The sequence below is a fragment of the Apium graveolens genome, chromosome 9 (assembly GCF_009905375.1).
Source record: "Apium graveolens cultivar Ventura chromosome 9, ASM990537v1, whole genome shotgun sequence".
Lineage (NCBI taxonomy): Eukaryota > Viridiplantae > Streptophyta > Magnoliopsida > Apiales > Apiaceae > Apium > Apium graveolens.
In genome coordinates, this window is record NC_133655.1 from 6029814 (window position 1) to 6173992 (window position 144179).

At 32.6% G+C, this 144179-nt stretch overlaps 8 protein-coding genes and 1 non-coding gene across 9 annotated transcripts; 6 read left to right on the forward strand and 3 right to left on the reverse strand.

Moving 5' to 3' along the window:
- The first annotated feature begins 8246 nt into the window (after window positions 1-8246).
- Window positions 8247-12600, forward strand: LOC141682486 (protein CYPRO4). Its single transcript, XM_074487180.1, has 2 exons — window positions 8247-10082; window positions 12028-12600. The coding sequence occupies exons 1-2, from the start codon at window positions 8445-8447 to the stop codon at window positions 12307-12309; spliced, it is 1920 nt and encodes a 639-aa protein (XP_074343281.1). The 5' UTR covers window positions 8247-8444; the 3' UTR covers window positions 12310-12600.
- A 3427-nt stretch (window positions 12601-16027) lies between these two features.
- Window positions 16028-16100, reverse strand: TRNAR-CCU (transfer RNA arginine (anticodon CCU)). Its single transcript has one exon. It is a non-coding gene; the product is annotated as a tRNA-Arg (tRNA).
- Window positions 16101-18596: 2496 nt separating this feature from the next.
- On the reverse strand, window positions 18597-19890 carry LOC141687321 (thioredoxin-like protein YLS8). The gene is made up of 2 exons (XM_074492555.1): window positions 19699-19890; window positions 18597-19124 (listed from the first exon to the last, which is right to left on the reverse strand). Exons 1-2 carry the CDS (start codon window positions 19816-19818, stop codon window positions 18816-18818), a joined length of 429 nt encoding a protein of 142 aa, XP_074348656.1. The 5' UTR covers window positions 19819-19890; the 3' UTR covers window positions 18597-18815.
- A 1692-nt stretch (window positions 19891-21582) lies between these two features.
- Window positions 21583-24344, forward strand: LOC141686978 (putative LRR receptor-like serine/threonine-protein kinase At1g67720). Its single transcript, XM_074492097.1, has 9 exons — window positions 21583-21913; window positions 22012-22555; window positions 22635-23098; window positions 23191-23326; window positions 23420-23491; window positions 23598-23666; window positions 23753-23824; window positions 23935-24006; window positions 24134-24344. The coding sequence occupies exons 1-9, from the start codon at window positions 21826-21828 to the stop codon at window positions 24168-24170; spliced, it is 1554 nt and encodes a 517-aa protein (XP_074348198.1). The 5' UTR covers window positions 21583-21825; the 3' UTR covers window positions 24171-24344.
- Window positions 24345-25404: 1060 nt separating this feature from the next.
- On the forward strand, window positions 25405-28717 carry LOC141687013 (protein disulfide-isomerase SCO2). Its single transcript, XM_074492149.1, has 3 exons — window positions 25405-25884; window positions 26906-27032; window positions 28364-28717. The coding sequence occupies exons 1-3, from the start codon at window positions 25507-25509 to the stop codon at window positions 28453-28455; spliced, it is 597 nt and encodes a 198-aa protein (XP_074348250.1). The 5' UTR covers window positions 25405-25506; the 3' UTR covers window positions 28456-28717.
- Window positions 28718-33288: 4571 nt separating this feature from the next.
- LOC141684921 (uncharacterized) lies at window positions 33289-33726 on the forward strand. Its single transcript, XM_074490056.1, has one exon. The coding sequence runs from the start codon at window positions 33289-33291 to the stop codon at window positions 33724-33726; it is 438 nt and encodes a 145-aa protein (XP_074346157.1).
- A 504-nt stretch (window positions 33727-34230) lies between these two features.
- On the reverse strand, window positions 34231-48981 carry LOC141684013 (autophagy-related protein 2). The gene is made up of 15 exons (XM_074488844.1): window positions 48551-48981; window positions 45306-46399; window positions 44815-44963; window positions 43515-43678; window positions 40288-43398; window positions 40081-40193; window positions 39187-39391; window positions 37979-38092; window positions 36709-36816; window positions 36498-36630; window positions 36139-36341; window positions 35298-35494; window positions 35120-35203; window positions 34840-35023; window positions 34231-34595 (listed from the first exon to the last, which is right to left on the reverse strand). Exons 1-13 carry the CDS (start codon window positions 48752-48754, stop codon window positions 35140-35142), a joined length of 5859 nt encoding a protein of 1952 aa, XP_074344945.1. The 5' UTR covers window positions 48755-48981; the 3' UTR covers window positions 34231-34595; window positions 34840-35023; window positions 35120-35139.
- An 11783-nt stretch (window positions 48982-60764) lies between these two features.
- LOC141683542 (uncharacterized) lies at window positions 60765-79075 on the forward strand. Its single transcript, XM_074488281.1, has 18 exons — window positions 60765-61063; window positions 62145-62318; window positions 64179-64360; window positions 65972-66077; window positions 66531-66607; window positions 66711-66798; window positions 68962-69151; window positions 69695-69821; window positions 71144-71224; window positions 72409-72510; window positions 72624-72719; window positions 72869-72943; window positions 73584-73703; window positions 74473-74601; window positions 74730-74807; window positions 75459-75545; window positions 78535-78621; window positions 78701-79075. Exons 1-18 carry the CDS (start codon window positions 61009-61011, stop codon window positions 78749-78751), a joined length of 1905 nt encoding a protein of 634 aa, XP_074344382.1. The 5' UTR covers window positions 60765-61008; the 3' UTR covers window positions 78752-79075.
- A 12683-nt stretch (window positions 79076-91758) lies between these two features.
- Window positions 91759-106610, forward strand: LOC141683947 (uncharacterized). Its single transcript, XM_074488760.1, has 16 exons — window positions 91759-91891; window positions 93504-93609; window positions 94063-94139; window positions 94243-94330; window positions 96494-96683; window positions 97227-97353; window positions 98676-98756; window positions 99941-100042; window positions 100156-100251; window positions 100401-100475; window positions 101116-101235; window positions 102005-102133; window positions 102262-102339; window positions 102994-103080; window positions 106070-106156; window positions 106236-106610. The coding sequence occupies exons 2-16, from the start codon at window positions 93513-93515 to the stop codon at window positions 106284-106286; spliced, it is 1485 nt and encodes a 494-aa protein (XP_074344861.1). The 5' UTR covers window positions 91759-91891; window positions 93504-93512; the 3' UTR covers window positions 106287-106610.
- The last annotated feature ends 37569 nt before the right edge of the window (window positions 106611-144179 follow it).

A 144179-nucleotide genomic window follows, 5' to 3' on the forward strand; every position in this document is an offset into this window, starting at 1 on the left:
CTAACGATTTTTCTTAACACCTTAATATTTTACAGCAATAAGTTAATTAATGCACTATCAGAGCTCGGATTGACAAAAAAACTCATATTCAACTCTCTATTATATTTGTTATTCTCATAATTTATCATAAACATAAAAAATAAATTAAAATTTTCTCCCATAATTAGGTTTTCGAGCGAGAAGTTCCTCGACACTTTAAACCTAACAATTGTTGCCATAATTTATTAATCTTTCTAGTCAAATATCATGGTCAAAAACCTTTTGTTTAAATGAGTAGTTAGAGGATTAAAATAATTGTAGGTGCATGCCGATTACATACCACAAAAGGACACCCTGACAAATTTTTCAATACCTTAACGCAACAAGTCAACAACACTTGCAGATAAATTATTATAATATTTAATTACTAAACAAAAACCTTAATTATTAGAACATAAACGTGTATGCTTTATAGCATGCTAATGGTAAAAAACTCAATTCTTTTAAAAATTACTCCCTTGGTTCATTTAGGCTTTAGCTGTGACGATTAACTTTTTAGTGTTAAATTAAACAATTTTTTATCAAAAAATAAAATTTATTTATTATTTTAAAAACTGAAATTTACATATTAAAATAGGTTAAATATCTGTTTCTCGTGGACTGAAATTAAGAGTAAGTTAATAAATCTTGTTCTACAATTTTTTTTATTCTCAATAATTTTGTTCTATATTTCTCTTTCTGCTAACTGTTAAATAATTTTGTTCAGTATTTAGTTCAGGCAAGACATAGCTGAATTATCGAATTGGTTCCGTATAAAGCCCAGTCCTAGAAACGGATCAGGTTGGATGGACCCAAGTCTCCGACACGGTCCAGTTAACCTATGGTATCATGTGGAAATAGTTAATCCTAAAAGTGGGCTTTCTTTAACAGTTATTAAGCAGGAAATGCTCTTGTCCAAAAAAAAAGCTGAAAATGCCAAAATAGGAAATAAAATAATATTATTCTATACAGTTAAACCTCTTTAAAGTAATAGGGTGGGGAACAAGAAAAAATATTATTTTAGCGAGTTTATTACTTTATCAGAAGTAAAAATACATTGTGTCATTTAGCAAAAAAAAAAAAAATACATTGTGTCCATTATATTGGGACCGGAGAAAAATATTATTTTAGTGAGGTTATTACTTTATCGATTATTATTTTATCGAAGTTTAATTGTATATACATTTGCGGCTATGGGTGAGCATCCGGTCGGTTCGGTCAAAAACCGGACCAAGCCGAATACGCCGAAAAATCAAATAGTCATTTTTTTTGGACCGAACCGGACCGAACTTATATTATGGACAGGACCTAAACGAATCGAAATATTTGTTAAAAGAACCGAATCGAATTTTATTTCGGTCTATTCGATACAGACAGAATAGACTAAGTTTATGAAAAAATTAGGACCGAACCGAATTAGCACGGTTCGGTTCAGTTATTCGGTTTTGGTTCGGTTTTACTCAGCCCTAATTGCGGCAGGAAATTGGAAAGGGCTTTAAATTTAAATAAAACCAAACTAAACTTACTCAGTATTGAGGAGGGATTGAGGAGCGTAAGATGTACGCAGTCCAGTAGAGGGTCTCTTTTCGTGAAAACCCCCGCATTAGTGCATTATACATAAAATAGTGTGTGATATATGTTCGAAACAATACTTAAACTCGTGGTGCTATTCACACGGGCCTTGCCCGTAGAATACGACAATCACCGAAAAGGAAAAACGATGATCATTCAAATCCAAACTTGTCGAATGGCGTTTCACCCAAAAGATGTGACTGAATCTGGCGCTTAACTCTAAGATTGATGTGTGCGTCACCATCAATTCTAGGTTTCTAGTCTTCTTCCACCGTCATAATAATCATTCGCTCAAAATAACAAGAAATCATCAATTCCAAACCCTTTTCAGACCGGTCGATCGAGAATAAAACGCCGACATTTCGAACACGTAATCAAGGAAAACAACCAACGGTTTCATCTTCAACGGAAACATATCACATTCATTTTCCTTCTTAAATTCAAATTTTCCAGTTGGATCAATCTTGCTAATTGATTGTTTTTTCATTCCTGCTATTTTCGGAATTATTTGTTTCTGGTGAGTGTAATCTTAATCAATCTTACTGCACTGACAAAATGGTTCAGAAATATATAATTTTTGAAACTAGAAATTTTACCACTGGGATGTTAAGATGTAAATCTAAATCATTTGTATTTACATACAATAATTTTCCTAGAATATCTCATTTTAATTCCATTATTTTATTTTATTCGATGATTATTTCAATTTAATTTCATAAAAATTAATTTTTCAATAATTTTAATTTCCAGATTTTAAAGAATAAGTTATTCCTGACAAAAAAAACACGTTATCATTTTATATCGAATTAGTTTTTATTTTCATTTTAAAATTTGAGTGTTTTCATTTATTCAATTCTAAACCAATTTTGTTTATATAAAAAATAGATAAGGTTTCTTTGATCATGAATATTACTTACATAGAGATATTGAGAATTTAGCTCCAAAGATTTTATAAAATTTTCCTTTTTAAAGTTTGATATTATAGTTTTAGTGTATCGTTAAAACATTAGTTTCGTTTACTTTAACTAATGGTCTATGAAATAATGAGATTTTCTCTAGTATTTGTATAACTTTAATAACAAAACTACAAATATTGTTATAAAGATTGATATTAGCTAATATGTTACATCAATTTGAATCTAGAAGTTTCTTTCAAATAACATGAGCTTTTAAATTACTTTTAAACTTTTGTTTTTGCTAAGAAAAAAAAATACTAACATTATTTGGTGAATATCAACTGTTATCATATTGAAGACCGGCGAGCCCTACTAGGGAGGCGCTTCGCTATCATAGTTTTATCATATTTATCTTGAGGCTCATAGCAAATGCTTCCATAAGGCGGTCGTAAGGCCCCAAGGGATCGCATATGAGGTCTAAAGGTTCCCTCGTGACTACTCGCGAGAGAATTTTGTCTCGTTCCATGACAATTATGTAGCTTCATGGGATGGAACCATGGTAACCTGGGCTTTTCACTAATGGTCTCCAAGAACTATTGGGTAACTTGTTCTCCAAAAATTACATGTGCCTTGAACCCCTATAAATAAGGTATGGAAACCGCTTGTTTTAGGTTGAGAAACAGTTTATATTAGAGAGAGTATACAAATTTTCTCGAAAATTCTAGTAATCAATCAATATGATCAGTCTCAATATCCATCCAAATCTATCCAGTGCTCTTAGCAAAATATATGTATATTGTTCCTTAAATATCCAGTTTATATATGCACGGATGAATAAATTTTTTTTTTAAGATTAATTTTTTTTAAAACAATAATTTGAATTTGAATTCTTAAAATTGTTCATTTTTTTATATTTTCTTTTTTTAAATGATATTACTTCATGATAATTATATTAATACACGTATATGTTCATAATTTTTTTAGAATAGTTAAACCTATTTAAGATTATAGTCTTGATACAGGGGGGAAATAAACATTATTATAGCGGTTTTATAGTTTTATAAGAGTAAAAATACAATATCTCCATTATGTTGAAACCTTAACAAAAATATTATTTTAGATAGGTTATTATTTAATCGGTAAACTATAAAAACTATTTGAAAAATACAATAATACTAATTAAACGGTACAGTTTTATTTATCATTTTATGTATGTTTTAATAATAATAATAATTATTATTATAATTATAATTATAATGTTTAACTAAAAGTTATTTTTTGTTCATATCAATAAGATACGAATTATGATTAATCTGGTACTAATTTGATTTATCTCGTATGAGAGTTTGTATTATTTTATTTTATCCCCAGGCCCATTACTACGACCAAATCCAACTATATATTTTTAGTTTAATTCTAATTATTTATGTCTGGATCAATAAGATAATTTTATTTTAGCCGAGATAGGTAGCATATATGATTTTGTTTTAGTTGGTCGAATTATATTTTGATTTTAATTTTGTGTCATTTTGGATCAATTGTATAATATATTTTTTTTTATCTATGATGACTAATATATATTATTTTGTTTATCCTAATTCTATTGTATAGTTTTTTTTTCCCGGATCAGTAATATTTATTATTTTGTTTTAACCCGATAATTATATTTAGTTTGCTTAAATTAATTTTTGTCTGAAATATTAATTAGAATAATATAGAACTAAATATGAATTATAATTTAAAACTTGCAGAAGAAGTTGACTTTAATATTAATTAATAATGATATAGAGTTCGATGTGAAAGAGAATTTATATTGTTAGGGGATGTTGACCTTGATATCAATTAGAATTGAAATTGACTAATCCACCAACTGAATAATTAGAATTAAAATAATTAACTAAGGGTAATTAAGTAATTTCATCAAGTACCGATCGACCAACTACCGAACTTTTAATGTTTTGTCTATTATAATATACATATTTAAGATAATAGTCTTGATACCAGGGGAAAATAATATTATTATAGCGGTTTTTATAGTTTGTTGAGAATAAAAATACAACATCTCCATTTAGTTGAAACCTTAACAAAGATATTATTTTAAAAAGTTTATTACTTAATCGGTGAACTATAAAAACTATTTGAAAAAGACAATAGTACTAATTGAATGATACGCTTTTATTTATCATTTTATGTGTGTTTTAATAATAATAATAATAATAATAATAATAATAATAATAATGTGTAGTTAATTGAATGACAATAGTACTAATTGAATGAAATCGTTCCATCTCAAGCGACTTTGTAGAAAATTGAAAAATATCCCAACAAAGTCCTAACATTTCCTTATAAATAAATTACACAAGTTAATAATTTGTTACTGAAAAAAAATTAATAATTTGTTTTCAATTTACCTCAAAATTTGACAAAAAAAAATTTCAAAATAAATAATTTTGAGTAATAATTGAACTTAGTTTACGAGAAAAGGCAGGGAAAGTGTTTTCTTGTGTAAGAGGTCACAAGACAAGAAAGACATGGAATCACCAGATTTATTTCATGGGGGATTCTTGTTTGAACTAGGAGATAGCACCTTCAATTTTCATCTCTCTCGATCTATAACTCAATAACCGTAAAAATCGCCACCTTCCTCTCTTTAAAAATCACATTAATAACCTTTATTAATAAGCGAAACTTTCTCAAGTGTTACATAGTTTTACTTATTTTTGGTACCACCATGTTTTGATTTCACTTTTCATGATTAATGTTATAACTCTAACTCTAATTGTATTAATGTTATTCTTTTTGATTTCTATATGACTTATAATTCTCTCTCTATATATATATATTATTTTTACCCGTTTTTCTTATTTCCCTTATTTTTTGGTTCTATCACCTTTTATTTTTTTATTTTTATGATTCATGGTGTAACTCTAAATGTAATGTTTTTATTCTTTTTTATTCTTATATGACTTATAATTTTATATGTATTATTTTTACCCGTTTTTCTTTATTAATAAACGAAACATATTCACTTATTTTTTAGTTTCACCACCTTTTGGTTTCACATTTTATAACTTCAAGTGTATTATTTTTATCATTTTTTATTCCTATATGACTTATAATTGTATATGTATTATTTTTACTCATTTTTAAATTTTTTATAAACCATAATTTTTTATTATTTTTATAGTTTTGATGCCTATTTTTAATTATATTTTAAAATAAATAAATTCATAAATTGGCTCAACTAAATAGGTTCCGAGAAATATAAATCACGACCAAGTAAATAGGCCATGTGTTTAAATTGAAAATTTTTAATTTAGAATTTTTTAATTTGTTGGTAGAATTTCATTTTAATAAAATGGTATGAATATTATAAAAAATTGTATTTTAGTTTCACCACTTGAAAATAATAAAATTGTTTAAACCGCAATATGATTACAATTCTATTTTCGTAGAACTCCAAACTATTTCTTGATAGGGTACTTGGTTTCATTTTAGTACGGTTACACTGTATTTTAATTTCACCCATATAGTTCACTTTCATTTATAGAGTTCTATGTTATTTTTTTAACAAAATATAGATTGGAAACATATTATAATTACGATATTTCTATTTTTCGTAGACTTCTTTTTATTTTTGGTTTTACCCTTTTTTAAATCTTGCTATAGCTCTAAATATACCATTTTTATTATTTTTTATTCATATATGACTTATAATTCTATATGTAATAATTTACCCGTTTTTTGATTTTTATATACCACATATTTATATTGTTTTTATATAAACAAAATCGTATATACATTGTAATTTCTAGATTCATACTTAAAGAATGTTATTTTAGCACCAAATACAAATTTATACATACATAATAAATATTTTATTAGAAAAAATTATATAATCACAAACTATATAAAAACACAAATTCATCTAACAGTAAGAAATTTATTATGCAATTACTTAGTGCTGTTGATTTAATTTTTTGTTAAATTATCCATCAATCGTGTCGCGACTAAAGTTTTGATGTAAAATATTAGTTATGTATTTTTGAACAATAAATACATAATAACGTTGATTTTTTTGTTATAATAAAATTTGAATCAATGAAAGCTACATATATTTTAAAAGAAAATTGCAATAATCGTACAATTTTATTTATTATATATTTTAATAAAAAATTAAAATAATTTTTTATAATCATTATTAAATATTGATATTTTGATCTCGGCCAGTGCTTCGCAAGGGTTATCTACTGGTACAATTCATATACCAATCATTGTCACACATTATCAACCCATCTCATATCCTGTATCATTGAATGAACAAGTTGTGTTCGGTATTTCACAAGTTTGGTGGAGATTACAAAATGTAGGCCATTGAGTATTCTCCATCTTTAAATTCTTCATATTGAAGAATCGTTGGCATTGTTTCTTCTAACAAGTAGGGGTGAACACGGGTTAGGTTGACCGGATTCGGGAAAAAAAAACGACCCAATCCAATTAATCTGATTTATAAAAATTTGAACCCATTAACTTGAAAAGATATTTTTAACCCAACCTTATTATTTATATATTGGGTTGGGTCGTGTGTTGGATTGAGTTGGGTTGGGTTATACCCTTATCATTTTATGTGAGCACTCAAGTGAATAAACATTCGATATCAAATTAAAAATAATAATGCAAAATTCGAGTACTAATTCTATAAATGTCAAATATCACAGTAGTTCATAATGTCAACTTCGCATAAGTTATTATTTTAAAATTTAAAATAAGAGAAATTTTAAATCTAGCTTCAGATGACAAGATATCTGAATAAATAAGGTATATAGTGCAATTATATTTAACAAATATTTTTATGTATGTATAAATGAAGATTAAAACAAGTTAGTTTTATAATGGTTTATAATTTATAGTTCGTCGGTCAAACATTTAAACTTATACTGTCATATTATGATGTACTAGGTTAAAATATGTGTTGAGATAAGTTAACATGTTATGGACTTGGATTGAACTAAATATGTAATGAACTAAACATATAATAAGAATGTAACTCAATTAATAATGGGTTGAGTTGAGTAAGGGTTTAAATTTGTTAAACCTTGACCCAACCCAACATATTCGGTATTTTAAAAAAATGAACCCATTTATACTTCGATTTCGAATGATTCAGGTTGTTCGATTCAAAAGAGGGGTGGATTAGATCGATTTTTCGAGTTGATCGGGTTTTTATTCAACCCTAAATACAAGTCTGAGGACACACACAAGAAGATATCAAGGGCCAAGGCAATACGCACAATCTTTTTCTTGTTTTATTTTTTATAAACATCTAAAATTTAGAGAGGCCTCCTTGTAATTGTAAGCACAATCCATGTGAATTCAATCATGAGTTCATGTTTGTCTCGTTCAATTATCTCACTTTATTGTTATATTAGTAGTATTTATGATAATGGTATATGTCATTGTTGTTAGTGTTTATATTTATTACACAATAATTTTATCATGTACCAAGTCACATGATTTTACGAAAATAGTCTCACTACTCTTTAGAGCAAAGATATTATTTACGTAAATCTTATCCTTCACACAAGTACTATGTAAATTATTGATTTGTTTCAAAATTAGCAAACAAAAAAAATTAACAAAAAATAATATTTTAAATAAATAATTTCGGAATGAACAATAATCGAAACGGTGCTCCACTCGGCACAAATCCGCGTTCAAACCCAGGCCGGGCACCATTCCATAATAACTTCATCGCAAAGCAAACCCATACTACGTGTCTGCTTAATACCAACGCCAACACCAAAACCCAAACCCCACCTATATATACAAACCTACACACACATTTATTCATTTCTAATTCTCGATCACAACACTTATCGACGATCATTTCAATCTAACAATCAATTTTCATCTTTTTTTTTCATCCAAACACGCCCTTAAATTTTTCTTCAATTAACCATGGGCGGTTCGCAAAGCCGCGAAGGTCTCGATCTCTCCGACTACGAATCCGATTCCGACTCCCAATCCGACGTCTCCGCCGTCGACGATTACCACGACGCCGTCGCTGACGTCAGCAGCAAAACCCTAGAAAACATAGATACCAAGTTACAGAAGCTGAAAATCAAGGAATCGCAAACCCTAGAAAAGAGGCGGGAAAATGCTGTGAAGCTGTATTTACATGTGGGTGGGAGTACGGCGCAGGGGAAGTGGATAGTTGCGGAGAAATTGACGTATTATTCGATATCGAAAACTAATCGAAAAGAGGTGGAGGAGGTGGAGGAATTGGGGGAAAGTGAGTTGGATGAGTTGTGTGGAGGGAGAGATGAGTTTTGGGTGTTGAGAGTGGGAAGTAAAGTTAGGGGTAGAATTGGAATTGAGATGCAATTGAAGATGTTTGGTGATCAAAGGAGAGTTGATTTTGTCGAACGGGGCGTGTGGGCGATGAGATTTGGGAGTGATGAGGGGTATAGGAAGTTTGTGGGGGAGTTTTCGGATTGTTTGTTTGAGAATGTGTATGGAATGAGGGCTAGTGAGGAGAGTAAGGTGAAGGTTTATGGGAAGGATTTTTTGGGGTGGGATAAGCCCGAGATTGCGGATGATACGATGTGGGAGGATGCGGATGATGGGGTTTGGAAGAGTGGGGAGAAGAAGGCGAGTTTGAGGGGTAATGTGGATCAGGATTTGTTGGAGGAATTTGAGGAGGAGGCGACAGCGGGTGGGGGTGGGATTCAGAGTTTAGCGTTAGGAGCGTTGGATAATAGTTTTTTGGTTAGTGGTTCGGGGGTTCAGGTTGTGAAGAATTTTAGTCATGGGATTCATGGGAAGGGGGTTTATGTGAAGTTTGATAATGGGGGTAAAAGGGGGATTGGAGGGAGTGGGAGTAATGTGACTCCGAAGAAGGCTTTGTTGATGAGGGGGGAGACGAATATGTTGTTGATGAGTCCGTTGAAGGAGGGGAAGCCTCATGCTACGGGGTTGAATCAGTTGGATATTGAGACGGGGAGGGTGGTTACGGAGTGGAAGTTTGAGAAGGATGGGTGTGATATTTCGATGAGGGATATTACGAATGATAGTAAGGGATCACAGTTGGATCATTCGGAGAGTACGTTTTTGGGGTTGGATGATAATAGGTTGTGTCAGTGGGATATGAGGGATAGGGCGGGTATGGTTCAGACTATTGCAAGTGCTAATTCTCCGGTGTTGCATTGGAATCAGGGGCATCAGTTTTCTAGAGGGACGAATTTTCAGTGTTTTGCGTCTACAGGTGATGGTTCGATTGTGGTTGGGTCTCTTGATGGCAAGATTAGGTTGTATTCGAATAAATCTATGAGGCAAGCTAAGACTGCTTTCCCAGGGCTGGGATCACCGATTACTCATGTTGATGTCACTTATGATGGGAAATGGGTGTTGGGAACCACGGACACGTATTTGATCCTTATATGCACCCTATTTACCGACAAAGATGGAAAGACTAAAACAGGATTTGGTGGTAGAATGGGGAATAAGATTCCTGCTCCAAGGTTGCTGAAGCTGACCCCTGTGGATTCGCATATGGCTGGAAAGAACAACAAGTTCCATGGAGGTCAATTCTCATGGGTAAGCTACTGCCTATAAACTCTTTTTAGATGTCTTGCTTATTTTTGATATTGTCTTTATTACTCCAGTTTCTAATTGATAAAATCCCTGTGTTTAGTTGTTGGCCCATCCTTTTCATATGCACCCAATGTATAAGAAACATTTAGTAACCAGTAAAGATTTTCCTTACAATCTGGATCATGCATGATAAGAAAATTATATGTTATGTGAGGGCCTTACTAGCAGTTCCAATATACAATTTCCAGTTTCATAGATACTTTAAGTAAAATATTTAAGAAAAAATATTCAGAGTGATCTCCGTACTTGTTGAAATTAGTGTAGCAACCTGCAACCACGAGAAACATTTGACTGATGGTACTAACTTGAATGATAAATAAGCATGTACTCCTTAGGTAATTGTTTTGCACTTAAATAGGTCTAATCTTAGAAGCATGAAAGTCTATATACAGCTGGCCAATTTAATAATTCGTGTCAGTAAATGACTAAATGTTTTTCCTACTGCATCCAAATATTTTACAATAATTAATTACTTTCTATATATGAAAAAGGACTGATTGGTAGTTTAGATGATTATTTCCTTTTAACTTGGCGATAGTGACTTTTGATCCGTGTTTGTTTTATTCTGTAATTGGAAGTCGGGGGTAAACTGATTCACTTCAGTTTAGCACTTGGCCTTGTTAAAGAATTAGAGTGTCAGTTTCTTAAAAGGGCGCAGTCAATTTTTAAAGATAAGAAATAAGATTATGGAAATTATTGTTATACGAACCGCATAGCTGATTGCCTGAGTAGCACTATGCTTCTTTCTGGCCTCCCTGTCTTTTAGACTGACAAATCTGTGAAGGCTAAAATGTACTTTCTCTTTATTTCTGAGTGGTACGTCAGAAACAAAGGGAAGGCAAATGAGGTTTAGGATTGGCCATGGTTGCTCTGATATTTTACTCTAGTTTCCATTATCAGGTGTTGTTTGATGAATTTAAATTTAGACCTTGGGAGCTGTTCCTTGTAAAAAACACTGAAAAAGTTAGAAGCCTTGTCTTGTGAAAATTTCTAGCTAATGTATGAGTTTTTCCGTATTTATCCTGTATATACGTGCTGACTGCCTTGGCAATGTGAATTTTGATCTGTGTTTGTTTCATTCTGTACTTGGAAGTCGGGGTAAACTGATTGACTTCTGTACTTGGGAAGTCGGGGGTTAACCGATTCACTTCAGTTTAGCACTTAGCCTTGTTAAAGACTTAAAGTATGAGTTTCTTAAACGGGCGCCGCCAATATTTTGAGATATGATCATGGCAAATATCGTCATACGGCATAGCTGATTGCCGGAATAGCACTATACTTGTGTCTGGCTTCCCTGTTTTTTGGATTGACAAGTCGGTGAAGGCTAAAGTGTGCTTTCTCGTAAGTCTTAACTATTTCTGAGTTAGTAGGCCAGGAACAAAGGGAAATGAGGTTTAGGATTAGCTTCACATTTCCATTATTAGGGTTGTTGTATTGCCAGGATATGGTATGATGAATTTAAACATGGACCTTGGGTGCTGTTTCTTGTAAAAAATTCTGAAAAGTAGGAGGCATTGTTTTGTGGTGTGAAAAATGGCTGATGTATGAGTTTTTTTTCGTGTTTATCCTGTATACACATGCTGATTATTATCAGGTAGAAAAATGTAGCTGTTTATGACTTGATGATGATTTGTGATTACTAAATAATAACAGTGCTATCTTATGTTAGAATCAGCATATATAGTATCAAAATGATTTTATGCTGATGTTTGTACAAATCATGTCTTGTTAGTAATAGCTTGCTGGGTAAGTGTAGTATATATTGTTTTGTGTTATCTTGAGTAATTTTAAGTATCTTTTAGTAATGAGCTAATATTTATTATGGTTGTTATCTGTTTTAATACCAGGTATATTTTATATATGATTTTTTGATCTTTTTTATATCCAGGTCACTGAAGGCGGGAAACAAGAACGCCACTTGGTGGCAACAGTAGGAAAGTTTAGTGTGGTTTGGAATTTTCAGCAAGTGAAGAATAGTGCCCACCATTGCTACCAGAATCAACAAGGTCTCAAGAGCTGCTATTGTTATAAGATTGTGCCGAAGGATGAGTCCATCATTGAAAGTCGCTTCATGCATGACAAGTTCGCTCTTACAGACTCTCCTGAAGCTCCTTTGGTAGTTGCGACACCAATGAAAGTTTCCTCTTTCAGCATGTCTGGAAAGCGATAGTTCCTATAAATAGTTTGCTGTTTTTTTAATGTAAATGTGAACAGGTTTGTTAGTTTTTCTAGGGGTGATGGTTTGTTTCTAACTGTAGGCCAAAGCTGCTTCTATTTTCTTTGAATTTCTTAGTTCAGGAGTCTAAAAATTACTTTGTTTCTGCTGAAGATGATAACTGGAACTGATGTGCAGTGTTCTGCTTTGTGTGCTTCTTTTAGCCCTTGTGTATTTTGGAGGGGATATAGAGAACTGTGAGAGTTGTATTTGGTTTGAAATTGTGCCAGGAATTATGTGGTTTGTTACTTTTGTTTTCAGTTTCAGTGTTACTTGAAATTTGGAAAGGGTGTTCGATTTTTCGGTCTTTTTTCTTAAGCAATTGAACCAGAAATCAACAGAACTAACCATAATTTCTTAGCAATTAAAAACAACTACATAAAACCCTTTCTATTTTATTTGCTTGAAACAATGAAACATCCAGATCTACCAAATTATTATTTGATCTATGCGACTTATAAAAATACAAAAATAATAAAATCAAGTCCGTCAATTTCATGTGTACACTCCACTAATAATCTCGACTCTTGAGTCTTGACGCTATAATTATTACAACTTCAACATAGTCCGTCGTATGTGAGACTTCTTTGTGAGGCTTAAGGCCCCATCTCATTTCAAATTTGTTGTGCGTTGTGAAAAAAAGTGTTTGGTAAATATAATGTTGTAAAATTTGAATGATCGTTCGATAAATTTTGTTTAACATTTGCAAGTTTTGATATGTAATATAGAAAAAATTAATGTGCAAGTTATATTCGATGGTAAAGTCGGGTTCTCATAAAATCTGAATTTAAAAAAAAACGTTTTCAGTAAAAGATATTATTATTATCCGCACTAAAGGATATTGTTATTATTTGCGAAAGTAATATCAAACATATCAAAAAAATGCGAAATGTTATTTTAAAATACAAATGTCTAGGTGTAAATTTGTATGGAAGTCGGAGAGTGCAGAATGAGAATAAATGAAATAAACATATCCCGTATATCCACTTAGAACATGGTCATAATAAGATGTACGAAACCATGCCCCTACTTTTAATATCAGAAAGATTGTTTTCATAAGAACCTCAACTTAGTGCACGACAATAAAATACGTGACAAATATGAACATGAGAAATAGCACACATAAATATATAAACCGGAAATATAAAATTTTAAAAATACATACTTTGAAAATTCAAAATTTAAAGAATACGTACCCTCTTCTACTAGAAGAAAATCTAGTACACATGAATTATATACAAGACGATCGTCGAAGATCGTCCCTATAGGAATGATCCGAGGAGGATATTTTAGCATATTTGACTAGGTTTCGTGGTCTTCTCGCATGCTTACTTTTCTCGGACGCAAAAAAATTAAATAAAAAATTGTTCAAATTAAATATAATATTCTCGCGTGCTTCCTTTTTTTTGAGGCAAAAAATCAAACCAAAAATTATTCAAATTGAACTTGATATTGTTTTTTTTTTGCAGAAGAACATGATATTGTTAATTCTAAAACAAAACCAAAATTTTTTGAACAAGTATATATATTTCGTTACATTTATATTACTTAATAAATATATAAATATATAGGTTGCAGGCTATTGCGTTACGATAAAAAAAATCAAAAAATGCATATGCACACGCCGCACGGAAATGAGCGGGCCATAATGGTCAAATTGAAGGAGAAATGTAGAAAAGAGAAAGGAATTGATGCCCAATGAAAATGTAAGGACTAAATGGGATTGTGGTTTTGAAATTAAAGCAAACAAAAAAACAAAAAGCAAAAATGAAATCTAAAAAACATGTCATATTTTCAAAATAAATATTTAAAAAAACGTGTTTTTTGGTAATTTCCCAAAAAATTCCACTGTATAAAATAATGTGTGTACCTAATTTCAAATCAATTGTTTACTTTTTAATTTTCAGTTAAATGTTACTTATAAAAATTAGTAATTTATATTTGTTATCACATTTATAAATTATTATCCCCGAAAATATCATTTTATAACACAATTTTTTTGCCAAAATTTTATTACATATTTAAATATTTAAAAAGCAGTTTAATTTATGTTCTCCGTCTTAGGTTGAACATATAACTAAATCCATTTTTTTTTTACTTTTTTCTTCTTTCAACATATAACTAAATACAAATATTTCTTAACAGGATTATACAAATTCCATTACATATTGTGATGATCACATGATTTTGAATAAAGTTCACTCTTATATCTTTTTTTTTTCAAGTTGTCATGCATAAACGAAATAACATAATTTTTTTTGTTAATAACGACGTTAAAATGTTGGAAATCATTGAAGCTTTATGACATAAATATCATGCTTAAAATATGGAGCTAAATAAACGTGATTGTACCTATCCAGGAAAATTTATAATTATGAGTAGTAACTTCGGGTTACCTATGATTAAAAATATAAAAATACAAAAATAAATGTGATTGTTTTAAATGTCAAATTAACGAATGGGCTTTTATCAAAAAGAAAATTACCTAATGGGCTTCGAAAGCCCAAAACTAAAATCAGGAGACTTCACTTCGGGCTTTGTATCTTAAAAAGAAATCCAAAAGATCCAAAATCCAATATCCAACAACTTCTCATGAGTCTACTTCCTGTATCCTGTACTTTTTAAATTGTCACCGACTATACAGTTTAACCTCGATAAATGAATATGCTTGGGACCGAGAAATTTTATTTATTTAACGAGATTATTCTTTTATCGAGGTTAAAAATATATTGTGTCTATTATGTGGGGACCGGAAAAAATTATTCATTTGACGAGATTATTCGTTTATCGAATATTCATTTATCGAGGTTCTACTGTAAATGTGTTAAATTACAGTATTTATGTGTAATAAGAATTTAACTACATGTCAATATCTATCTTTAATAACTTCAAAGATCATAATCAATAAATTGTCACCAATTATGTGTGAGAAAAAAATTAAAAATAATAAAATCAACGTCTTCACGAGCACAGTCGGATAGTTAAAATAAATAAGTGTAAATAAGTTAAATTTAAAAAAAGTTGTGGATTTGCAACATTCTACAAGATTTTGGATCAACTCCATCAAAATCAACGAAAATCTTTTAAAATCTATGAATTATTAACAATCTTTTACAATTTGAAATGAATACACCCCCTTAGTTTTGAAATAAGAGTAAACAATAGAAAATATAAAAATGAAATTTATATTTTATATTGTTAAAAAGGTAAATATGAGAGTTATGTATGTTATATTGTTAAAAATTAAAGTTACAAAAAACCCGTACTCCTTATAATTTCCAATAATTTTTCAGATGGAAAAGACGGAATTGGTACTTAATTTTAAATTACAACTATTTATTAAAATAATTATTTGCATTTACACTTACAAATATTAGTCAACTGAAGATTTATAAATGTATCGAACTTGAAACTCCAGAAGGTTCAACAAAAAAATACCATTAAAATCATCATAAACGAACAAATGTTTTTTAATTAAGCTTTCTCCTCTACCTCAATTGTATTTTATTCTTCTTATACGCAAACCTAATTACAGAAAAACATTATAATTTTGTGTGTTTAAATTTAGAGTACATTTAAATAGCAGTTAAAACGTTAAAAATCATTGAAGAATAATGACATGAATATCATGAACATAAAAATCCTTCTTGATGGTAAAATTTGTGAAAACAATCGCGCCAGGAAGGGGTCGAACCTTCGACTTTCTGCTTAGGAAACAGACGCTCTATCCACTGAGCTACAGGCGCACATGTTTACAACTTGACTCACCACCAATGTAGTCTTGAGAATCCAAGCCTCTACTGCTTATACACAAATAAATGAAGAATTAACGAGCTTCAAATCTAATATTTATAACGATTCCAAAAACATCAAAAACATATTAAGATATAATATTTTATTTTATCAACTACAAGAATTAACAAAGGCTTAAATACAGGATAAAAGCTAGTAAAAATATATATACTAAACTAGAAATTATATGATGAAGACTGTGGAGGTGTGGAGGTGTGGAGGTGTGGAGGTGTACCAACAAGGCTGTGGAGGAGGAACTAAAGTTCTTCCACAAGCGTACTTCAGGTCAATCAACATTGTTTCACAGCAAGGAGGGGTGTCCCCTATGACGTATCGATTCACACGAATGTTGCCGCCTGCACCTCAACCTCGCTTCTGAGCACAAATGTGCATCTAAAGGCTCTGACAGGAGGACATCTCACATTGCACCAATGCCTTCCACAGCTCTTCTTCCAACCACAGGGCATACCAGCAGTACATCCTTCATTGCTCATTGCTTACCACAATCCCAACATGGACTCGAATGTGTGAACATGGTTACTACAACTAGCAACTTCTCACAAGGCAAAGAACATGAGAATAGCAATAGACCATTTCCTACATCAACCCGTCCTTTCACAAGTCTCCACAACGAATAACTTCAGGCATTTCGTTGCAGAAACAAGAGGCGTTAATTACAATCTGATACGTGTGGCACGAACCAACATCACAAAGTTTTTCACAATGGTGATGCCAAAAGTAAAGCTCATCACGGTGCTGTCCACAAGTAAGAACATATTTGCAATCAAAGCACCTTGTAATTATCTTCTTTAACCACAAGGACACAAACTGTGGTGGAGCAAAAAAGAGCCTTACAAGGTGAGCAAGGACCAGTAACCTCATTGCTCACATTATGACCTAGAACCTCCTTAAGTGTTTTCTACAAGGTTCACTGCCAAAACTTAATAAAAAAAGAATGTTCGCCAAACATATTTGTGGTCCTCAAAATTAGGGTTAAGCAAAGAAAAGGGCGTACAAATCCTATTTCTTAAGAGTGAGAAGGGAGTGCGAATCCTAATCCACCAACCAAATTCCCAGTCTTATAAAACCTCTAATTTGCTCATATTTTAAAACTAGACAGTTTGAGGATCTGGTCAAGCATCTGTGAATCCTCTTCTCTAGCGAGCAAGTTTTATATAATAACAAAAATTGTGATCCCAAACAGGTCCAGAACTTGGTCCTTTGTAGAACAAATCAGAGGCGTTCTCTAAAGAAATGGGGAGGAACAGAAAATGGCGTTGGAAAAGTGAAAGAGTGAAACAAAAGTGTTCTTGGCGATCCTAAGTACACTATTTCACCCTCCTCCATTATGGATTTAGGGAGGCTAAGTGGCCAGCTGTTGGAATATGAGATCCAAAGATCGCACTACTGCTATTTTATGAGTGGGATACCCAGACACAATTGGAGCTTTGGAGGGCACATGAAACTAGAGAAAAGGAACAAGCTGGCAGGGATGAGGTCTTGAGGCTGAAAGGCTTTGCGGTTAATTTTAGGGACATATATGATTGCTTTTAATCAGATGGTGCCAGATTTATCGGGAGTTGTAAGAAAGATATCATTTTAATGTGCTTGAAAATGTTGTTGACAATCGATTAAACCTTGAAAAACAACTGGACCAATACTAGAACCCATGTTACCGATAAATGCAGCTGAACATATACAAAAATATATAACTAGTGTTACATAAGTTTTTTAAATTAAGTACACCTGAAGATACAACACAACTTCCAAACAAGTATCAAACCCTACACCTTTACTTAAAGATGAAAAGACATTATCAAATTAGTACTACAATGTAATATGGATAAACCACAACGGAAGACCCTCTGGTGACTAAACTTAATGTAGAGTATATAAATCACCTACTAAATAGATATACTTATACTATATTGTACAATTTCTTTCTCACTAAATTATGTTAATACACTGAAATATATTCCTCGCTCGCAATTTTATATGCAAATTGACAACCTTGACAACCCAAATCCACACTCTTGTCTTCGCTTCTTCTTTCTACATAGCACTAATCCTACGCTCCATTTACAAAACATATACACCCATTCCTGGAGTCCTATTTATGTTATAGTTCCATTAGGCCATTAAACTACCGGAATCCTCATTGCACGTTAACAAATCACTATCAAGGTCAAAAACATCAAGATACCGGACTATTTGTAAATATTTCACCACAAACTAACTTCACAATTCTGTCTATATGTTAAACCATGAGAAAACGAACAGTTACAGGCTATTGAAAATTATGCAGATTTCGCAAAGTTCTCCATCTATTTAGGCTAATAGTTCTTCCATAATGGCGAAATACTAAAAAATGTTACTAAATTTCCACCCAATTACAATACACCAGTGAAAGCAATACAAACCAAAGAGATATAGTTTCCATATGGTAATCCTCGCATAACAAATACCCATGTCCACACATATTTAATGTACTTACAATCTTGCACGGGCTTATAGTAATTACCACACTTGTCTTACAATTTACCATAAGATAAAATGATATCCAGAACACAATTGAACATTTAAAGGCAAATGTTGATGCAACAATTACGTAATGTATCCAACAAATTCATGCTCAATGACAAATTAACAATCAGACAAAGCAACTTGACCTAATAGCGGTACTTGGTGGAGTAATCTTTCGGTGCAATAACCAATCCACGGCCTTTCCTTGCTCCACGATAGACTGTTTCGATAATGTCAATAAACTCCTGCTTGTCCTTCATTGCCCAATTAATCTTATTGTTGTTCCCAGTACCAAGATCAATCATAATATGCTTGTTCCTGAAAAAGAACATCACAGTCGAAGGATCGTAAAGTTCATACATAGTGTTGAAATCAGGCACCTCCGTAATATCCACGAGATAAATGACAGCGAAGTTCTTTATTGTCTCAGCAACCGAAGATAGTACTTCATCCATCTACAATAAACATTAAAATAACTTCAGCTACTAAAAATAAGCCTCCTTAATGCTTTTTACTCGTAAAAACATAAACCACGCAATCAAACCGAGCTTATAGCATAATGACACAATGAAGCAGAATCAGATAATCAAAATTTGCATTGCAACGAATAAACTTCAAACTAACTTCACATACAAAAAATAAGTTTAAGTAAGCTTTTACTTGTAAAAACATAATTTATGCAATTAAACCGAGCTTATAGCATAATGACACAATGAAGCTGAATCAGATAATCGAGATTTGCATCGCTACGAATAAACATTAAACCAACTTCAGCTACAAAAAATAAGCCTACTTAACGCTTTTTACTCGTGAAAACGTAATTTATATACAATTAAACCGAGTTTATATTGCAACGAATAAATTCATATGATGAGGCAATAATTAGTGTTACACTAGGGTTTTTTTTATGTGAATTACGTATTATAATTAACGTTACTAGCAATTAATTATTAATTGATGAAAATAAAAAGAAAAGGATAGATATAAAGTAATATTAAGTGAAAATTAGGGTATATAGAGAGAGGTTACCTGCATACAAGTTTCATCCCAATCGTGACCGAAGCGGATGACGACGAGACGTTCTTCTTCAGCGAGAATAGCCTGGTCTACTGCCCATCCTGAGTGCAAGTGTGGTAGCAAATACGACATCGTCTCTCTCCCTCTCTCTCAATCTCTCTCTCGATCTCTCTCTGTCTCTCTCTCCAGATGCTATAAATTAGCCCCAATTTTAAAGTGATTTATAAATAGTGTTTATATAGGACCAATTTTAAAGTTGGGGCCCAACTGTGCTTTAGAGTCCTAGTTGAGGCCCAACTTTGCTTAACTGGACTATCTATATTCTCTGATATAGATGTACTATCAAGCCCAATTAATGGCCCAAGACCTTTTTATAATTAAATTCCTATATTCTGGCATAGGATCAGATGTTTTATATTCCTACTTTTTTACTTAACACTTGCTTTTTGATGATGATTTTTTATCAGCTAAAATCGCAAGTTCAAATACAAATGAAAAATGATGGATTGTAAACTTTTGTACAAAATTTTGCAAAAAATTATGTGGTATGTTTTGATGGGAATAATCTTATTTATTCACATGAATATGGTACTGCTCCGAATACGAATTTATGTATATTTTATTAGTATATAAAGATTTTGAATTTGAAACTCTTGAATCTCTAACACGAGCATGCATGACATGTAAAAAAGTATGAGTAGTATATTTTTTGCCTATTTTCGTTCTCGCGAGAGAAGCGTTTTCCTAGAAAATGTCTAAGACACTTCAGCTTAGTATGAGGCTCGTCTTACATCTCTTCATACCTTATAAACAGCACCTTGTGTGGTCTTTTTAGACTTTCCTTCGACTATCCTATAATATGATTCCAAATCGGTCCAGCTGGATATACGCCTTTGCAGAAGAATTTAAAGGCTTTCCAAAGCCGAAAGTTAGCCTTATTACAATAGTGAAATAGTGACACACTAGAAAGCATACGAGTGTGGGTGCGTGATAAGAGGATATGGAAATTCGGCAAATCTAAAAACATGGGTATTCGGGTGAGAGGGGATTCGCCAAATATTAATACCTTAAAAATATATTTTTTATATATTTTTTAGGAGTTTCAGACAAATTAAACTAAATAATGAACTGCATAAGTTCATTATGAGTACTTTATCGTTAAAAATATATATTATTATTACTTGATAATCCAACTGATGGCATTTTAGCATAGTTCACTGATTAAATGTTCAACTATTTGTATTATGTTATGAGAGAAAAATCCCTGTGCACCCAAGAATCCCAAGAATCCGGTGCGCGGTGCAGCAAGTGACCGAAGAATCCTTGTTTTTTACTGACACAAAAGTGTCCTTAATATCCCTGGACAAATACACTATTTTTCCCTCATCATTATGGATTTAGGGAGGATAACTGTTGGAATATGACATCCAATGATCCTAAATCTACTATTGTTTAAAGAGTTGGAAATGGTTTTATACTCAGAATGCTCAAGTAATTCAAGAAAAGGAACAAGCTGATGCAGAGATTTTTTAAGCAGAATGAGGATCTTCAGGACTACATGCTTCAAGGTTGATTATAGCATAAATGATGGCTTTCAACCAGGCTGTGCTGGATTTAGGGACAGTTATAAGAAATGTATCATTTTCGCGTGCATGAAAATAATCAATCAGTCTTTGCAAACCTGACAGAAAACCAGATTTTTTTGGTATTTGTAGCTGTAGGCTGACTTTATGCCTTCTTCTTTCGGCAAGGAAGAAAGCAAATTGTCGAATTCTGGGATAGCAGAGTATGCCATTGTTACTTGCTTACGAGGTATGATGGAAGAAAGTAAATTGTCGAATAGTAGAGCACAGTTGGATAGCTCAAGTGGTTAAGAGTTTATCCTCTATCGTCCCATTTATAAGGCTATAAGTCATATTTGTCAAGCATAAAGGAGATTTATCTAATTTAATTCATCTAAAACACTTTTGACAAGAATTTTATCTAAAATGCAATGTATGTTAACCAAGACTTGGTCAGAAGACATCAATTCTTAATTTACTAATTTGTAGCACAACTCTTTACGTGTCAAAACTCTGTAAATCAATCTTCCAACCCTTCTTTCTCGTTCTGAAACATCATGTAATTATTCATGTTGTTATGACAATGTGGATATGTATCTTCTTCTTCTTTCTCCAATGCCTCCTCATCATTCCTCTCTCTGTCAATGCTTATCCAGACCCCAAAGGTAAACAACACTTCATTCATTCATGTCCATTCTGCGCATGCCAACAACTTATTCTCCAACCCGAGGTGAGGCTAACGTTATCGAGAATGTCAATGCAGGTTACTTGATAAATTGCGGATCAACAACTGAAGTTGTAGAAGAAAATGGCCTAAGATATGTTCCGGATCATGACTATATATCTGTTGGTAACATTGCAACTATTAATAAACCCGGGGTGATGCCTAGATTGACCTCGTTAAGGTATTTCAACGATACTTTTGCAAGAAAGTTTTGTTACATTTTACCGGTAAAACAGGGAGAAAAATTTCTGGTAAGGGCCACTTACTACTATGGACAATTTGATGGAGGAAAGGAGCCTCCGATTTTTGATCAGATTATTGATGGAACCTTGTGGGGAATTGTTAATACCACCGAGGATTATGACAAGGGTCTTACTTCATACTATGAGATCGTTGTCAAGGCTCAGTCGAATTCATTAAGCGTTTGCTTAGCAAGAAATGGACATACTGTTTCAACCCCGTTTATCTCAGCTCTTGAGGTGCTGGTTCTTAGTAAAGCTCTTTACAATGCCACTGATTTCGATAAATATGGGCTAACTACTATTGCTCGGACTTCCTTTGGATCTGGTCGAGATATTATTAGGTATGTAAACTTGCTTATAAGTGATAATTAGAAAAGATTAGCTCCATTGATTCTGATGGTAAAACTTGAAATTGACTAGTTATCCAGATGATCCATTCAACCGCTACTGGCAACCTTTTTGGGATAAAAATGTGGTTGAGAATAGCCAAACAAACGTAACGCCTTCAGCATTCTGGAACAGTCCACCAGCAAAGGCATTTCAATCTGCACTCACATCAAGCCGTGGGAGTACTCTCACAGTCAGATGGACCGAGTATGAATTGCCTTCCAGTCAATACTATGTTGCACTTTACTTCCAAGATACCAGAACCGAAAGTCCAGATCACTGGAGAAATTTCAATGTCAGTATAAACAATGAAACTCTTTACAACGACATCAATGTCACTACTAGAGGTTTAACTGTTTATGGCACAGAAATGTTTCTCCAAGGGAAGATAGAGATCACCATGACTCCAAGAAGTGACATGTCTGTTGGTCCTGTGATCAGTGCTGGGGAAATCTTACATTTTTTGCCTATAAGCGGAAGGACTCTTCTTGGAGATGGTACCTCCGCATGATTGTGAATTTACCTTGTCAACGCATACTTAAAATTTATCCTACATCATAAGTTAATCTGAATTTTGGTTGTGCAACAGCAATAGTAATGGAAGAATTTTCCAAAAGCCTTGTTAACTTACCTCCGGATTGGACTGGAGATCCGTGCCTGCCTAAAGCACAATCGTGGACTGGAGTTACTTGCACCGGAGGTGAACAAGTTAGAATTGTCACCCTGTAAGTTCTCTTTGAAAACCATATTATAGAAACATGTACAAGACCCTTATCATCGATATCTCTTATCTCATTACCTGTATTTCCTGTGAGAAGGAACCTAACAGGCTTAGGAATCTCCGGGACACTGCCCAAAGATATAGCCAAGTTATCTGCCATTTCCAGTATGTAAGTTAATCTAACACGGTGAATCATGCTTGGAGACTTAATCATTTAGCCTAATGTGATTATACAATGAAATCTGTTCTTATCTAGAGCCATTGCACCATTTTAGGTGGTTTGCAGATAATAACATTTCAGGTCCAATTCCAGATATGACCTCAATGAATTCCCTGGAATCCTTGTAAGCTCTCATTGCACATAATCTTTTGTCATGCAACTTTACGATTCTCCTACAACTTAGTTGATTTTTTGTTTCTTGATCTGAAGGCATTTGGAGGGCAATCAATTGGAAGGATCAATTCCTCAGTCCCTGGGCCAACTTCCAAAACTAAGCGAACTGTATGTTTCTGCAACTTTTTGAAAAAGAAGAGTTGCCTCTACACATGTAACTCCATTGTAAGAATCTGTAGAGTAGCTACTGACATTTTAATTCTTCCGCGACATGACAGATTTCTCCAGAACAACCAACTCACAGGAATCATTCCAAACAACCTATCAACAAGAAAGGATATAAATATGCAGTAAGCATCATTTGTTGAATACTTCTGCAAAGAGCTTATTCGATGTCCAAAAAACACACCAATATGCTTATTAATAATTTTTAACGACGAATTTTGAGTGCGTACTAATGATTAATGATCTGAACAGGGTCTCAGGGAATAGACTGTCAGCTGGGGCTATGTAATGCCTATGAAAATTTGCAAATATGAAAAGGTTTTGGGACTGCAAAAGGCCTGAAGAACATGTAGTCGATTCATATTTTCAATTAGACTTGTACAGTAACAGTTAAATGATGTAAAACAATGTGTAATCATGTCTGTAAAATTACTGGTAATATGTGCATTAGTTTGTTTCTTCATGGATATACTAGCAAATATCTATTAAATTGTACTAGTAGATGGGATGATTAATGGTAAGTGGTAGAAGAAATGAGTGTAAACTAATATATTAGTGAAGCAGCATTCAAGAAATAGGAATAGTAAAATAATGCTAAGAGCGATCTCCAATTAGGTGCCAAAAAAAATAAAATTTCAAAATGTTAAGTGACAGTACACTCTTGTTTATCGTCCATCAAAGTAATCAATTTTTGACATACTTTCAAAATGAAAACAATATTGTATATCCTCCTAAAAATATTTACCTTCTTATCTTCTTTATTTACAGTTGTATAGGATTAATGGACAACTCTGAGTGTTAATTATTAAAATAAATTTTGATAATAATTGTGTCAAAAGTACAATAAAAAAAACAATACTCTATTAATATCATTGTCGAATTGATAATATTAGCAATCTTGATTTAACACCTCCATTAAAAATACTTTTAGGCCTCGTTTGTTTGGATGTAACTACGTAACTTAAAGTTCCTTAGATTTAAAATGAGTTACAGTGTTTGGTTTATTGTATTTTAAAATGGATAAGAAAACTTCAAGTTCCATAGTTTTTATAGTTACTAGGAAGTTAGTTACCAAGCTCCATCATGGTCACCAGAAGTTACACAGCTATTAAATATAAAAACATTAATTACTTACCAAACTTAACTACGTAACCTCTAGTTGTTACATGTTAAGAAACCAAACACGTTTACTTTAATTACCTTGGAATTTGTAACTGTAACTTAGTTACTAGGAATTATAAAAGTTGACGAGTGGCCTTAAACAATCTTGCTCAAATATCAGGAAAATGTCGATATTAAATTAGTGCAATATGCTAATTACTCTTATATAAACTTGAAAAAATCTTTAAATATTAAAATATTAATAAATATGAAATTATTAATTTTTTTTGAAAGAAAATTATTAAATTGATACAAATATGAAATTAATCATACAAACACATTTAAAAATTAAAATGATACAATATGAAAATTAAATCATACAAACACATTTTTTAGACCGAACAAGACAATCTTACAACTCTTCGGTGGACACTTTAGAGTCTTTCACTTCTGTTAAACTGTACATACAAAACATACTTACATACAAAACATACTTACATATATGTGTGACGTGGTCGAATCGAATGTTGCCATTAAACCCTAACCTCATCTTCTCTCCCTCCTCATCTCCCCCTCTCTCCCCACCGTCTTCTTCTTTCCGGTGCCTCGCCGTCGTTCCGGCCGGTCCTTCATTTCCCCGGCGGTGGTTCAGTTTCACGACTATCACCAACGTCTCCAATCTAATCAGCTTCGAAAACGACGTCGTTTTGGAAGCTGAGAAGAAGAAGAGAGTTAATGGGAAGGAAATGAAGGTGAATGCGAAGGAGAGATGGTCGAGAGATAGAGAGAGTTATTTGACTGACGATGATGATGCTCTTCCTCTTCCTATGACGTATCCGAATACGAGCCCCGTGTCGCCTGATGTTATCGATAAGCGTCTTCGGTGTGATCCGGTTGTCGAGGTCGTGACTTATTCTTTTTGTTTTGCGAGATTAGTTTGATACATTGTTGTTATAAATGTGTTGATTGAGTTGTGTGTGTAGACGATGTTAATTTAATTCGTGGAGTTTATAATTTTACGGAAAATTAGTGATGAGACTAGCTGAAAATTAGTGTTAATATGCTTTCGGGTTGTTTTAAAGCTAATGGAAAATTAGTAGTGAGATTAGTTTGATACATTGGTGTTATGAATGTGTTGATTAAGTTGTGTGTGTAGACGATGTTAATTTAATTCGTGGAGTTTATAATTTTAGGGAAAATTAGTAATGAGACTAGCTGAAAATTAGTGTTAATATGCTTTCGTGTTGTTTTAAAGCTAATGGAAAATTAGTAGCGAGATTAGTTTTTTAAGCTTGAAAGAACGAATTTTAGTGAACAAGTCATTTTAGGATAATGCTTTTGTGTTAATATGCTTTCGTGTTGTTTTAAAGCTAATGGAAAATTAGTAGCGAGATTAGTTTTTTTTAGCTTGAAAGAACGAATTTTAATGAACAAGTCATTTTTGGATAATTTGCTTTTGTGTTGTTTTAAAGATTATGGAAATTAGTAGTGAGACGAGTTTTTTAGGCTTTGAAAGAAAGAAATTTTATTGAACAAGTAATTTTAGGATTATATTGTGGTTAATTGAAAATGAATCGAGGTTGCAGGTTGTGATGGATAATGCAAGGAGGATAAGGTAAGTTGCCTTTGCACTTGAGTGCAAGTTTCTGAATGGTGAGGTTTCGTAACGGTTAGTATAGATTAATGGAAGTAGATGTTCTTGGAGCCTGTTTTAGAGGAACATAATTAATTAATTGGTTTATGTGAATTTGGTTTGGAAGCATGTATTGTTGGGGCTTTTGTTACTATTGTCTTTTGACTTTCAGTTGTTAATTTGTGCTTTACATTTTTCTGTTGAGGTATCTGTTCTTATAAGGGGTTATAGACTTAGACCGTGCTTCGTTTCAGTTCTAGATTTATTTATTTTGGAGATTAAAAATGCAGGATTGTAAAGAAGTGGTTTATGAATGGACTGGAAAGTGCAGGAGCTGCCAAGGATCGGGTCTTGTTAGTTACTACAATAAAAGAGGAAAAGAAACTATCTGTAAATGCATACCATGCCTTGGAGTTGGTACTTTTCACCTTATACTTTACCTTCTTTCTACTTGAGATTCGTATTCTGATTGCAGCATTCATCCTTGCTTTATATTGACAAAAGATTTAACTTATGACTGTATCACATTCGCTCGTATGCTCTAGCGCATTCTAGTAGCACGATAAATTGACAGTAGCACATCTGTTACAAGTATGGTTCGAGAAAAATGATTAATACAGATTATTTGAGTAAAGGTATTGAGCCCTTGGAAATGAAAGATTGAGGAGCTAGTTACTAAATTTTTACCAGTTGAAAATGAACCATAAAGTTAGAAAATGCAGACAATTTGGCAGGCGACCCTGTTGTCCTCTAGACATTTGCAAAGTCTTGTTTGAGTCATGATATTCTCAAGATTGTGATCAAGCTTGGCCCAGAATGGATTACAAGCTTGCGATCAATCTGCCACACAGAACTATAATGTTGGAAAGTGTAGGCAGTTTGGCAGTTTGGCAGTTGACCCTGTTGTCCTACTAGATATATGCAGAGTCGTGTTTGACTCGTGATATCCTCAAGATTGTGATCAATCTGGGCCCAGAATGGACCACAAGCTTGCAATCCCTTTGCCAGTAATACCACAAGGGTATTTTGAATCCGTTCCCAGAAAATTGTGAAACAATATCGGATTGGCCCTTATATATTGTTTGCCATCAATTCTGGGAGTACTTCTACGTCTTCTTTAAATATGCTTCTCGGTTTACTTCTCTGCTTTTGTAAATATGCTTCTGGAATTACTTCTGTGCTTCTGTAAATATGCTCTTTCCTGTCCGGGCTTCGCCAATTCGATTTTCTGATAAGCATTTGGGAGCAGACCAAGTGAAGTACTGCACCGCCTTGTTTGAACATTTATTTCGGTGTAGAAGACATTTTAAATTTGTAGCACTGAATAACTTAATAATTCTCGTTGACTGAAACCTCCATGATTAGTGTCAATTAAGAATAATTTAAATGATTATGCTAACAGGGTAACTTTGTAAATATCATAGACTCAAAAGACAATTTGATTTCTACTATTCTCCTTCTTAGACCTATTACATGAGTCATTCTTGTCATGTCACATCTCACCTTTGCATGTGGCTATGTGCAAAGAGACAACTCAGGAGCCTCTCCCATAAGCCAATGACTAACAAAAGAAATGTATGTTTACTGGTAGATCTCATTATCTCCGTCATTGAAGCTGTGTCAAATATTAGTCACAGAATGTGATAGGTGGCTGCTGCCTTCATCCTCCATTACCTTGTATGAAAAGGGGAGTACGAGGGTTGGGGATATTACTAGATGGACCTTTTACCAGTGATTTTCTGATGCAGGTTATGTGCAAAAATTTACAGCTCGGACGGATATTGATGTGATGGAGGATATCGATGTGATTGAAGGTTTGGGTAATGGAAAGCCTCCTTGACTTGTGTCCAGGATTTTGGGTATGTCTTTACCATAATTTTGAATCTGAGATGATTGTTAGTCCATGTAACATTATTGTAATTCTTGAGCAACAATATTGGGTTGCATTTACTTCGGTAGATTTTAAATACACAAACAGAAAAGTAAAATCTTATAGTAGTGCTTTGTAGACGGGGAAGGGAATAACACGTGTTGTACTTGTAACTAGAGCAAAGAATAATATTGTATACTTTTTACCTTGTCCATCATGATTCATTCCTAAACTACCTTTGGGTGCATGTAAGATGTTTATAAATGAAGCTTTTTTCTTAGCTTATTGACTTGAGCACCGAAATATCTACATATCAAGTATTATCTAATTAAATGTGTCGTATCAGACATGCTAGTGATATGATCATATTGTTAGTTTAGCAACAAAAAGCAATGATTAAATTATTAGGTCTATTCTTAAGATGCAAAAAGAGAATATGTCAACGAACTTTTGGATATGCATCACAATCTTTCAATAAGAAAATTTATGTAGAAACCCTAACGTCTGTTATGGGTGATACATGGGTAAAATTATTAAAACTGAACCTAGAGTTGCTGATTATATATCGTGAAGAAGGATTTCTTTTTAAAGGGAATAAATTATGTATTCCAAGGAATTCTCTTCGCAAGCATATCAGATAGAGAACTACATGAAAGTGGTCTTAGTGGACATATGGAAAGAGACCAGAGCATTTCTTTAGTAGAGGAACGCTATTATTGCCCTCAAGTGGAAAAGGGCATGAATCTTTTTGTTCAGATATGTTAGAGCTGTCAAACATCAAAAGGAAGTTTAAACAACACTGGACTATATGCACCCCTTCCTATTTGGATTTTGGAGACACCGTACGTTGATATTTCCATGGATTTTGTGTTCGGCCTTCCAAGGAATTAACAAAGTATAGATTTTATCTATGTACTTGATAGATTTTCCAAAATGGTCCATTTAATACTCTGCAAAAAGACTATTAAATGTAGTAGTAGGCAAAACACAGGATCATTATCCATTTTCCTGCTAAGCTTGATATTGGAATTTTTTGATAAATGTGAGCACAAAAAAGGTGTCAAACTCCCAAGGGGAGTACGAGTCCATATTGTAAGCAATTCAGTAAGAAAACACAACAAAAGATGTTCAGAAGATACTCCCTCAGTCCCTCTGGATTGTTTACGTTACTTTTCGGCACGCTTTTCAATGCTCGTTTAAAGTATAATTCCATAATATTTTTCTAAATTTTTTTTTCTGAATAAAAGTTTTATGTTTAAACTTTTATTTAAAAAAAAATTAAAAAAAAACATTATGAAATTATACTTTATAGAAGCCTCGCAGTTGGACGGAGGGAGTATATATTTTTATCTATGTATATATTTTTTATCTATGTATAGTAGATGTTCAGGAGACAATGGAGGCAGTGAATGTAGTAGGGGATGCATTCTTTGGTTTCAAAGAGTTTGTAAAAGTGCAGAAAAAGGCAGGGGGTTCCAAGATATTGGTTAAGTATAATGTTCCTGCACAATATTTGATGTGCAGGTGAAGGTTATTAGGTAGAAGTTTCAAGAATACCGATATCAAATCAAAGAATTTATGCGCATCTCTTTTAAGTTATTATGTGCTTGTAGATCTGCAGTTCGTAAGGGTGATGGTGGTTGATGTATCATGTATGACAGTAAAGGATTATACAGTTGTTTAAGTTTGGTTTAGATATAAGGTAAATATTGAGGCATTGTGCAACCAATTTGTGCTAACAGATAAATGTTCTAGTCTGCTGCAACTGATGTCTTTGAAATGGTATGATTAATGTTTACAATACTTGAGGTTTACACACTGGTCATTTCTTCCTCTGTTAAGATTAGGTTCTCCCCTCGACATAGTTGAGCAGTTAATTGTATCTCGCAGCATTAGTGGACATTCATAAGCAAAGTTTAACAGCAGAAGAGCACATATTATATGCTTAATGATTAGATAGATCAGAGCTGCTGAGTTAAATTAAGGTTTGCACTCCTACATTTGACTACAATGCTAATGGAAAGATAATCCTTGATAGATACGGTTCTTCCCCCTTGTTCTTTTTAATCTCTACTTTTCCTTATAAATTGTTAAGCACTCAATTATAGGGCCATTTTGTAACTTTTTCATGGAGATCAATTTATTTCTATTTCAAGACTTGGAAGGTGTAAGTTTTGCTCGCACTCAATAGTTAGGGGCATTTGATAACATTTTCGTGGGGAGTAATATATTTCAATTTCAAGATATAGAAGGGGCTGTAAGTTTTACGACTTTTTCCCTTTATTAGGCCTCGTTTGTTTCGATGTAAGCCAATTATGTAATTTGAAATTTTTTAAAACCAAAAATAGTTACGATATTTGGTTTGTTGTATTTTAGATTAGGCAAGGGAACTCCTAATTCCAAGATTTTTGTAGTTACCACAAAATATTGAAACTTAGTTATCACGGTCCATCATAGTTACCACAAATTACATAGCTATCCAATATAAAATATTAATTACTTACCAAATATAACTATGTAACTTATAGTTTCACAGTAATAAACCAAACAGGTTTTTTAATTACCTCGAAACTTGTAATTATAACTTACTTACAGGGAAGTTAAAATTACTATGTAACTACAAAATTGAGTAACAAACTAGGCCTAAATGATTTTGTACTTGTTAGCTATGTAACTTCTAGTGAGCATAGTTGAGCTTGGTAATTAAGTTCCTATATTTTATAGGAACTACAAATATCATAATACTTTAACTTCCTTTGTCGAATTTAAAATACATTAGACCAAATAGTATAACTATTTTATAATCCAAGGAACTCCAAATTACACAGTTAAGTTACATCGAAACAAACGAGACCATAATACGCGAGAGTCTCCTGTTCTGCATACAGCAAGGAAGATAATTTGGGGCTCCGAAGAGCCATTATAGTTTTGTCCCTAGATAGGATGATAGTTGGCACAAAACAGTCAATACTTAGACATTACTTAAAGGAGAATCAAAGCACTACTAGCTAGCAGCAGCTAATCAAGAAATTAATAAACACCAGTTTTCTTGATCTGACATTGAGCTCACAAAAGGGTGAAAGATAAGAAGGTGGTGATTAATAAACTAAGAGTGTAGAAACAAAAGTTTGGCCACTAAATGGGAGACCACTTCCTCACATTAAGCCCTTTTCCACTAGCTCATAATCAAAGATTAATTGGCCCAACAAAAATAAATTACTCCTTTCGTCCCTCCCAATTGTTATCGTTTGTGAGAGAGTGTCCGACACGCATTTTAAGATAAATAAATAATATAGTTCTACAACTTATTTTAAAAATTTTATTTTTTTGAATAGAAATAGAATGTTTAAACTTTTATTCAGAAAAATAAAATTTTTTAAAAAAATTATAGAACTATACTTTTTCTTCATCTAAAAATATGTGCCGGACACTCTCCCAGAAACGATAACAATTGAGAGGAAACGATAACAATTGAGATGGACGGAGAGAATAATCTTTTAAAGTGGTACTGGCAACACAATGTAAAAGCTGAGATAGTTTTCAGCTTTGATCCAATAATTGCGTGGTCAAGATCTCCAGCTCACTCATTACATTTTCAGTAGTGTTGATTAGATTATTTAATTATTACTTTAGTCGACTAATTAAAGGTGGCTTTTGTCTTGAAAAACCGTATATGACAAATAATTTGGTGTCATCTTTGCACTACTTGGAGTTATTTTTTAACAGTCTAGTTGCAAGCTAAATTCTTAGGTGTCTAAGACAGATTAAAAAGAACTGGAAATCAGATGACACTGCTAATTACTATATAGAATAGTTACATTATTTTCTCACAAAAACTGCATATTTACAAGTTTAACAAGGAAACTTAATCAGTAGTAAACACATAACGCGAATAAATAACGAGAAGAAAAAAATGCAGATAAGTACGTATTTAGGATAGTTATACAAGTATTTATTTAGGTAATAAGGAGAAGAGAATAATGAACATAAGTACTTATTTAGGTAATTTACATGAGCACATAGTTTACTTTAGATGCCAGAGTATAATATTCAACAAAATTATCTCGTGTATTAACATCAGATATTTTTTTTACCTCATCCAGGTGGTGAGTACGTACTTAGGAAGCGGGGTCGTAATTTGAGTCGAGCGAGCCGAATTTCGAGATGGACCTAATTCAAGAGGTGGTTAATCAAGCTGAGTCAGTTTGTTTAACTAATCGAGTCTAAACCTCTAAACGAACTCGACTCGTGTCGAGCCGACTCAAACGAGCCGGTTTAAACGAGTCAAGCAAAATGACTCGTTTAATTTTACACTTAATCAAGTGTAAATCTATACCAGAATTCGGCTCGTTTATTTTCACGAGTCGAGTCGAATTAAACGAGACGAAACCTCTTCCCAAACGAGTCGAGTCGAGCGTAGTTAAACGAGTTTGAGCCGGGTGGCTCGCGAATTACAGCTCTATCAGGAAGTATCAACCCCAAAGGTTAATTTGTTTTCAAGACTTGCACCAATGAGGCAATGATACGTAAAGTGGAATATAAATGTGTAATGTGAGCATCCAAAAGCAGAGGGAGAGAGGTAGGGCGGGGGCCGGGGGTCAATCATGTTAAATTTCAACTATATTATTGTGCAAGTCTTATCTTATTAGCGATCGATAAATAAATAAATAACTATGCACATGAAAGGGCACTGCACTTGTATAAGTAGAACCCTAGGAGGACAGACATGCATGTGACACATCAAGAAAGGAGAAGAGAAGTGTGTAGTCAAGTTACCAAGAGTGTTTGTTAATTGTTATGTCAATGGCATGCTTAAACATGTACAACAATGATCAGCAAGGCTACTGCTCTGTAATGGGACCAAGAATCTCCTTCTCCAATGATTTTGCTGATGCCAAACAAGTCACACCAAAGATCAACTGCTACACAGAAGCTCCTGTGTCCTCGGATTTCGAGTTCTCACTTCCTGCTAACCCCATCAATCTTACAGATGAGGTATCGTTTAAAGGCAAGCTGTCCCCTTCAAAGGAGAACTGTAATAGCATTTCTAAGATGGTGACACTGAGAGACGAGCTTCTTGTTGAAGACGACGACGAGGAGTTTCCGAGGCTGTCGAAGAATTTGGGATGGTGGAGAATAGACAAGTTGGGATTGAAGAGGAATCATAATCATAATCACATTGTTGCTAAGAAAGCGGAGAATGGAGGATTGGAGAGAATCGATGAAGTGAAAGATGATTGAATTCCTACACGAAATGTTTATAAACATGACAGGTGAGATCACGATCGAACTCAGGATTTGCTTCATTGTCGTAGGGGTGAAATTTATGTCTACATATTCTGTTTCTGTTTTAGGTTTCCAGTTAATTTTGTTCAAGTGCTATCAAATAACTAGACAGAAAGAGATCATAGATCTCATTTATTTTTAAGGTTGCTGTTGTTCTTTAAGCATAACAATTAATGAACAAGACATGATCTTTTGTTCTTTTGATGTTTAGTAAGACGGGGGTACCTTAACAATGAATGAACTTGATTATAGTCAAATTTTGGTTTACAATGTAAACACCAGAATACTACAGTACAGGGATTGAAACTAGTAGGAACATTCATTATATCCGAAGCTGTCATTTTCTAGTCTTATTGTCCGTGGAGTTGAAGTTGTTGAACACTTCAACTTAATCTATAATTGTAGTCGTATATCACCTATCGGCTACCAGTCTACCACATGAACACAAAATATATGATATATGACGAAAATGGGGAACAAAATGCATTTCATCTCAACTCTAACCTAATGTGACGAGAAATAATTTGGGAACATCCACACAATCGGAGGATCCCTAAAATGTTCATTCAAACAATATTTGATTACTTATGTACAAAAGAATGTTGTCAATGAATATAGGGTCTTTAAAAGAATGACAATGTCTAAATATATCTATACTGCATACTGAATGACTGTATTTACAAGGCTCTATCTTGGCTTCGTGTATAATAAGTATGTACAAAAACTTACTATTTTCACAGGATCCCGTCTTCAATCTTCACTTCAAACAGGACAATATTTGCTTAATGGCTCTATATGTATACTGGCTATACAATTTTGTACATCTGCAAGAATGATATGAAGCTTGAGCATATTATGTTTTCGCATAATACAGACTTGAGGATTATTTGATGCCTCGTGTATGTCAAAGTAGTGCATAGCAACAAGGAATATTCAAAAGCTCTAGTGCAATAAAAAAAATGCAGTGTGCCATAGCATGAGCAGAATAACCAGACAGAGATCCAGAAGAGGCATAGTATTAATTAATGTATTATAAAGTAAAAAACATAGACCAACTATAAAACTCACATAATACAAGAACATTCCACATTTCCGCCTCTGTAACAAAACAAGCTTTTCCTTGATAGTGCCTCTTGGAGCTGTTCTTTTGTCACTGAGATTAAAAATTCTTCACAATATCTTGACAGTACGAAATTCTGAGTGCATATCAGAAGATATAACAAACTCCATTGCCATGATGTTAGATACGAACCTAAAGAAATATCAGTTATGAACTATAAGTAGTGTACATAATCAAACAAAAACATAGGTAATTAACAGAAATGAATCACAGACAACATATACATACCAAAATATGAGTGATATGGTCTACATTGGATGGGGTATTCCTGAATATTTATCGATGGACTCTTTTTTGCGCTCGAGATCAAGGCTGCATATTTTTACACATCAGCAGTGACCAGTTATGAAATCCATAGTCCAACTGTTGATTATAAGAAGACTCAGGAATAAGGAGGGAGAATTACCTATTCCTCACACCAAGAAGAGCACAATGCACAGCACGTGCAGCAGCTGAAGCCGGAGCTATGGCAGCTGCAGGAGCTGCTTGAACAGCAGTGGCCAGAGCAGATCCTACACCAGCACCACGTTGATATTTTTTTAAGGGACTTTGAACCAAAGCTGCAGCAGATTTTCCTAAGCCATCACTTATACTCTCATAAGCCTATTACAAAAAGAAATGTCATGTCTCAGGAGTTTATTTATGCTTCACAAGAGACATAAATTCTATCAAATTATCTCTAGGGGAAAGAAGATTAACAGCAAAAGGAAAAGAAAACTCATAGTCATTCAACACCACAGTCGCATTCATTAAATATGACCAAGGCTCCAAATTCCAGAAACCTGACAGGGTCTTGCACAGTGATCAAGCAGCTAAAAGAGTTGATATTGATGCATCCAATTCTTAGGCCACCTAGTTCTTCTGTTACTATACAGGTCCAAGGGATTCTACTTCCCAGAATGTGATACATGAACATTAGGCTATCATTCACACAGAAAGGTGCACTAAAATTTAAACTTAAGTGCCTTGCAAAAGTGAGATCAAATGAAGAATCAGGATCCTATGTCTGCAAATCCCACAACCAATGTTCTGAATGATTTCATGGTAGAAATAATTTATTAAATGAATGCAGATTATAGACTTCCGCAATTTATGTAGGTCTTTAAGAATTAGATAATGGACCCAAGTGAAATTGAAGAAAGAAGTTAAAAGTATACTATTGGCTTTCCACTGATCAATAATCACTTGGAAACATTAAAAAAATGAACTTAAACTGACATATGAAAATGGGGAGTAAAGATTCCTACCTGTTTAATTCCTTGCAGGGCATCACTAGGCTGATTAGACCTTACATTACTATTTAGTTTGCTTTCTAAAGGCCATGGTACAGTCGGTGGAATGTTGGCAAGTAAGTATTCTGTTTGCAGGAGGATCTCATGGGTCCCCGCTGCCAAATGTACTCCTAATCCAATGGCCTCAACTGAAATGCTTCTGAGGAATGCAATTGTACCTATTGCAGTCAATGATTATTGACATGTAATTAGAAATTTCTGATGGGCATGTACGATAGCAACCAAAAAAACTCAGGCATTCGGCTTCCAGATAAAAAAATTCATTCATGACAAATTTTCGCAAAGAACAAAAGATTGTCAGTCAATAGTTTTACCTCTTTGCATTCCCTTTAATATTCTATGATCCTTCTTGTAGTTCTTCACAGGCAAGGAAACCAGCTTTGCTGCACCAGAACCCACAGAAACCAAGGATCGAATGGGAGGAAGTCCTTTTAACAATTTACGAACCTGTAAAATATGATTAGTTGGAAATATTGTAAGAGTAGCAGCATGATATTTCATAAGCTTAACAGTTACAGCTCGAACCTGATTTTGGGAAATGTCTTCCAACCACTCCCCTATTATCGTTTCACATATGCAATTCCAGCCATAAACTCCCTTACCCTGGACGCGTTTGAGATGCAGTTCAACCCCCTGCGATTTAGTTCATAGTGTGAAGTAAGAACCTTAATAAATCAGAATAGACTTTGAAGAGCAACTTGGCATTGAATTCACAATTCTTAAACTCTGAAAAGACATGCCCATCCTTTTGTGTCAAAAACAGTTGGTATCAGGAAATAATAGATTGACTTCTTACTTTCCAACATGCAAGGACATTGTTAAGTAAAACAACAAATATAACCAATACTAACAACAATACAAACAAATATTTAAGTTAAATAAGTGTGGGTGAGAGGAATCGAACCCGATTCCCTCCCTAAATCGAGCTCTGATACCATGTTAAGTAACGAGTCGCTCCAAAACCTTAAGGTGTTAGAGAAAAGCTGGAACAGGATCTTATAATCTTTAACAGACATTAAGAGGCAACTTATTTCAGAAAAACTGACTCCAACATAAGATGATAATTTCTGAAATAAGTGTCACCGTGAGAATAATTAAAGCTATAAATCATGAGAAAAATACAGAACAATTACTATCATTGGTTTCAAAAATCAGATTTTACCGATTAGTGAACAGAACGTAACTATATTGGTACAGAAACAGAATCATCTTAAAAAGGAAACCAGTAGTTAAGTCCGATACCCAGCGGCAATCACAGAGGACTTTGGAATAACTCAAAGCAAAGTTATTCCTCGACAACAATAAAAGAAGTCTATGACAAACAGTGAATTACAGCAAGACAGAATGTTGCCTTCTCATGGTAGTTAATTAAAAATCAGAAGCAGGGAACAACGATGAACAATTTTGAAACATAAATGTATGTAATTTATGAGTAAATGAAAACAAAATTTGCAAATTAACATAGAATTATGAAGTTAAGAATCAATTGTCAACGGCTGGATGGGACGGAGAGAGTAACATCCAAGGTGAAGAATAATTCATTAATTACCTTTATGAACTACAATTTAGTTGTAGTTCCAACTTTGACTTGATGGGAAGAATACTAGAAAATAACCAACCTGATTACATCTATTAAAGAAGCACAACTAATCTCAACATGATCGGAGGTCATTAGACTAACCAATACAAGGACCTTTTATAACTTTGATATGGTCCTAGGTCAATAAAACCATGCATTCTGTGTTGTTATTAAGAGCATGCAGAAAAAATATCAAATGATAGGTGACATTATCACCTTCCAAGGAAACAGATTTACAAGCTCCACATATTTTCCTCCACTTAAAGCAGCCAGGTCCACATGGCAGGGACTGTAGTCCACCCGAATGGTGAAAGGAAGAATATCAAACTTCTGAAAAAGCAAGTAAGTTTTATTAGCGAATACACATAAACCTATAGAAGTGGTCGAAGCTATGATATAACACAAAGAGTTCAGTTTCAATACTCAGTAAGGGAATTATTTAGAGCGGTATGTCATTTTACATGGTCGTGCCTATTAATTTATTAGGTTTCTTCTAGAGTGCTTACCAAATACACAAGGTTGATCCAACCACTTTCTTGGCTAGACAGACATTTAGTCGTAAAAAGTTATAGATACCTCGTCGTGTTTAAATATGTGTTACCAGGTGAAGCCTTAGTGGAGTTGTATAATAGAATATATCTCTGTCAAAGTTTCAAACCGTTTCATTTGTCATCTTCAGAGTAAATACTTCCACGGTAGAATACACTGAAGCTACTAAAAATAGCAACAGTTTAATATAACTAATTTCGCTTAGTTACAACTTAAACCTTGAAGTATGATGATGTGTACACATAAACCCTTAAAGAAAAAAGTTGTACACATCTACCCGTTATGTATTGAATGTGTATATCTTGACCCTTCCTCCAACAAACACTCCTAAATCGCTAAATGTTAGGTAACGTGTGAGGGTTATCTCAGAAAATAAATTAGACATATACATATCATGTAATATAGGAGAGAGGTTAATGTGTTGGACGGGAAATTGACTTAAGACTTTGGAGAGAAAAAACAATTTTCTACCCCCGAAATTTACCTGAAAATGTGACATATCAGAATCCAAAACTTTGGATGAAGTAAGGGTCATGATGCATACATTTGATACATTAGGGGTTGATGTGTATGCCTTTTTTCTTTAAGGGTGTGTGTGTACATTATATCATACTTTGGGGTTTAAGTTATAATTAAGCCAACTAATTTCTATCAAAACATTATACAAGCCTAGTAAGTACAAATTCAAAAATATTTTTGACTATACTCTGATTCTGGTGAAAGTCACAATCGTGACTACAAACACAATACAGCTTGTATTTATAGTACGAGACCTTAATAAATATCTTTACACAGATGTGTTTATGCGTGTGGCTGTATGATTACTGTGAATTTTCATGACTTTGTATGTGCCCTAAATGAGCGAGTGTACTCACCTGAAAATAGGGAAGCAATGCTTCCTCATTGATGTTCTGACCCCCAAATCTTGGACCTTCTCTTTGTAGCCTTGGTTCACCTAAACATTGAGCAGAACTTGGCAGTGGGTCAACCAGTGGGTCTTTTTCTCCAAAGAAGCTGATTAGAAAGTCCAGTTGACGCTGATGGAGATGCAATAGTATAGGAAGGAGACTGATTCGTAACCTGGAAGATCAACAACATTAAATAAAGTAAACTTTCAAATAAAAATGAATTAAGTTATATTATATAAAGACCAAAGGCATTTAGATGCTCGGTTCGCAACTATCTACTGATACAACTTCTTTCCTAGGTAGACAAAAGCTTAACATATGCAGCAAAAGTAGTCTATAGAAAACCAATAAGATTAATAGAATTTGAGCTCGTCAGCTAAGAATCATCAGGTTCTTTATAAAGTGTTGGAACAAACAATCAGTAGCACTTGAAGAAACAACTTGCTAGTAACAGCAGCTGATTAATATGCGTACACATAGGTGTGCATGTTCTCTATACTCTACTTTATTTTTTTTGTGAGCAGTTCACTCAATATACATTACCCCCACTTTATGAACCTGAACAGCTAAAAAAGTAAGAAACTTTCACACTCTTACCACTAATTTCCCTATTATTGAATCAAACTTCCCATTAAAACCAACATGAATCTAATCTCCTTTTATCAATCCTACTAGGTTATACACACGATGCAATGCTGGAGAATTAATTAGAACCAACTGAATTGTTTTTCCGGTTTCTAGCCCTAGAGACTTGTACCTAAAGAGAAAAATAGAAATATCCTTAAAAACGTTGTACAGGACCATAACAAATAGATATGAAACAACCACCAGATATTGCGTTGACAAAGACGTCATGCATACCGATATTCCTCAAGCGGGGTTGAGGGATGTGGTCGGACAGCTTCTAGATTCAGCTTCAATGACTTCGAAGATGATTCTCTTGGATGATCTTTTGAGTGATAATAGCCGAGGACCTAGACAGTGAAATTATAATATATAAATTAGCGCCAAGATTCAAGAAGAAAATAAAAGCAAGAGGAACCACATGAATTCAGCAGATTATAGTACCAGTTTCCATGGAGCATCTTTACTAACGTCATCCAACCGAAAATCAAGAATCGATAAAGATAGCTTGGATACACATACATCACCATCAGGAAACGCGTCATATTTTAACTCTAACCCGGACAGCAAAAGCTCCAAATGAGGAATTGTACCCCTTCCAGAATTCCCCAGATGTTGATCACTATTATGACTGTTTTGCCAGCTCGAACCAGTACACATTCTCCATGTGACATTGAAGTTTTTAAGAATGGCATTCCCCTTTACTTTATTGTGTCCGTCAAGTTTAGTCTGATTAGAACTCTCATGTTTTTCATTTTGCTTTAGACGATTTTTCTTACTGATTTCAGAGACATGGTTTTCTCGAATCTTTAATGAGACATCACCGTACCATCCGCTTTTTCCTCTTTGAACTTCCTTGTCCTTCAATTTACTAGGTTTGTTTTTAAGAACTTCACTCATCAGTTGTTTTTCTGAAAAACCCGACTGAGGCAATACATCAGATAGGAAATACTCTTCTATAAACTCTGGACAGTCTTTAGAATAAATATTATTTGCTACTCCAGGACAACCAGCATCAAGAGAAGTGGAAGTTTTTAATCCACTATCAGGGTCCACATTCCCATATGGATTCAGTTGAAAAGCATTTTCACGAATCTCATCCATTAAGTTAACTGCACCAGGTACACTCATTGTATGCCCATGTGACACATTCACTTGAGAAGGGGATAGGCTGGAGTAAGAACTTCCACTGCCAACTTCATTGTTCACATGTGTCTGCTGAATGCTATTCCATCGGTTTTGCAAGTGCACGATTGATTCCTCCACGTCAGGAGCAAAAAGCTGCTGCAGTTGAGCTGACAGGCGAATCAAAGCAGAAGCTGTATCATGACAAGTATTTAAGATAATGTGAGATTCAGTACACTCGAACTCCCAGAGGTGACCATTTATGCAGTTCATTCTTAGAATTGCTTCTATATGTGACTCCTGTGCAACTTTAACATAGCCATGTTTTCGGAGATTTTGTACACTAGAAGAGCTGCCGATACTCTTGAGCCCAAATACTGGACAAAGAAGTAGACCCAATTCCTGCACTCTAATCTTGTACTCCCTCTCAAGAGAATTAGAAAACACTGAATTTGAGATACTAAAGGAAGATGCTGCTAAGAGACAACCAAAATATTTTTCATTTGCATTAGCAGCACCTGCAAAGTGTCCCAAGTAAGGCTCATAACCCAAACCAATATCTATCAGGTTAACAACAAATGAAGTTCCACATGGGTCATTTCCCTCAGAATTTTCCTTCTGATGATTGGCATCTCCTGCTTGCTCTGTTTCAGGAGACGGTAAACTGAAAAAGGAGAAAACTGAATCTAGCCAATCCAAACGACCGCCTATTGCAGTAATAGTACCACATCTAATTGTTACAGATGTTTGACTATGATAATTCACTGAATCCCAGAAATGCACAATATCAGATCCTGACGTCCTCGAGGATAATATATTTGAACCATCTCCATCACCACGTCCTCTGGTAGAGTTGTTGCAGGAGATTAAAAGAAACTCTTTAGCTGGAACTGAAGTAACGGAACCCCACAAATTGCCCATGCCATGTCCTAGCCAGAATAAACTGGAGTCGCTGATTCCACCAACGTTTGAAACAGATAGCAACTCAAGCTTTTGAATTTGCAGTGTAAAGCTATGCCAACAACCAGGAAGTTCATTCTCTGGCGAACCTTTGATACTTTCATTTGCTTCCAGCTTCACTTGAAATTCTAGAAAATCGCATTCCACGAGCATGGATGTTTGTGGTGCAAAAGATTCTAACTTTCCATCAGCTGGATTAGAGGCCAAACATGAGAACCAATCAATCAATTGACTGAGAAGACAATTCAGGGTTTTGTACTGAGAACTGTCTAACATAACCATCATAGGAGCAACATGTGCATGCAGAATAAATGAAGAACTTAAAATTATCTCCTCTCGGTTATGGGTTTCTATGCCTTCCACATCTTTAACAGTAGTTACTGAGGCAAAATGATGACTACGTCCCACAGACTTCTCCCTTCTACTTGAATCCCCTGACGTGGCCAACAGCCTGGCCTTCTTTGCTATCCAAGGACCAGTCAAATAATTATCCTGCCAGAACATACTCAAAACAGAAAAACGCCTGGCTTGGTCACTGATAGATACAATATTTTGGTTTAAGAATTTATGATTCTTCGTGCCAGAATCACTTCCAATACTTTCGGTGGAAGCTGCTGTAATAAGATATATACCCAAGTTACCAAAATTCAAATGCAAAGAACATGAAGATGCCAAAGAGTGCCACTTCTTAGATCTATCCACAGTGGGGCGATTGCTCACTTGTACCTTTTCTTCTCTCGAATTCGCTAATGAAAAAATGTCAACAGCAATAAATTGATCCCAGCAACTGTAACATCTAAAATCTCCACTTGTCTCTACAGGGAAACAGAGTATTATTCTTGCATTTGAAAGTAACACATTGCCTTTCAGTCTTTCAGTCGGAGATGAGGTGCTGACTTGAGGGCAAGATTTCTTATCCACTTTCTCTCGAAATGAAGACATCGACTCAACATCACATTTCTCATCCAAAGATCCACTACGTGTGCTTGTCATTCCAACAGAAACTCCAGGTTGCTTCAGTACATCTAGTATCAAACTTACCAAACGAAAATTCAGCCAGAACACAAAAGGTGGCAATTTCAGTGAAAAAGAGGTAGCCCCCATCACTTGACTGGATGAACCAAAGGTTACGGTACATAGGCAATCAATCACACCTGACGTTCTGAGCAAGGTGACCTTGACTACATCACTCCTATATATACTTCCACCATGCCTGGTGTCAACACTATACGGAATATCTGTAATGACAGAGTTGGCCGATTTTGCACAACTATAATACTTAGCTGGTGAACTTGTAGGAAAAGAAGCTTCAACTGCCGATTGCAATTTTGCAATGGATGTAACCTGAGTTTCTATATCATCATCGTACCCTTTCAGATCACTATATTCAATGTCATTGCCACTACTGAAGTGATCAGATAGTTCAAAATGCTCCACCGTTGCTTTAATATTCATTTCTCGAGGACATACCTGTTGACCTTGTCATATGTCTGAGGTTAGTACCAAATATATTTAAAAATGAAAAAAATGGGATTTACAAAAGAGTTTCAACGCAAAAAGGAGGTAGGGGGAGCGGTAAACCATACCTGCAAGATGAAAAGAGTGTTCTGGAATTTTGCACTTAAATAATGAACAAATGGACGAGCTTTTGTTTGATTATGTAGATGTTCCGGATCTTCATCAACAAATGAAAAAAGAAGTGTAACGCCAGCAATGCTTGCCTTAAAATTGGTTTCAACATGCTTTTGTTCTGTGAGGACATATGTAAGGATGCCGATTAGTTACTACAAAATATAGAAGAAATATACAACAGATTCTCCAGAACAAACATGTCAGCATACATCAGCCATAAACTTTCTAAGGCAGCAGAAATCATTGCGACCACACTTATCAACGGAGTGTTTTATATAAAAATATACATACAATTGTATTCCAGGTACGTGAATATGGGAACAGTACCAATTCCTTCGTCAATAACACATGAAAGAATCACAAGCTTCACAAACTTTTGCAACTAGTCTAGGAATAGCACGTCACTAAACAAGTTAAAAATTTCTCCAGAAAGGGCAGGCATCAGAACTTCACGTTTACAAAAACTACTATCTTACAAGTTACAATAACAACCAAGTATGCGAAGTTTCAATACTTGATGATAAGATCTTTAATAACTACTTGTTGCACAGGGTATTAGGCTGTCTTGTCTATTAAGAACACAATGACAATAAATACTTGGTGAGAGAATCTTTGGATTTGGATGATAATTCCATCTATTGTTTGCACAATCAGGGTAATTATCATTCTGCTCTTAAAAATTGTTGCCGAGTCACCTGATTAGATGTAATTACAATAAGTAAAAATGTTAACATTTCATTACAGTTAGTATTGTCCAAGTTCATTATGTAGGATCTCCTTTAAATGTGGTTTGTGTGAAAGCCAACTTCAGGCTTTTCTTCAGTAATTATGTATTCCTATGTTTTCTCATTAATCTATACCTCCACTTCAATTCCTGACTAATTATGCAGTTTTGACTACATATATTTGGCTGTAACTCAAGGTACAGCCAACTGAAACCTATTGACAACAAAATCAGATGCAGCAGCCAAAATAGATAAACTTCAATACTTCATAAAAGCATTTGCGACATCAATTCTTCAGGTACAGCCAACTGAAATCTATTGACAACAAAATCAGATGCAGCAGCTAAAATAGATAAACTTCAATACTTCATAAAAGCATCTGTGACATCAATTCTTAAAATATACAACTGACAATATAAGTCACCTCGGTTTAAAAATATAAAAAAGACTTTAAATTAGGAAAAAGGCTTGCTGGTAACCATACAATAGTACATTCAAATACAGGAGGTATGCATGAATAACAATGTACCAGTGGGAATATGCAAAGATCCAGATTCAAGGTTGGATGCAGCAGTTATTGCACTGAAAACAGAACATGTCCAGTTCCACATTCCACTGTTTCCCAAAGCTGACTGAGAAGTCCTCAATTCATCAAAACATTCAAAAAATTGATCCACGCTGCAAGTAGACATTAATGAAATATTTAGCACTTTTTAGCATATTGATATCAATAGAGATCTACTTTAACATTGCGTTAGAGATATAATGCACCAAAAAACATACTAGTTTAGAAACAATCAAACTAAGAGCAGATACCTCATGAGCATTACATGGATAATGTACCAAACAAACAAAAAATCAATCTTGGGTGAATTTGAATTGCTAAAAAAATTGACAAAAAAACGAACATCCAAGCATTTTAAAAGATGGCAATCTAGCAATTAGCATAACATAGGACTGTTAGTAATTCATAAAATTTCCTGGTGCACCTTTAACAAGGGAAAATTAGAGGATACTAACCTGGCCCCAAAATCTGGTTCTGCATCAGTATTGTCCCTCTGCTTTCTACTCGAAGATGTCACCCAATCGGATATAACATGAGATCCTGGTAGCAAAGTATCTAGTGTCGTGTCCCTTCCAAAAGAGGGGGAGAGGTTGGAAGAATATCCATGGTTCGACACTAATTTCTCAGTAGTATAAGATCCAACAGTATTTGTAAGAGAATTAGATATTGCATTATGGTAAACCGACTCATTTTCCATGTTATGCATCTGATCCTTACCACTTTCACCCAAATCTCTATAAACTTCAAACAAATGTAAAAGGCATTTAATGGAACTCGGTTGAAATCTTAATTCCAGTGGGTCGATACTAACATCTGCATCCACTTTGCGGATATCCAATGAACCATTTTTCCAAGGTATACTTAATTTCATAGTCCCTGAGAATCCACCTTTTTCCCCAGTAATAATTGAAGTCGTGGCATCTGATGAACAACACGTGTTAAACAATTCAGTGGAAGCTGTTCCTGGAGCACATGGAACAGCTGACTGCTTGACAAAGTCATCATCCATTCGAAGAAACTCAAGAATTGCACCGTGAAATTTAACAAAGTTCGTCAGTTGATTTAACCCAAGAACTGTATCAGCTTTCACTTGGTTATCAGAATTATTCTCTTCGGAAGTACCTGTCCCACATTCTACTTCAGCTATGCGCAGTACCAAGCTCCTACATAATTCATTTTTCTTCTTTTCTTCTAAATAGGGATCAACTGCAATTATGAGTTTCTTAATTCGTACATTGAAACTAGTAAGCAGCCACTTTACCATCTTTGCAATGGTTTTGACTCCCTCATGTACATCCACGGAAGCTACAGCCACAGTGTTATCCACAATGTCAGGCCCAGATCTTCTAAAATCCCCAACACCATCTTGACCACTTTGGCTTGAAAGACATGTTCCAGATCCATCCCCAAACAATTTTTTCACACTTGGACCAAGAACAATTTCTAGTTCATCCAATTCAATCTGACACCCTTTACTCTTCCATGGCATTGTAACAGATAAGGAGCCAATAGATCCCTCTTTAACAGTCAGCCCAGCCAATGCACCTAACTGAACAAATATAGCCAAAAATAAAATAACTGTGAGATCACATTCCATTCTACTATGACAGCTGAAAATCCATCATGCAAATTAAACAATTAGTTTTTTGTTTTGGAGGGGGGTGTACTCACATGCCTCCAAAGAGGCTTGACCCGTTTATCTGCTACACTATAAATCTATAAGCCAAAGGATGGATAAAGATTGCGATATCAAAGTATAATAGAGCAAAAGATCTTCCTGTCTAGACCTCTATTCTTCACAACAAATTAATAAATTATACTCTTATTCCTTTTCATATAATGCATGTAGACACTTCACTTTCTATAGGTTTTGACATATCTTCACATAAAGAAACTACAAAATTGTGTCTAAAGACATAATTGGCCAAAATATACAACAAATTAATAAATTATACTCTTATTCCTTTTCATATTTTGCATGTAGACACTTCACTTTCTAGAGGTTTTGACATATCTTAACATAAAGAAACTGCAAAATTGTGTCTAAAGACATAATTGGCCAAAATAAGACATATCTTCACTATATTATGTTGTACTATTATTAGCATAAGATTCCGAAATTGTGTCCCCAAAAGGGACGCAAGGTGTGATAATAAGAAAATATCATCATCCTGTATTTAGAACTCAGCAGAGACTTGGTCAGCACAAATGAGATCATGGTTCAAAATGCACTATGTTGAGGAACTCAGCTAGAAAATTATTTTTTGTCACTTATAGAGGATATGGAATCTACATTGCAAGTCTACACCAAAAAGCATTGCAAGGAACTGATAGAGCACTAAGAAAAGAAATACAACCAAACTAGGTATTTGCCATCAAATTGCCAGCCAAACATCTTGCAGATCTTTTTTAATCATTAGCAAAAAAAGCATTGTCTATTTAAACAGTTTCCCTATACTTTCCGCTAGGATTGATAATACCAAGTTCCACGTATTCAATAAGTCGAGGGATGAAAGTTTTTAGTTTTAATAATTGACAGTGTAATTCTTAAACGTGTAGAGTGAAGAAAAATCGTAATTAAGATCCCTCTGTACTGAAAAATGGCTAAAAACATCTTTTGTTCAAATATCAGTCATATTATTATTTTAATAATTTCTAGCCTGAAATATAAATTGCACACTTTTTTTGCTTTTGTTTGCTGAATATATTAAATATTCATTGTAAACTTTAGACACCGGTAAGACTTTGCAGGTTCCAAACCCTATATGAACACTTTCCAGACTAGATAATAAATTACTACTTTCACTTCAGCATATCAACATATCCCGCATGATTTCAAAAAATTTCTACTTAAACCCTAATGCCATACAAGACAGCATTTGCAATACAACTTCCAAACCTAATCCATTCACATGACAGACATACATACAGATATATATCAACAAACTCTTCAATAAATCTCTCAATACTCAAATATCACAATCACACTACAACCTCTATATATCAATAGCTTCAAACCGAAGGTATTTACTAATTCATCTATGCTATTATTTTATCAAGTAACTGTTACATTTCAAGTTATAAGACCGAGATAAAGTATATAAACTCATTATCGAGTATCAAATTACAATGCCCTGCAATGGTACGTGTAGCTAATCATTCTGTTAACTACAATTGCACCAAATTCTCAAAAATTTTAACCTATCTCTACTATTATTTCATCAAGTATCTATTACGAGATAGAGCATAAACTCATTATCGATTATCAATTCACAATGTCCTACTAGGTAAGTTTAACTAATCATTCTGTTAACTAAAATTGCACCAAATTCTCGAAAACATTACCTAACCTATCTCTACTTTTATGTTATCAAGTTTCTGAAACGATTCAAGTCTTAACACTGAAATAAAGTATAAACTCATTATCGACTACAAATTTTACGATGTCCAGTCATGTACGTTTAACTAATCATTATGTTAACTAAAACTGCACCAAATCCTCGAAAATCTTAATTTACCTATACCTATTATTTTATTGAGTACCTGTTACTATTCAAGTTCTATATACGCTGTCCTGCCGTGTACGTTTAACTAATAATTCCGTTAATCTCGAAAAACAGGCAAGTAAAATTGCGAAACTCAACTAAAACAAAAAAAAACAAACAATTACATCGAAAATCGACAAAAGGAGAGGCCTGACCTTGAGATTAATATAATCAACGTTAAGCGCGAGATCAGAAAGCTGAACCGTACCATTACGAAGTTGAACATCAAGTTGATTAAGATCAATATCACCTAAAATAAATTGCCCTAATTTTTTCTTCAATAAAAACTTAAACACCTTCTTAATCGCCCACCGCGAGAACATCTCCTCCGCCGACTTCGCGATGTTCCACGAAAACATCTTCAAATTAGGGCTTAATATTTGCTGGTTTACTCAAAACGCCGTCGTATTGAAGTTCGAACTTCCATCAAAACGACAAACACAAGAATAATAATAAAGCCTTTTAAATAGAGAGAGAGAGAGAGAGAGGTAGAGAGATTTAATGATTGAGAGAGAGATGACTTCGAGTATTATTTGGACTGGTTTTGCGTGTTGTTTTTTCTATCTGTATGTATATAAGTGGATAGATACAGATTATTTATTTAAATGGTGTTTTAAGTTTGATTAATGGGGGATTAGAGTCATGAGAGGATTAGGACAGAGAAATGCTATTACATGAGAGTTTCTTTTCTGTTTGGTGTGGAAGTGATAATTTGTGCGTATATTTTTTTATTAGGCTTTATATCTGTTTAATCATTATAATTTGGAAAAAATAATAAAAATAGCCGATTTTTGAAAAAATTTAACAAAAATAGTCATTCTGAAAAAATTGGTCAAAATCAAAGTGGCCAATTTTAGCCGATTGAATACTCCACTGTTAGTTGGGTATCCCAATTTGCGTGGAAACATACATCGATCATTAAAGTTTGAAATAGTTCAGAGCAATCATTCATTTTTCCAAATTATGCACCTAAGATAAAATTTGTTTTTAGAAAATTATAAACAACTCTCGTATCTCAAAAAAGAAGTCGGAGTTCTTAAAAAAATATTAACTTTTTGGATTTTTTTTAAATACGATATTTTTTAATAATTTTTGAAAGTATGAATTTTTAAGATTGTATTTTAATAATATGATATGCAATTTTTTAATCTTCAATGTAATTTTATATTTAAATTTTCAACCGTGAAATTCAAAAATATTTAAGTTGTACAGATTGCTTAGTACTTTATTCAATTTGTAATCAAAATCAATGTAATCTGTGAAAGATCGTATACTGCTATTAAAATAAAATGTAAAGTATAAAAATCTTTCTTAAATTGCATCTAAAGAAAGAATTTGAAAGGAAGATAAAAATCTCTAAATCAACAAAATGCAATTTTGCAATCAACTCATACGTAACAATTATTTCTAACGATATTTTAACAAATAAATTTTTACGTGACGGTAGACCACAATAATAATCAACAAAGTACAATCAACCAAAAATCAACAATTATTTTTAATGACATTTCATCAAAAAAATTGGGAGTAGACACCACATAATAATAAATAATACAACATTACACTAGAATCATTAAAAATTAAAAAAATGCAACCTTGAATTTTAATAAATTTGTAATTAACACTTGAAAGTACAAAATTGTACTCTCTTCCTCCCATTTCTTTACATTCTGACACGAGTCTTCAGCACATATTTTAAGGTGCATATAAAATATAGTTCCGCAACTTATTTTTTACGGTTTTTTGTTTATAAAATAAAAATTAAATGTATAAATTTTTATTCAAAAAAAAAGGAAAATTTTAAAAAAGAAGTTATTGAACCCTCTCACTGGAATGTAAAGAAATGAATGTAACATAGGGAGTAAGAATCAAAATTATAAAAAATAATGTTACCGGAATTAGAAGAACAACATCATTATAATCCTGATTGTTACTTGCACGTAAAAAATTATGAGAAAAATAAATTAAGTGAAAGGTAATATATGACTTTATTTTTTTTATCATTACTGATATAATGAAATATACGATACCATCTAGTGAATATATGAGTCCCGACAGATTTCACCGCTTGCCCCGTAAAATATATCCATATATAACGTGCAATTTTTTTATATTTTGAAAAAGCATTTCTGGTACTCAAGAATTTTTCTTATCATATTCTTTTGAAGAAACATGCTTGTAATCTATTTGGAAAGGCTAGGTGGAGATAGATGCTCTCACCTAGCAGTGTTTGCAGAAGAAAAATTTAGGGAGGATCAATTTCATCTTACAACTAAAATTAAAAAGTAACTTACAATTTTTCAATTTTAAAATAAAAAAATTATAATTTTAACAAACATCACTTATTTATTAATTGTTTCATTTATTTGAATAATGATTAAATAGTTTATAATTTTTAAGAATATGTTAAATATATGTATAAAAAGAAAAAAAATATAAGAGAGACGAAGGAAAATCAAACAAGAATATAAGCTGAATATGAAATATAAACGAAGAAATAATAAAAAGGAAAAGTAGCAAATGAATAGAATAAAAAAAGTATTGAACCTAAGTTTTGGGTGAAGAAAATTTAATCATCCACCGTCCATTTTTCCAACTCTCTTTCAGGCATAATAGCAAATATAGATTCTTTTGAACTTATTCACAGATTTATCGGTTACTTGCTTGTCATGATTTCAACTCTGTTTTTGGGATTGTTTTTAAAGATTTCAAATCCAAAATCCCACACTCTAGAATAGTGATCCTTCAAGCTTGTCAAAACACCCTCTAGAGCAGCCTTCCTAACCCTTGAACACTTAATTCTGGGGACATCAATTTTCAAGTATTCCCTAATTATGGCAATCATATCTTTGACTTTTCATTGAGGGCTATACATAATCCTATCACCATACATTGACTCCAAGTACTTCACTGTCACCAACCTGTTATGATAGGGCCTAGTGCATAAATGATCATCCACGCATGTCTTAATTTGAACAGTGCCTTCATCATTTATCTGGCTGCACCAGAGATAGAATCTACAAGCTTTCTCACATCCCCATTGGACCCTATTCTTGTCATTTATTATAATGTACAGCTCTCTTCTCCTTGATACCATACTCTCTCACAGTTTTTCTAAACTCATCCATACAACCTAATTTCAAGCCAGCCTTCCACTTATGAGTCTCACTAAACTTGTCATTATAAAACTTGTCTTTCTTCTTCCTCTTTCTTCCCGGAGATATTCCAACATAACCCATTTTCAAGTTCTCATCATCACTAGAAGAATCCTCTGACCTCAGTTCATCACTATTATACTCACTCTCATAAAACTCATTGTCTTCGTTGTCAACGCCTTTCAACCATTTTGCTTTCCTAGCTGCAACAAGCTCCCCATCAGGTTCACTTTGACCCCTTCCTCATCTTCATAATCAGGATCATCTCTGTCCTCACTTTCTCCATCAATCTCACCCTCAGTCTCCCCATCAATATCCCCATCAACATCTCCATAAATATCCACATCAATATCCCCCAAACTCCATTCATCATCCTCCAACATGTGCTCACCTGGATTTGACACACTACCCCCATCTCATCCTCCTTATATACTAGCATTTCACCAGTAACCTTTTGGCGATCCACATATAATTTAATTTTCTTATATGGCAATCAAAAGTCAACCATATTCCTAATAGAATTATCATCATATAATAACCTTATTCCTTTGTTGAAGCTATGACCATCACAGAGAAAATACATAAAATTACTTATATCATAATTATATTTTAGAGCATAGTCTTCAAGATCAAATAAGGTTATCTTATCTGCGTCAACATTTTCAATAATGCCAACCCTTCCCCCAGAATACCCAGGTTTACCCTTAAACGCATTTACACTAAATTTTCCATGATGATGCAACTGAATCGAAACCCTAGATGACATTCCGTTTAAGAAATTAAAATTACATTCAATTAAAACGTAGAAATCAAGACAATAAAATCAATAAACCAAATATAAACATAAGCCATGTTTAACAAATCAAAATTCAACAAACCAAATACAGACAACCCATTTTTCTCAAACACAATACAAGAGGAACAATAAGTAGGTTACGTACCTTGTCCGATGATAAGAAATGAAGATACGATCACAAATACTATTATCTGTTGGGTATAATTCTAATTACACAGCAACAATGGGCAGTTATATATATAATAACAAGAACAAGGCAAATAACCAAATAACCAACTAACGAAACAAAACACAAAGGCAATAAAAAACTATAAAGACTGTAATTGACAAAGAAAGTAAAGAACACTTATCTCTTATTGCTTTCCAAATTCTGATAAGAAGAAGAACATAACAGCTGAGTCGCCAAACCCTACAAGAGGACTTGACTGTTCTTAAAGAGATTATTACCCCCAACTTAAGCTGTGATGGAATGCAGCAATATCGCTTCTAGGATAAAACAACAACAGGTCAATCCAGCAATGATCAACAGTGACTCGCAACTCAGTTTGCCCAAAAAAAAACCTATGCAACTCATATATGTTTGCGAGGTAGGCACCGAGACTTGTGTTTTTTTATCTCAAGTATATCTCTCAATATATAGGCATCTCAAGTTGCTCTTCTTCTATTTTACTCGATGTGGTATCTCAAGTAACAAAACAGAAAAAGTAAACAAAATGGGTTTTCCTTATTATTTATATTATATCCTGATTAATTAATATTAATATTACAAAATATATTCAGAGTTTGATTAAAATAATCCTTACTCAATATATTTTATATTAATAATTAAATAATCAATATAAATAATTAAACTTGTAATAGAAAAGATAAATATAAGAGTTCACATTAGCACTAGGTCACACAAGCAATCCACTTATGCTAGTAGTTGTAAACAACACTAACACAAGATGCTATATAAACTCAATATTTTTCTTTTACAATATCAATGTGGGACAAAATCCCATAACTCATTTCAAACAAGTAACTTTGTCTCAATATATTCATGGATTCCACTAAAAAAATGTCTTAGATCCAAGTGTTAGCTTCCGGAAATAATATCAAGAACATATATAAAATATGTCTCAAACTTTACATTTTCTAACAATCCCCCACAAATCCATAACTAAATTGCATACCAGATTTTATACATGACATATTTTTCAGAGTCGGTACCCTTCTGGGATTGAACCCTCCTAAGTCCTCTACATCGATGGTTACCGGATACAAATGGAATGTTTCACCTTGAATCTTTATCCGCTGGGTGTAATCACACTCCATAGATGACGACAACTCAAAGGCTATGGTGCTAATCTACGGCTTTGAGACGTTAATGGTCATGTCTCGGTCCTGTTCGTCGAATGTTTCGAGAAATAACCATTTTCTCTAATTACGACCACATAATTACATTCGTTTAGATGGGCATCTCCATATATGTACTGCTATCATCTCGTTAAACGACTTGACCCCATTCAGAGTTCAAATAACTCTTGCTAACTAGCAATTCAAGTACCTCTTAAGGTTTACAGGGGATAGACTCAGATACATAAGTATCTCAATGTATATGATAGAGGTACCACCAATTCATCCTTACAACTTGTTATTACCACATTGAATACACTTCGAGGGATCTCCTCTCAGGTGTATTGGGTTCCCGTTGTTGATGAATTATGATGGGTTATCAGTCTCATCCCCAACATCGACTTAAGGACTATAGCATGCTCAAGCCCTTTAGTCAGCGGATTAGCTATATTATCCTGAGTTCCTATGAACTCTATAGCTATAGTCCTATTAGACACAAGACTTCCAAGACACTGCTCCACCCGCAAGGGTAAACACATATCCAGTCACTCCATTGGAACCAGATTTCTTAGCTATCCAACTTGCATCACTGTACCGTTCGAGTACCCCGGAAATCTCCGGTAATGCAAGCCAAGGAAAATAGTTACCTTCAGATATCTAAGAATTCTATCCAGTGCCTCCCAATGAGTCTTGTTCGGAAAGCTTGTATATCTAGCTAACTTAGACACGGAATAAGAAATATCTGGTCTAGTCACATTAGCAAGATATTGCAAACTACCAATAATCTGAGAATACCTTAACTAAGACACATGAACACTTGAACTATTCTTGACTAAGGCAACTTTTGAGTCATATGGTGTACTAGCGATTCTACAATTTGAATAATTGTACTTCTCAAGTATAGATTTCTATATGTAATGAGACTGTGATAATGTTATTCCATCAGTTGACTGAGTCAACTTGATCCCAAGAATCACACTAGCCTCACCCATATCCTTCATTTCAAAGTGCCTCTTCAAGAACCTCTTTGTCTCGTTAATAATCTCAATATTGGTTCCAAACAACAAGATATCATCTACATACAAGCACACGATCACACAATCATTACCTCTAACCTTATAGTAGACACATGTCACTTTCATTAACTAAAAACTCGAAGTCTAAAACAGTTTCATCAAACTTTTTATGCCAGTCTACAGGTGCTTGTTTAAGGCCAGAGTTGGACTTGACTAGTCTACATATTTTCCTCTCATTACCAGAAGCAACAAATCCCTCAGCCTGATCCATATAAATCTTTTCTTCAAGGTCACCATGATGAAAAGCTGTCTTTACATCCATTTGATGGATGATAAGACCATGTACAGAAGCCAATGCAATAAGCATTATGATTGTTGTCATTCGGGCAACTGGAGAATATGTATCAAAATAATCGATGCCTTCCCTTTGCCTAAAACCCTTAGCAACTAGCCTAGCCTTGTACTTATCTATTGAGCCATCAGGGTTTAGCCTCCTCTTGAAGATCCATTTACATCCAATAGTAGAACACCCAGGAGGGAGATCAACTAACTCCCATGTTCCGTTTGAAACAATTGAGTCAATTTCACTCTTTACAGCGTCATTCCAATGCCTTGACTCCGAATAATCCATGGCTTGACGGAAAGTGAAAGGCCCATCCTGGACATTGTAAGTGATAAAGTCGCTTCTGAAGTCCTTGACTACCTTTGCACGCTTACTCCTTCTAGGTTCCTCTACTTCGTTAGGAGTAGAGCTACTACCAGGATTCACCCCACATTTGTCATCTTTTCCACATGATCAGGTATAGAACTAGATGTGTGAGTGGGATCATCCTCAGAACTACCCAAAGGTATACCAGTCTTCATAGGGAATACTTTCTCAAAGAAAGTTGCATCACGAAACTCAACTATCGTATTCGTCACAATACCATCTATGTCATATTTTAATAATAAAAATCTCATAGTAGTTGTGATTTCAAGATAGCCCAGAAAGATACAATCAACAGTTTTCGGACCCAGTTTCTTTCTCTTGTGTTCAGGGACAAGCACCTTAGCAAGGCACCCCCACACACGAAGATAACTCAAACTTGTCCTACGCTTTCTCCATAATTCGTATGGTGTCTTTTCCATATGTTTCAGAGGGACTCTATTCAGAATATGGCAAACCGTATTCAGAGCCTCTCCCCACATGTACTTAGGCAACCCAGAATTAATTAGCATACTGTTAATCATGTCTTTAAAAGTTCTGTTCTTTCGTTCTGCCACCCCATTAGACTCAGGTGTGTATGGTGGAGTAACCTCATGAACTATACCATTGCTTGCGCAAAATTCATTAAACAAGGTACTCGTATACTCACCACCTCTATCAGACCTCAAATATTTAAGTACTTTGACAATTTGTGTTTTAGCTTCATTTTTATACATAATGAAATTATCTAGTGCTTCATCCTTATGTTTAAGCAAATAAACATAAAAATATCTACTACAATCATCTATAAAGGTGATGAAATATCTACAGTGATCCTTAGTCAACACACCACCAAATTCACATATGTCTAAGTGCACTAAATCTAACAAGTCTGAATCCCTGACAACATTATGAAAGGGTTTCCTTATTTGTTTAGAAGTTACACACACTTGACACTTAGATTTCTTATCAATGGCGTACTTTGGAATCAACTCAAAATTCATCATATTCTTTAGAGCTCCAAAATTTAAATGACCAAGTCGTAAGTGCCACAAATCAGATGATTCTATAAAATTAACAGAAGGTGCAACACTATCATTAATAAAACCACCCAAAATGGGTTCAAAATTTATTAAAAACAAACCATCAGACAAGTAACCCTTGCCAAAGAATGTACCAGTATGAGTAATAACTACTTTATTACATTTCAAAGAAAGTTCAAAGACGTTTTTAACTAAACAACTTCCACTTATAATATTTCTACGAATAGAGGGAACATGATGCACTCTAGTGAGAGATAGAATCCGCCCAGAAGCAAACTTCAAGTCCACGTTTCCTATTCCAAGCACTTGTGCAGAACTAGAATTCCCCATCGTCACTGTCACTCCATGACTCTGTTGATAAGATACAAACAAGCTAATATTAGCACAAATATGTAAATTAGCTCAAATATCAATCAACCACTCATGTGACAAATAAGTGGAAAGTAGTACATGGTTGTAAGTAACATACCCGTCATCGGTTCCAGAGGCAACAACCTCACCAATGACCATGTTAACTACTGGTCCACTCGTGGTTCCCACTCCAACCACAGTATTTGCTTGAGCCACCACTCCAGCTTTCTTAGCTTTCTTACTTAGACAATCCTTGCTCCAATGACCAACCTGTCCACAAGACCAACATGGTTTGTTCGCATTTGGTTTCTTAGCCTTGTTCTTGTCAGGTTTAGTGTTAGCCTTCTTAGTGACTACCTTTCTATTATGTCCTACAGTCACTACATTCACATTCGAGCTCCCATGTTCCACAAGCAACACATGTCTCTGTTTGTACTCGTGCTGCTCCTGTACAGAGATGTCTAACATCAAGTTAGTCCATGTGATCTCTCCTTTTTGTCTTTTCAGGGAGAGAGCAAACTCTTTCCAAGACTTAGGGAGCTTTTCAATCACAGACATCACTCGAAACTTCTCAGGCAAGACCATATCGGACTCACCCAAAGCATGAACTAACATCTCAAACTCATGAACCTGTTCAGTCATGGATTTCCTATCCATCAACTTGATATCAAGAAACCTAGCCACATAATACTTCTCAAGAACTTAAGAATCAGTATTATGGGTTTGGTCCAGCTTATCCCATAAGACTTTAGCAGTATAGGCATATGATGAATAAACATCGAATAAGGTGTTCTCCAAGGTTGCCAAAATGGTTGCCCTAGCCACCCTATCCTTCTCAGCCCATAAAGCATAAGTCTTAACAGATTCAGCTTTCTCTTGATCCAACACCGGAGGATCATACTGTACCAGTGGCCATAGACCCTTTCTCATATTGTTATAATTTATTATGTTCTTCAATTTATATTTCAACTATAAAAAATTATATTATAAATATATTATTAAAAATTATCGAATGTTAAAAACAATCTGTGCATCGTACGGGTTATAGGCTAGTATATCTTATATGTTGTTTGGTGTATTATAATTTTTTTAAGCTCGTACATGATACACTCTAATTCATTTTTAATTTTATTTTACAAAATATTATCTTAATAACTTCGCATAAATGAAAATTTGATTGTCAAAGATAATTAAGAGTCTTAGTACATTTTTTCATTGGCATTTATCAGAAATACAAAATTTATACGTGATATATGTATATATTCTATGGGACAGTCATTGAAATCTATCGGGGCTCAACCAACTAATATCATATTTTACATTACTTCAATAGTGATAAATAATAATCAAAATAAAAGGAATGTAAAAGTTTAAATATAATAAGCTGTTGACGGGGTTCGAACCCCGAATCCATGAGAGCAGTTTAAATATTAATATAATAATATTTTATTATTGCATCCAACGATTCTCATCTTTTTGACTTTAGATCTGACGGTTGTTATTTGTCGTACCAAACAACTGTACTGAGCAACCGAATATCAAATATAGGGTGTTCTGCTTATAATAGTACCAAACCTTATGAGACGATTATCGAGCAATTTATAATATATATATTTATTTATGGTATCTTTAACATAATTTTAGCTAATATTTTTTACCCATTGAATATGCTCTTATAATAATCTACATAAATATACGTATTACGATTATGCAAGCAACAAATTGCGATGCAATAATTTATTATATTTCGCTTTGCAATAATTTATAACATATAATTGGAACCGATCTGAGTAGGTGTTATGTTGGTGGAGATTTTTTTTAAAAAGTAGTAATATCATATTTTACATTACTTCAATAGTTATTAATGATAATAAAAATAAAAAGAATATAAAAGTTTAAATATAATAAGCTGTTGACGAGGTTCGAACCCCGAATCCATGAGAGCAGTTTAAATATTAATATAATAATATTTTATTATTGCATCCAACGGTTCTCATCTTTCTGACTTTAGATCTGACGGTTGTTATTTGTCGTACCAAACAACTGTACCGAGCAACCGACTACCAAATAGAGGGTGTTCTGTTTATAATAGTATATTATAGATAAATGCCTTTTTTATTAATACAATAAAACAAACATTAATATATATTTTATTTATAAAATCTAATTATATTAATATTACATTTTGAATACTTATTAATCATGATAGGTCATATCTACATACATTTATTAGAGTAAAGTTCTATGGAGTCCACCTTTTAATTGGAGTCCTCGGAGTCCATATATGTTTTGCAAGTAAAATATAGCTTAAAATATTGCAAAATATTTTATTTTTCGACAAACATCACTATTCTATTAAAAATCTTGTAGATTGCATACATTTTACAAGCAGAACATTGCAAAAATATATTATTCTACAAAATATGTTTAGTTTGCAGAACATAAATGTTCATGTTGCAGAATATATTACAGAACATACATATTGTATTGTAAATATATGAGATTTGCATGATTTTGTTGAAGTTATGCTATTTGTGTAACATGTTTTGCAAAATAACACGTTTTACAATATATTTTATTTGCAGAACGTAGATGGACTCCGAGGACTCCAACAAAAAGGTGGACTCCATAGAACTCAACCCACATTTATTAAATATAAGTTTTTTAGTTAGTATGGTTTAAATATGACTAATTTGCATTTAAACCTAATACAATAATTTTTTTAAAAAAATTCTAATATGAAAATACAATATTGACATTTTTAATTATAGAGAAATTAACAAAAATAATAATTTTTTTAAGTTTTTTTTCTAAGATTTTATTATTGTCTAATTTGTTTTTGCAAAAATATGAAATTAACCAAAATTAAGCATACATGCAATTAGTTGAATCGAGTTTTTTTCGGTTGAATCTAGTTGAATCTTGAAGAAAGATTCCCGAGATGGTTGTAAGAAATCCTATTTTTGCAAAACAAATTTGGAAAATAGTATTTTTACAAATATTTTTTTTTTACAATTTTTTCATTAAAAATGATAGTATTTTATGCAAAAATATATTTAGCCTTGAGTATTTTTAAAAAAAGCCCAACTATATCATATTATTGATGTGTTATTTATATCAGCTTCTAGGGAATTGTATTCTTTTTCATCAATTTGTTTTTAATTATATTCATTAAAATAATATTATAATTAATATAATAAGATACCCTATTTTAGTTTTAACAAGTTTCAGGTATCTTATTAATATTTTTCAATTGAATCTTTTGTCCATCGGAGCACGTGTGTCGTCTATATATGATTATTATTGCCAGCTAAGCTAAGTTGTTGATTATTGTTCAATATTTAATTTTATTTATCACATTTATTTCAGGATTGCATAAATCTTCTTTTCCTTATTTGTATTTCATTTAATTTGTGTATTTCTTTCTATGCCACTCGAGTAAAGTAATTTTTCCAACGAAAAAAGCTTTATCAGAATATTTCTCCCGAACATAATTTAATTATTTCCTCTATTTCTTTTTAATAGTCACTTAATTTTTCTGTACTGAGCATCTCCAACGGTATTAGTTAAAATGGTTGGCTAAAATAATATAAAATAATAATTATATAAAATTTGATGAAACGATATGCTCCAATGGGGTTTGGGTATAATATTAAATTTGTGTCTACAGTTTTGTTACGGTTCTTGAGAGATTCGACAAACTTAGCTAATATAATCACATTGGCTATAATTTTAGCTAAATGTTTTGCATGATTGGAGTTTTTAAAATTTACATAAATTATGTATAATTTGTACCATATAGGATATTTTTGTTAAGGATTTATTCCATTAAAGATGCTCTAATTATTTTGATTTGTAGTGTAAAAAATTAAAAATAGATCGTTAAAATGAAACAAAGGGAGTAGTAGAACAAATTTGTTGACCAAGGAAAAAAACCTACTGCTTAAAACAATTTTGGATAGTCTCCAGAGGGAGGGTATCGGCGTGGGAAATGTTGCTAAATCCAAAGGGCTGCGGACAAATATGGATACGGCCCGAATTATCTGACTTATATTCCATTGAAATTGACGAAATGACTTAATTATAATTATTTTAATCGGAAACTATATATTTATCGCCTGTCTTCCATCATTACCGGACCGAGCACACCAATCTCTCTCTCTCTCTGCGTGCCTCTCTCTCTCTCTCTCTCTCTCACAACTGCGTGCCTCTCTCTCTACTGAAAATCAATGGAGCTGAAGGCAGGTCTATCAGCGATCATCACTGGAGGCGCCTCTGGAATCGGTAATTTCTACTAGTTTGTAACTGTATTTCTGTATATATGTTGAATATAATATATTATTATGATGATGAGTAATTTAGTGTAATTGTGAAGATTTAAGTTGTTATTAGTATGAGTTTAATGATTACTGATGATGATTATGATTAATTTCGTGTAATTTGGAAGATTGAAGTTAGTAGTTTATGTAAGTGATATGAAATGATTGTTGAATTGTGACTAGAATCGACAGGCTTGAGCTCGTCGAGACAATTTATTGATTAATTTAAGCTTTGTTACCTCTAGTGCTTGGTTTTAGAGGTTTTGACTAGTTCATTACTTCATTGATATATTAAGAGAGAGAGAGAGAGAGAGAGAGAGAGAGAGAGAGAGAAACAGAGTGAAAGAGTGGGGTAGAGAGAGAGAGGGTGGGAGAAAGAGAGAGAGAGTGGGAGAGAGAGAGACATAAAGATAGTAAGCATGAGTGTGTATTATATGGAGTGATGATGGAGTGATGATGGGGGAGGGAGGGTTTACAAAGTTAAAAATTTGCTGGAGTTAGATTACGGAGTACAACACATCGTTGTTTAGTTTGATACACGAGTAAATTTGGACAGTTGGAAGATCATTGGTAGTGTAATACACACACAATTATCAAGAAAGAACACATACTTGTGTGTGAGTTTTTAAGTTTAAACTAATATTTAGCAATTAAACGAGAAGAATGCAATGCCCATGTGTGTGGTATGTATTATGTCTGTGATGTATATTGGACAATGACACATCCACTCCTTTCAGAAGTAAGAGGGATAAAGGGTAAGGCCTAAACCAAAACTCTGGAAGGCGAAACCTAAGAGTAATGATACTTTTTGATGATTAGGTGATCATAAGAAGTTTAGAAATCAATCCCCTACGTAAGTCTAAACACGTTGCACGAGTTGATTAAGTAATCAGGTGGATATAAAGGTCGCATTTGAACACAATAGAAACAAGAAAGACCTTTTTGCAGATATTTATGTTAATCAGAGTATGTTTGACATTATTAGCATGAATTTACATTACAATTTCCGTTTTAAATTTCTCATCATTTATGTTGTTCACTTTCAGGCAAAGCTCTTACCCTGGCTCTTGCACAGAAGGGGGTTTTTGTTACAATCATTGACTACTCTGAGGACAGGGGTAAGGAAGTTGCAAATCTTGCAGAAAAAGAGAATGCTAAGTTCCACTCCAAGTTGGACTTTCCATCTGCTATTTCAATAAAATGTGATGTCACTAAAGGAGGTAAGTTAAGTACATTTTATTATCCATATATATACATCTGTTAATAGATAAACATCTCTTTTGTTGTCTAGAATTTGGGTATTGGTAAAACAGAACAATTATTGTAATCATTTATATCATTAAAAGTGAACTGGAAATCTTTCATCGTACTTTGTAAGGCCAACTAATAGAATGAATACTCTTGGCCTAAAGGCTTTTAAGTAGTATAACATTGTTTTCTAATAATTAAATATGTATGATATATTAGTGCTAAACGAACTGTTTTTTTGAAGCTTAACGGGTTCTATATAAAACTTAATGAAGGGGATGGGGGACCAGTTTAGGGATGATCTAGAATCAGTTTGGCTATAGTAAAGATGGATTTTTAAAAATAATTTGTTAGTGCATTGTTCATACATGTACCAAGTACGAGCGAGGGGATGCTTGTATAAGTTACAAGTGTTCCGAATTCTTATCTTTTTCTTCTTCAACATAACATATTAGATAAACATGATAAGTAGATAGTAAGTATGTTGTATGAGTTTTCCACTCAAGACAAACCAGAAAGACCCATTTAGGTCATACTGTTGGTGCATAGAACTATTACTAAGTAGGACATGTTTAAGAATGGGGAATATAAAAGCTATCTTGATTAATTAGTAGAAATTTAAATAATCTCTACAAACTCATATTCAATAATGCTCAATCAATTCAGAATTTAAGTTTAAATGAAAATGAAGATTACGAGTGATTTATATAGTTGTCCTAAAACACGGAGATAGGGAGATCAAGTAAAATCCTCGTAAAGAGTAGACTAGTGCATTTAAATACTAAAATATACACATTTTTTTATATGACTTAAGTACCAAATGTTATTTTATTCTTATTTATATACTTTCCAATTATAATTTACTAGCTTTACAACCCGTGCGATGCACGGGTCTTCATTAATATTTTTATATTATTTAAAATTATAATAAATTTCTTTTTAGATCATTACCTAATTAGTATATTTATAAATAATAATATAGATATTTGTTGTTGGTGGGATTCGAACCTGAATCTTGGGTAGTGTATAAATAATAATATAAATATTTGTTGTTGGTGGAGTTCGAGCCTGGGAGCTTTAGTAGTGTATAAATAATAATATAAATATTTGTTGTTTGCAGAGTTTGAACTTGGGAGCTTGGGTAGGGTATATTCTTTTAGTATTTGAATCTAACGGTCCTGATCACTTGAATAAAAAGATCCGATGGTCATAAATGAGGATAACCAAACCAACAAAAAAAAAGGCATATCAAATTAGACCCTATCCCGGTTATTATAGTATAGTATAGTATATAGTATTGATTTGTTTTAAAATAAGTTAAAATTATCTCTATCTGTGAACAATTAAAGACCATGAATACTTATCAATACATTTTTATATTGTTACACAGTGTCTAAGTTTAATATTTGGTGAACACAACTCGAAAAGATATGTATCAATTACAGTTTACAGTTATCTTAGGCTATTGGTTTATAACTGTGGTATCTCCATAAAAGAAACCAGCCAACCAATTATCGAAATCTTTGTTACATAATTTTTTGGCAACTTGATGTTGTTAAAAAATGTTGTAGTATTTAATTATTTCTTGGAGCTATACAATCTTTTCTGCAAGAAGATTATATAAATTATCGTTGTGCATGTTAATACTGAATGTTCTTTACCGTTGGTGTACTTTTTTGCTGGATACAATACCTGTTTGAACAGTATCTGAAAACTCAAATTAAATTTCTTTTGTACTAATTTAAAAATTTGACATTTGGCATTATAGTTGCCGTTTCAGACCGGAAGTGGAACTTTATAGACTAATGAACTGTTTGTCTCTCCATGATCAGAAGAACTGGCTGCTGCTTTTAGGACTCATGTATCCACATATGGAGGGCTGGACATCTGTATCAGTTGTGCGGGAATTAATAATCCTGTGCCATTCTATAATGATCAAACTGATGGTTCTCGTACATGGAGGCACACTCTCAACGTGGACCTTCTTGCTGTTATTGACAGCACCCGCCTCGCTGTATGCCTAAAACTGATCCTAGATTTTTTTTAATATAATAGTTCTTGAATATGCTTTGTTGCTAAGTTGTTGCTTATTTTTGTGTATGACTACGTAGAAACAAGTTCATGTTTAATTGACAGTGACATGTTATGAGGCGGGAATCTTTAGATAGTATTTATGCAATGTCCGAAGTAACTAATTTCGAACTATATGCAACTGGAAGGATTTCACCTGCCTTTGACTCATTGCAAAACTTATTTTAATCTATGAATTTGTTTTACAATAGTTGCACCCGAACACTGTTGCAGCCTATTTCTTTAATGTTAATGCTTTATGCCCCAATTGTTGGATTTTTTTCCCTGTACTAGGTAGGATATGTATATGGTCATTATTCTTATGAACACTCTTTTTTAATCTTTACTTTGTCTTTTTTTGCCCCTGTGTCTGTGTCAGTATGTCAATACCAATTTTGGTGCAAAGTATTTGGTTAAGTGCATAAATTATCATGGGTACAGGGTGGACTTGTACGCACACACACAAATACTTTAAGTGTAGAGGTAATCAGTGCTTCTTTTATCAGGCTCCGAACTAATTTAGAGCCAGTATTTAGTTTGTTACAGAATCAGGAGTTTCCATGGTAGCGACAAGTAGAGGTTAAAGGTTTCCACGTGCTTTTAGATGATGCTTCCACCTTTAGCTAAACTATAATTCAATGTTTCATTGGTAAACTGTTAGACTTTGTGGAGCCAGACTGTTGACCTGTGTTCTGTTTGGTTTATGTTAATTTAATTCATTTTTTGTCACGGCAGTACTAGTCGTATCTTCTCTAAATCTACATTATCCAATTTTCTGCATTCTACAGATCCTAATCCTAAGGCAAAAGTTAGCTATTTCGTCACTGTTCGATGATATGTTCGGTTAACATTACTTGGCACTAAATAATACATAAAGCACACACTTTGCCTTTGCCTTTATGAAATTTAAGGGATGCATTTTTCATTTGGGGAAAACTTAAGGCACACTTGATTTTGCTCCTGGTTATATACATTCTTTTTACATAATTGTAAAATTTGTAGCTAAATTATAAACGTATAGTCCCCTAATCCCTGAAATACATGAATGCGGTATGTTGGAATTATATATAATTATATAATATTATTCTTCGACTAGTCGTTAACTAGCTGGACCTCTGTTGACTCGACTAGACTCACTCGATTAGACTTATTGTTTTGACAACCATGGTTTAGTTACTATCGATGAAGTCAAAGGATGAGAGATAAAGATATTGGCCGGTATTGTATAGGATCTGATTCATTACAATACCCAGTATATTCCTCATGGTGTATGGAATTTTATTTGGCGAGTCGTGATGAACATTTGTAGGTTTGATTTAAACATAACAGTGTGCTTCTAAAATATGAAATCAACTGACATTCAAAGGATGGCTGTATGTGTTATCCGTAAAGTTTAGGGATAATTGCTTATGGGTGCGAACTGGTTTCTCTATCCATCTAGGTTGTTTAAATATTGCATTTATAAATATGTACTTGTATGTGTGTCTGTGTATGTATATGCTGGTCACCGTTCACTTGTTTAGTGACTCGTGTAATTTTCAAATTCTGTGAGCAGATCCAGACCATGCAAGCTGCTAAAAAGCCTGGGGTTGTCATTAACTTGGGATCTGCTTCAGGACTCTATCCAATGTATGGTGACCCTATCTACTCGTGTTCTAAAGGTTTGCTCCTTTTCGCTGCAAGGTTTTACCCTTCCATAAATTTGTAATGTAGAAGGTCATAAGTATAAACAGAAGAGTATGATTTTCTTTTGCTTGGAAACAGAAGTAAAAAATTGAAATTATAATCCTGAATCTAGTAATGTAATTCTAGAAATGTATGTGTAATTCAGATTAATTGTGGAATTAAAATATAGGTATGGGATCGATATCTGCACTGGAAACAGATTAAGATTTAAAATTTTATAGAATACCCTAATTCCTACCTAAACAAGATTCAACTGGAAGTGAATTATCTTTGTAATCTCTCTTTTAAGTTGTATTCTGCATCCGAATCATTGAGCTAGAAATTACTTCGAATATTTTGTTTGAGCGTAATCTATATGGTTAGGAATCTATGCTTTGCGTCAGCCGTCAAGTGATCTTTGGGGTCTTGATGGGTTTTACTCTTCACAGGGGGTGTTGTCCTATTCACCAGATCACTTGTTCCCTACAAGAAGGAAGGAATTCGGATTAACGTGCTTTGCCCTGAGGTGAGAGTTAGGTCTTTTACAAATAAAGCGGAAACTATATATTATTACTTTTGATCTTTAATGTACCTGCAGTAGCGCTTAAGATAAGGCTTTGCATATGTAGTTTGTTCGAACTGATCTAGCATTGAAAGTGGATTCCCAACTGATTGAAAAAATGGGTGGTTATGTTTCCATGGAAGCAGTGATAAAAGGTATCATTTTTTTTCTCCATTGTTATTATGCCATCTCTGTCGATGTTATTTAATTAGACAGTTGTCAATCAAACATTTCCCATTTTATTGTGAGATGTACGTTGATGAGATTTATTACAGAAACATGTCAAAAATCTTTCTGACATGAGCTTATATGTGTAAACTGTTGGGTGGAAACATAAACTTACTTTCTAGTGCCTCCAAATTAAGAACTCAATAAGCAAAAACCTCCTTTATTGTTCCTAAATTGACATTACTTTCCCAACTTTTTCCCATCCTTTGGTTCAATATGTTATTTTCCTTTTATTTATTAAATACATGAAAATATCTTACACACACATAACTATTACAAAAGTTCAATTGGGTGCAGTACCCCCACTTGATCTCCTTGCTCCCAAGTCCCAACCCTTGCATGTCTGCCATGACTTGGTGTAAAAAAAGTTAGATCCTGCACAAGAATGACATTTTTGTGCTCAATGTGTATGTTTAATTTGAGTGTTTTTTTTTCCATTTAAGTAGAACACATAACTCATGTATATTATTATATTAGTACTTCTCAAAAATTTCCTCATGTATATTATTACATTAATATTTCTCAAAATTTTCTCTGGTGTTTTGTTTTTGTTAAATAATGAAATGCACAATAGTATTATACTATATTTATAATTTATTTCTTTACAAATTAATAACGAACTCTTTATTACTCCCTCCGTCCCAACAGGATGTATACGTGCACTATTTGCACGTATTTAGAGGCTTCTATAAAATATAGTTTCATAATGTTTTTTTCAATTTTTTTTTTGAATGAAAGTTTAAACATAGAACTTTTATTCAAAAAAAAAATTTTAAAAAAATATTGTGAAATTATACTTTAAACAAGTATTGAAAAGCGTGACAAAAGTGATGTATAGAATTCAATGGGACAGAGGGAGTAATAAAAAGTACCGCAAGTGCACAGGCGTACTTGAATACATCGACTTTCATTTATTTGTTTAGACGAACTATAAACTAATCAAGCAGCTAATACTATGCCACTGATAAAATATAGGAAGAGACTAAAGGACGGGTATGAGCATGTCTGGGTAGCTTAAAGCTACCCAGATTCAATTTAAGTTGGCATGTGATGTGTTTTCGTACTCTTGAATTTTCAGCTTAAAAGTTACTTTAGCTCAAAAAATTTAAGTACCCTCGATGTACTTTTTTTTAACTAATTTCTTTCCTCGCATCAAACTCTATACGTATAGTGACTTTTTAACTCATATTTTATATTTTATATGTATTTATGTTTTATACCTTTATTTCATATTTAAATAATATATAGTTTTATTATTTTAGTCAAAATTTATCAAATTAATTCACTTTAAGTAAAATTGCCAGACATATACATCCAAATTAAAGCGAAAATATTTAAAGCGACTAAGTTGCACTTTAAAATATTACTTTTATCTTTAAGTTAAGCCAAACGGGCTCTACAATATTTATGATGCAACTTTTAAGCTTATTCACGTATTTATTCAAACTATGTAAACACAAGTTTAATAAATTTAGACAATAACGGAAACTTTCAAAATTCAAATAATCACAACTGTATGAAATATCAGCTTTACACTTTGGCTCAAATGATTTTGTTGAATAAAAAGGTAATTTCTTTGAGTAACTGTTTAGAATTTATATTAACCATTAATCCTACACCATTAACTAGTATTATTTAAAGACATACCATAAGGAAAAACCGAATGACATACAGATGAAGTTTTTTTTTTTTGAAGTTTTAATAGCTGAAAGTTCTCAGTAAAATGATGTTAATCAGGTTACCTGGCCTGAATATTTTTGTGATCTAGTTACTCATTATATATTTTAAACCTAATCTTCTTTATATACACAGTTTGTCTGCCCTCCCACCAGCAACCAAACAACTTTATTTATAGCATCGTCTTTCTGTAATAGATTTATGACCCAGAAATCGGTAAGGTGTTCTCTGGATGGGCTTGATGAATTTATGTGGCAATGATTGTTTGTGTCATGTGTGGCAGTGTGGGAACACTTGGATTATCTAAGTTACAATATTAATTTTAAGTGATAGTTGTTGGAGCAAGTGAGATTTGTATTTCTGCCTGAAACTTGTATTTTAGTGTTTTGATCTATAGTGTTTGAGCTTTTCAGGTGCCTTTGAGCTTATTACTGATGAAACTAGAGCTGGATCATGTCTATGGATTACTAATCGAAGAGGGATGGAATATTGGCCAACTCCCATGGAAGAAGCAAAATACTTGGTCCGTCCTTACAGGTTGAGAGAAAAGTCACAAACGATCAGTAATTCACGTGTCCAATTACCTGAAAGCTTTGAGAAAATGTAAGTGAAAACATGGCAAGTATTGCTTTCGGTTTTAAAAGCAAAAGCTCTACTTCTAGTTTCTTTAATGTTGAAATTTCAGAGGTGCAAAATGAACATATGTTTGTACACAAGAAGCTACAAGGCTGTATGTTGAAGTTAAATGTTAATAGTTTTGCGTCAGCTCTGCTCCACTCATTGAAAAAAAATTAGGTTCTACCAGTTTTAGTACTTCTTTGTGAAATTCAAATTGCAAGGCAGCAGCTTTTTTGCGACCTCGCAAAACCCGTAGTTCAAATTTAAATGTGATGAATGATGATTTATGAAAGTGTGAAGCTACCAAGTTCAAATCATGGGTTCCTCTGTTTTATGGCATCTAATTCAATATATATTTCTGATGCACCTCTTTGTTTGTACAGTTCTACGATTACTGTCTTTATGATGCTATGTATCTCCCCATCAATAGTTTCATCCCTTTTTTTTGTAAAATTTATACTTTGTTGTTCAAATGATTTTGAGTTGTCTTCTTGACATTTTTTTTCTGTATATATTCTTATTTTCCAGAATTGTGCACACCCTGAGTCACAAATTTCGTAGTGCAACCAGCATCGTGAAAAAGCCATTGAGATTACCCATTAAATCAGATCATGTCCTTGTAAAAATAATCTATGCTGGCGTTAATGCAAGTGATGTAAGTCTGTAGCTATCTCCAAGTTTCTACTACATAGCTCATTTCTGAATTAATTTGACAAAGGAAAATTTTATGTATTTTAACCCCATATATTGTTATCTCATAAGTTCTCAGTCTTGTGACCATCCTTTCCTAAGATGATCTTTGTTAGATATGTATTTACCTTGTAAAGGGAAATGACATAAATAGTGTTGAAGTTAATCGATTAGATTTTATGACGCGTCCATAAAGAAGACTGGTTATTGAGCTAGATGCATGATTTATATTAACATGTGTACCAAAGCTTATAAACTGAGCTAGGAATGCATTATGTAATCATGTTATCCCCAGACTTCATTTCAGTTAAAGTACTAATTTGGGAATCTATTAGCCAATCTCAAATTTGAATATAAGCTGATGATTGCAAACTATGATTGGAAATTCCTCAACTAGTGGAGAAATGGCACTGCATGATAATGTAAAAACCTATGCATGGGTTATTCTCACACATTCGACTCATAATTTTACCATTTTTTTTTATGATTTTTATGCATTCCCGGGCTTTTCTGCTGTTGTTTTATAACTAACATACAACTAGCCAATTTAGTCAACTCCATGGTTGCAGGTTTTGTTACACGTGAGGAGAAAAATCTTCACTACCAGAATTAATGTATATGATTTTTTTTTTAAAATTACTCTTGTAAGGATATATTTGTCAAGGAACCAGTTACTCTAAAATCTCAAGGTTTTAGAGAATGGCCCTTTCCAGGATCTTATATTATTCTAACACTCCCCCTCACTCGAAAGCCCATTTATGGGTCGAAGAGTGGATCACGGGCACCCATCTTTGGGGCTTAAATGTGCCTTTCGTGTCCCTCATAAATTATGAGAAATGTTGGGGGTGGCAGACATCGAACCTGAGTCCTCTGCCAGTCTGAGCTCTGAGCTCTGATACCATGTCAAGGAACCAGTTACTCTAAACCTCAAGGTTTTAGAGAATGACCCTTTCCAGGATCTTATATTATTCTAACAATATTAGTATACAGTGCCGATTAGAAGTAATAAACCATTTTTTTGACACTTCCCTCTCCCCGACCAAGTTGCTATTGTAATTTAAGATTGAGGGGTCCACTTGCAGGACAAATTAGATTTTCATTACATTATTTGTTTTAGTTCAAAGAACTTCTGGGCGAAGCATGAAAATCTTATACCCCTTTCTGTGCAACATAGCTAATCTGAGTATATATATTTACACCTCCCATGAAGTTACTATGCAATAATTGTTACTGTATCATCATGTGTTTAGTCAGGCTTGTTATCCTAACAACATCATTCTGTGGCAGGTAAACTTTAGTTCTGGTCGTTATTTTAGTGGAAACAGCAAGGAGATCGAGTCCCGCCTTCCATTTGACGCTGGATTTGAGGTGCGAAAGTGCTTCCAAGTCTCACACTATTTCTTTGTAGTGTTTATTTGAAGATCTATTGTTGTTCAAATATATCCACAAATGTGTATGTGTGCTCTTTTTGATGCTAATGAACCTATATAGTTTTTAAAGGTCTAACCTGAAAAAGTGTCTACTACCCTTGATTCAAATAATAATTGTATAGGTTCATTAGCATTAAAGAGCATTCACACATAGGTTCATTTGTTAATATAAACAAATCCATGTATTTAAAACAAGCATTAATCGCGTTATAAAAATCTATAACATGCTATGTACTGATATTCGCATTAATTATTTTTTTTGAAGTTAGTTACATTGTTTAGATTTCTCTAGAACGTGTGTGTGTATGTATGTTTTCGTAATTTCGGTATTGAAATTACTTATGATTTTGTTCTGAAAAATTTATATTTTATCAAAAGAAATATATTGGGAAATTCAAACCGTTCCATCTTAGATTGTTGACTTGTGTAAATCTCTGCAAAGCATTCTTATTAAAATTCATAATAATTAATCTGTTTTCTTAACTCGTTTTAGGGCTGCTGATAAGTTTGAAAAAGAGGAACACTCAGCTATCTGATTCGTTTCAATTAGAATAGAAAATTGTGGCATCCTCAATAGAGTCATTCTGTATTCTTAGTAGTGATTTGTGTATAAAGTAGTACATATTTGTTTGCATTTCGCAGTATCTTGTTTCTTAAGCTCTTTAAAAGCAGGTACATTCTTGTACATTGTTATATTTGTTATTACTAGAAATTTCAGTTCATTATTTGGTGGTAAATTTTATAACTAGGAACAAATAGTTAGCCCACTTAAAGGGGGAAAATACTCCAGATAACATTACCTAGGAAAGGAATTGCAATTAATTTAGTAGATAGTGAGACTAAAGAGTCTTCTAGTTTTTCTTATCAACACCTTGACCTTTCAATCAATTAAAGTTTTTTATTGTGCATTGTGCAATTTTGTCTCTATCACCTCAAATGTTATTTTGTTAATTACCTAATTCCCACATACTCTGTCTGCAAAGCACATGCATTTCTTATCTAAGATAGAGTTAGTGTAGACTTGAGAAGTCTGAAAGCATGCATAAGGTGTGGTGTAAATCAAACTTAGTTAGCTGCAGTCAATCGGATGACACATGACACATGCAATTCTCTGTTCTTCAGGCTGTGGGGCTAATTGCTGCCGTCGGTGATTCAGTTAGGCATTTAAAAGTTGGCTCTCCAGCTGCAATAATGATATTTGGAGGTTATTCTGAATTCACGATGGTAAACTAGTTAAAAAATATGGTCTTTTCCTTGTTGAATTTTATATGTGTGTGATACTTGATATATTGTGTTAAAAATTGTGTACATATGAAATTGTATGCCGCTGTAATTAGGTACCCTCAAAGCACATCCTTCCTGTGGCAAGGCCAGATCCTGAAGTTGTAGCTATGCTAACCTCTGGACTTACAGCATCGATTTCTCTGGAAAAGGTTGTTACCCACAAAACTTTTATTTTTTATGTCCAATTGGAGAAATTTTAGTATTTCAATTATCCTAAAAGCCCCTACTATTGATTACACTATATTTGTATCATTAAAATAGTTATAAATTGGCTGACACTGTTGAGTGGAACTTGTAGGCAGCACAAATGGATCATGGGAAAGTAGTTCTAGTCACTGCTGCTGCAGGAGGGACGGGTCAATTCGCTGTCCAGGTATACTTTCGAACATAATATGAAATCTTCATGCTATCACATGTTACGGTCCATCTCCTTTAAATATCTTTGTAAAGCATGAGTATCATATATAGAGCATTGAGCAGAAAGATTGATATAATTTACGTTTTCTTTTATCAAAATTATCTTTACCAATATTTAGAGTATCTTATCATTATTGTTTTTAATAGACCTCAGCATTTTGTCAATTTTAACCCCGCACAGGCACAAACTGTTATATAGAACTTCCTTCTGGGAAATTTGTGAATAAAAGAATCTGATACCTATCAAAAGAACTCTATAATAAAATGCATCCTTTTTGGAGATTTTTTCATGCATCTTCCTATTTTTGATAAATAAGACTGTCAAATCTGTCAGACATGATTAAAGTAATATAAAAAAAAAGAATGAGCAAGTAGAGTAATCATGCTTATATTTGGTAGCAGTAAAGGAAAAACTCAGGCAATATAGCAGAGAATAGTTTTGAAAGCCAGCTCTAAAAGGGTTTCTTCATTAGTCTGTTTCTTACTTGAAAGTTTTTGAATAGCTGTCTTAATATATATAGAGGTAGGTGGTTGTTCCATGTTTGTCTACGTATACTGATGAAAAATTAGCTGATTTTGATTTGTGATGAATGCAGCTTGCTAAACTGGCTGGAAATACAGTAATAGCAACGTGTGGAGGTAAAGACAAGGCAAATCTTTTGAAAGAGTTGGGCGTTGATCGAGTTATAGACTACAAAGCAGAAGATATCAAAACGGTATCCTGAAAGTCAAATTTTTTTACTCGTATATGTTCTTTTTGAGCATGCTTACAACTTGAAATTGTCCATTATCTGGTATCTTGAAGAAGATTTTTGGGATATGTCTCCCATCGGCCTTTTTAGATAATGGAAAACAATAATAATTCTATTAATCACCTGGGATTTGCATAATGGACACAAATTGTAAGCAAATGAAAAACAAAGTAATTAGCAAAATCGTAGTAAACTGTATCCGCCTGTAGGCGTAGGGTTGAAATTCCATTAGGATTGTATTAAAAAAATATAATATATATATCATTGATCTTTGAAGTACTAAAAATGAATTAAGATTCGAATCCCATCGTTAACACATTTTATATTATTAGAAATGAAAATACTAACAAATGTCTAAAGCCAGTAAAATTGTAGGTATCAAAAGAGGCCATGAGATCAATATTGATAATTACATATTCATACATATACAGAACAACATAAAAACATACATATAGTTAATTATATATGTTACCAATAATTTATTATATAATTTTGTTTTTAAATTTTTAATACAGACCCCTGCCTTGCACGGATTTTAAACGTGCTTGTATTAGTAATAAGTGAAATTTTCACTGCAACTTGTATTAACAGTTTACTTCCCCAATACCCACCAAATTCTGTTTAATACTTATATGTCTAGGATCATATAATTATCTTGAACCTTTACAGTTGATTTATATGTGCTATTCATCTTATAAGTCTTGGATCTTTATATGAAGTCTCGTGTACTCAGGTTCTAAAGGAGGAGTTCCCTAAAGGTGTTGATATCGTGTATGAGTCTGTTGGTGGACAGATGTTTGATCTATGCTTAAATGCTTTAGCAATTTATGGACGACTTGTGGTGATTGGAATGATTTCTCAGGTTGGTGGCTCTATAAATATGTATTTGAGATTTCAGGTCTTGTTTGTTGCTTTATCCATTCATTTTAGGATTAAGTTGTTAAGCATGTACCTGTAATTTGTGTTGCAACTAATAAGTTCTTATCTCAGTATCAAGGAGAACATGGATGGAAACCATTAAATTATACTGGAGTATGTGAGAAGCTTCTAGCAAAAAGCCAAACTTTGGTACGTAAGCCATCTTGCAGTATGGCAAACTTAAGTTTTCATGTTTCTGACATGCTCATTTAGTGGAGACTTTGACTTTGATAGTGAATCAGCAGCATCAAATACATAATAATAATAATAATAATAATAATAATAATAATAAAAAGTAATGTAATGTGATTATAAAATTGCACTCAGGTTGACACAATAAAATTGCCTTAATTTGCAAAATATCATACTTTACAGCCCATTTGTAATATTACATGTTTATTTATGAAATTAATTAAGATTTGGCGGACAAAAAACTCCATTTATATTTTATGCACTAAACTCAATGTGCTTTGTAACTTTCTTGTGAAGAAAAACTTCAAACTTTACTTTTAGCATATTGAAACAACATTCTGATAATAGGAACATGGATGAGATCGCAACACAAAATATATTAGTATCTCGCTCCTATCTTCATTATCTGTGTTGAGATTCTATGATCAAAATGCCCTCTATGTTCTTCTTGATTAAATATCAGTGACAACAGTTTAGGGTGTTACGCATTATAAATTTTATTATGACTAATGTGGCTTATCTATATGTTTGTCTGCTAGCATTAAACTTCCATTACTTGTTATAATGAATTGTTTTATGTGTTACTTATGCTGATGCCTCCTTTGGCAGGTTGGATTTTTCCTCAATCATTACACGCACGTTTGGCAACAGCATCTAGATAAGCTGGTCCAATTATATACGATGGGAAAGCTAAAGGTAAAAATATACTCACCTGGCACTTTTAGTTTAGATATTCTCTAATGCATAGAATTTTCACAGAACTTGCATAAATAACTACTTGAATGTTAGTTGTGCTTATATTAGTGAAACTGTTCTTTGAGCAGTGGTGTACATATCAGGCACAGTTGTGTCTTGCAAATACCAAATCGTAAATGATTGCTTTATGTCTTCCATATTTCTTACCACAAGAAAAATATTTAGGTTAATTGTGCAAGTGAAACATTAATTGTGGTCCATTTCTTCATAGGGTGCAAAGTTATATGATATATTTTAGCTTTTATAAATGTTTGGAAGTTCAAGTTCTGTTGCAAAAATGACTTTGTTTGACCTGCTTCCAGACATATTTTAGCTGATAATCTTTAAAGCTGACTGAGATGGGTTCATGGTTTACATGATAAATATGTATCCTAAGAATTGGTTTATCTTTCTTCAAGTCTTTAAAATTTTGGACACAAGCAGCATAATTTTTTTTATGAGTACATTAATCTGGTTAACCTCTCGAATATTTATTCTAAATTTCTTAAGAGCATATTCAACTAGCCAGACCTATAATCCACTTGGATGTTGAAGGAAATATCGAGTGCATTTAAATAAAATAAGCAAAGGCATGCATGCAGATTCAGGTTAATGAATAGATATTGTAATAGGCTTAAATAATGGAGTTGTAAATCAAGTTGAAATTACTCAAATTGGCATATAGTCTAAGCATCAAGTCTGATGCTGTGGGGCAATTTGTTAGAATTGATTTTAAGACATTAATGTACAACCAATCTAGAAAGCAGGGGTTCGGCACCTACCCAGTGCATGGCGCATCCGATACGTTCGGGTGCGGGGGTGCGCGGGGATGCGGCCAGAAGATACGTACGGGATGCGCCACCAGGCGTGTCACCGTATTTTACTGCTCCAAGTCGTGGAGGGTGCGGGAATGGCGTACATCGTATTAGAGTATAAGATTGAAAGGAGAGAAAGAGATGTCGTCATTGTTGTTCGTATCCCATCGTTTTTGTCGGATCTGTGTTAGGTTGATTCATTGAGATGTGTAATACAGAGTATAAATTCCGTTATAAGTTGGCTTATTGGCTTATAAGCCCGTAACAGCTTATTGACGAGTGTTTGTCGACCCAGCTTATAAGTTTGAATTTACAACTTATAAGCTGATAAGTTGAATGTTGGCAACGACGTACTTTTTCACAACTTATTTTTTATTTTTCGTTTTTTTATTAATTTTAATTTTAGAATATATTTTTTTAAATGTTAATATAACTTAAAATATAAGAATTAAGATAATTATATATAAAAATTATTTATTTTAATTCATTTAAATAAAAACAATTCTGACTTATAAGTTAAATTATCCAAACACTTATATAATTTAGAGTTATTTGCAAAATGCATCCCCTTGGTTTGGTCAAAATGCATTTTTTTACCTATACTTTAGATAACTGCACTTTGCATCCCCTTACTATTTCGGCGCGACAAATTGCACCCTTTTCGTTAAATTTGTTAAAATTCTCAGGAGCATTTTAGGAAATTAAAATATTTAATTATAATTAGATCATTATTTAAGTTTTTTGACCCTCTAAATGATACTTTTCGAAAAAATTTAAAGAACGAAAATTATAGAGAACGAAAAAATCTTTTCAAAACAATAACATTCAAAATTATCAAAAAATTTACGAAGCCAAAATTAAATAAAATATATACTTATTGAATTTATTAAAAACAATTATAAAAAATATATTTCAATTTTGAACCTTTTTATTTCGAGAAGATCTTTTTATTCTCTACAACTTCCGTTCTTTAAATTTTTTCTAAAAGTATCATTTAGAGGGTCAAAAAACTTAAATAATGATCTAATTATAATTAAATATTTTAATTTCCTAAAATGCCCCTGAGAATTTTAACAAATTTAATGAAAATGGTGCAATTTGTCGCGCCGAAATAGTAAGGGGATGCAAAGTGCAGTTATCTAAAGTATAGATAAAAAAATGCATTTTAGCCAAACCACGGGGATGCATTTTGCAAATAACTCTATAATTTATAAGTATTTATTAACTTATCACTTATTACTCACTTATTCACTTTAAGTCATAAGTTACTTATTTTAAGATTTCCCAAACGGGCACAATGTGTGTATATATCATATATGTGGGGTGTATCAGTCAGACTTGTGTTCACTGTGATGGGTTGGCTGTTTTAGTGTCAGTCACTTGAAATTACTACCGAGCCACCTACTGATGACACAATATGTTTTCTTTTGCATAAAATTGGATGTTAGTATTATTTTTACACATAAGATAAGTTTAGTTTTGTGCTGGGTACCTGTGTTTGGCAAATGACCACTTTTTGCTATGTCTTTTAAGTAATTATTTTGTTTGATTTTCTAATTAAAATGCAATTATTAAATTATTTATAATATATATTTATTTATTTTGAAATATTATAAAATTTATTTTAAATATTTTAATAGTTTCCGTATCCCCCCACCTGAATCTCAATATTTTGAAATTTACCGAATTCTTGTATGCCTGTATCAAGCAACCGCACTCATGCTTCCTAGAGTCAACTAATAGATGCATGCAGACTATTAATATATCATACAAAGACTAGATTTAAAAGTTAAATCATCAGTAAGATTAGGCTTAATGACCTTTTAAGCCTCAAATTTTGCACAAATATACTCATCTGCTGCTCCTGTGGTTCAGAAACGGACCGCCCGATTCACCGGCTTTTTTCTCCCGTAAATTGTTTTTTTCCCGGATCAAGGGTAAAATGATATTTTTCGGGTAAAAATGAACGTTTTTGAATCACAAGGGCAATTGGATATATTTGTGCAAACCTTGAGGCTTAAAAGGTCATTGAGCTATAGGATTTTAATAATTCCCTACTTGGTGGTAAGAGTCACTGCATTGTTCGTGTGCCTTTAAATACGAAACTCATAAACATACATAAATCTGTGTGGTAGGTCTTAATCGATCCAAAAAGGTTCTTGGGCCTTCATTCTGTTGCCGATGCAGTTGAACATCTGCATTCTGGAAAAAGTGTCGGCAAGGTACAAACTATTAATATATGTTGCTCTTTATCTTGCCACTTTTTTCATACAATAATTTTAACCAAAATAATTTGTACAGGTGGTGGTATGTATTGATCCATCATACAGTAACCAATCTTCAAAGCTATGAAGCATGTTCCTGCTTTTAGAAATGTGAATTAAAGCATCAAGACTATCCAAGAAATGCATAGCCAGACCTTGCACACGGCTATTGCCGTAGTTGCCATGGGGACGAGCATAGTTTGTAATTCAAATAAAATCTCTCCCCATAGTTGCGTACTTGTATTATGTACTAAACTGGTCTTATTACAATATGTTTTTTTTGATTACAATATGTTTAATCAAGCTATGAAGTCTTTATAATTCCGACTATAATCATCATTTGTAGTGTATAGAGGCACAATCCAAGACGTGTTACAGTTAAATCTCGATAAATGAATAACCTCTTTAAGTAGCTTTTAATATAGTGATATAGAAAGACTAGTGCATTATTGGTTGAATTTAGCATATTTCAGAATTCCCGTTTGTCACGTTTCTATTGGCTGAGAAGGAAGCACATCGATTGCCAAGTTAAATTAATATTTGGTTATTCATTTATATCTTAATCATTTCATCCATCTTTCACCCTCATCTCATTCTCTTAATATTTCTCATTGTCTTATTAAAAAAAATAACACTCGTACTTAATTTTACTCTCTGACTATATACACACTCATACATATTTTGTATATTCCAAGCAATATATATATATATATATATATATATATATATATAGACACACACATACATCTTTCATGTTAAACCTCATCTATTTATATTTCTCCAAAGGGAGAATTAATTTAAACTAGTTCCGGTGAATTCTGATTCACACCAATTCACACCAATTCTGCGAGTTCAGCGGTTCACACTAATCACCACCTCCAAAGTTTATGTCCACCACCTCTTGCAAATTCATTTCCGAAAACTTAGAAATGAAATAAGATTAGTATTAATTTGTTTATATACATGAACGAATTTAATTTTTTTTTTTATTTTTTTAATATTTGTTTATCATTTAGGTGAGTTAATTTTTATAATGTTTGATTTTCAATATATTAATAAAGGATAGAAATTGTTGTATTATCAAATTAATATTACATACTCCATCCATCCCATTTTAATAGTCCATTTTGTAAAAAAAATATTTCCCAAAATATTTATGTTCTCTATCCCATGCAAACTTTACGGTTTCAATATATACTAAATTAAATCACAAGACCCTCATCATAAATATCATTGCCTAGAAATTTAAAATGCATATTATTTAATAAATTTCGTGTGAGTGTATATATATATATATATACATTTACTTATCTCTTGAAAAATGTGTAATTAATATAATGTATAAAAACTAATTTATATTGTTTTGTGAAAACGAGAAAAAAGACATTATATTATCTATTTCTTAATATGTGTGAAATTTGCAAAGTGGAATATTAACATGGGATGGAGGGAGTATTTATTTAATTTTAAGATTAATAAACAAAAATTATTATTGTATCCGTTATTGTTTTATGAAATTACATTATGAAAAAGTTAGTAACAACTTCCTAAAAATTTGTTGAGCAACAAAATGCATTCTGCCGTTTATAAAAATCTGCTGTTTATTAATTTCTACCGGATTTGGTCGAATCTAGCACACTAATTTCGACCAGATTTGGTCGAATTTAGCTTTGTAATTTCGACCAAATTTGGTCGACTTTAGTACTTTTTTGGGCGGAATCTTTGAATTTTTGCCATAAATTTGAAATTTCGTTAAAAAATTTGGGATGAGTTTTTACAACGAATTTCAATCAAATTTAGTTGGTCAAATTTATTCAGTCGAATTTAGCTAAATTCGATCACACCCCTTATTTTCGACAAGCTATTTTAGATCGAAATTGGTCGAATTTAGCTCAATTCGACCAAAACATTCAGTCAAATTTAACAAAATTTCTGGTATTGCGACGACAATAAAAGATTTATTCCATGACCATGTATTTCGTCATATGTATTCCTCATTTTGTGTATGTATCTCACTACAAGGCAACAGAAATAGTCGAGTCAGAGTAGCACGACCAAGAATGGGTAAGTGTCCTTATATCTCTTCAATATATAATAGGAGAACAAATGTATAATTTCATGAGATTAAAAAGTCTTATTAAAAAGATTAAATTACCCCTGTTTTTATTATTTATATAAAAAATGTGGTTTGTGGGAATTGAACTAAAGTTATTTCATTCAACTATACAACCTTTTACCACAACACCATATTGTCACATGTGTTTTTTATCATACACATAATATGTAAGTGTGCTAAATGAATATTTTATTTAACTTTAAATATACTTATTTGAATTCCGCAAAAAAAAGGATAGTTAGTTGAATATTTGTACAATTAATTTTAAAAAATTGAATTCCAGATATAAAATTAGGCATAGTACATAAATGGATTATTATCTTATTTATTAATCATTTTTTAGTTTGAAAATATATCTCATATACTTTTAACATATTTTTTATTATAAAAAGTAATAAAAATGTACATATATAATTTTTAAAAAATATTGAAAATACAATCGCTTATATATAAATAATCTATATTGTTATTACATATTTAGATAAGTTCGAATTATAATGAGTCAATGCATTTTAGAACTTGACCCATTGTTCAAAAAATACTCGAAATTTGTCGAAATTTGACTACATGACCCGGCCGAAAAACATCGTCACATTCTACGTTTAATTTAAATTACAAGCTCGGCGAAAATATCTTACCAATAATGTAAATTTTTTTAATATCTTATATTAATATAAATTAATTTGTTTGAGTTATTTAAATGATCAAGTCAATTGATTATTTATATTAAAATTATTAACTTCACTGATAACGCATTATTATTTTTGGGATTTGTCCCAATTTTAAAAATATTTGAAATTTGAAATGAGATCTCACTAGATTTGTCAAAACTACGATGATATATTAAATCGATTTATTTTTCATTTTTCACTAAAAAAAAACCAACTTTTTAAAAAGAATTCTTTTAGATCAACAATATTCCATTGATCAAGATAATATTGTACAAATATTTTGAATTATTTTAATATTTTGAATTATTCAAATAAAAGTTATATCTATATTATATTGTAGCATTTGGTTCAATGCATTTTATATTATTTAAGGAAAAAACATATATTGTTTAATAATTTGAAGGAATTAACCAGTTCAATTGATATTTATAATACTTTATCGAACTGAAAATTTGTAATTTTAGAAGAATAGTATAAAATGTTATCAAATTATTATATGAAGAAATATTAGAGTCGTAATGAAAGACACTTTAAAACGGTTTAAATAACGATATAAATACAATTTTTCTTTCGAATTCTTGAAAAAAAAATCATGAATATCAATAATAAGTCTTAAAAATATATAATTCATTTTTATGTTACAACCATGATTGATACCTGGTTATGTAAAAAATAGATATGGATTGTTTATCAGTGATAATGTGAATATCATATATAAATTATAGCAATTTATTTATTACATAATTTTAATTTTTGAATAATTATAAAAACATGTTATTTAAGTGATCAATTATCTCACTAGATGTTAATAATGATTATACATGTACATAAATCAGATATTTAGCATATAAATAATTGAAACCATCATAAATTACTAAGAGATGTAACATACAATAATTTACATGCTAACACACACATACATATAACTTAATTTTACTTTCTTAACAGTAGTGTAACTAAAAAACTAAAATTTTCCCATACATATATACGTTGAATTTCAAAAACTAATATTTTTCATTAAAATCAACTTTAATATTAATAATAATGTAAATTTTACATTATTGTATATTATGATTGCAAGTCATTCTGACTTCAGTTATGCATTTTTTATCTTTTTAAATTGAGTAAGTTAATTGTAAGTTAGTAGTGAACTCAGTAATAATATAAAGCAGTACATATAGTTTATTTAAGTAAAATTTAAAATTTTGGTCAACTCTGTATTCAACATATATGTTAATTTGTAACTTTTTTATTTGTAAACATACTAACGACATTCTATAGATTAAGTTTAATCATTTCGTTTTAAACATACGCTTACTACCCTGTTTATATTCATTCATTAAATATAAAATAACGGGTAAGAAAAATATAATATAATAATAGTTGAGGGGATATTCACTCCTAAAAGTGAGGAACTAAAATTGAGGAAGCATTCGAAACTACTAATGTTATAGAGGGGGATATGGAGGTTGTTGGAGAGAAATTTTATCCCCGTTTCTTCAAAATTTGACTGTTGGAATTGCTCTACAAACACTATAATTGCATGATGTAAAAAAACACTCTAGAAAATGACCCGTGCCTCGCACGAGTTATTATGCTATTTAAACGATTACATGAGATCAGTGAATCGTTAATCCTCATCCCAAGAAAATCAATGCAATTAAAATTATGATGCACAAGCAAGCATATATACATGTGACTAGCTTTTAGGGAATATAGTGTTGACATGAACATAATTAAATATAAAAAAGGTAAACTTAATAAAATTACATCAATTTGAGTTTTATACAGAATATTTAGAATGTAGATACTTAATTTAATATGTAATTCCTAGAATTCGATCCATAAATCTTTTTTCTACTTTTAGAAACATTACTATATAAATATTAAATTTTAATGTATTGCTGATGTGGTTATGGGAACTACCCCACACCTTTCGTACTCACACAGCTGAACAACTGATGGAGTTCACTCACGTGTCAGCAGTTATTCACATAGTGATAGTTGTACAAGTATCCTTAGACTTGAGGCCATCATAATCATCTTGTGTACACTGAACTATGCTTTGGTTTAGTTCTTAGTCTCAAGGGACAATTATAAGGGCTCTACTGGGTATAGGAATTTGTACACGAAGATAGTGTATGATCAATAAAGGATCTACCCCTTACAGTGTAGGAAGAGAATGTTCAATGCTGATCCACTTATGTTAGTTCAGGAATCTCTGGCGAGAGTGAATGTAATTAGAAAGGAGTTTCTAATTTACATTAAATAGAACTAAGCATAGTGAATGGGAAAGCAAGTGATTAAATAAGATAGGCTTGACACAAGTTCCATGTCTTGTATTTAATCGTGACATTGCAGGGTAGAAGGAATTAATTGTACGGTAACTACTCACTGGATAGGTTCTTGGTATTCTAAGCAGTAAATTCGTATTATCCGGATAGTCGCGATATGTTGAGAAGTATCCATCACGATGTAGAATAAATATGATTAATTAATTAATCATATTTAATGAATTAGAGAATTTATATAAATAATGATAAAATAGTTTTATTATTATTTATTTCTACTACCGGCTTAATATTGAACCTACAGGGTCACACCATAAAAGAGAATGATTTAATGGTGGAGGAATTAATTAATAATGGTTGATAATTATTTATTTATGAAATAAATAATTAATTGGCAAATTTAATAATTGATTAAATGAGATTTAATTGATTATAAATTAATTAAGAAAAGGTTCTTAATATTATTAATTAAGAATTTAATTTTTGGAAATTAAATCAAGTGAGAGAATTATTTCTAAAGAGTTTAGAAAAATAATTAATAATTAAAAGGTGTTTTAATTATTAGTGAGAATAATAAAGGGTTAATAATAATAATATTTTATGGGAAAATTTTCAGTTGAAAATTTTACCTATAAATATAATATTATAAACCCTATTTTTGCCTCAACCAAAAAGATTTACAAAATCCTAATTCTCCCCATCTCCTCCTCCTTCATTACATCGTTTTCTTGGTGGATACCGGTGGAGTGCTTCACACTTGAGGAACAGCTGCTAAGGATCTCCGTTCATCATTCTTGGATCGCTATCAAAGATCTCCATCTTTCCATTAACGTAAAACTTCTTAAGGTAAACATACAGAACTACGACTTAAATATTATTTTTTCGCATGGATCCTGCGGAGGGTTTCGGTTTTTTAAGATTAAATTTATGTTTTCGCTGCGTTTATGTGCTAAAAACCCTTTAATATATATGTATTCAAGAAACAAAGTAATTAAACACAAAGATTTAAAAACTTTCTCGGGGATTGATCTTTTCCACCAGAGATATATATTGATTTAGAAATTTGTGATGCAAGAATGCATACAGCTGCTTATAAGTAAAGTTACAAAGAAAGAACAGAGAAAATTCTAACAGATATAGTTTTTTATATTTCTTAGTTCAATCGATTTTTTAATCTACTTGCTACTCTTGGTTTATATATCACCAAGTTATATATGAAAAAGACAAACATATAAAACAAAATGTCTAAGTCTAATCATATGTTTCTTCATATCTCTATCCAGCATCTTTGTATTTCTTCAAGTAAGCATGGAAATGAAAATGCTTTTTTGTTCTCATAAACCTGCAAATAGGCTGCCACCTTCCTTTTGTATATAATCAACCCATGTGATTGTCAAATCACTCTTAACTGTTATTTGAATTTGTTATCCGTCTAGACTTTGTAGATTATCCGTTGAGTATCTATTGGATCATCCATTGAGAGTATCTTGAGTCATCCGTTGAAGCCTTTTAGAATCATCTGTTGAAAGTATTTCCATAATAGTTGACACAATTTCGTTTATGCAAAATTACAACCTATTTTGCATATCATTCTAGTAGTCAACATGACTTAGAATATCCTACAACCTCTAATTCTCTGAGACATTACAGTATACAAGAATGTGCTACAAAAACTTATTTAAACATAAGCTACTCTTTCAACGGATGACAAAGTAAGATTATCCGTTGAAAGTTACAATATAAATTACTGAATTTTATAGCACAAATTAGTGATTTCTATAAGATAAATTAGTGATTTTAGTGTTTACCCGATGTTTCAGTAATTTGTGTAATATAAAATAGTGATTTCAATTTAATCTTAGAAGAGTTTGTGAATAATTTATATATTTATGAAAAAGTTTTAGTGTTTATGTGTTTAATTATGATGAATCGATGGTAGAAGAATGAAGGAGTATCTGATTAGTTTTTGTGTATATATTGTATGAATTATATTACGATTAATGATAAATGAGAGTATTGGGCTAACAAAAGGGATGATGCTGGGTGCTGACAAAATTTTTAATAAGCTAAGCCTTAGTTTCTAGTTTTTATTAATGCAGTTTCTATTTGAACAACCCAAATATATATATATATATATATAAACAACCTTATAATAGAAACTAGAAATTAGCCTAATCCTTTTTAATTAGAATGGCACAACCCATTAAAAAAATAAACGCTTGTTATAAATACAGTAACGCTAATACCATCTTCATCTCTGATCACCATATTCATCTTCCATCACAACTAGTCAATCAAACCCACCATCTCCGATCTACCTCCGTCATCATCTCCGATATACCTTCGTCTGCCACCATAACCTAAAGTTAAACTTTCTGATCCATCTTTAATCTCTATTTATATTACATAAATCACTAACTTGTATAATATGAAATAATGAGATGATCGGAGTTGAATGTATAGGCCGCAAAGGTGTTTGTGAGTGAAGTTTTGAATGATTACTGTGAAATAGGAGGGGGATATATGAAACATAAAATCATTGACAATTATAAACAACCAACAATTTTCAATAAAACTCACTAAGATATGAAATTTGAACATAATATATGAACACAAATATCAAATTTTATGATATAATTCACCAGATTCACACCAGATTCCCATCACCAAAAATGGTGAAGTGAGGTTAATAAAATAAGCACAACTGAACCCAAACATCATGTCCATGACTTTGGAAGCAAGAGAAGTAACAGAAATTACAATTGTTCCTGGCACCATATCACCATATCTCTACATTTATGGTCTAGCAACTTCCCTAAGTGGACAACACTATCTACAGGTAAGCCAGAACTCTTACCCATGCCATCCTGATCGGAACAACCAATACCTTTAACATGAAAAAATAGTTCAAAACATTATTATGGTAAAATTTGAATCGTAGTGATCTTCGTCAACATGGCAAAAGTTTGTGAACTGAGTTGACTGAATTTATTCATATGATTAATATCAGAGCTTCGGATAACAATTAAAGATAAAAACAATTAAGATATGTTCATTGAAAAATGAAAATGGGATAGAACAATACAAGTGGTTGTGGCCATTTTTTTTACCTATTAGAGGTTCCATTTTTTAGGGATACTATCTTTTCCAGAGGGAATAGTAATTTTCAGATTCAAAGCTATATTTAAATATAAAATATGAAATTAGTTTGTCATTTTGACTGATAATGTTTAAAGCTCATTATTTTTTAAAAATATGCTTATTGCAATAGGAAAGAAAATAAATTGATGATGAATTGATTGATTACATAAAAATGGAATGTGTAAGGTTGATTTAACCTTAAAGGAAATAAAATCTCTATACATAAAACATATTTAAAATAAATGGAAATAATAATGTACAAATATGTATATATAATAGTATATAGTATTAATAAATATACTACCCCTGTATACAAATCAAGTACATCTATTATAACTCACAACAAAATCTGGACCACTTGATTTTAAATCAAATGAATGGTGATTAAAAGCGGTCTCTAGTTCTCCAACTAAGCAGGGTTCTCTTTTGAACCCTCCCCTGTACCTCCCCTATATATATATATATAAATAGGCTTTTGCTCAAATGAGAACTTTTTAAAATGAGAATTATGAGAACCGATGATTTTTGTAGTCCAATTTTGTGATTTTATAAAATTTAAAATTTTTGGTTTGCACAAAATCACTAATTTACCAGATTCGAAATTTCAACTTTTCAAAAAATCACCAATTTTAACTACATAAATCACCAGTTCTCACAGTTCTCATTTTAAGAAATTCTCACTGGAGCGCGACCCTATATAAATATATATATATATAGGCTCATGGTCAAATAAAAATCAATCTTAAATAAAAACTAGCCTTCATCCATAAACCACATATTTATATTATTATTTACAACTACCCCTCCCCTGATCCACTACAACAGCTCTTCTCCCGACGTCCCACCTCTTCCTCCACCATGCAGCCATCATCTCCGATCAAACCCACTCACTCACCTCATTTCTGACCAAATTTTCTTGCTCCTTCAATAACACATTTTGTTAGAAAATAAATTTGCGAAAAATAAAACTTTTGAAAGAAATTATTTTACAATTAATTAAATCTGAAATTTAAATGAGGGTACCTGATTTTTTTGGAATTGAGTCATGGGTCACGCTCTATTTAAGACGTTTCACGAGTTTGTCCAAATAAATGCAAAACAATTACATTTATCACGTCTTTCCCGTGATAAATCAAGCCCAAAAATATTTCCATGTGATAATTTTTTGCACTAAAAATTTATCAATTAATCAACACCTTATAAAAATTTTCTTTACAAAGATTCTCATTGCGACTGACTTTTTTTTAGAACAAAAATTAAAAGAACCAATTCAAGAGTATCATGCAAGAATTTTGGTTGGTTAATATAAAATTGGTTATATATGTGTATTGATGTGTCAACTTGGCAAACAATAGGAAAAATAAAAATTTGAAGGGAGAGTGACTATTGCTTGCCATAGCAAAATAAAGTGTATATAGCTAGTGAGAGAAAAAATAATAGAGAAAATAACAAGGTATGTGCTATAAGACTATTAACTTGTAAAACTCCTATGTCATGAGCTCATCAGGACCCTGTGCACTCATGAAATTCAAGAAAAGGCAAAGGATATAGAGCTGAAAACAAGCCTCCCACCAAGGTAAGTATAGTTATACAATGAATCTAGACTAAAATTTGAAAGTCAAAAATTAAATTTTTTATTGCATCAGTTTTGATTTTGAAAGAAATAATCACACACACAAAATGTGAATAAACAATTATTTTGAATATATTCACATATAATTTCTTAACATATTTCTTGGTCTCATTGTCTTGATACAGACTATCAATAAGTCTTCTTCAGTCTATAGCTAAATTTTGTCACAAACATTATATCACTCATTTCTCTTTATTGACATTTTCATAATGTCATATATGCTCATTGTTATGTTTGATTGTTAAGGCTATATCTAAGTATTAGTTTATTTTTTAATTTGTGATTAAATGTTTTGGGTCAAAAAGTACATGACTAATAGTGCTCGTGAGTCATGCTTTAAAAATTTGCATTCTTAGGCTGATAAAGTTAATATTAAAGTATGTTACTTTAATTTTTCAATTATTAAAAAAGTTAAATTTGAAATGGCTTCATTAAATAAGAAAAAAAAGACAAAATGAATGTGATCATGTCCACTCTCTAAATCCATTCTTTATATACATTATACACATATCTACAAACATATACAAAGTCATAGCTAAAAGTTCTTATTAAACTTGCTTTTAATAAATTATTATATATTAAATTGATTTTCATCAGTTTTACAGAGAAAAGGGTTGAATACAAGTGGAAGGACTGAATTTGTGAGACAGTGATGACCTTAGCAGAAGATGTATTCTGGAAAGTCTGCAGAATTATTAAATGTGCCCTCAAATATGTTTTGTGTAGCATCAATGTATCCCAGAAGCTAACCATGTTCCAGCATTTTCTTGGTATGTTTTATCTGCAAAAATAAAAATATGAAAATTAATTAGAGCCAAGAATATAAAACATAAAGGGGTATATGTGAAGCATATGTACCTAATATATCGTCATTTATGATTTTGGATTTTCAAGTGATGAAACCTAAGAGTAATGATACTTTTTGATGATTAGGTGATCATAAGAAGTTTAGAAATCAATCCCCTACGTAAGTCTAAACACGTTGCACGAGTTGATTAAGTAATCAGGTGGATATAAAGGTCGCATTTGAACACAATAGAAACAAGAAAGACCTTTTTGCAGATATTTATGTTAATCAGAGTATGTTTGACATTATTAGCATGAATTTACATTACAATTTCCGTTTTAAATTTCTCATCATTTATGTTGTTCACTTTCAGGCAAAGCTCTTACCCTGGCTCTTGCACAGAAGGGGGTTTTTGTTACAATCATTGACTACTCTGAGGACAGGGGTAAGGAAGTTGCAAATCTTGCAGAAAAAGAGAATGCTAAGTTCCACTCCAAGTTGGACTTTCCATCTGCTATTTCAATAAAATGTGATGTCACTAAAGGAGGTAAGTTAAGTACATTTTATTATCCATATATATACATCTGTTAATAGATAAACATCTCTTTTGTTGTCTAGAATTTGGGTATTGGTAAAACAGAACAATTATTGTAATCATTTATATCATTAAAAGTGAACTGGAAATCTTTCATCGTACTTTGTAAGGCCAACTAATAGAATGAATACTCTTGGCCTAAAGGCTTTTAAGTAGTATAACATTGTTTTCTAATAATTAAATATGTATGATATATTAGTGCTAAACGAACTGTTTTTTTGAAGCTTAACGGGTTCTATATAAAACTTAATGAAGGGGATGGGGGACCAGTTTAGGGATGATCTAGAATCAGTTTGGCTATAGTAAAGATGGATTTTTAAAAATAATTTGTTAGTGCATTGTTCATACATGTACCAAGTACGAGCGAGGGGATGCTTGTATAAGTTACAAGTGTTCCGAATTCTTATCTTTTTCTTCTTCAACATAACATATTAGATAAACATGATAAGTAGATAGTAAGTATGTTGTATGAGTTTTCCACTCAAGACAAACCAGAAAGACCCATTTAGGTCATACTGTTGGTGCATAGAACTATTACTAAGTAGGACATGTTTAAGAATGGGGAATATAAAAGCTATCTTGATTAATTAGTAGAAATTTAAATAATCTCTACAAACTCATATTCAATAATGCTCAATCAATTCAGAATTTAAGTTTAAATGAAAATGAAGATTACGAGTGATTTATATAGTTGTCCTAAAACACGGAGATAGGGAGATCAAGTAAAATCCTCGTAAAGAGTAGACTAGTGCATTTAAATACTAAAATATACACATTTTTTTATATGACTTAAGTACCAAATGTTATTTTATTCTTATTTATATACTTTCCAATTATAATTTACTAGCTTTACAACCCGTGCGATGCACGGGTCTTCATTAATATTTTTATATTATTTAAAATTATAATAAATTTCTTTTTAGATCATTACCTAATTAGTATATTTATAAATAATAATATAGATATTTGTTGTTGGTGGGATTCGAACCTGAATCTTGGGTAGTGTATAAATAATAATATAAATATTTGTTGTTGGTGGAGTTCGAGCCTGGGAGCTTTAGTAGTGTATAAATAATAATATAAATATTTGTTGTTTGCAGAGTTTGAACTTGGGAGCTTGGGTAGGGTATATTCTTTTAGTATTTGAATCTAACGGTCCTGATCACTTGAATAAAAAGATCCGATGGTCATAAATGAGGATAACCAAACCAACAAAAAAAAAGGCATATCAAATTAGACCCTATCCCGGTTATTATAGTATAGTATAGTATATAGTATTGATTTGTTTTAAAATAAGTTAAAATTATCTCTATCTGTGAACAATTAAAGACCATGAATACTTATCAATACATTTTTATATTGTTACACAGTGTCTAAGTTTAATATTTGGTGAACACAACTCGAAAAGATATGTATCAATTACAGTTTACAGTTATCTTAGGCTATTGGTTTATAACTGTGGTATCTCCATAAAAGAAACCAGCCAACCAATTATCGAAATCTTTGTTACATAATTTTTTGGCAACTTGATGTTGTTAAAAAATGTTGTAGTATTTAATTATTTCTTGGAGCTATACAATCTTTTCTGCAAGAAGATTATATAAATTATCGTTGTGCATGTTAATACTGAATGTTCTTTACCGTTGGTGTACTTTTTTGCTGGATACAATACCTGTTTGAACAGTATCTGAAAACTCAAATTAAATTTCTTTTGTACTAATTTAAAAATTTGACATTTGGCATTATAGTTGCCGTTTCAGACCGGAAGTGGAACTTTATAGACTAATGAACTGTTTGTCTCTCCATGATCAGAAGAACTGGCTGCTGCTTTTAGGACTCATGTATCCACATATGGAGGGCTGGACATCTGTATCAGTTGTGCGGGAATTAATAATCCTGTGCCATTCTATAATGATCAAACTGATGGTTCTCGTACATGGAGGCACACTCTCAACGTGGACCTTCTTGCTGTTATTGACAGCACCCGCCTCGCTGTATGCCTAAAACTGATCCTAGATTTTTTTTAATATAATAGTTCTTGAATATGCTTTGTTGCTAAGTTGTTGCTTATTTTTGTGTATGACTACGTAGAAACAAGTTCATGTTTAATTGACAGTGACATGTTATGAGGCGGGAATCTTTAGATAGTATTTATGCAATGTCCGAAGTAACTAATTTCGAACTATATGCAACTGGAAGGATTTCACCTGCCTTTGACTCATTGCAAAACTTATTTTAATCTATGAATTTGTTTTACAATAGTTGCACCCGAACACTGTTGCAGCCTATTTCTTTAATGTTAATGCTTTATGCCCCAATTGTTGGATTTTTTTCCCTGTACTAGGTAGGATATGTATATGGTCATTATTCTTATGAACACTCTTTTTTAATCTTTACTTTGTCTTTTTTTGCCCCTGTGTCTGTGTCAGTATGTCAATACCAATTTTGGTGCAAAGTATTTGGTTAAGTGCATAAATTATCATGGGTACAGGGTGGACTTGTACGCACACACACAAATACTTTAAGTGTAGAGGTAATCAGTGCTTCTTTTATCAGGCTCCGAAACTAATTTAGAGCCAGTATTTAGTTTGTTACAGAATCAGGAGTTTCCATGGTAGCGACAAGTAGAGGTTAAAGGTTTCCACGTGCTTTTAGATGATGCTTCCACCTTTAGCTAAACTATAATTCAATGTTTCATTGGTAAACTGTTAGACTTTGTGGAGCCAGACTGTTGACCTGTGTTCTGTTTGGTTTATGTTAATTTAATTCATTTTTTGTCACGGCAGTACTAGTCGTATCTTCTCTAAATCTACATTATCCAATTTTCTGCATTCTACAGATCCTAATCCTAAGGCAAAAGTTAGCTATTTCGTCACTGTTCGATGATATGTTCGGTTAACATTACTTGGCACTAAATAATACATAAAGCACACACTTTGCCTTTGCCTTTATGAAATTTAAGGGATGCATTTTTCATTTGGGGAAAACTTAAGGCACACTTGATTTTGCTCCTGGTTATATACATTCTTTTTACATAATTGTAAAATTTGTAGCTAAATTATAAACGTATAGTCCCCTAATCCCTGAAATACATGAATGCGGTATGTTGGAATTATATATAATTATATAATATTATTCTTCGACTAGTCGTTAACTAGCTGGACCTCTGTTGACTCGACTAGACTCACTCGATTAGACTTATTGTTTTGACAACCATGGTTTAGTTACTATCGATGAAGTCAAAGGATGAGAGATAAAGATATTGGCCGGTATTGTATAGGATCTGATTCATTACAATACCCAGTATATTCCTCATGGTGTATGGAATTTTATTTGGCGAGTCGTGATGAACATTTGTAGGTTTGATTTAAACATAACAGTGTGCTTCTAAAATATGAAATCAACTGACATTCAAAGGATGGCTGTATGTGTTATCCGTAAAGTTTAGGGATAATTGCTTATGGGTGCGAACTGGTTTCTCTATCCATCTAGGTTGTTTAAATATTGCATTTATAAATATGTACTTGTATGTGTGTCTGTGTATGTATATGCTGGTCACCGTTCACTTGTTTAGTGACTCGTGTAATTTTCAAATTCTGTGAGCAGATCCAGACCATGCAAGCTGCTAAAAAGCCTGGGGTTGTCATTAACTTGGGATCTGCTTCAGGACTCTATCCAATGTATGGTGACCCTATCTACTCGTGTTCTAAAGGTTTGCTCCTTTTCGCTGCAAGGTTTTACCCTTCCATAAATTTGTAATGTAGAAGGTCATAAGTATAAACAGAAGAGTATGATTTTCTTTTGCTTGGAAACAGAAGTAAAAAATTGAAATTATAATCCTGAATCTAGTAATGTAATTCTAGAAATGTATGTGTAATTCAGATTAATTGTGGAATTAAAATATAGGTATGGGATCGATATCTGCACTGGAAACAGATTAAGATTTAAAATTTTATAGAATACCCTAATTCCTACCTAAACAAGATTCAACTGGAAGTGAATTATCTTTGTAATCTCTCTTTTAAGTTGTATTCTGCATCCGAATCATTGAGCTAGAAATTACTTCGAATATTTTGTTTGAGCGTAATCTATATGGTTAGGAATCTATGCTTTGCGTCAGCCGTCAAGTGATCTTTGGGGTCTTGATGGGTTTTACTCTTCACAGGGGGTGTTGTCCTATTCACCAGATCACTTGTTCCCTACAAGAAGGAAGGAATTCGGATTAACGTGCTTTGCCCTGAGGTGAGAGTTAGGTCTTTTACAAATAAAGCGGAAACTATATATTATTACTTTTGATCTTTAATGTACCTGCAGTAGCGCTTAAGATAAGGCTTTGCATATGTAGTTTGTTCGAACTGATCTAGCATTGAAAGTGGATTCCCAACTGATTGAAAAAATGGGTGGTTATGTTTCCATGGAAGCAGTGATAAAAGGTATCATTTTTTTTCTCCATTGTTATTATGCCATCTCTGTCGATGTTATTTAATTAGACAGTTGTCAATCAAACATTTCCCATTTTATTGTGAGATGTACGTTGATGAGATTTATTACAGAAACATGTCAAAAATCTTTCTGACATGAGCTTATATGTGTAAACTGTTGGGTGGAAACATAAACTTACTTTCTAGTGCCTCCAAATTAAGAACTCAATAAGCAAAAACCTCCTTTATTGTTCCTAAATTGACATTACTTTCCCAACTTTTTCCCATCCTTTGGTTCAATATGTTATTTTCCTTTTATTTATTAAATACATGAAAATATCTTACACACACATAACTATTACAAAAGTTCAATTGGGTGCAGTACCCCCACTTGATCTCCTTGCTCCCAAGTCCCAACCCTTGCATGTCTGCCATGACTTGGTGTAAAAAAAGTTAGATCCTGCACAAGAATGACATTTTTGTGCTCAATGTGTATGTTTAATTTGAGTGTTTTTTTTTCCATTTAAGTAGAACACATAACTCATGTATATTATTATATTAGTACTTCTCAAAAATTTCCTCATGTATATTATTACATTAATATTTCTCAAAATTTTCTCTGGTGTTTTGTTTTTGTTAAATAATGAAATGCACAATAGTATTATACTATATTTATAATTTATTTCTTTACAAATTAATAACGAACTCTTTATTACTCCCTCCGTCCCAACAGGATGTATACGTGCACTATTTGCACGTATTTAGAGGCTTCTATAAAATATAGTTTCATAATGTTTTTTTCAATTTTTTTTTTGAATGAAAGTTTAAACATAGAACTTTTATTCAAAAAAAAAATTTTAAAAAAATATTGTGAAATTATACTTTAAACAAGTATTGAAAAGCGTGACAAAAGTGATGTATAGAATTCAATGGGACAGAGGGAGTAATAAAAAGTACCGCAAGTGCACAGGCGTACTTGAATACATCGACTTTCATTTATTTGTTTAGACGAACTATAAACTAATCAAGCAGCTAATACTATGCCACTGATAAAATATAGGAAGAGACTAAAGGACGGGTATGAGCATGTCTGGGTAGCTTAAAGCTACCCAGATTCAATTTAAGTTGGCATGTGATGTGTTTTCGTACTCTTGAATTTTCAGCTTAAAAGTTACTTTAGCTCAAAAAATTTAAGTACCCTCGATGTACTTTTTTTTAACTAATTTCTTTCCTCGCATCAAACTCTATACGTATAGTGACTTTTTAACTCATATTTTATATTTTATATGTATTTATGTTTTATACCTTTATTTCATATTTAAATAATATATAGTTTTATTATTTTAGTCAAAATTTATCAAATTAATTCACTTTAAGTAAAATTGCCAGACATATACATCCAAATTAAAGCGAAAATATTTAAAGCGACTAAGTTGCACTTTAAAATATTACTTTTATATTTAAGTTAAGCCAAACGGGCTCTACAATATTTATGATGCAACTTTTAAGCTTATTCACGTATTTATTCAAACTATGTAAACACAAGTTTAATAAATTTAGACAATAACGGAAACTTTCAAAATTCAAATAATCACAACTGTATGAAATATCAGCTTTACACTTTGGCTCAAATGATTTTGTTGAATAAAAAGGTAATTTCTTTGAGTAACTGTTTAGAATTTATATTAACCATTAATCCTACACCATTAACTAGTATTATTTAAAGACATACCATAAGGAAAAACCGAATGACATACAGATGAAGTTTTTTTTTTTTGAAGTTTTAATAGCTGAAAGTTCTCAGTAAAATGATGTTAATCAGGTTACCTGGCCTGAATATTTTTGTGATCTAGTTACTCATTATATATTTTAAACCTAATCTTCTTTATATACACAGTTTGTCTGCCCTCCCACCAGCAACCAAACAACTTTATTTATAGCATCGTCTTTCTGTAATAGATTTATGACCCAGAAATCGGTAAGGTGTTCTCTGGATGGGCTTGATGAATTTATGTGGCAATGATTGTTTGTGTCATGTGTGGCAGTGTGGGAACACTTGGATTATCTAAGTTACAATATTAATTTTAAGTGATAGTTGTTGGAGCAAGTGAGATTTGTATTTCTGCCTGAAACTTGTATTTTAGTGTTTTGATCTATAGTGTTTGAGCTTTTCAGGTGCCTTTGAGCTTATTACTGATGAAACTAGAGCTGGATCATGTCTATGGATTACTAATCGAAGAGGGATGGAATATTGGCCAACTCCCATGGAAGAAGCAAAATACTTGGTCCGTCCTTACAGGTTGAGAGAAAAGTCACAAACGATCAGTAATTCACGTGTCCAATTACCTGAAAGCTTTGAGAAAATGTAAGTGAAAACATGGCAAGTATTGCTTTCGGTTTTAAAAGCAAAAGCTCTACTTCTAGTTTCTTTAATGTTGAAATTTCAGAGGTGCAAAATGAACATATGTTTGTACACAAGAAGCTACAAGGCTGTATGTTGAAGTTAAATGTTAATAGTTTTGCGTCAGCTCTGCTCCACTCATTGAAAAAAAATTAGGTTCTACCAGTTTTAGTACTTCTTTGTGAAATTCAAATTGCAAGGCAGCAGCTTTTTTGCGACCTCGCAAAACCCGTAGTTCAAATTTAAATGTGATGAATGATGATTTATGAAAGTGTGAAGCTACCAAGTTCAAATCATGGGTTCCTCTGTTTTATGGCATCTAATTCAATATATATTTCTGATGCACCTCTTTGTTTGTACAGTTCTACGATTACTGTCTTTATGATGCTATGTATCTCCCCATCAATAGTTTCATCCCTTTTTTTTGTAAAATTTATACTTTGTTGTTCAAATGATTTTGAGTTGTCTTCTTGACATTTTTTTTCTGTATATATTCTTATTTTCCAGAATTGTGCACACCCTGAGTCACAAATTTCGTAGTGCAACCAGCATCGTGAAAAAGCCATTGAGATTACCCATTAAATCAGATCATGTCCTTGTAAAAATAATCTATGCTGGCGTTAATGCAAGTGATGTAAGTCTGTAGCTATCTCCAAGTTTCTACTACATAGCTCATTTCTGAATTAATTTGACAAAGGAAAATTTTATGTATTTTAACCCCATATATTGTTATCTCATAAGTTCTCAGTCTTGTGACCATCCTTTCCTAAGATGATCTTTGTTAGATATGTATTTACCTTGTAAAGGGAAATGACATAAATAGTGTTGAAGTTAATCGATTAGATTTTATGACGCGTCCATAAAGAAGACTGGTTATTGAGCTAGATGCATGATTTATATTAACATGTGTACCAAAGCTTATAAACTGAGCTAGGAATGCATTATGTAATCATGTTATCCCCAGACTTCATTTCAGTTAAAGTACTAATTTGGGAATCTATTAGCCAATCTCAAATTTGAATATAAGCTGATGATTGCAAACTATGATTGGAAATTCCTCAACTAGTGGAGAAATGGCACTGCATGATAATGTAAAAACCTATGCATGGGTTATTCTCACACATTCGACTCATAATTTTACCATTTTTTTTTATGATTTTTATGCATTCCCGGGCTTTTCTGCTGTTGTTTTATAACTAACATACAACTAGCCAATTTAGTCAACTCCATGGTTGCAGGTTTTGTTACACGTGAGGAGAAAAATCTTCACTACCAGAATTAATGTATATGATTTTTTTTTTAAAATTACTCTTGTAAGGATATATTTGTCAAGGAACCAGTTACTCTAAAATCTCAAGGTTTTAGAGAATGGCCCTTTCCAGGATCTTATATTATTCTAACACTCCCCCTCACTCGAAAGCCCATTTATGGGTCGAAGAGTGGATCACGGGCACCCATCTTTGGGGCTTAAATGTGCCTTTCGTGTCCCTCATAAATTATGAGAAATGTTGGGGGTGGCAGACATCGAACCTGAGTCCTCTGCCAGTCTGAGCTCTGAGCTCTGATACCATGTCAAGGAACCAGTTACTCTAAACCTCAAGGTTTTAGAGAATGACCCTTTCCAGGATCTTATATTATTGTAACAATATTAGTATACAGTGCCGATTAGAAGTAATAAACCATTTTTTTGACACTTCCCTCTCCCCGACCAAGTTGCTATTGTAATTTAAGATTGAGGGGTCCACTTGCAGGACAAATTAGATTTTCATTACATTATTTGTTTTAGTTCAAAGAACTTCTGGGCGAAGCATGAAAATCTTATACCCCTTTCTGTGCAACATAGCTAATCTGAGTATATATATTTACACCTCCCATGAAGTTACTATGCAATAATTGTTACTGTATCATCATGTGTTTAGTCAGGCTTGTTATCCTAACAACATCATTCTGTGGCAGGTAAACTTTAGTTCTGGTCGTTATTTTAGTGGAAACAGCAAGGAGATCGAGTCCCGCCTTCCATTTGACGCTGGATTTGAGGTGCGAAAGTGCTTCCAAGTCTCACACTATTTCTTTGTAGTGTTTATTTGAAGATCTATTGTTGTTCAAATATATCCACAAATGTGTATGTGTGCTCTTTTTGATGCTAATGAACCTATATAGTTTTTAAAGGTCTAACCTGAAAAAGTGTCTACTACCCTTGATTCAAATAATAATTGTATAGGTTCATTAGCATTAAAGAGCATTCACACATAGGTTCATTTGTTAATATAAACAAATCCATGTATTTAAAACAAGCATTAATCGCGTTATAAAAATCTATAACATGCTATGTACTGATATTCGCATTAATTATTTTTTTTGAAGTTAGTTACATTGTTTAGATTTCTCTAGAACGTGTGTGTGTATGTATGTTTTCGTAATTTCGGTATTGAAATTACTTATGATTTTGTTCTGAAAAATTTATATTTTATCAAAAGAAATATATTGGGAAATTCAAACCGTTCCATCTTAGATTGTTGACTTGTGTAAATCTCTGCAAAGCATTCTTATTAAAATTCATAATAATTAATCTGTTTTCTTAACTCGTTTTAGGGCTGCTGATAAGTTTGAAAAAGAGGAACACTCAGCTATCTGATTCGTTTCAATTAGAATAGAAAATTGTGGCATCCTCAATAGAGTCATTCTGTATTCTTAGTAGTGATTTGTGTATAAAGTAGTACATATTTGTTTGCATTTCGCAGTATCTTGTTTCTTAAGCTCTTTAAAAGCAGGTACATTCTTGTACATTGTTATATTTGTTATTACTAGAAATTTCAGTTCATTATTTGGTGGTAAATTTTATAACTAGGAACAAATAGTTAGCCCACTTAAAGGGGGAAAATACTCCAGATAACATTACCTAGGAAAGGAATTGCAATTAATTTAGTAGATAGTGAGACTAAAGAGTCTTCTAGTTTTTCTTATCAACACCTTGACCTTTCAATCAATTAAAGTTTTTTATTGTGCATTGTGCAATTTTGTCTCTATCACCTCAAATGTTATTTTGTTAATTACCTAATTCCCACATACTCTGTCTGCAAAGCACATGCATTTCTTATCTAAGATAGAGTTAGTGTAGACTTGAGAAGTCTGAAAGCATGCATAAGGTGTGGTGTAAATCAAACTTAGTTAGCTGCAGTCAATCGGATGACACATGACACATGCAATTCTCTGTTCTTCAGGCTGTGGGGCTAATTGCTGCCGTCGGTGATTCAGTTAGGCATTTAAAAGTTGGCTCTCCAGCTGCAATAATGATATTTGGAGGTTATTCTGAATTCACGATGGTAAACTAGTTAAAAAATATGGTCTTTTCCTTGTTGAATTTTATATGTGTGTGATACTTGATATATTGTGTTAAAAATTGTGTACATATGAAATTGTATGCCGCTGTAATTAGGTACCCTCAAAGCACATCCTTCCTGTGGCAAGGCCAGATCCTGAAGTTGTAGCTATGCTAACCTCTGGACTTACAGCATCGATTTCTCTGGAAAAGGTTGTTACCCACAAAACTTTTATTTTTTATGTCCAATTGGAGAAATTTTAGTATTTCAATTATCCTAAAAGCCCCTACTATTGATTACACTATATTTGTATCATTAAAATAGTTATAAATTGGCTGACACTGTTGAGTGGAACTTGTAGGCAGCACAAATGGATCATGGGAAAGTAGTTCTAGTCACTGCTGCTGCAGGAGGGACGGGTCAATTCGCTGTCCAGGTATACTTTCGAACATAATATGAAATCTTCATGCTATCACATGTTACGGTCCATCTCCTTTAAATATCTTTGTAAAGCATGAGTATCATATATAGAGCATTGAGCAGAAAGATTGATATAATTTACGTTTTCTTTTATCAAAATTATCTTTACCAATATTTAGAGTATCTTATCATTATTGTTTTTAATAGACCTCAGCATTTTGTCAATTTTAACCCCGCACAGGCACAAACTGTTATATAGAACTTCCTTCTGGGAAATTTGTGAATAAAAGAATCTGATACCTATCAAAAGAACTCTATAATAAAATGCATCCTTTTTGGAGATTTTTTCATGCATCTTCCTATTTTTGATAAATAAGACTGTCAAATCTGTCAGACATGATTAAAGTAATATAAAAAAAAAGAATGAGCAAGTAGAGTAATCATGCTTATATTTGGTAGCAGTAAAGGAAAAACTCAGGCAATATAGCAGAGAATAGTTTTGAAAGCCAGCTCTAAAAGGGTTTCTTCATTAGTCTGTTTCTTACTTGAAAGTTTTTGAATAGCTGTCTTAATATATATAGAGGTAGGTGGTTGTTCCATGTTTGTCTACGTATACTGATGAAAAATTAGCTGATTTTGATTTGTGATGAATGCAGCTTGCTAAACTGGCTGGAAATACAGTAATAGCAACGTGTGGAGGTAAAGACAAGGCAAATCTTTTGAAAGAGTTGGGCGTTGATCGAGTTATAGACTACAAAGCAGAAGATATCAAAACGGTATCCTGAAAGTCAAATTTTTTTACTCGTATATGTTCTTTTTGAGCATGCTTACAACTTGAAATTGTCCATTATCTGGTATCTTGAAGAAGATTTTTGGGATATGTCTCCCATCGGCCTTTTTAGATAATGGAAAACAATAATAATTCTATTAATCACCTGGGATTTGCATAATGGACACAAATTGTAAGCAAATGAAAAACAAAGTAATTAGCAAAATCGTAGTAAACTGTATCCGCCTGTAGGCGTAGGGTTGAAATTCCATTAGGATTGTATTAAAAAAATATAATATATATATCATTGATCTTTGAAGTACTAAAAATGAATTAAGATTCGAATCCCATCGTTAACACATTTTATATTATTAGAAATGAAAATACTAACAAATGTCTAAAGCCAGTAAAATTGTAGGTATCAAAAGAGGCCATGAGATCAATATTGATAATTACATATTCATACATATACAGAACAACATAAAAACATACATATAGTTAATTATATATGTTACCAATAATTTATTATATAATTTTGTTTTTAAATTTTTAATACAGACCCCTGCCTTGCACGGATTTTAAACGTGCTTGTATTAGTAATAAGTGAAATTTTCACTGCAACTTGTATTAACAGTTTACTTCCCCAATACCCACCAAATTCTGTTTAATACTTATATGTCTAGGATCATATAATTATCTTGAACCTTTACAGTTGATTTATATGTGCTATTCATCTTATAAGTCTTGGATCTTTATATGAAGTCTCGTGTACTCAGGTTCTAAAGGAGGAGTTCCCTAAAGGTGTTGATATCGTGTATGAGTCTGTTGGTGGACAGATGTTTGATCTATGCTTAAATGCTTTAGCAATTTATGGACGACTTGTGGTGATTGGAATGATTTCTCAGGTTGGTGGCTCTATAAATATGTATTTGAGATTTCAGGTCTTGTTTGTTGCTTTATCCATTCATTTTAGGATTAAGTTGTTAAGCATGTACCTGTAATTTGTGTTGCAACTAATAAGTTCTTATCTCAGTATCAAGGAGAACATGGATGGAAACCATTAAATTATACTGGAGTATGTGAGAAGCTTCTAGCAAAAAGCCAAACTTTGGTACGTAAGCCATCTTGCAGTATGGCAAACTTAAGTTTTCATGTTTCTGACATGCTCATTTAGTGGAGACTTTGACTTTGATAGTGAATCAGCAGCATCAAATACATAATAATAATAATAATAATAATAATAATAATAATAATAAAAAGTAATGTAATGTGATTATAAAATTGCACTCAGGTTGACACAATAAAATTGCCTTAATTTGCAAAATATCATACTTTACAGCCCATTTGTAATATTACATGTTTATTTATGAAATTAATTAAGATTTGGCGGACAAAAAACTCCATTTATATTTTATGCACTAAACTCAATGTGCTTTGTAACTTTCTTGTGAAGAAAAACTTCAAACTTTACTTTTAGCATATTGAAACAACATTCTGATAATAGGAACATGGATGAGATCGCAACACAAAATATATTAGTATCTCGCTCCTATCTTCATTATCTGTGTTGAGATTCTATGATCAAAATGCCCTCTATGTTCTTCTTGATTAAATATCAGTGACAACAGTTTAGGGTGTTACGCATTATAAATTTTATTATGACTAATGTGGCTTATCTATATGTTTGTCTGCTAGCATTAAACTTCCATTACTTGTTATAATGAATTGTTTTATGTGTTACTTATGCTGATGCCTCCTTTGGCAGGTTGGATTTTTCCTCAATCATTACACGCACGTTTGGCAACAGCATCTAGATAAGCTGGTCCAATTATATACGATGGGAAAGCTAAAGGTAAAAATATACTCACCTGGCACTTTTAGTTTAGATATTCTCTAATGCATAGAATTTTCACAGAACTTGCATAAATAACTACTTGAATGTTAGTTGTGCTTATATTAGTGAAACTGTTCTTTGAGCAGTGGTGTACATATCAGGCACAGTTGTGTCTTGCAAATACCAAATCGTAAATGATTGCTTTATGTCTTCCATATTTCTTACCACAAGAAAAATATTTAGGTTAATTGTGCAAGTGAAACATTAATTGTGGTCCATTTCTTCATAGGGTGCAAAGTTATATGATATATTTTAGCTTTTATAAATGTTTGGAAGTTCAAGTTCTGTTGCAAAAATGACTTTGTTTGACCTGCTTCCAGACATATTTTAGCTGATAATCTTTAAAGCTGACTGAGATGGGTTCATGGTTTACATGATAAATATGTATCCTAAGAATTGGTTTATCTTTCTTCAAGTCTTTAAAATTTTGGACACAAGCAGCATAATTTTTTTTATGAGTACATTAATCTGGTTAACCTCTCGAATATTTATTCTAAATTTCTTAAGAGCATATTCAACTAGCCAGACCTATAATCCACTTGGATGTTGAAGGAAATATCGAGTGCATTTAAATAAAATAAGCAAAGGCATGCATGCAGATTCAGGTTAATGAATAGATATTGTAATAGGCTTAAATAATGGAGTTGTAAATCAAGTTGAAATTACTCAAATTGGCATATAGTCTAAGCATCAAGTCTGATGCTGTGGGGCAATTTGTTAGAATTGATTTTAAGACATTAATGTACAACCAATCTAGAAAGCAGGGGTTCGGCACCTACCCAGTGCATGGCGCATCCGATACGTTCGGGTGCGGGGGTGCGCGGGGATGCGGCCAGAAGATACGTACGGGATGCGCCACCAGGCGTGTCACCGTATTTTACTGCTCCAAGTCGTGGAGGGTGCGGGAATGGCGTACATCGTATTAGAGTATAAGATTGAAAGGAGAGAAAGAGATGTCGTCATTGTTGTTCGTATCCCATCGTTTTTGTCGGATCTGTGTTAGGTTGATTCATTGAGATGTGTAATACAGAGTATAAATTCCGTTATAAGTTGGCTTATTGGCTTATAAGCCCGTAACAGCTTATTGACGAGTGTTTGTCGACCCAGCTTATAAGTTTGAATTTACAACTTATAAGCTGATAAGTTGAATGTTGGTAACGACGTACTTTTTCACAACTTATTTTTTATTTTTCGTTTTTTTATTAATTTTAATTTTAGAATATATTTTTTTAAATGTTAATATAACTTAAAATATAAGAATTAAGATAATTATATATAAAAATTATTTATTTTAATTCATTTAAATAAAAACAATTCTGACTTATAAGTTAAATTATCCAAACACTTATATAATTTAGAGTTATTTGCAAAATGCATCCCCTTGGTTTGGTCAAAATGCATTTTTTTACCTATACTTTAGATAACTGCACTTTGCATCCCCTTACTATTTCGGCGCGACAAATTGCACCCTTTTCGTTAAATTTGTTAAAATTCTCAGGAGCATTTTAGGAAATTAAAATATTTAATTATAATTAGATCATTATTTAAGTTTTTTGACCCTCTAAATGATACTTTTCGAAAAAATTTAAAGAACGAAAATTATAGAGAACGAAAAAATCTTTTCAAAACAATAACATTCAAAATTATCAAAAAATTTACGAAGCCAAAATTAAATAAAATATATACTTATTGAATTTATTAAAAACAATTATAAAAAATATATTTCAATTTTGAACCTTTTTATTTCGAGAAGATCTTTTTATTCTCTACAACTTCCGTTCTTTAAATTTTTTCTAAAAGTATCATTTAGAGGGTCAAAAAACTTAAATAATGATCTAATTATAATTAAATATTTTAATTTCCTAAAATGCCCCTGAGAATTTTAACAAATTTAATGAAAATGGTGCAATTTGTCGCGCCGAAATAGTAAGGGGATGCAAAGTGCAGTTATCTAAAGTATAGATAAAAAAATGCATTTTAGCCAAACCACGGGGATGCATTTTGCAAATAACTCTATAATTTATAAGTATTTATTAACTTATCACTTATTACTCACTTATTCACTTTAAGTCATAAGTTACTTATTTTAAGATTTCCCAAACGGGCACAATGTGTGTATATATCATATATGTGGGGTGTATCAGTCAGACTTGTGTTCACTGTGATGGGTTGGCTGTTTTAGTGTCAGTCACTTGAAATTACTACCGAGCCACCTACTGATGACACAATATGTTTTCTTTTGCATAAAATTGGATGTTAGTATTATTTTTACACATAAGATAAGTTTAGTTTTGTGCTGGGTACCTGTGTTTGGCAAATGACCACTTTTTGCTATGTCTTTTAAGTAATTATTTTGTTTGATTTTCTAATTAAAATGCAATTATTAAATTATTTATAATATATATTTATTTATTTTGAAATATTATAAAATTTATTTTAAATATTTTAATAGTTTCCGTATCCCCCCACCTGAATCTCAATATTTTGAAATTTACCGAATTCTTGTATGCCTGTATCAAGCAACCGCACTCATGCTTCCTAGAGTCAACTAATAGATGCATGCAGACTATTAATATATCATACAAAGACTAGATTTAAAAGTTAAATCATCAGTAAGATTAGGCTTAATGACCTTTTAAGCCTCAAATTTTGCACAAATATACTCATCTGCTGCTCCTGTGGTTCAGAAACGGACCGCCCGATTCACCGGCTTTTTTCTCCCGTAAATTGTTTTTTTCCCGGATCAAGGGTAAAATGATATTTTTCGGGTAAAAATGAACGTTTTTGAATCACAAGGGCAATTGGATATATTTGTGCAAACCTTGAGGCTTAAAAGGTCATTGAGCTATAGGATTTTAATAATTCCCTACTTGGTGGTAAGAGTCACTGCATTGTTCGTGTGCCTTTAAATACGAAACTCATAAACATACATAAATCTGTGTGGTAGGTCTTAATCGATCCAAAAAGGTTCTTGGGCCTTCATTCTGTTGCCGATGCAGTTGAACATCTGCATTCTGGAAAAAGTGTCGGCAAGGTACAAACTATTAATATATGTTGCTCTTTATCTTGCCACTTTTTTCATACAATAATTTTAACCAAAATAATTTGTACAGGTGGTGGTATGTATTGATCCATCATACAGTAACCAATCTTCAAAGCTATGAAGCATGTTCCTGCTTTTAGAAATGTGAATTAAAGCATCAAGACTATCCAAGAAATGCATAGCCAGACCTTGCACACGGCTATTGCCGTAGTTGCCATGGGGACGAGCATAGTTTGTAATTCAAATAAAATCTCTCCCCATAGTTGCGTACTTGTATTATGTACTAAACTGGTCTTATTACAATATGTTTTTTTTGATTACAATATGTTTAATCAAGCTATGAAGTCTTTATAATTCCGACTATAATCATCATTTGTAGTGTATAGAGGCACAATCCAAGACGTGTTACAGTTAAATCTCGATAAATGAATAACCTCTTTAAGTAGCTTTTAATATAGTGATATAGAAAGACTAGTGCATTATTGGTTGAATTTAGCATATTTCAGAATTCCCGTTTGTCACGTTTCTATTGGCTGAGAAGGAAGCACATCGATTGCCAAGTTAAATTAATATTTGGTTATTCATTTATATCTTAATCATTTCATCCATCTTTCACCCTCATCTCATTCTCTTAATATTTCTCATTGTCTTATTAAAAAAAATAACACTCGTACTTAATTTTACTCTCTGACTATATACACACTCATACATATTTTGTATATTCCAAGCAATATATATATATATATATATATATATATATATATAGACACACACATACATCTTTCATGTTAAACCTCATCTATTTATATTTCTCCAAAGGGAGAATTAATTTAAACTAGTTCCGGTGAATTCTGATTCACACCAATTCACACCAATTCTGCGAGTTCAGCGGTTCACACTAATCACCACCTCCAAAGTTTATGTCCACCACCTCTTGCAAATTCATTTCCGAAAACTTAGAAATGAAATAAGATTAGTATTAATTTGTTTATATACATGAACGAATTTAATTTTTTTTTTATTTTTTTAATATTTGTTTATCATTTAGGTGAGTTAATTTTTATAATGTTTGATTTTCAATATATTAATAAAGGATAGAAATTGTTGTATTATCAAATTAATATTACATACTCCATCCATCCCATTTTAATAGTCCATTTTGTAAAAAAAATATTTCCCAAAATATTTATGTTCTCTATCCCATGCAAACTTTACGGTTTCAATATATACTAAATTAAATCACAAGACCCTCATCATAAATATCATTGCCTAGAAATTTAAAATGCATATTATTTAATAAATTTCGTGTGAGTGTATATATATATATATACATTTACTTATCTCTTGAAAAATGTGTAATTAATATAATGTATAAAAACTAATTTATATTGTTTTGTGAAAACGAGAAAAAAGACATTATATTATCTATTTCTTAATATGTGTGAAATTTGCAAAGTGGAATATTAACATGGGATGGAGGGAGTATTTATTTAATTTTAAGATTAATAAACAAAAATTATTATTGTATCCGTTATTGTTTTATGAAATTACATTATGAAAAAGTTAGTAACAACTTCCTAAAAATTTGTTGAGCAACAAAATGCATTCTGCCGTTTATAAAAATCTGCTGTTTATTAATTTCTACCGGATTTGGTCGAATCTAGCACACTAATTTCGACCAGATTTGGTCGAATTTAGCTTTGTAATTTCGACCAAATTTGGTCGACTTTAGTACTTTTTTGGGCGGAATCTTTGAATTTTTGCCATAAATTTGAAATTTCGTTAAAAAATTTGGGATGAGTTTTTACAACGAATTTCAATCAAATTTAGTTGGTCAAATTTATTCAGTCGAATTTAGCTAAATTCGATCACACCCCTTATTTTCGACAAGCTATTTTAGATCGAAATTGGTCGAATTTAGCTCAATTCGACCAAAACATTCAGTCAAATTTAACAAAATTTCTGGTATTGCGACGACAATAAAAGATTTATTCCATGACCATGTATTTCGTCATATGTATTCCTCATTTTGTGTATGTATCTCACTACAAGGCAACAGAAATAGTCGAGTCAGAGTAGCACGACCAAGAATGGGTAAGTGTCCTTATATCTCTTCAATATATAATAGGAGAACAAATGTATAATTTCATGAGATTAAAAAGTCTTATTAAAAAGATTAAATTACCCCTGTTTTTATTATTTATATAAAAAATGTGGTTTGTGGGAATTGAACTAAAGTTATTTCATTCAACTATACAACCTTTTACCACAACACCATATTGTCACATGTGTTTTTTATCATACACATAATATGTAAGTGTGCTAAATGAATATTTTATTTAACTTTAAATATACTTATTTGAATTCCGCAAAAAAAAGGATAGTTAGTTGAATATTTGTACAATTAATTTTAAAAAATTGAATTCCAGATATAAAATTAGGCATAGTACATAAATGGATTATTATCTTATTTATTAATCATTTTTTAGTTTGAAAATATATCTCATATACTTTTAACATATTTTTTATTATAAAAAGTAATAAAAATGTACATATATAATTTTTAAAAAATATTGAAAATACAATCGCTTATATATAAATAATCTATATTGTTATTACATATTTAGATAAGTTCGAATTATAATGAGTCAATGCATTTTAGAACTTGACCCATTGTTCAAAAAATACTCGAAATTTGTCGAAATTTGACTACATGACCCGGCCGAAAAACATCGTCACATTCTACGTTTAATTTAAATTACAAGCTCGGCGAAAATATCTTACCAATTATGTAAATTTTTTTAATATCTTATATTAATATAAATTAATTTGTTTGAGTTATTTAAATGATCAAGTCAATTGATTATTTATATTAAAATTATTAACTTCACTGATAACGCATTATTATTTTTGGGATTTGTCCCAATTTTAAAAATATTTGAAATTTGAAATGAGATCTCACTAGATTTGTCAAAACTACGATGATATATTAAATCGATTTATTTTTCATTTTTCACTAAAAAAAACCAACTTTTTAAAAAGAATTCTTTTAGATCAACAATATTCCATTGATCAAGATAATATTGTACAAATATTTTGAATTATTTTAATATTTTGAATTATTCAAATAAAAGTTATATCTATATTATATTGTAGCATTTGGTTCAATGCATTTTATATTATTTAAGGAAAAAACATATATTGTTTAATAATTTGAAGGAATTAACCAGTTCAATTGATATTTATAATACTTTATCGAACTGAAAATTTGTAATTTTAGAAGAATAGTATAAAATGTTATCAAATTATTATATGAAGAAATATTAGAGTCGTAATGAAAGACACTTTAAAACGGTTTAAATAACGATATAAATACAATTTTTCTTTCGAATTCTTGAAAAAAAAATCATGAATATCAATAATAAGTCTTAAAAATATATAATTCATTTTTATGTTACAACCATGATTGATACCTGGTTATGTAAAAAATAGATATGGATTGTTTATCAGTGATAATGTGAATATCATATATAAATTATAGCAATTTATTTATTACATAATTTTAATTTTTGAATAATTATAAAAACATGTTATTTAAGTGATCAATTATCTCACTAGATGTTAATAATGATTATACATGTACATAAATCAGATATTTAGCATATAAATAATTGAAACCATCATAAATTACTAAGAGATGTAACATACAATAATTTACATGCTAACACACACATACATATAACTTAATTTTACTTTCTTAACAGTAGTGTAACTAAAAAACTAAAATTTTCCCATACATATATACGTTGAATTTCAAAAACTAATATTTTTCATTAAAATCAACTTTAATATTAATAATAATGTAAATTTTACATTATTGTATATTATGATTGCAAGTCATTCTGACTTCAGTTATGCATTTTTTATCTTTTTAAATTGAGTAAGTTAATTGTAAGTTAGTAGTGAACTCAGTAATAATATAAAGCAGTACATATAGTTTATTTAAGTAAAATTTAAAATTTTGGTCAACTCTGTATTCAACATATATGTTAATTTGTAACTTTTTTATTTGTAAACATACTAACGACATTCTATAGATTAAGTTTAATCATTTCGTTTTAAACATACGCTTACTACCCTGTTTATATTCATTCATTAAATATAAAATAACGGGTAAGAAAAATATAATATAATAATAGTTGAGGGGATATTCACTCCTAAAAGTGAGGAACTAAAATTGAGGAAGCATTCGAAACTACTAATGTTATAGAGGGGGATATGGAGGTTGTTGGAGAGAAATTTTATCCCCGTTTCTTCAAAATTTGACTGTTGGAATTGCTCTACAAACACTATAATTGCATGATGTAAAAAAACACTCTAGAAAATGACCCGTGCCTCGCACGAGTTATTATGCTATTTAAACGATTACATGAGATCAGTGAATCGTTAATCCTCATCCCAAGAAAATCAATGCAATTAAAATTATGATGCACAAGCAAGCATATATACATGTGACTAGCTTTTAGGGAATATAGTGTTGACATGAACATAATTAAATATAAAAAAGGTAAACTTAATAAAATTACATCAATTTGAGTTTTATACAGAATATTTAGAATGTAGATACTTAATTTAATATGTAATTCCTAGAATTCGATCCATAAATCTTTTTTCTACTTTTAGAAACATTACTATATAAATATTAAATTTTAATGTATTGCTGATGTGGTTATGGGAACTACCCCACACCTTTCGTACTCACACAGCTGAACAACTGATGGAGTTCACTCACGTGTCAGCAGTTATTCACATAGTGATAGTTGTACAAGTATCCTTAGACTTGAGGCCATCATAATCATCTTGTGTACACTGAACTATGCTTTGGTTTAGTTCTTAGTCTCAAGGGACAATTATAAGGGCTCTACTGGGTATAGGAATTTGTACACGAAGATAGTGTATGATCAATAAAGGATCTACCCCTTACAGTGTAGGAAGAGAATGTTCAATGCTGATCCACTTATGTTAGTTCAGGAATCTCTGGCGAGAGTGAATGTAATTAGAAAGGAGTTTCTAATTTACATTAAATAGAACTAAGCATAGTGAATGGGAAAGCAAGTGATTAAATAAGATAGGCTTGACACAAGTTCCATGTCTTGTATTTAATCGTGACATTGCAGGGTAGAAGGAATTAATTGTACGGTAACTACTCACTGGATAGGTTCTTGGTATTCTAAGCAGTAAATTCGTATTATCCGGATAGTCGCGATATGTTGAGAAGTATCCATCACGATGTAGAATAAATATGATTAATTAATTAATCATATTTAATGAATTAGAGAATTTATATAAATAATGATAAAATAGTTTTATTATTATTTATTTCTACTACCGGCTTAATATTGAACCTACAGGGTCACACCATAAAAGAGAATGATTTAATGGTGGAGGAATTAATTAATAATGGTTGATAATTATTTATTTATGAAATAAATAATTAATTGGCAAATTTAATAATTGATTAAATGAGATTTAATTGATTATAAATTAATTAAGAAAAGGTTCTTAATATTATTAATTAAGAATTTAATTTTTGGAAATTAAATCAAGTGAGAGAATTATTTCTAAAGAGTTTAGAAAAATAATTAATAATTAAAAGGTGTTTTAATTATTAGTGAGAATAATAAAGGGTTAATAATAATAATATTTTATGGGAAAATTTTCAGTTGAAAATTTTACCTATAAATATAATATTATAAACCCTATTTTTGCCTCAACCAAAAAGATTTACAAAATCCTAATTCTCCCCATCTCCTCCTCCTTCATTACATCGTTTTCTTGGTGGATACCGGTGGAGTGCTTCACACTTGAGGAACAGCTGCTAAGGATCTCCGTTCATCATTCTTGGATCGCTATCAAAGATCTCCATCTTTCCATTAACGTAAAACTTCTTAAGGTAAACATACAGAACTACGACTTAAATATTATTTTTTCGCATTGATCCTGCGGAGGGTTTCGGTTTTTTAAGATTAAATTTATGTTTTCGCTGCGTTTATGTGCTAAAAACCCTTTAATATATATGTATTCAAGAAACAAAGTAATTAAACACAAAGATTTAAAAACTTTCTCGGGGATTGATCTTTTCCACCAGAGATATATATTGATTTAGAAATTTGTGATGCAAGAATGCATACAGCTGCTTATAAGTAAAGTTACAAAGAAAGAACAGAGAAAATTCTAACAGATATAGTTTTTTATATTTCTTAGTTCAATCGATTTTTTAATCTACTTGCTACTCTTGGTTTATATATCACCAAGTTATATATGAAAAAGACAAACATATAAAACAAAATGTCTAAGTCTAATCATATGTTTCTTCATATCTCTATCCAGCATCTTTGTATTTCTTCAAGTAAGCATGGAAATGAAAATGCTTTTTTGTTCTCATAAACCTGCAAATAGGCTGCCACCTTCCTTTTGTATATAATCAACCCATGTGATTGTCAAATCACTCTTAACTGTTATTTGAATTTGTTATCCGTCTAGACTTTGTAGATTATCCGTTGAGTATCTATTGGATCATCCATTGAGAGTATCTTGAGTCATCCGTTGAAGCCTTTTAGAATCATCTGTTGAAAGTATTTCCATAATAGTTGACACAATTTCGTTTATGCAAAATTACAACCTATTTTGCATATCATTCTAGTAGTCAACATGACTTAGAATATCCTACAACCTCTAATTCTCTAAGACATTACAGTATACAAGAATGTGCTACAAAAACTTATTTAAACATAAGCTACTCTTTCAACGGATGACAAAGTAAGATTATCCGTTGAAAGTTACAATATAAATTACTGAATTTTATAGCACAAATTAGTGATTTCTATAAGATAAATTAGTGATTTTAGTGTTTACCCGATGTTTCAGTAATTTGTGTAATATAAAATAGTGATTTCAATTTAATCTTAGAAGAGTTTGTGAATAATTTATATATTTATGAAAAAGTTTTAGTGTTTATGTGTTTAATTATGATGAATCGATGGTAGAAGAATGAAGGAGTATCTGATTAGTTTTTGTGTATATATTGTATGAATTATATTACGATTAATGATAAATGAGAGTATTGGGCTAACAAAAGGGATGATGCTGGGTGCTGACAAAATTTTTAATAAGCTAAGCCTTAGTTTCTAGTTTTTATTAATGCAGTTTCTATTTGAACAACCCAAATATATATATATATATATATATATAAACAACCTTATAATAGAAACTAGAAATTAGCCTAATCCTTTTTAATTAGAATGGCACAACCCATTAAAAAAATAAACGCTTGTTATAAATACAGTAACACTAATACCATCTTCATCTCTGATCACCATATTCATCTTCCATCACAACTAGTCAATCAAACCCACCATCTCCGATCTACCTCCGTCATCATCTCCGATATACCTTCGTCTGCCACCATAACCTAAAGTTAAACTTTCTGATCCATCTTTAATCTCTATTTATATTACATAAATCACTAACTTGTATAATATGAAATAATGAGATGATCGGAGTTGAATGTATAGGCCGCAAAGGTGTTTGTGAGTGAAGTTTTGAATGATTACTGTGAAATAGGAGGGGGATATATGAAACATAAAATCATTGACAATTATAAACAACCAACAATTTTCAATAAAACTCACTAAGATATGAAATTTGAACATAATATATGAACACAAATATCAAATTTTATGATATAATTCACCAGATTCACACCAGATTCCCATCACCAAAAATGGTGAAGTGAGGTTAATAAAATAAGCACAACTGAACCCAAACATCATGTCCATGACTTTGGAAGCAAGAGAAGTAACAGAAATTACAATTGTTCCTGGCACCATATCACCATATCTCTACATTTATGGTCTAGCAACTTCCCTAAGTGGACAACACTATCTACAGGTAAGCCAGAACTCTTACCCATGCCATCCTGATCGGAACAACCAATACCTTTAACATGAAAAAATAGTTCAAAACATTATTATGGTAAAATTTGAATCGTAGTGATCTTCGTCAACATGGCAAAAGTTTGTGAACTGAGTTGACTGAATTTATTCATATGATTAATATCAGAGCTTCGGATAACAATTAAAGATAAAAACAATTAAGATATGTTCATTGAAAAATGAAAATGGGATAGAACAATACAAGTGGTTGTGGCCATTTTTTTTACCTATTAGAGGTTCCATTTTTTAGGGATACTATCTTTTCCAGAGGGAATAGTAATTTTCAGATTCAAAGCTATATTTAAATATAAAATATGAAATTAGTTTGTCATTTTGACTGATAATGTTTAAAGCTCATTATTTTTTAAAAATATGCTTATTGCAATAGGAAAGAAAATAAATTGATGATGAATTGATTGATTACATAAAAATGGAATGTGTAAGGTTGATTTAACCTTAAAGGAAATAAAATCTCTATACATAAAACATATTTAAAATAAATGGAAATAATAATGTACAAATATGTATATATAATAGTATATAGTATTAATAAATATACTACCCCTGTATACAAATCAAGTACATCTATTATAACTCACAACAAAATCTGGACCACTTGATTTTAAATCAAATGAATGGTGATTAAAAGCGGTCTCTAGTTCTCCAACTAAGCAGGGTTCTCTTTTGAACCCTCCCCTGTACCTCCCCTATATATATATATATAAATAGGCTTTTGCTCAAATGAGAACTTTTTAAAATGAGAATTATGAGAACCGATGATTTTTGTAGTCCAATTTTGTGATTTTATAAAATTTAAAATTTTTGGTTTGCACAAAATCACTAATTTACCAGATTCGAAATTTCAACTTTTCAAAAAATCACCAATTTTAACTACATAAATCACCAGTTCTCACAGTTCTCATTTTAAGAAATTCTCACTGGAGCGCGACCCTATATAAATATATATATATATAGGCTCATGGTCAAATAAAAATCAATCTTAAATAAAAACTAGCCTTCATCCATAAACCACATATTTATATTATTATTTACAACTACCCCTCCCCTGATCCACTACAACAGCTCTTCTCCCGACGTCCCACCTCTTCCTCCACCATGCAGCCATCATCTCCGATCAAACCCACTCACTCACCTCATTTCTGACCAAATTTTCTTGCTCCTTCAATAACACATTTTGTTAGAAAATAAATTTGCGAAAAATAAAACTTTTGAAAGAAATTATTTTACAATTAATTAAATCTGAAATTTAAATGAGGGTACCTGATTTTTTTGGAATTGAGTCATGGGTCACGCTCTATTTAAGACGTTTCACGAGTTTGTCCAAATAAATGCAAAACAATTACATTTATCACGTCTTTCCCGTGATAAATCAAGCCCAAAAATATTTCCATGTGATAATTTTTTGCACTAAAAATTTATCAATTAATCAACACCTTATAAAAATTTTCTTTACAAAGATTCTCATTGCGACTGACTTTTTTTTAGAACAAAAATTAAAAGAACCAATTCAAGAGTATCATGCAAGAATTTTGGTTGGTTAATATAAAATTGGTTATATATGTGTATTGATGTGTCAACTTGGCAAACAATAGGAAAAATAAAAATTTGAAGGGAGAGTGACTATTGCTTGCCATAGCAAAATAAAGTGTATATAGCTAGTGAGAGAAAAAATAATAGAGAAAATAACAAGGTATGTGCTATAAGACTATTAACTTGTAAAACTCCTATGTCATGAGCTCATCAGGACCCTGTGCACTCATGAAATTCAAGAAAAGGCAAAGGATATAGAGCTGAAAACAAGCCTCCCACCAAGGTAAGTATAGTTATACAATGAATCTAGACTAAAATTTGAAAGTCAAAAATTAAATTTTTTATTGCATCAGTTTTGATTTTGAAAGAAATAATCACACACACAAAATGTGAATAAACAATTATTTTGAATATATTCACATATAATTTCTTAACATATTTCTTGGTCTCATTGTCTTGATACAGACTATCAATAAGTCTTCTTCAGTCTATAGCTAAATTTTGTCACAAACATTATATCACTCATTTCTCTTTATTGACATTTTCATAATGTCATATATGCTCATTGTTATGTTTGATTGTTAAGGCTATATCTAAGTATTAGTTTATTTTTTAATTTGTGATTAAATGTTTTGGGTCAAAAAGTACATGACTAATAGTGCTCGTGAGTCATGCTTTAAAAATTTGCATTCTTAGGCTGATAAAGTTAATATTAAAGTATGTTACTTTAATTTTTCAATTATTAAAAAAGTTAAATTTGAAATGGCTTCATTAAATAAGAAAAAAAAGACAAAATGAATGTGATCATGTCCACTCTCTAAATCCATTCTTTATATACATTATACACATATCTACAAACATATACAAAGTCATAGCTAAAAGTTCTTATTAAACTTGCTTTTAATAAATTATTATATATTAAATTGATTTTCATCAGTTTTACAGAGAAAAGGGTTGAATACAAGTGGAAGGACTGAATTTGTGAGACAGTGATGACCTTAGCAGAAGATGTATTCTGGAAAGTCTGCAGAATTATTAAATGTGCCCTCAAATATGTTTTGTGTAGCATCAATGTATCCCAGAAGCTAACCATGTTCCAGCATTTTCTTGGTATGTTTTATCTGCAAAAATAAAAATATGAAAATTAATTAGAGCCAAGAATATAAAACATAAAGGGGTATATGTGAAGCATATGTACCTAATATATCGTCATTTATGATTTTGGATTTTCAAGTGATAATAGAGATTTCTTAGTAAATTATTAAATCTTCCAAATATTTTATAAATTCACATTTTCTCGTGTTAAAATATGGACATCTCATTTGTTTTTATTCTACGGCCCAGTACTAGCTTAAAATAAAAACAAACGTAGATACCTGTTCTGAGGACATGTCTTCAAAACCAAAAAACAAATCCACATATCTCTGGATTGGTTAGTAGCAGGTAGAACTAACTTCCTCACATTTAACTTCATTAGCAATTTCTCCAAAGAGTACCCCTGTACACATATTTTTAGTTCAGAATAAAAGATACTTAATAGATGAAATTTGTAACCGTTAAAATTTTAACCATAAAACATTATTTCTATCATTAGAAATAATACTATATATGTTGAATTTTATTGTGTTTTTGATATTGTTGTGCTCTATTCTAGATTTGGTACTAAAATAACATTCACTACTATAACACGGTTATAATAGTAAAGTATAAGATCTAGAAGTTGGAAGGAATATAGGTTCTAAGAAATTCATCATTCAAGTAGCACCATTTTCTATAATAACAAAAAAAATCAATAACAATAATTTTAAAACAAGAACCAACACAAATATAATTATAGCATAAATTTAGAAATAATTACCTGAAAATTACTGTCCATGAGAAAGATGATTTGTGATTTGTGGAGCACTTTCTTCATTGTTTCCTGTAAATATTTTATTATTAAAAAAATATAGTTCACAAAGAATATCATGTATGTACTTATATATACACAAAATTAAGGGAGAGGGAGAGGGAAGAGAAAGAGCTGTTTACACCAATAGATAATCCTCTTCGGCGGCCTGATTTCATCACTAAAACTATCTTTAATTTTCATACCAAATTGTTTATATAAGAGATAGAAAATTGTATGCTTTATATATTATCTGTTGTGTGGGTGTGGGTTTTAAACAGGTGTATATGAGTGTGTATACGAGTAGAAATTTCTAGATGTAACTAGATGTGCATATATATATGAATTGAAACTTCTAGATGTAACTAGATGATACATAACAGGCTGTGCAGGATAAAATAATATTTTTAAAAGAGTAGAAACTTCTAGATTTTACTAGATGTAATATAAGAGGGGAGCCCATTTCACTCCGTTTCTATTCAGAAATTATTTGTAGCCCAACTGGTATAGCATCTTACTAGAGCTTTTTTAAAAATTGTCAAGTTAAAACTATAATTTTATTTATATTTATTGAAGTGATATTTGAAGAATCTATTCTAAATATTTTAGCTTTGTGTTTTAGTTTATCATGTTTATGTAATACCAGTAATGTAAAAATCTTACATTAGGTAATACCAGTAATATTACTGGTAAAATACCAGTAATATTTTAGCTTTATTTAATTAAACTAGAATAAAAAAATTCTTACATAATTTTTATAGAAAATAAGAAGTAGGATATAATTAAAAAAAATCTTTTTTTGCAAAATCATATAGGTAAAAGTTAACCAAACACTAAATTTAAATTATATAAGAAAAATGTAAAGTGGATAATTTGACTTTTTTCTACATACTAGTAATGATTGTATTAAATTAAGATGAATTTTTAGCATGTCCTCATTAGCTAAATATTGAGAATAATCACTATGAAAACATGACACAATCAAATCGTAAAAAATGGTTGGTTATGCATACAAATGACATGTTTTGAATCTTAAAACTGACCACAGGGTGTGGTTGGTTTTAACTTGGTCGGTTATGACAGTTGGTTAGGTTTAGCACTCAAAATCGACCGTAAAAGAGGGTCTTTGTTACAAGTGTCAACCTACCACACGTGGCAACACGTGTTTGTTGATGTCAACAAACAAAACCCCACCGATAACGGTCGTTTATGATAATAAGAAAGAAGTGTGAATGAAATCATAACAATCCCAAAATTTAAAAGCAAATCACCGAAAGTTAAAAGTAATCTCAAAAATTAAAATCAAATCATCAAAAGTTTAACGCAAACCAATAAAATTTTGACAGCATTCACCAAATATATAAAAGAAAGCATAAGATTTCCAAGATACAAATTATTGGGTGAGAATGCTGTGCTGGGAATATAGAGGGCGTCAGGATTTTCCGTAGGTCAGGATCTGCATGGCGTCATGATGTAGACAGACATCAGGATATCTCTGGTTGTTAAGATAATAGAATAAATCAGTATCAATTGATTCATATATAGTTCCATTATTCGAGGAGATATTTATTTGCCAGTTTCTGATTTATAAGAACATAACTATTGATTAGGATATGAATGAAAATAAGATAATCTATCTTGTCACATATCTTGTAATTGCTAGATTAGCTATGTAATATATAAACACGGAATAGGTTATCATTTTGATTAACTTTTATCTCGAGAATCATTGTGATTCCGAAAAATAGATCAAGCGGGAGGATGGCTTCCATCAAAAATATTAGAATTTCTTGAGAGAGTGTGTAACAGTTTTATCATACGAAATAAATTGTTATTGATCTTACATCCTGATTTCGATTCACTGGAATAATTTTATCCAACCTTCCTTAAATAATTATATCTTTACTGGGTAACACAAATTAATCACTTAAAAACTTTCCACATAAGCATTCAGAAATCATAAAACTTCAATCCACTAATCAACATACACCAACTATCATCAAATCCGAAGCTCACATCTTCTAGTACTTTCATCTCCATATTTCATACACTATTTATATAAAGACCAAACTCATAAAAATAATCGTGTTCTCGAGAGTCAATCTTCAATGTCATCATTTCACTTTATATTTTAGATTATGTTGCAAATTGGTGGTTTTCTGATGAAAAAAGATAAATGGTCAAACAAGATAAATTAATAAGATGGGAAAAAGATAATTAAGAAAAAAGATATGTGAAATCAAACAAAGAGAGAGAGAGAGATATGCAAGATGGACGAGAATGAAAGAGAGATCGAAAGTGGTTTTAATAATAATTGACCAAAAATTGGGGGGATTAGGATGGGAGAGATAAAAAAATATAAGCATACATATGTGACTTTGATGGGTCCCAATTAAAAGTTAATACAAAAATTGGGTGGTTGAGATTAGGTCTTGGTTCTAATTTTAAGTAAGGGCCTATCTTGTCTATATATATGTGTTTGCTTGTGTGTATAAGCACAAAATATTTTTTATATTTGATATATTTATTTAAGAAATATTTAAAATTGATCGAGACAGTCATAACTGACCTCTGTCAAAATGGACACATTGGTCGTTTAGTTTAGTAGAAAAAACAAATGACATAATCGACTTTAGTAAAACCGACCACCTCTAAGAAAGATGGTCGGTTTTAAATATAAATGTGGTCTTTTATGTAGTCCGATGGTCGGTGTTTTGGGCAACCAAATGGCAAAAAATGGTCGGTTATGTAAACGTTCGGTCGGTTTTCTGGTAATTAGATTGGAAAAAGCGAAAAAAATGATTATTTCCTATTACACAAATTAAAACACCCATAATAAATATTCTACATGCATAATAAATTACAATAATTTTTACACAATTACCAATCTCCATATTACAACAACAACTACTACTACAAATTATAATTATATACACCAAATATTCTATACGCATACTTCATCACTGACTTTAACAAAACACAAAATACATAAATATCACTTTGACAATATTTTATTTCAACTCACCTATTGACGAAATAAGAGGACAACATATAATATATATGTTCCCAAAAAAATGCCCAAATTCGTATTAATTGTAAAATATTAAAATAAATAACCTAATATATTAATATTTCATAACTAAATAAATATATTGATTAAAACATGATTTTATTCACAGAACCAAAATACACCGAAACGCTAATTCCATATAAAAAAAATTGCATCCGTGCGCGGAAAACCAAAAAAAATTCGCCGAACATAAGTCAGGCCATGATAATCATGTACATGTTAATAAATTATATTTACTCCATAATGATATATACCTAAACTGTACATGACAGTGAATACCTTCTGACTAGGCATAAAGAATCTATAACACAAGTCAAATAATTGTCATGCACATGAATTTCCGTTTACAGAAAAACTATATGTTAATACATAACCAACAAGTTGTAAAAAAATATACATCTCTACAAACCCATGGAGTAAATCACGTAATATAAACACGGATTCGACATAATATACTTACACATGCTGATTTCACACATAATTCCAGTCATAAACAATCATATAAAATATAATATATGATCAACCCTAATAACTCAATATAAGATAGGGCTCTGATACCACTTGTTAGATCTTAATACATCTAAATAATTAACCACACGGATCATCTTATGTAATATTATCAAGGTTACATAATAAAACTGTAGCGCGAAAGCGTACCTGATTCCATGACGGTGAACATGTATACAGATTATGGGACTTGATCTTCCACAGACTTAATTCGCCTTTAGCCGTATCTCGCTCTCGCTTATGGGAATAGAGGAGTAGAGGTTGTGAATAGCCTTGGGGACCAAAACCCTATTATATTCTTTATATAGCAGTCCAATTAGACCCCATTAACCCTAATTAGATTACTATTGGGTATTACACATTACAAAGCACATACCAAATAAGATGTTATTGGACCCTTTATTTTAGACCACTTAATTAGTCCAAATATAGAATAGACATTAAATATAATTGTATTTAATTTGTAAGCTCATATATTAAGATTATTAATAAAATAATCTAACAAAATCTGTATGCAATTTGAAAGATTGTAGAACATATAAAATAACCCTAAAATCATTGTTTTAAATAAACAAAATAAGCAACACAAACTCTAAAGAAGGTACATCTTAATTATAAAAAATATAGTTAAACGACAGGAATTCACAAAACAACCATAATATATAGGTTATCCAATGGTTGCTTGACAAGTGTCACTTGTCTATTGGTCCATAAAACACAAATTTTGCCTTTAAAATCTTATCTAAATCCATTCATTTCCCTTAAGCTCTTTGATAAAAATAAATTCTTCTATTCCCTTTAATTTAGAAACAATTCATTTCTATATTCCAAATACTTGACTCTAAATGTTCTGGAAGAGTTAATATAAATTTCATGTTTAGCTCCTTTCTTTCGTACCTCTTTTCATGAAGTTCAGAATTATTTATGACTCTATTATATCTTTCAAAAACCTCAGTGATATGTTCATTTTGGTTTTCCATAAAGGCTTCAAAGTGAGAAACACAAATATGTTTATTATTCTCTCTTACTTCTTCAGTGCCTTCACAAAGAACTTCTATATGATCCCACATGAGTTTTGCACTACCAAAGTGAGCAATAGTGACAAACATGTCCAGATCATAGAGTCACAAATGATGAGTTGAAGGCATTCATCCAAACCAACTTTTTCTTTCTTAGTTTCATTGTAGCTAGGTTGCTGGATCTTTTGGTACAAACCTTGATGGCATGACTGTTGTTCCTTCACTAAATTCAAGAATCTCCGTTTAAGGAATAAATGGACCATACCTCAGTATGTCCAAGTACATGGGTTTAAAGGCTTTTATGAACACCATCACTTTATTCTTTCACATTAAAGAGTAATGCTTTTGGTAAAACTTTGGAATCTAAATACTACTTAACTTCAGAGAACTCATTATCTTGATCTTTTACTGTATGTGTATTTACAGCCTGTTCTCATACCATTTGTTAAAAAACAAGTATCTCAAAATTAGGTAGAGAGGGAGGGGGTGAATGAATAGTTTTAAAACTTTTGATTGATTGTTAAAACTTAAAACTCAAAGCACTAAAATTTCAAGTGCTAAAATTTAAACAAGTAAAAATATGAAGATATTTTACGCACTTTATGTATATTAAGTAAATTGTAACTACAACTTCAAGAAAAATAATGGTATTTTTCTTGGCTTCTACTAAAAAACCGACCCTCGAGATTGCTTGCAGAGAAGAGAAAAATAGAACTTGATTTTTTTCTATATTTTCTCACTTTACTAAAAACGGGATGTGCATTCTATTAATAATGCAATGTACTACAAATTGTGCACACCTATTTACATCAACTTGTCCTATCTATATGGGGGTACGTTGTAGCTTTTTTTTGAGTACCACCTTGATTCTGTTATACACGCTCGTGATCTTTAGCTTTGCATTTCTTTTTCTTTCTCTTTAAGTTTAGGTGTAGGTTTAAAACCCGTACATGGACCATCACCATGTATTATGTACTATAATGATTTGTTTCTTCATTTATGGAAATTGTACCTTCATTTTTCTTGATATGAAACAGGCTAAGTGAAGATATCGTAAACTCTGATTATCATTGACTTCATGATATCGTTCATTCGGGAATTCACGATATAACACAATTTTGGACTTCACGATATGGTATGATTGTGGACTTCGTAATATTGTTTTATTCTTGATTTCATGATATAACACATAATTAGACTTCACGATCTAGTACGAAATTGGACATCACGATATAGCTTTCAACTGGGCTTCACTATATAGATTTGAGGGACTTAACTACATAGCTTTTCTGGGCTTCACTATAATTGATTTAGAGAAATTTGTGCAACCTATTTTCTTCAAAAGTCTTCTTTCTTCAATTTGCTGCTTGAACAATATTCATTTAACTTCTACCAAATTGACTTATTCTCTGACTGATATTTACAAAGACTGTTGCACATAATTCTCTAAACTTATTTTAACAATTGTGATATCTAGAAAAGAATACAAGAGAAGTAGATTTGAATGCTATCACTAATCTAAATGGTAGAATTCATTTCACAACGTAAAGCGATATTGTCACTTGAGTAGGCTTGTTAGGATGGAATAGACATGTCATCTGCCTAACAATCTTTTCCAAATTGTGAGTAAGAAACTTAGGCAAAACTTTAAGTCTACTAACAAGCCTACCATACAAAAAAGATAGATAATGAAATCTTTATGAAATTCAAGTACAGTGTATTTACTTTGTTATGAACGAAAATTTACAGTATATGATTTTTCCACCCTTAATTCTCCTAACATTCTGACAAGAGTGTGACCAGCGCTGATGAAGTCTTTAAATATTCTTGAAGTTATAATTTCTTCAGCTAACCTAGGTCCTGGTCTCTTCTGCATCATTTTAGCAACTTTAATGATTAGTCTTCTATTGTGCACGGTCAAGTCCTTTGATATCATTAGTTGTTCGATGTCTTGAGGTCTTGTCCGGAAAATCACAATTTTGGGATTTGGACATACTTCTATAGCTTCTGTGACTGTTTTTTGATTAAGTTGTCATGAAGATCCTTACTGTTTGGCCCATTTTTCTCAATCAAAATAGAATTGCATTAACCTATGTGAATTTTAGTCTCTCGAAGGTGTCATACTGAAGGTGCCAGATTTTAATGTTGTCATCTAACAACATGACAACTTCCTTAACATAGACATCATTAATTCTCCTTGGCAGTACTGTGAAGTAGTTCACTCTCTTCTTGATCAATCTGAGATAATTCAAGTAGTGGGCATCTATTGTATTTTGACGTGTCAACATGAAGCCAAGGTCTAAGGTAAATAAATATTATTGTAATAGGCTTCTCCGCCTACTATAAATGAATTTATTTATGATGGTAAAAATCTCGAGTTTGTGGAGGAGTTCAGGGACTGGAGTAGGTGGAGTAGGGGTGAGCAGATCCTTTAGTGTTTACGCCATCGCGAACGAGGATATATTGATTGTATTGGTAATCTTTTTTTCTCTATTTTAAATTATGCACTTTGAATTACTTGTTGTAAGTAATCTTTTTATAAGGAGAAAATAATTTTTTAAAATGCCATGATAAATTTTTAATTTGGTAATTAGCTATTCAACATCCTCTTATAGCTTATTATACCCCAGCTTGTGACCTATCAGTGTTTCAATGAACGCTCTAAATTTTGATGTTAAATTCATTTTTGTGTCCCTACCATAATCGTACGGTACTAAATGTTTTTGTATCCTTGCAATCAAAATTTGATAGCCCAACAAGCATGTTTCGCAAGATGAACGGTGTTTTTAACTGTATGTTTCTTGACATATATTTTTTTTATTTTAAATTCTTTTTTGCTCAGTTTGTGTTCCAAGTCTTTCTACATTTTTAGTGTTTTCAGCTGCAACTCTTGACACAAATGTTTTTGTTTTAAGTTCCTTTTTCTTGTTTTTCTTATTTTTGTGCATTTCAAGTTTTCTGAATGACCTAATTTTGAAAATAATTTTTTTATCCATTTTTTAGTTCTTCAACTATTTGGAGCAAGGATCAAATGTAGTTTTCCAATATATAAATAACTTAGAAGGGTGTCATATCATTAAAGTTGTATTCTGGGAAAATGTCATTAAGTATTTTACTTGAATGTATGCCCATTTAAGTTATATTATGTGTTCGTGTTCTCATAATTAATCCCAATTCTTCTACCCCCGTTTTGCAGCAACAAGCCTTTTTCGGTGGAAAATTGCGATGTCATTAGAATTGAATCTGGAAAACCTTATGATGAAGATCAAGGTTCAGAAGCTCTATCTTAACATTCCAAGGGTGGGAGGGGTTGGAGATTTACTAGAGCCTGCAAGGTCTGGGTCTTGCATGGAAAGCATCATCTATAGTTATAGAAAAACTTTACCCACTTAATGAGCCTCGAACTTGATAGTCAACATGGACTCAAGTCCTTATAATTTTGATAGTATACATCTGTAGTGTATACATGAAAAATCCAAGACTTGTTATAGTAAAATTTCGATATATGATTAACCTTGTTAAATGATGAATATTTTCTTGAAAACAAAATATATGTATGACTGTAAAATGCTTGTATTAGCAGGAATGCCGAAACTTGTTATATTATTTTTTTTTGCAGGTTACAACCAAGAAGTAATAGAAAAATAAACTGCTATTCTAAAAACAAGGACTAACAACAACAACTTCCCTGCACGTACTCTACTACTCTATTTCCTATAAAATCTCCTAACAGACACCATGACTCAGTCATGTAACAAATAAACACAAAAAATTAATTAAAACAAATTGAAATAAACAACTTATTATTTGCGATTATCCAACAATTCCCCCCTTAATCTCAAATCTCCTTGTCTACCTGCTGTACTCCAAGAAGCCTGCGCATTCTTTCAAACTTCATGGTTGTCATTGCCTTGGTTAGACTATCAGCTCGCTGTATTTCGCTACTTACGTGCTTAACTATGACTTCACCTCTCTCAAAACATTCACGGATAAAATGATAACGAATATCAATATGTTTGGACCTCCCATTAAACACCGGATTTTTGGCCAAGTCGATAGCTGACATGTTATCAATATAGAGAACAATAGGCCCGATCTGATCTGCTATGATTTGGTTAAGCACATTTCTCAACCAGATTCCTTGGCAGGCTGCAGCAGTGGCCGCCATGAGTTCAGCTTCACAAGTAGATAAAGCCACACACCTTTGCTTCTGTGATACCCAAGATATGAGGCTCTCATTTAAATAAAATGCCATTCCCCCGATGCTCTTCCTATCATCTACAGTACCTCCCATGTCGCTGTCTGAGTACCCAGAAATGATGCTATTTTTTCCATTCTCTGTATATACGAGTCCGAATTACAGTGTGCCCATCAAATACCACAAAATCATTTTCACAGCATTCAAATGAAGAGCAGTTGGCCGTTCCATATAGCGACTAACAACCCCTACGACATAGGCAATGTCTGGACGGGTGTTAACTAAGTAACGTAAACTTCCAACTAAACTCTTGTACATAGTAGAGTCGACCACCTTCCCAAGTTCATCCTTGCTTATATGATCCTTAGGGTTCATCGGGTATTTGGTAGCATTACAATCCTTCATTCCAGCCTTCTCTAAAATCTTGCTTGCATAAGCTGTTTGTTTCAAAATGATATGGCCTCCATTCTGTTCTACCTCAATCCCCAAGTAATAACTGAGCTTTCCCAGGTTTGTCATTCTAAACTTCATTCCCATCTGCGTCTTAAACTCTTGAATTCCAGCTAAGTCAGCCCCTGTGACCAATATGTCATCGACGTAGACAGCGATGATCAGACTCTCGTTTCCCTTTCCTCTTATATAAACTGCGTTCTTGTATGAGCATCGTTTGAAACCTAGACTCTTGAGACGCTGATTGAGATTCGCGTACCAGGCCCTTGGTGTCTGTCGAAGGCCATATAAGGCCTTGATTAACTTGTACACCAGTCTCTCTTGCCCCTGTTTCTTATACCCTTCAGGCTGAGATACGTACACGTCCTCTGTGATTTCACCATTAAGAAATGCAGTCTTCACATCTAAATGATGCACCTCCCATTTTCTCTTTGTAGCTAGTGCCAACAGCAGACGCACCATTTCTAAGCGAGTCACTGGAGCATACACTTCTTCGTAATCTATACCGTGCTCTTGTGCGTAACCTTTCGCTATATGGCTTGCCTTGTGTTTTATCACCTTTCCCGTTGCGTCTTTCTTCAATTTGAAAACCCATTTCAAACCTATTTCTTTTTTCCCTGCTGGTAGCTCGACAAGAGACCAGGTACCATTTTTCTTTATGGACTCTATCTCTGCATCCATGGCTCTTCGCCAGTTCTGATCCTTTACAGCTTCTCCGTAATTTGCTGGCTCCTCAATCCCCATAAGATATAGCTCCTCGTCTAGAACTATATTTTCAGTATCGTCATAAACTTCTGAAAGCATCCTGGTTTTCTTCGGTATTGCACTATCATCATAATCCTCAACACGCAGTTTCTGTGTTACAGGTGATGACATAGGACTCTCTGGTCGTCCCGTGTATTCGTCTCCACTTGTGTCACTGCCATCATCCTCCTGTAAACCATCAATATTGAATGTGACCATTTGTTCATCTCCTTTAGTTTCAGCTTCATCCCACTCGCATACTCTGTTCTCTTCAAAGGTAATGTCTTTAATCACCAGTACTTGGTCTTTAGTAGGACTGTATCGTCATAAACTTCTGAAAGCATCCTGGTTTTCTTCGGTGTTACACTATCATCATAATCCTCAACATGCAGTTTCTGTGTTGCAGGTGATGACATAGGACTCTCTGGTCGTCCCGTGTATTCGTCTCCACCTGTGTCACTGCCATCATCCTCCTGTAAACCATCAATATTGAATGTGACCATTTGTTCATCTCCTTTAGTTTCAGCTTCATCCCACTCCTATACTCTGTTCTCTTCAAAGGTAACGTCTTTAATCACCAGTACTTGGTCTTTAGTAGGACTGTACAACCTATAACCTTTGGTACCAGGTTCCTTCCCGAGATTTATGACTCGAATACTTCGATCATCCAGCTTGGACGTGTGTTGACTGGGAATTTTCACATGCCCAACACAACCAAACACACATATATGTGATATATCCGGTTTTTGTTCCGTCCATGCCTCATATAGAGTAATATCAGTCAGTGCTCTTGTTGGTAAACGATTCAATACATACACCGCGTGCCTGACTGCTTCCCCCCCAGAATTTTACAGGCAAAACTATTTCTTTCAACAAACAGCGAGCCATCTCCATAACAGTTCTATTACGACGTTCCACAACCCCATTTTGCCGTGGCGTATAAGGGGCAGTGTAGTATCGTTTTATACCATTCTCCTCACAATACAATCTGAAATTGTTCGATCCAAACTCACCACCTCTGTCTGTTCTGAGAATTTCGATCCTTTTGTCAGTCCCCTTTTCAACTAGTGCATTGAATTTTCTGAACGCATCAAAAGCTTCATCCTTGCTTTTGAGTAGATATGCCCACATAACACGACTAAAATCATCAACTAACAAGAATACATACCTGTTGCCAGCAGCTGTCGTGGGTGTGATTGGCCCGCACAAGTCGCCATGTATTAGCTTTAAAGCTTTGGATGCACTGAATGTTGACTTTGTTGGCTGTTGCTTCCTTGCCTGCTTTGACAGAAAACAACCTTCACACACTCCTTTTGAATTTATAATTTTTGGGAGCCCCTTAACCATTTTCTCCTTGGTCATGAGTGTCATTGCTTGATAAATTACATGCCCCAAACGTGCGTGCCACAACTTGGATTCTTCTTCTGCCTTTGACATCAAATACCTTGATTTTTCAGACTCAAGGATGAGTTTGTATAGTCTGTTTGCAGACCTTTTTACTTTCATCAGCAACTTCCCATTCTCTTCATGGACCCACATATAGTCACCTTTAATTGTGACTTGTTTTCCCTCCTCAGACAATTGTCCTAAGCTAATGATGTTGTTGCGTAGGCTGTGAATAAAATACACATCCTTGAGAGTCCTTTCTTCACCATTTTTGCATTTCAAAACAATCGTTCCTTTCCCTTTGATCTCCACAACTGAACCGTCTCCAAATTTAACTCTACCTGTCATTCCCTCATCTAGTGAATAGAACCTTGATTTCTGCCTGGACATATGATTACTGGCTCCGTTGTCAAGATACCACAGATTCAATTCCTCCTTTACGCTCTCCAAGCCAGACCTCAACATTGGTTTCACTCCTCCTTCATCGAGAACCAACAACTTTGTCTTATCCTTGGTGTGCTCAACCAATAACAATGCTGGTTCGTCATCATCTTCTACTCGAGTCAGGTTCGATTCCTTCCTTTGATCTCTCAAACGCCTTGGCTTTCTACACTCTGCAGCGAAATGCCCATAGATGTTGCAATTAAAGCACCGGATTTTGCTCTTATCCTGCACTCCTCGAGCTCTAAAACATGAGGTGTGTCCCCCAGTTCCTCCCTTTCCTGAACGCTTGAGCCATTCCTCACGAGTAAGTAGCAGTTTCCCTTCAGAACTTTCTCTCTTTTGCCACTCTTCCTCGGTAAGCATGAGCCTTGTCTCACCTGTGTCCGTCTTGCCCTTTACTCTCTCTTCGTGTGCCTTCAATGAACCCATAGCCTCCTCTACGTTCATAGTCTCTAAGTCACTGAATTGTTCCATTATGGAAGTGATATGTAAGAACTTAGATGGAACCGCTCTCAGTAGTCTTTTGACTACGTCTGACTCCTTCATATCTTCACCCAATGCTCGTACATTGGACACGATTCCGTTCAGCTTCATATAGAAATCATCGAGCATGTCTGTCTTCTTCATACTGAGAGACTCAAACTCCGCCTTGAGGGTTTGAACCCTTGCCTTTCTCACCTTTTCTGCGCCTTGACAAAGCGTCTTTACCGCTTCTCATGTTTCTTTCGAGGTTTTTCTGTCTGCAACAGAGAGCAAGATTTCTTCTGGAATGCCTTGATACGACATTGCCAACGCAATCTTGTCTATTTTCTCGTCGACTGCTACCTTTGGGTCACTGGGTTTAATTGCACTCCAAACTCCCTGAGCCTGCATGTAAACTTTCATCTTGAGTGCCCAAGCTGTGTAGTTTCCTCTAGACAACATTGAATATGTTAGTCCGAACGATCCACCTTTCACCTTGTTTATCTCTGCTGTTGACATCCTTGCTCTGATACCAGATCTTGAAAACAAAATGTATGTATGACTGTAAAACGCTTGTATTAGCACGAATGCCAAAACTTGTTATATTATTTTTTTGTAGGTTACAACCAAGAAGTAATAGAAAAACAAACTGCTATGCTAAAAATAAGGACTAACAGCAATAACTTCCCTGCACGTACTCTACTACTTTTTTTCTTATAAAATCTCCTAATAGACACCATGACTCAGTCATGTAACAAATAAACACAAAACATTAATTAAAATAAATTGAAATAAACAACTTATTATTTGAGATTATCCAACATATTTTGTATTCTGATATAGTAAGACTTGGGTTTTTTAATTTTTAATCCTCGATGTACTAATAAAATTATTTTTGTTTGGAATCTTAGTTTAATTTAATCCAACGTTCCTCTCCCCCTTCAGAAGTTCAAATCAATCTTTGTAAATGTTGATTCAAGTTCCATGCATAACAAATTGACAAAAATAATTTAATTCAAAAGCTTAACTATATATTAAGTAGTAACAACTATTCATTCATGCAAAAAGAATATGAGAAAAGATTATTTACAGTAAATTTAGTTTATTGGAAATGTAAAGTTCTATAAATATTGTTGTGTGATTAATGAGCTTCTAATGAATTGGGCTGAGCTTTATGAATTCTAAGTGATAGTGGCAACACAAACGTCATACATATTATTTAATACATTTTCCCCGATTTTATTTTCAAAATAAGTTGTCGGCATTGAGTTGTGAAACTTTTTAAAACTTTTGTTAGTGGTAGAAGTTGAATTTTATAACCGTAGAAATATGACAGTAAAATTAATCTAATACTCCATATATCCCATTTTATTAGTCACTTTTGACAAAACAACGCATATTAAGAAAAATTAGTTGAATGATAATACTTTTCAAAATTTACCCTTATTTAATGCACATAGGAGTGGAGTTGCATTGAAAAAAGGAGAGGGTAATTTTGAAAATTTGTAATAAATTAGCATAGGATACAAAGATGGACAACTACCATGGATAGAAAAATTATCTAAAAGAGACTACTATTTTGCGATGGAGGGAGTATAAATTTGTATCTTTGTAAGATATTGAATGAAACAGAGATGGACAACTACCATGGATAGAAAAATTATCTAAAAGAGACTCCATATTTGTTGGAGGCACATCAAACTGAATTTGGGAAGGCATAGATACAAGTGATTGTATCTGTGCAGTGTGCGCACCCAATGATGAATCTAGGGTTTTGACCTTCTTTCTCCTTGTGAAGGATTTTATGGGTGAGTGTTTGGCTTCAGTGTCCCTCCCTCTTTTGTTCTGTGTCCCTGGTTGGGGACTATTTTCAATAGCTACACCCTTTTGGGAGGGTGCAACTAGGGATGAGTCTGAATCATTTTCAACCACCACAGTCTTTTGAGAGACTGGGGCTTGACTAGTTTGGGTAACACTAACCTCTCCTACCTTATTCTGGGGGTTTTCTTTATGTTCACCCCTTCCCTCACCACTAACACCCTGTTCACTCCCCTCAGGGTTTATAGTAGTTATTACAACTGTTGTCTTTTGAGAGACAACAGAGGTGGCTTTCTTGGACTTGGATTTGGAAATTTTGGGTTTGGTGGACTTGGTAGGAATATGTTGGGGCATTGACACAGATCCCATGGCCATAATTGAAGACAAAGAAATGGAAGGGTTGGAAGTATTAGGAGTTGAAGAAGTATTTACCTCACTTACCTGAGGTGCATCCATTATTGGTAAGTGTACCAATGGCACCTTGCTGTTGAGATCAATCCTTAGAAGGTCTACAAGGACCCTCTTCTCTTGTACCCAGCATTTGAGCTTATTACTCTCATTATTGATGACCAAACCTTCAGCAACATGGTTAGCCAATAACATAAAGAATCTAGCATAATAGATGTTTTGAGCTCTATTAGCCTTTTTACCTAATCTGGTACCTAATTCTAGCATAACATAGTTGCTAAAATTATAGTACCTATCAGAAACTAGCATATAGAGCATATTAACAAGAGCTGAAGTTATAGCATCAAAATTGCTAATTTTCCCAAAGAAAACCTTGATAAAGGCATCATTGAGAAAACTCCACTCCTTCCTAAGGTATTTTCTCTTAATACTACCTAAACTAGTGGAATTAAGGGAATAGCCTATGGAATCTAATATGCTAGATACATCACTATCAACATGTGGTGTCATGGCATTATTTTCAGGTAATTTAAAGCAAGACTGTATATCATCAGAGTTAATACAGTAGTCCTTACCTTTGAGAGTGAAGGAGATGGTCATATCAGTGGAGTTGAACTCAACAGTTGTCCATATCTCCTCAACTACCTCACATTATATTGTTGAGGCCTCCAGCATTGCATAGCTTAGTTTACAGTTCTTGATGTAGTCCATCATCTTGTGATAGTCTGAGTGAGCTTTATTCTTTTCCGTCAATGCTATGAAATTATTCTTCTCATAGACAAACCCGGATTGGGACATCATTTTTACTACTGGTGCCATTTTTGTGGGTATGAAGTTGCAGAGAAAATTGAGAGTTTTGGGAGAGAAGGAGAGTAAAAGTTTTTGAAAATTCAAGAAAGCGTAAAGTGAAAATAAGAAATCAAAAGGGCTTTTATACTTTCTCAAATTAAAACATAAAGAAAATGATCAAACAATATTTTGGGTAAATTACAGCCGTTTAAGAATTAAAGTAAAACTGTAGGTATTCTAAAAACTACCCGTTAATACATATACATACAGCTGAATACATGTATCAACGAATTAGAGAATAGAATCAACGACTGTGATTCACTTGAATCGACTGATGTGACACTTCAACGGATAAGGAAAACTGTCATCCATTGAAGAGTAACACAGTTTTATCCATCGAAGGATAAAATTTCCAGAATTGTATTTGTCTTTCAACGGATAATGGACATCCGTTGATAGAAATTTTTTGGCTTTCAACGGATAGGGAATATCCATTGATAGAATAAACTTTACTTAAAGCCAACTTTGCTCTTGCAACAAATTCATTTCAGGCTGCATGAAAAATTACAATTTGGACATAAATTTAAGAATAATTAAGCATACCTAGCTCACTTACCAACCTTGTGAATGTTGATTCATCAAGTGGCTTGGTAAATATGTCTGCAATTTGTTTTTCACTTGGAACAAAATGAAGTTCCACTGTACCATTCATCACATGTTCCCTTATAAAGTGGTATTTGATGTCAATGTGCTTGGTTCTTGAATGCTGCACTAGATTTTTAGTAATGGCAATGACACTTATGTTGTCACAGAATATTGGAATTTTGTCAACATTTAGCCCATAGTCAAATAGTTGATTCCTCATCCATTATATCTGTGCACAACAACTACCAGCAGCAATGTACTCAGCCTCTGCTGTTGATGTAGAAACATAATTTTGCTTCTTACTAAACCATGACACAAGCTTATTCCCTAGAAATTGACAGGTGCCAGTTGTACTTTTTCTGTCTATTTTGCAACATGCATAATCTGCATCTGAGTAGCCAATTAGATCAAAACCAGACTCTCTAGGGTACCAAATTCCTAGATTTGGAGTCCCTTTGAGATATCTGAAAATTCTCTTAATAGCACCTAAGTGAGATTCTCTAGGATCAGCTTAAAATCTAGCACAAAGACATGTAGCAAATATTATATCAGGTCTAATAGTAGTTAAATATAGAAGTGAACCAACCATGCCTCTATACCTTGTAATGTCCACAGACTTTTCAGCCTTGTTTAATACAAGCTTAGTGGCAGTGGCCATGTGAGTTTTTGCAGATGAACATTCCATTAAGTCAAACTTCTTTAAAAGATCATAAATATATTTAGTTTGACTAAAGAAAATTCCACCACTAACTTGTTTAACTTGTAAAACAAGAAAATAAGTTAGTTCTCCCATCATGCTCATTTCATATTTTTACATCAAATTAGCAAACTTTTTATAAAGTTTATCATCTGTAGAACCAAATATAATATCATCTACATAAATTTGAACAAGTATTGTAGAGCCATTAACATTTCTAAAGAAAAGAGTTTTGTCAACAGTACCTCTAGTGAAGTGATTATCTAGAAGAAATTTTGACAAAGTCTAATACCAGACTCTAGGTGCTTGCTTTAGTCCATAGAGTGCTTTCAACAGATGATACACAAGGTCTGGAAAATTTGGATCTTCAAACCCTGGAAGTTGACTCACATAGACTTCTTCCTCTAATTCTCCATTCAAAAATGCACTCTTGACATCCATTTGATAGACTTTGAAACTGGCATGGGCTGCATAGGCTAGAAAAATTCTGATGGCTTCAAGTCTTGCAACAGGAGCAAATGTCTCATCAAAATCTATTCCCTCTTGTTAAGAGTAGCCCTTGGCAACCAATCTAGCTTTATTCCTTATAACAATGCCATTTTTATCCATCTTGTTTCTGAACACCAATTTTGTGTCCATAGACCTCTTGTTCTTTGGCTTGGGTACCGGCTTCCATACTTTGTTCCTCTAAAATTGGTTTACCTCTTCTTGTATTGCTAAAATCCAATCTGGATTTAATAGAGCTTCTTCCACTCTCTTAGGTTCCTCCTGTGATAGAAAGCTACTGTATAGACATTCATCTTGAGTAGCCCTTCTTGTTTGCACTTTAGATGTCGCATCACCAATGATCAGTTCAAAGGGATGACTCTTGGTCCATTTCCTTTGAGGTGGTAGATTAGCTCTAGATGAGGTGGCCTCAGTATTGTCATGATGTGAGATATAGTGTTGATTAGTTGAGACTCCCCCTGAGTTGTTGGTCCTTTGCAGGGAACTAGGAGTTCTATTAATTGATGATCTGATTTGATTATCCGTTGATGAACTATGATCAACGAATGCTCCATTATGTACTTCAACGGATGATGCACTTTTTCTTTCAATGGATGCTGCATTACTTCTGTCAATGGATGATGAGTTATGACTTTCAACTGATGCAGCATTTTGTGCAATATCCAAAGGCAAATTTTGAGTCCTTTTTGAAGAGTCTTCTCCATCATTCTCATCTTCACTGTCATCACAATATATCTCAATGTTATCAAATTTGAGTCCTTCATGGTGACCCTCATCTGTTAGTCCATCAATCTTTTTATCATCAAACACAACATGCATAGATTGCATAACAATGTTGGTTCTTAGATTGTAGACCCTATATGATTTTCCAGCAGAATAACCAACAAATATCCCTTCATCAGCCTTTGCATCAAACTTGCCTATGTGGTCAGGTTGATTCCTTAGAATGTAGCATTTGCAACCAAAGACATGAAGGAAATTTAAAGTTGGTTTTCTTCTCTTGAATAATTGATAGGGAGTCATGCCTTTTTCTTGATTAATTAGAGAAATATTCTAAGTGTAACATGCACATTTAACAGCCTCAGTCCAAAAATATGTTGAGAGTTTTGACTCTTCAAGTATTGTTCTTGCAGCTTCAATTAGTGATCTGTTCTTCCTCTCCACCACACCATTTTGTTGTGGAGTCCTTGGAGCTGAGAACTCATGCATGATCCCATTTTCTTCACTGGACAACCTAATGGTAAAATTCTTGAACTCAGTTCCATTGTCACTCCTGATATTCCTTACTTTGAAATCTGGATGATTGTTGACTTGCTTGATATGATTGATAATGATTTCACTAGATTCATCCTTTGAACAAAAAAAATAAGTCCATGAAAACTTTGAGAAATCATCTACAATCACTAGGCAATATCTTTTTCTTGAAATTGAAAATACATTGACTGGTCCAAAAAGATCCATGTGTAGCAGTTGTAATGGTTCATCAATTGCTGATTCAAGCTTCTTACTGAATGATGCTCTCTTTTGCTTTCCTTTCTGACAAGCATCACACAGTCCATCCCTTGAAAATTCCACTAGAGGCATTCCTCTAACTATGTCCTTTTTGACTAGATCATTCATTATCTTGAAATTCAGATGGGACAGCTTCTTGTGCCATAGCCAACTTTCAACTTGACTTGCTTTGCTGAAAAGGCAAGTGATTGATTCTGCATCTGTAGAGTTGATGTCAGCCAAGTACACATTCCCTTTTCTAACTCTAGTTAGAACCACTTTGTTGTCCTTCTTGCTGGTAACAACACAGGCTTCAGAATTGAAGGAAACAATATTCCCTCTGTCACATAGTTGACTGATGCTCAATAGATTGTGTTTGAGACCATCAACTAGTTCAACTTCATCAATGATGACATTTTCCTTTGAAATCAGGCCATATCCCATAGTAAACCCTTTGCTATCATATCCAAAGGTTATGCTAGGGCCAGCTCTCTCCTTGAACTCTGTGAGCAGGGTGGAATCTCCTGTCATGTGCCTTGAACAACCACTGTCCAAGTACCATAGATTCCTTCTTTTTCCCTGCACACAACAAAATCAAATCAAGTTGATTTTGGTACCCAAGTTTCCTTGGGTCCAGCCTTGTTAGTCTTTTTCCTAGACTTCACACTTTCTGCACCTTTTGACTTAGGTAACTTTGGGTCAACCTTGGTCTCAGATGTAGATGGTTGAAGTGTAGGGTTAGTCATAGAATCATTTAACACATTTGGTTGAATTTGATAAGGCATGGATTGTGCAAACATGTTATTCCATATAGGCATGTTGTATGGAATTTGAGGCATACTAAATGCAGCAAAATAAGGATTATTAACATATGGCATGTTTGCAAAATGTGCATGGGGATTCTGTTGAGACAGAACAGGCATGACATGCAATGGTGATATAGACATGTTAGGCATGGAAGCAGTTAAAGGCATGTGAGCATTCTTAACATATTTGCAGTTAGCAGATAGATGATTAACACTACTACAATGCACACAACCTTTTCTAGGAGCATACTTATCAGGTGTGTAGTTGTTATGTTTGTTAATCCCTACCTTCCCATTTCTATTGGATTTTCTTTTAGTTTCCTTTTTATCCTCAACCAAATTAAGTCTATTCTTCAACTGATCTAAAGTCATGTATCCTATATTCACCTTACTAGCATCTTTGGATGTGCTAGCTTCTTCTTTGACAAAGTTCTTAGAAATTAAGCAAAATTTCTTATTGAGATTTTTTAAATTATCCTTTTTAGAATCATTTTCCTGTTTCAACTGATGAGCCTTCAACGGATGTTCCTTTTCTTCCTTCAACGGATGACTTTCATCATTCGTTGATTCCACATCCGTTGACAGTCCATCAACTGTTTCCATTTTCTTTTTGTTTTTCTTCCAGGCATTCTCACAGAATGATTCAATTCCTTGAACTTTGACAATTTGAGCACTAACATCCCTAGATGTTTTCCAGGCCTTTATTACCTCTTGCTCATATTCTAATTGTTTAGAAAGAATTTCAACTTTCTTAAAAGACTCTTCTAGTTCATTCTCAACAGACAAGCATTTGATTTTAATCTTTTCAAGCTCAATCACCTTACCCTCTAACACAACATTCCTATCACTTAAGAACATATTATTCTATTTAATTCTCATGTTCTATTTAGTCAGTGATTTAAGGGAAACACGTAAATGATACAATTCAGTAGACATATCATTTATAGCTTCACTGCATTCATCTTTAGAAAGCTGTGAAAGGTCAGTAGTGATTACCTGGTTGCTTGATGAACTAGTTTCATTCTCATTAGAATTAGCCATCAGTGCTAAGTTGACATACTCCACATCATCATCTTCATTGGCTCCATCAGCTGCCCAGTCATTCTTATGAGTCAGAAAAGCCCTTTCCTTTTGTTTGAGCAACTCAAAATATTTCTTCTTGTAATCCACTTTCTCAAATTTCTTCTTATTAGAAGTTAGCTTTCTCCACTCACTTGTAATGTATCCACTTATGCCACTGTTATAACACTTGAACTTTGACTTGTCCACCATGTTCTTGTTTGGCTTAGTGGCTCTAGTGTTTTTCCTGAATTTCATCTTTGCAAATCTTCTGGACAGAAAAGCTAGATGTTCATCAACTCCATTAGAGTCATCTTGACTAGAATTGTCTTCATCTTCAGTTACTTGCTCCTTTCCCTTGCTTCATTCTGATTTGCTTGTGCCAATTTTGAGACTTGGCATTGTCTTGACTTCATTCCTGGTTTCATTTCTCTCATCTTCAGCTACAAGTGCAACTGAACCACTCTTTTTCTTTCCCTTCTCCAATAGCTCATCTTGCTCCATCTCAAGCTCATAGGTCTTCAAAATTCCATATAATCTTTCAAATGTGAAGTCCTTGTAATCTTGAGAGTGCCTCAGTGAAACAGTCATAGGTTTCCATTCCTTTGGTAGAGACCTTAGAAATTTTAAGTTGGAATCCTTAACTTGGTACACTCTGCCATACAACTTCAATCCATTTAACAGTTTTTAAAATCTATTGAAAGTATCATTCAATGATTCTCCTTCTTCAGAATGAAAATATTCATACTGTTGAATGAGAAGCTGCATTTTGTTCTCTCTAACTTGCTCAGTACCTTCACAGATGAGTTGTACAGTATCCCAAATTTCCTTAGCAGAGAGGCTGTTAATGACATTATGAAATATGTCTTTGTCTAGGCCATTAAACAGAATGTTCATGGCCTTTTTATCCTTGTGAACCTCTTCAATATCTTCAGGATTCCATTCTGCTCTTAGCTTGGGAATAGACTGTCCAATAGCAACTGTGGTAGTAGCAACTGTGGCCACTTTATGAGGGATGTGAGGACCATTCTCAATGCAGTTTATGTAGCTTTCATCTTGAGAGAGAAGATATAGATGCATCTTTACTTTCCAGTGATGATAATTATCCCTTTCCAAGACTGGAATCTTCACTCCAATATCCTTCTTACTCATGGTGTTAGTAGAATAGATCTTTACACTCTTTGTATGTCAAGAGCTTACTCTGGTACCGATTGTTATTTCTCAAGGAACTAATAATGAGATTTATAGAAGGGGGGTTGAATGTAAATCTTAAAACTTTTTTAAGTTTTGAGCAGTTTGTAAAAGCTAAGTGTGTGAAGAACAAATGTGTATGAATTGCTTTGTGCAGGTGCAGATAGGTGTATATTCAAGAACACAAATGTAAAGAACACAAAGGCTTTAAAAACTTTTCTGGTGAATTATTGTTCCACCAGATATGTATATTTCAGAAAATCTGTGATACAAAGAATTGTACACATCTGTTTCCTAGTACAAACTAGATGATTTTCTCTCTAAATTTTTCTAAACAGCTCTGGAAAATTCACTTCTAATTACTAGCTGCAACTTGGTTTATATTCCACCAAGTTTACAAGTGAAGACAAAAATAAATTCAATTATAAAATTGGGCTTCACATGTTTCTTCTTCATTTCTCTTTCCAATGCAATCCAAGGTAAATTGTGAATCTTTGAATACTTCCTCGTTTGCACCAGAATGGAAATGCTGCTCTTTCTTTGTTTCTCCCAAGAGGCTACCACATTCCAATTGTCTCTGTCAACCCATGTGCCTCTGTCAGCTTATGAATTGTCACTATCAACTGCTATGGAACTGAGCATCCGTTGAAGCTTTCATCCGTTGATGACTTTATCCGTTGATGCTCTTATCCGTTGATGCACCTATCCGTTGATGCTTTAGCAGTTGAAGCTTTATCCGTTGAAGCACTCATCCGTTGATGGATGTTATCCATTGAAGCTTTAGAGACATCCGTTGAAGCTTTGTTTCTCATCCGTTGAAGGCCTTTAATTTATCAGTTGATACTACTTCACTTTTATAAAATTACAAGGCATGAAATATTTACAATAAGCCCTCCTATTTGCATATCCACTAGTAGTCAACATGACTTATAATTTCCTACAACTTCTAAGAATTATAGCTTGAATACAAAGACTGGAATGTGCTACAATACTAAACTTATTTCTAAGTAAAGCTACTCCATCAACGGATAGCCAAAGTGGTCTTATCCGTTGAGGCTACAAACACTAGTTTTCTACTTAAGTGTTTTGTTTAACTTATCATCAAACTAATACACATATATTCCTAACAATCATGCGCACACATAATACTCTTTAATCTTTATCGGAGATTTGTAATTGGAGAAAAAATGATCATAGATTTAAAAAGCAACCCGTCATCCTATAAGGTACCGTCTTCTAACAGTATATGTTGTTGGGATTAATTTTAATCTAAACATATATTTTTTTTATTTTTTTTTTGTGTTTGAATAAGTCATCTGATGTGTGACCGTTGTGCTGAGACTTGGTCATTAGGTAGTTACATTGGTTTAGGAGAGTTGCTTAATAATCATGAGATAAACTAGGACATGTTCTCCTAGTTTTTAGAATCTCAGTTAGCTGTAGCTATATGTATTGGTTTCCTTCTCCATTTTAAATTAAATTCAACTTGGCAAGCTTTCCATAACAGTTAATCGAGCTGTTCTATTAATTACTTTCATTTTATCTCTAACATCTGGTATCAGAGCAATGTTTGAAAAGGTCTGGCAAAAGTGTCTCCCCAGGTGGTGGAAGAGATTATTATACAATAGATAATCGTATCGTGCGAGATAGAAGCCAAGTGAAGTGTTTCAACCGTGGAGGTTATGGTCACTTCGCAGTAGAATATCGAAAACCAGTGAGATTTAAACAACAAAAGGGTAAGGTAAATTTGACTTAGACAAGTGACAATGAACCAGCGTTGCTCATGGCCATGTGTGATGACAATGTGCTTGCGTTCACTGAGGTAAAAGACGCGTACAACAAGGAAGTGGAAGAAAATATATGGTATCTTGGCAATGGAGCTAGTAACCATATGGCAAAGCATAGAGAAAGATTCGAGAGTTTGGATAGAAAAATAAAAGGCGAGGTGAAATTTGGAGATGGTTCTAAAGTGAAAATAGAAGGAAAGGGGTCAATTCGAATTGATTGCAAGAACGGAGAAACTAGAATTCTACAAAGAGTATATTTTATCCCTATACTCCAAAATAACATCATTAGTCTCGGGTAATTGTCTGAAGAAGGAAACATAGTGGTTATAGATGAAGAAAATTTGTGGGTTTACGATAGCTATGGGAGGCTGTTAATGCAAGTGAAAAAAGCCACATCGAGGAAGCACAACAACAGTGTCTCTTAACAAAGGATGAAAAGGAAGCATGGTTGTGGCACCAACGACTCAGACATGTAAACTTTAATACTATGTAACTAATGTCAAAAAACCGCATGGCTCGTGGATTTCCCACTGTCATCAAATCGGAAGAGCACTGCCATGGCTGCCTTATGTCAAAGCAAACACATAAGTCTTTCCCGTCTCAAACCAATTTTTCTGTAACAGTTGCTTTGGAATTAATATATATGGATCTTTGTAAGCCCATCACCCCTGCCAGACCAGCTGGTAATCGATATATCTTGTTGATTGTCGATGATTTTACACGTATGATGTGGGTATATATGCTTAAAATAAAATATGAGGTTTTGAGTAAAAACTATTTCCTACCCCCGCTCCATGACAATTCTACCCGCTCGCTCTCAGCTCTTAAACAATGATTTATTTTTTTCGACAAAATTATAATTAACCGAACTCATATTTTAAAGTACTATTCGATTTGATTTTTCTCAGATTTTTTTTCTATTTTTGTTAATTCTATAGTATTACATGATTACTCTACAATGATGATATTTATAATATTAGTGATTCCGGTGGTGGTGTGTGGTGATGATGAACATGATGTGATTTTATTGTGGTGGAGAAAATTGTAGGAGGTGGTTGAAGTGTTTAATTTTATTTAGTGTTGATTGTTTGTGATTGGTGATGATTAATGATGATGATGATGATGCGGTGATTACATTGGTATAGTGGACAGAGTTAGTAACCATGACCGGATCTGGTGGGAGAAGATAATAGCTGAATCTGGTAATTTTTAATTGCCAGTGGTGAATTTTCATTTTTTTGTGGTAATTTTTCATTTTCCGGTGGTGATTTTTGCTTTGACGGTGATGATTTTATATTTGACGGTGGTGATTTTCTTATGATCGCCGGAGGTGGTGGTGGTCGAAAATGATGGACGCCGGAGGTGATGGTGGGTAATGGGTGGTTGAATTAGATAGAAGATAATGAAATATTAAATTATTAAAATATTAAATAAATTGTGAGGGATCAATATGATGTATTTAAGTAAGTGGATAAGATTAGATCTCATATCTCACAATAGTGAGGTTCTCACTAGAGCAAGACCCTTATTATATATATTAAATATATTTTCATCAATTTTTTAGAGAAAAGGGTTGAATGCATATCCGTTCACCAACATCCATATCTATTTCTCTCCATTTACCCATATATTCCTCCCTTCATATTCACTAAACTTTTTTAATAACCTTTTTAAGGTGATGCCGGTGATAGGCAATAGTGTTATAATGGTTGTGTTTAATATGTAACAACTCTGTATTAATTTTTAGTAATTTTTACAATATAAATTACTGATTTTTATAGCACAAATTAATGATTTCTGTAATATAAATTAGTGATTTTAGTGTTTACCCGATGTTTCAGTAATTTGTGTAATATAAAATAGTGATTTCAGTTTAATCTCAGAAGGGTTTGTGAACAATTTATGTATTTATGAAAAAGTTTTAGTATTTATGCGTTTAATTATGATAAATCGATGGTGGAAGAATGAAGGAGTATCTGATTAGTTTTTTGTGTATATATTGTATGAATTATATTACGACTAATGATAAATGAGAATACTGGGCTAACAAAAGGGATGATGCTGGGTGCTGACAAAATTTTTAATGAGCTAAGCCTTAGTTTCTAGTTTTTATTTTATTGCAGTTTCTATTTGAACAACATATATATATATATATATATATATATATATATATATATATATAGAAACAACCTTATAATAGAAACTAGAAATTAGCCTAATCCTTTTTAATTAAAATGGCACAGCCCATTAAAAGAATAAACGCTTGATATAAATACAGTAACGATAATACCATCTCATCTCTGATCACCATCTTTATCTTCCATCACAACTAGTTAATCAAACCCACCATCTCCGATCTACCTCCGTCATCATCTCCGATATACCTTCGTCTGCCACCATGACCTAAAATTAAACTTTCTGATCCATCTTTAATCTCTATTTATACTACATAAATCAGTAACTTGTATAATATGAAATAATGAGATGATGAGAGTTGAATGTATAGGCCGCAAATGTGTTGGTGAGTGAAGTTTTGAATGATTACTGTGAAATAGGAGGGGGATATACGAAACATAAAATCATTGACTATTATAAAAAACAACCAACAATTTTCAATAAAACTCACTAAGATATGAAATTTGAACATGATATATGAACATAAATATCGAATTTTATGATATAATTCACCAGATTCACACCGGATTCCCATTACCAAAAATGGTGAAGTGAGGTTAATAAAATAAGCACAACTGAACCCAAACATCATGTCCATGACTTTGGAAGCAAGAGAATTAACAGAAGTTACAATTGTTCCTGGCACCATATCACCATATCTCTACATTTCTGGTCTAGCAACTTCCCTAAGTGGACAACACTATCTACTGGTAAGCCAGAACTCTTACCCATGCAATCCTGATCGGCACAACCAATGCCTTTAACATGAAAAAAAAGTTCAAAACATTATTATGGTAAAATTTGAATGGTAGTGATCTTCGTCAACATGGCAAAAGTTTGTGAACTGAGTCGACTGGATCTATTCATATGATTAATATCAGAGCTTCAGATAACGATAAAAGATTAAAGCAATTAAGATATGTTCATT

Bases quoted from the DNA above. Each gene is read 5' to 3' on its own strand.
- LOC141684921 (XM_074490056.1), top strand. From the start codon at position 33,289: ATGGCATGCTTAAACATGTACAACAATGATCAGCAAGGCTACTGCTCT.
- LOC141683947 (XM_074488760.1), top strand. From the start codon at position 93,513: ATGCAAGCTGCTAAAAAGCCTGGGGTTGTCATTAACTTGGGATCTGCT. The intron at 94,140-94,242 runs GTGAGAGTTAGG...TTGCATATGTAG, and splicing joins TTAACGTGCTTTGCCCTGAG to TTTGTTCGAACTGATCTAGC. The intron at 100,476-101,115 runs GTATACTTTCGA...TGATGAATGCAG, and splicing joins CGGGTCAATTCGCTGTCCAG to CTTGCTAAACTGGCTGGAAA.
- LOC141686978 (XM_074492097.1), top strand. From the start codon at position 21,826: ATGACAATGTGGATATGTATCTTCTTCTTCTTTCTCCAATGCCTCCTC. The intron at 21,914-22,011 runs GTAAACAACACT...ATGTCAATGCAG, and splicing joins TGCTTATCCAGACCCCAAAG to GTTACTTGATAAATTGCGGA. The intron at 23,099-23,190 runs GTACCTCCGCAT...GTTGTGCAACAG, and splicing joins AAGGACTCTTCTTGGAGATG to CAATAGTAATGGAAGAATTT.
- LOC141687013 (XM_074492149.1), top strand. From the start codon at position 25,507: ATGTTGCCATTAAACCCTAACCTCATCTTCTCTCCCTCCTCATCTCCC. The intron at 25,885-26,905 runs GTCGTGACTTAT...TTAAAAATGCAG, and splicing joins GGTGTGATCCGGTTGTCGAG to GATTGTAAAGAAGTGGTTTA. The intron at 27,033-28,363 runs GTACTTTTCACC...TTTCTGATGCAG, and splicing joins CATACCATGCCTTGGAGTTG to GTTATGTGCAAAAATTTACA.
- LOC141683542 (XM_074488281.1), top strand. From the start codon at position 61,009: ATGGAGCTGAAGGCAGGTCTATCAGCGATCATCACTGGAGGCGCCTCT. The intron at 71,225-72,408 runs GTGCGAAAGTGC...TCTGTTCTTCAG, and splicing joins CATTTGACGCTGGATTTGAG to GCTGTGGGGCTAATTGCTGC. The intron at 74,602-74,729 runs GTTGGTGGCTCT...TTCTTATCTCAG, and splicing joins TGATTGGAATGATTTCTCAG to TATCAAGGAGAACATGGATG.
- LOC141687321 (XM_074492555.1), bottom strand. From the start codon at position 19,818: ATGTCGTATTTGCTACCACACTTGCACTCAGGATGGGCAGTAGACCAG. The intron at 19,125-19,698 runs GTAACCTCTCTC...TGTTTATTGTAG, and splicing joins GGGATGAAACTTGTATGCAG to ATGGATGAAGTACTATCTTC.
- LOC141682486 (XM_074487180.1), top strand. From the start codon at position 8,445: ATGGGCGGTTCGCAAAGCCGCGAAGGTCTCGATCTCTCCGACTACGAA. The intron at 10,083-12,027 runs GTAAGCTACTGC...TTTTATATCCAG, and splicing joins ATGGAGGTCAATTCTCATGG to GTCACTGAAGGCGGGAAACA.
- LOC141684013 (XM_074488844.1), bottom strand. From the start codon at position 48,754: ATGTTTTCGTGGAACATCGCGAAGTCGGCGGAGGAGATGTTCTCGCGG. The intron at 44,964-45,305 runs GTTAGTATCCTC...GTCTACTTGCAG, and splicing joins GAACCAGATTTTGGGGCCAG to CGTGGATCAATTTTTTGAAT. The intron at 43,679-44,814 runs GTACATTGTTAT...ATGTCCTCACAG, and splicing joins ATCTTTGCATATTCCCACTG to AACAAAAGCATGTTGAAACC.